The following is a 144,179-nucleotide window of genomic DNA, read 5'->3' on the forward strand; positions in this document are numbered from 1 at the left end:
ACTTGTTATTTTTCATTGGAAAGATAGATTTACAAAGAGAAAGGCAGAAGAGAGAGAGAGAGAGAGAGAGAGAGAGAGAGAGAGATCTTCCTTCTGTTTTACTCCCCAAATGAGCACAGCAGCTAGAGCTGAGCCCATAGTAAGCCAGGAGCCAGAAGCTCTTCCAGATTTGCCAGGTGCATGCAAAGTGCCAAGGATTTGGACCATTCTCCACTGGTTCCCCAGGACATAAGTTGGGGTTAAATCTGAAATGGAGCATCTGGGACATGAACTAGTGCCTATAGGTGATTCTGGTGCTCTAGGTGAAGGATTGGCCTGATATGCTATCATGCTGGTCACAGGGAGATACTTCTTTAAATTGAGAACATTTTGTAAGACTATTTGGAGTGACTACTCAGTCTCTAGGACATGATATGCATAAACGTTTGTACAGTCTATGAGTTTCAATTTAAGGATGCTGGATAATGACAATGTAAGTGACAGGATAAGATCAGCAAGAGGGTGGAGATGTGTATGAAGATTAATGGATAGGTCTCTAGTTATTACTGAGGGAAATGGCAGGGGATATTATAAGGCAATGATAAACAATATTAATTTGCTACATATTTTTCTGAAAAAGCACATGAAAGGAAATGTTAAATGTTCGAGATAGATACATTGATGCTGATTGGACAGTACAGATGCACACATACATTGAAATTTCGAATGGTATTCCATAAATACAAATAATTTTTATGTCTGGTAAATTTTAAGATTTGTTTTTATCAGAAAAGCATATCTACAGAAACAAGGACATTGGAAATATCTTCTGTCCACTGGTTTCACTCCCCAAGTGGCCACAACACCTTGAGCTGAGCCGATCTGAAGCCAGGAGAAAGAGGCTTCCTCTTGGTATTGCATGTGGATACAGGGTCCCAAGCCTTTGGGCCGTCCTCTACTGCCTTCCCAGGCCACAAGTAGGGAGCTGGATGGGAAATGAAGCAGCCAGGAAATGAATCGATGTGCATGTGTGGTTCCAGTTGTTCAAGGCAAGGATTTAGTCTCTAGGTCATTGTTCCGGGCCAATCTGTTAAAAACAATTTAAAACTTTGTTGTATTTCCTTTTCTGTGCTCTTATTTCCTCTATTCAGGTTTTAGGGAACTTATTAAACCTTTGAAATGCCTGAAGCATAAAGCAGGATCTTTAAAAAGTTTACAGAAAATACATATTATGAAAATCTAATCATTAGTTTCAAAATTGCATGCACCAAAATAAATTTGTCTTTTAATTCCTTTTTTCATGAATTTTTTTAAAGTACTCTCATATTTTATTTTGAATTGCAGGTGTTGATCTTTGCCTTGTTACATGATCATTTAATTTTAAAAAGGTAGTTTTGCAAGAACCATGCAAAAATAAAATAAACCTATAATTAAATTTTATAGTTTATTAATGGATGAGAGAACAAAGTAAATGTTTTAATGAGTTACATGGAAATTCAGATACTTTAAAGTTATAGTCAGCCAGGAATGCTGAAATTATTTTACAATAAAACAGAAAATTGGAGTCCTTCAATGACAACAGGGAATTAATTGTGCCCGAATTGATCAAAACGCAATTATGTTTCAGGAGACAGGAACCATGGCGTTATATAATTTTTCCCACAATCCACAAGCGATGGAAATCAACTCAAGGTCAAGAAGGATACAGATAACAGAGAAAGATATACAGTTAGGAACTCCTAGGGATTCTTTTGCCAATTTCAAAGTCATTTGCAATTTTTCTGACAGACTTCAGATTGGAGTGGGCACTGTAATACAACAATCTTGAGGCAGAGATGCTGAGTCAGAGAGAAATCCAAGGAAGGAAGCAGCTGGGAAGCCTAAATGTCAAGAAGAAGGTTTGGGGTTTGGCAAGAAGGTAGAATTGGGGCCAAATTTAACTCAATTGACATATGGTTTTCGTTTTATGGTCCTTAGAATGATAAGTAGGAAATTGGGATAGAAGCCCCAATTTTTCTCCCTCCAAGTCCATTGCAATTTTCACTTCAGTACACTCTTATAAAAACACCCTAAATAAGAGCTTTCTCTTTTGTGAGGTTAAATTATTATTGATTCACACAGAAATGAATAGTTTCTGTTTAGAACAATAAAAAAACTCGAAGACTATGATGGTTTTTTTTGTATTTATGTAAGTAGGTAAATACTGTGGTTGAATTGTGTGCACCAAAAAGATTGGTTCTTGTCTAAACCCCAATCCCTATGATATGACTTTATTTGAGTACAGAGTCTTTGCAGATTTAGTCAAATTAGTATGTTGTCAAACCAGGTTACAATGGGCCCTGACAGAGTAACAGAGTCCTTGGCGTCCTTGAAAGGGAAAGAAGCCTGAGGTTTGGATTCAGAGATGCTGAGACAGGGAGGAAAGTGAGTTACCTGAACACAAAGACAGAAATTGAAGCGATGTTAGTTACGTGTGAGAACCCAAAGATTTCCAATAATCATCAGCAGCTAAGAAACTGTAGAGAAGGACTCTTTTCTGAGCTTCCAGAACCCACCTGAACCTTGATTTTTAGGTTTCTAGTATCTAAAATCAGGACAGAATATGTTTCTGTTATTTAAAATGATTTTGTTTGTGATGTTTCTGTTACAGTGGCCGGAGGAAAGCTAGATAGGAGATAAGCAGATATGATTTCAAGAAATTATTATTATTCATACACTGCAGGAGGGATAGTCAATTTAATACAGGTAACAAGAATGACACACACACACAAAGCACATAAACTAGGGGAATGTAGCTCCAAAGGCAGGTAGAATTTTTAAAATCTTATCCAGATACGAAATGCAGAATAGAATGTACAACAGAAAAAAAGATTCTCAGTGCAAAGCTTTATGCCTGTTCAAATGATTTGAGGGTATAATATCATATTCCATTTTTCTAATGTTAGAAAAATACTTAAGGTCTGAAAATTTGTTATATAGAGGAAATTTAATACTCAGACTCATGGGGCTGGAGGCCATGGAATGTAAGAACTTGTTGCTGCATCTTCTCAGCTCTTATGAGGGCCTCGAGCTGTTGCAACTCACGCGAGAAAGTGGAAGAGAATTGGCATAAGCAAAAAAGAAAATAACAGAAGATTGGGGGGCAGTATATAAAAACCTTCTGTTTCAGTCACTTCTCTCACAGTCTGGTTCCGTCCGAGTGAGAGTTCATGCATACTTCCTTCAAGAGATCAGAACACTCAAGACTCAACATCTCCCTTAAAGGTCCTTCTCTTACCACTACCAAGATGGTGATCAATTTTATCATGAGTCTAAGAGGGGAACAAGCCGTGTGAAAACCACAGTATTGAATTAAATTTGAGAGAAAGAAACTATTGAAAAAAAATGGGAGAGTCAATGCTAAATTTTCCACTTTTTTCACGAACTAAGTATTAGTTTGGAAAGTCTGGTTAAAACATAAATAAGGAAATACTTTAAAATTTGTTTGGATATCTGTAAGTGCATTATTATGCGGCATGAGCTATGCAATTGTTATTTTTAAAGATAAAAGAACATCAGATTTATGGACAGAAGAAAACACAGAGAGAAAGATTCCCCCATCCGCCGGTTCACTCCGCAAATGGCTGCAATGGCCGGAGCGGAGCCATTGGTCTCCTACACATGTACAGTGTCACAAGGCTTTGGGCCATCCTCTACTGCTTTACCTGGCCATATGCAAGAGCTGGATGGGAAATGGAGCAGCTGAGAATCAAACTGACGCCCTATTGCATCCCCATGTGCAAAGTGAAGACTTAGCCTTTGATTTATCACACTGGCTCCGAGTTACGCAATTATTAAGAGAAATTAACTTTTGAACATCTTTTATTTGTGTGTCCAGTTAGTGACATAAGTTCCACAAAGGAAGGAATCATGCTGGTTTTGTTTATTCTTGAAACTTCCATGACCTAGAGTTGTTCCTATTAAATTGTAGGTACTCCACTATTAACTATCAAATTAATGATAGAAAACGAAGAACCAGAAATGCTTTCAGTTTATTATTGCCAAAAAGAGAAAACTGTTTTTTTTTTTTAATGCACCAACCCACTTGGCTATTTGTCATTTGTGTGTTAACCCAAGTTTTGTTGTAAGTTACTTAACCTTAACTGGTGCTATGCTCAGCTAGTATTTGTAACTTTAAATCTGTATATATAGTTTCAGATTTCAGGGTTGTTGCAAAGATACTGCCCAGAATTATAAATACTTTCACTTCATTTCCTTCAATGTTAACATTTTACATCATTGTAGCACATTTGTGAAAAATAAGAAATTATCAACATTATAAAACTAGTAATTAAACTATCAAATTTATTTGGATTTTACTGGTTCTGTTGAGGATTGCTTTTCTGTCATCTAATCTAGACTTCAGCTTTGCATACACTTATGCCACACACAATGTATGTGATATCACGCACTATAAAAATCACACTATATGTACCAATTTTTGGTGGAAACTTCTTTTAGTGACCATAGCGCGTGAATACTTAATCCACCAATTTTGTGGTTCCAGTTCACTAGCTCTGACTAAAATAAACAGAAATGCAATCTATATTTTTTCAAAGTCTCTATCTTGAGTATAAACCCAAGCAAGGATTTAGTAAACTCAACATTAAATTTCCTTGAGGATATGTAAGCAATCAGTTAAGTGGCTAAGAAATCGGTCTCTCTCTTAGGGATATTGCATTGCAGTTAATGTCTTCATTGGTGGAACTGTCAGATCAATTCACCAACCTTATCTGGATACTGCTTAGTGTTTTTCTTCTTCTTAACTCATTTAATGACATGGGGACCAGAAATCATGCATTTAGGATAGTGTGTTTGCAAATGGGGCCGAGAGACAGAGGGGGAAAGAGAAAGATTTTCCACTCACTGGTTCACTCTCCAAAGGGTGGCAATAGCCAAATTTGGGGCATGTGGAAGTCATGAATCAGGAACTCCATCTTGGTCTCCCACACAGGTGTCAGGACTCCAGTCCTTAGCCCATCTTTTGTCAGCTTCCTCAGAAGTCATAAGCATGGACTGAACTGGCACTGGAGTTGCAGCACTAAGGGCCAACAATTTGGTATGAGATGCTAGGCCTGCAAGTGGCAGATTAATGTCCTTGAATCACAATGCCAGTGCCCGGTTTTGTCTTAGTCTAACACAGTCTAAGAAACAAGAAACAAAAGATTCTTAGCTCTCTTGAATGACTTAAAACAATTTGACAGTAACCAAAGAGAAAATGTGTGCATTCTCAAAAACAGGATGCTGTATACACAGTCCTAGTAGTTCTGAGACCATTTTCCTAGCTCACTATCATGGGCTCTAAATGCCCCACCTGTTTTAATGCTGTCTGACCTACAATTAGCCTTAATCAACATCTCTACTAACTTGAAGTTAAAATTGCTTGGTGACTATTGTTAGCATTTCTGATTTATATTTTAGGCACAGAAACTAGAGACTAGTTTTTTTTTTAATTTATTTTCCAAGGACTCATCTGGAATCAGATGTACTTTTGATGGAATTTTAAAATTAGAACTTTCAATATCAGCTGTGGGAACTTACTTAGGTTAAAAGGCATTATTCTATGTACATGGAGACTGAAAATTTGACTTTGCTCTCACTTGGAAGGGGACACCACGGAAAATGTCTTTCACTGTGTCAAAATGTTCAGTTCCTCTTACTTTATCCAATCAGCAAGAACTAGCCAGAATGGAGCTGACACACCTATCTCAAAGATACAAAATTTAGACAAAACAAAACAAAAAACAACGACAATGGGGAACTTATAGCCATAATAAAAGTGTTTTCCTTTGCTTTGTTCTTCAACCAGCTACATACAGCAACCAATTTTTGGTGCTGGAATTACCTGTGATTCTTCTATGAATAGTCACGTTTGCATATGAATTTTGGAGGATGACTTAGAACCTCAAGCAGCATCCACCCAAAACCTGCTGAGCCTCATTTGCTGAAGTCCTTGACTTCCTCAGAGGCATCTGATGGTCCCTTATCAGAACAGAAATTGTACTTCTGCATAGTTGTCAATTGAACAGGCTGTTTGTTTTATTTCTAACCACCCCCTGAAGCTACCTTTGTTTTTTTAAAAAAACTCTTGCTGTCCTGTTGTGTGGAAAAGAGATCATATCATATCATATCAAGACATTGCTGCTTCATTAAGATGCCACCTTCTTGAAGTAGTATTCCCTAGCACTTGTTGGAAGTAAGAAGTATCTGCAATTTTAGATAGGCATAAAATCTTATTAGCTCTGCTGTCTCACTTCCTAATAAGTTATAATTTATTGCATTCTGTTATCTAACTAGCATGCGTCATATAGCTTCATATGTAACATGAACATAAGCTTCAAGAAATGACAATAAAATCATAAAATCACAGTACGGTGACTCCTTAATTATATGTGGAAAGGACTATGATTGACAATTGCAGTGCAGAAACTGCTTCTGTAAGTGGAGAATCAAATGCAATCCCTTATGAAAAGTGGCCTGCACGTTTTCTATGCCACCTGAAAATGCAGCTCTAACGATGCTTGCTGCCCACTGTATGTGTTTGTGGATATAATGGCTGCATCTACGGTGTCCACACCAACTCTTCACATCCTTTCCTCCTGCTGCATCATTTGCACTCTCTCTTTTAACATTTGTGATATCTATTTAAGTGCTTATTTAATGTATTTGATATGAATGAAGAATGGTAAGACATGATTTTCCTCAGTCTGTTTTATAAAGTTAAAGCTTGGAAAATCTAAAAGGTTGACTCAATTTCTTGAGCAAATTACATGAAAAAGGGATTCCAAGAACACATGCTCCTGGAGAAGTTTTATTTCTTCCAGATCACCTGGAACTCAAACAAAGTGAAACTAGCAATTTTATCCGGATTTCAACAAAACCTGATTGCTGTGTTTAGCCATAAACCAGAACAATGAAGTACACAAAACTCTTTTATGGCATATTTATTCACTGGTTCAAGTCATCTGTTTGATATTATGTATTTGAATTTTGAGAAGACAATAAAAGCCAAACAAAACTGAGGGAATTAATTCACCTTAAGAAAATAATCCTGTAGAATTATTCCAGAATAATATTCAGCAGTGGGAAAATCGTGCTTCTTGTCCATAGTGAGTGTCTATTGTATGTTAGTCACTGTCCTTTGTCAAGAGTAGCTAAGCTGGCATTGCCTGAAGAAGCCCTGACCTATGAGCATCTGAGATATTGTGAGCAACTTCTTGGATTGTTCAAACTTACATTGAGAGAGGGTTGGCTTGTTTCCATGTAAGTAAGAAGATCATTGATTGGAGCCAACATGTGGAAAGCAAACTATTATGTTCTGATTTAATGAAGGCATTCATTATTCTCCAGGGACTTTCTCTGCTCTGGTTGGAAACAAAACGTTCCCTGCTATCATGACTAATTATCTTAGCCAGCACAGGCTAGATTCATTCCTGAAACAGCTGTTCAGACCACCTGGGCGTCCAGGGGAGAAGTTTTCTCTTTCTGGTATTCTACCTGAAAGAAGACTGACATCTTCCTCTTGGGCTCTGAATGAATTCGGAGCTTGGAGCAGTTCAACTTGTTCTTGGGCTCACATGCAGAATACTGCTGGGTTGCTGCGGTGGAACTGTTCATAATTGTGGGTTTCCTTGCCAGCAAGCTTCCCGCTTTTGTATGCTTAGATTCTGTAAACGAATTCCAGGTCCCTCACTGCATTTTGTAGCTTATTCTTTGAAACATGCGATAGGAGGCTTACAATCAATCTTAACTCTACTTAATACTGCTTTCCTTGCTCTGTTTCTGCCTTCCGCTGGTAGTGATGTATTTGCTCAGGCAAACATTACTTTTTCTCTCCTTGAATTTTATATAAATGAAACAAATTTTATGTATTTTATATGTGCAGCCTTAATAGGATAATACTTCCAGTTCTACACCCTTCCCTCCTTTTCATTTGCATCTTTCTTTATTTTGAAATTGTAAGTTTTCTTCTGACATACTTTCAACTTTATAATCACAACACGAGCTCTCCACTAAATACACAAATCAACAAGATATAGAAAAACCAGTTCCTCAAGAGTATAGACAAGGGTTACACACAATAATCAAATCTGAAAATATATATAAAAATGTAATGTATATGAGTAAACATTCTTAATCTCAGTAGATTGTTAGTAAGCCTTATATTTGTTCAGGGAGTTTTTTCATCTTGTGTTTGGTTCCTTGTGAGGCTTCAATTCACTCCAGTTTAAATGTGCTAGATGCCAATTGTATTCAAGGGCTAATGTCATATTTCCTTTCATCACCCAGTGGACATTCATGCTGAGAAAGCTTAATTGAGGCAATTGATGGCAGGTCCTCATGAGAAGATTGCATACTAGGATATCAGAATTAGAACTTGCCGTTATTTGTAATCTGTTAATTGTCATCTAAGTGAAGCATTGTAGAATTTGATCAGGTGGGAGTGATCAATATGGTGAGAAAGTAAGTTTACGAGATAGGTCCAAAATGTATGAGTACACTTCAGATAGTTCCTTGGGAAATTGAATTTAAATATGTTTACTTTGGTGCCAAAATTTTGAAATTCATTCATAGTCTTTATAACATGCACTTTTCATTAACTTTACAAAGACTGCTTGTAGGATAAGGTAAAAGGTAGGTAGACAGAGGGCAATGAAGGACATGGAAGAAGGATGCAGGGTTCTGTTCGACTTGGGCTCCTTCATTCCTTTTGTTAGATACATAATTCCTTCCTTGGTTCTCCTCAATGTCTATGTGGAAACAAATATTTCTCAAATAATTTTCCATTACGGAATCTGTGGAACAAAGCTGAGGCATTGTCCTCACCGTCCCTTCAGGATTCTTCTTGACTATTTCGTCTCTCATGAAACAGCTCATATCTTTTATATTTCCTTCTGACCATGAAAGTCGTTGCTTCCTCCTCATCATTTCTGTATACACAGGTACACATCAAACTTCATTCTAATTCAAATTTTCAGCCCTGGAACAGTGAGTTCCATTACTCCAGCTTCAAGTCCTAATGTTACAAAGAGTCAGGCTGGAAGGACCTATCTGTCTATGCTACAAAATGGTCTGTAAGTGAAGTTCGTGAAGAAGTGAGGAGGAAGGGGTGGAGGATATGCAGGTTAAGGAAGAGAGTGAAGTAGGAATTGGAGGAAAGAAGAGGAGGAGATATAAAAGAAAAGGAGATAGAGAAGGAGAAAGGAAGACAAAATATTGTTAAACAGAAGAGGTGAAATTAGTGAACTTAAACAAAAAGTTGCAGTCACTGATGAGAATAAGGAAATGGAACAACTAAGTCAACACAGTTGGATATAAGACTGAAAAATACAAACGATAGAATAAGAAAAAAATAAGGTTAAAAAAAAGTGTTGGAAAGGCAGAGTTACAGAGAGAAAAGAGAGAGCAAGTAAGAGAGAAAGACAGGAGATCTTCTATCCACTGGTTCACTTCCCAAGTAACTGTGATGACCAGAGTAGAGTTAATCCAAATCTGGAAGTCAGAAAAATTTTCTGAGTCTCCCACATGGGTGCATTGGCCCAAGGATTTGGGCTATCCTTTACTGCTTTCCAAGGCCATAAACAGAGAGCTGGATTGGAAGCGGAGCTGCAGGGACACAAACCAGCATCCATATAGGTTATTAGCACATAGCATATCATACTATGTCATAGCCCTGGCCCTAGAATGTGAAACATCCAAACCCTTAACAAGACAACATAGAATTAGTTGTATAAGAACTAAACCACCCAGGTTGAATCTTAGCAGTGCAAATAATTTTTAAAATGTATGTTTTAGATAAACTATTATATATTTATGTACTATGAAGGTAGAATAAAAAAATAAAGGGAGAAATAAATATACAGAAAGATTGATTTAATCTGTTGTTTGGCTTCTTAAATCGGAACAGCTGGGGAAAAGCCAGGAACCAGGAACTGTTTCCCAGTTTTCATGTGGATGACAGGGACTCAAGCACTTCACGCCTCAGATTCTGCTTCCTGGGTACATTAGTAGAGAACAAGATTACAAGAGGAAAGTAACCAGGACTGTAGGAGCACTCTGAAACGGGTTACAGTCATTGTATGTGGCAGCTCTGTGTGCTGCACCACAATGCCTGCCCTCAGTGAAAATGCTGCTTATCTTGGCATCAACGTGGTGGACTTCATTTGGTTTGTAATGAAACCATCTAACGCCAGGTTTCCTCCAGATATAAAGATAGTAGTTTGACGTCCTTACCTGTGCTGTTTATGGTTAAAGCACACTTGCTTTAGGAACACTCTGATTTTAGGTAAAGATTCTTAAGAGACTGTTGGAGAATCTAACATGTAAATATGATTTTATCTTAAAGGTTTTCTTAGGATATTAGCATTAACATTTGTGACTAAAGAGAGGGAGATGCAGCCATCACATTATACAGGATCAAGCAATAAACATCATGGATGCATTTACCCCAATGCAGTATGATCACCTGCGATACCTTTAGTGCTCACAGAAATTCTACAAATTTCTGTCCTTACCCTAAGTGGCATGTATATAGTCACTTTCTGTACAGATCCTGTGAAGGTAAATGGGCCAGAAAGATCCTTTGGATTCCAAAGATTTGAAAGTAATTCACTTTAGATTATAGATTCTCTTTGTGGACACTGGCAGAATCAATGTGTAAGTCTCGGGAAGAAAGCAGGAGTTGCTTGATTGATCAGTGCTAACAGTTTCAGCAAGATGCTTAAGGTTACATAACCAATAACTTTTCCAAAATGTCTTCCTCTTACTGCGTGTGTCCCATGATATCACATTATTGCTTGGTTTGCATTGACCCAAAATAATATGTTTTCTGAAAAAGCAATGTTAAATATTGTTAAAATATGTAAAAGGATCAAACATTTGTTGACTCAAATGGAGGTTAATGCCACTGATTGATTACAGATGCAGTCTAACTGAATATAAAGCGAAAACCTCAGAGACTATCCTTAAAAATAATAATGTTCAAATGAGGTTGATACTGTAGGCTAAGGAGATGGAAGCAAAAGCAAAACAACCAATCTAGTTGTGACATTGCAGAATGAAGCTTGAAGTTTTGGTGTAAAAGTGACTAATAATCCCCCTCGGAATTTTATTTTTATAATTCTCCATCCACTACAATATTATGTTTCAAAAATATGTTATAAATCTAAGTCATTTGTGCGTGCTAATTTTATTCTTAATTTTTGTTGCTTTTTTCTTTCTATCGGTTCATGTTCAACTTCTGCACAAAGATTAAAAGATTTGTCTCTTCTCTGTGGTCATTCTTAGTGTGTTAACCCATTTTTGGTCTCAAATCTATTTAAATAGCAGGACAACCAGTGAAGGTAAACAAAACAGTTGTAATAATATATGATTGCATGCATTGTTTCTTATTTTCCCACTGAATTTAATAATTATAATAATTTAATAATTATAACTATTTTACCCCTGAAAATCGTTGATTCTGAAACAGCAGTCATACAAATATTCCTGAATATCCAGTTCTTTGCACTCAGTGCTCAGGTCTCTAAGCAGATAGTTCACCTGCTTATGAGACAGATCCCCTTCACCCAATTGCGACTATCAAATTGATTGAAATATGAACTTTATATTTCTACTCTTTATTTTTCTCTTCTCATCTCCAAAACAAGATTCTTTTTTCAATACACACATTTGAGCACTGATAAGATTTCTCTACTTTTCCAGGCCAAAACCCTCTCTCTTGGGAAGAAACCATTGTTTCTTCATTTGGAATGTCTGTAGATGTTGTTGTTTTATTTAAAACACCTCCACAATATTCTTTCCATATATAATAGCCTTATCTTTAGACTATATTTTTGTTTCTAAAACAATTGTGCTAGCTGAAATTCTTGTTGCTGCTTATGATCAAACCCACACTTGGAATGTTTTCTACTTTGAAAAAAAAAATTCTTTTTTTTTTGCTTGAGAATTCAGTTTTTGTTTTTTTTTTTTCCAATTGGACTTAGTTTAAGTCCTGTAATTAAGATTAGCTTCTTTATATAACAGAATGTGGAAATCTGTTTAAACACATTTCTTACTGTGGCCAAACACATTGTGTAATTCTCCTTTATGTTAGCTCTCGTGATTTTTCACATACTTCATTATTCATGCACCCATAGATTATTTTCCTCTTATATTTCAACAATCTGCTTCTTAATATAAATAATGTAGAGTTCTTACATATTTATAACTTGTTAAAATTAATCTTGATTTCTTCATTTGATATTTTTCCTTGCCTTTTTATTTGCTAAAATCTCAATAAAATGTAGAACTTTCCTTGGGGTTTAAAATTTAGCTTATCCTCTAAAAATTGCATGTGTTACTTAGTTGCCTTGAATTTCAGGTTCTTGAAAATACTCTGTTCTGAATCAGAACTAAATACACTACAGAGGGCCACCGGTACATTTGATCTCAGGAATTATGATATGCTAAGTGGAAAGTGATTAGTTTCAGAAAACTTAAATTTACATAGAAAAAGCTTGTCATGTGAAACAGATTGTGTCATTTTTTTAAAAAGATGTATTCATTTTACCCGAGTTACAAAGAGAGAGATGGAGAGACAATTCTTTCATGTCTTGGATTTCTCGCTAAAAGGTTGCAATAGCCAGAGCTGAGCTGGTCCAAAGCGGGGAGCCAGGAGCTTCTTGCAGCTCTCCCACATGGGTGCAGGGCCCCAAGAACTTGAGCTATCCCGCACTGCTTTTCCAGGTCGTAAGTAGAAAGGAGAATGGGAACTGTTGCTGGAGGAAGAGGATTCGCTTGCTCTTCTACTCTGTTGGCCTCTAGATTATTGCCATTTTATGCGCTTTACCATTTCTCTTTAAATGTGCCTTAAGTGTTTTTAATGCTAATTAGATATATAATACAGATATTTTAAAGGAAAAAATTACTGAAAGAATTAAGGATTCATAATGTCCTACAATTTGACCCTTTTCATATATTAACATCTTATTAATACATAGTATAAATGCCAAGAAATGCACAATTAAGTATACATATAAATGATTTTTTTGTCATATGACCACACACATAGCCAATATTCAAATCAAGAATAAAACATTACTTGTACCCTCAAGTGTCCTATTCTGCTAGTTTTATTTCTTCTTACCAACATGTGAAATAGAGTATATTGTCAGTTACATGGCATGAATTAATGAAGCAACCTTTATAACTATGCATCAAATGGTTTGACATCCCCACAGGTTTTGTCCTCTCTGTATACATATCACCTATCGCAAATAAGAGAAAATGTGTGATGGTTGTCTTTTGGGGTCAGGTTTATTTCATGTAGCATAATGATCTAGAATTTCATCCATTTGGTTACAGATGTCAAGATTTCATTCTTTTATTCTATTTTATTCTATTATTGCCTGAATAAAAGTTTATCATCATTTTTTGCCACATCTCCACTGTCTAATTACCACTTGACAGAAGTGTAGACTGATTCCCTAGCATAGCTATCATGGACTGAGCTGCTGTGAATGTAAGAGTGTCAGGAATACTTTCACATGCCGATTTCATTTCCTTTGGAATAAGTTCCCAGGGCAGTTGGGTCATATGATAGATCTAAATTAATTTCCTAAAAATTTCAGCTACTGTCTTCCATAATGGTTATACTGGCCTCCATTCCCATCAGCAATGAATTGCAGTGTCTTTTTCTCCATGTCCTCACCAATATTTGCTTTTATTTATGTATTTGTTTATTTATTTATGTGTTTATTTCTGGATGATAGCCATTCTAACAAAGCTATGGTAATTTTTCATTGTGGTTTTTCTTTGCATATTCTTGAGGGCAGGTGATCCCGAACACTTTCTCATGTCTGCTAGCAATTGTATTTTATCTTCTGTAGAAATGTGTAATTCACACCCTTTGCTTATTTCTTCACCACTCATTTTTGTTTGTTTCTTGAGATGCCTGAATATTACTTTTTTGTTGTTGGAGGTACAATTTGAACATGCATTCTTCCATTTTTTGTTAAGTTTTTAATTAGTTTATTGTCTGCTCTATAAAAGCTTAAAATAATTGCATTTGTCTACTTTTTGCATTTATTGCATTATACAAATTGCATTTGTCTACTTTTTGCATTTATTACATGTGTTTTTGTGGTCTTATCCAAGAAGCCTTTGTCTAGAACAATGTTACAGCATTTTGCCTATGTGTTCCTCTTGGTGTTTGATGTTTCAAGTGATAATCCTTGGTATCTTTTGATTTGATGTTTCATATAGTGAAAGGCAGGGGTCCTGTTTAAAAACTCTGCATGTAAAAATCCCTTTGTCCCCGTTCTATTTGTTTAAGAGACTCTAATTCCCCAAGGAATTATTTTAGCTCAGTTTCAAAAATTGAGGAGTAGCAGTTGTGCTGGTTAACTTCTGGAGTTTCTTTTCTTTTCCATTGGTCTACATGTCTATTTCTATGTCAATACCATGTCATTTTGATTATGATAGTCTTGTAGCATGCCATGAAATGCACTATTGTGATAGTACCCCAAACTGAATAATACTATTCTGTTGAATCATACTGCCTCCATTCATAAATGCAAACTTTTGTGTTTCTTTTTCTGTGTTTGGGATATTGTCTTCAATTCAGGATTCATCTTCTAGCTCTTATTTATAATCCAATCTCAGAGATAATTTGTTCATGGATTATGCCTTAAGTAGACCACATTCATAGTTATATTTTAGTTTTTATGCATACTGTATTACCGAAGAGGCACACATGAACTTTTTGGGTTACTTTAGGAGAAGGCCACAGTAACATGTTATTTAACTTTATGGCATTGTAAATTTCTATTTTTCTTCCTATTGTTGATTTTCTATTATGACTTCTCATTTGAGGGGATGTACAGTAGTTGTGAAATGGAGACTAACATATCCGGATGTGAGGATACAATGTAGTATGCATTTCTACTTCCAGACAAAGATGAACTTACAATGACACTATTTACTATATCTTCACAATAGGATGCTGGACTCTCTGCCATTGTCCATGCCCACAGTGATGAACATATGACTGTGTATGGAAAACTATACTTTAGTAATGAAATAGAAGAACTAGTTGGGGGGACAAAATTGGGGTGGGGATAAGGGAAATCCCAGTGCCTATGAAACTGTATCATAAAATGATAATAATAATAATAAAATTAAAAAAACAATGCTGATTTTAAAAAACTCAAGAAGAAAGCCACAACTGGGAAAATGACAGTCCCTGATATTCTCGGGGTGTGTGCCATGGAGGGAACTGCCTACCCAATGAACGAGCAGGGATGGGGTGTCAAGGTCCACAGCATTCTCTCACCAAGCTATCCCTGCGATGGAACCTCTGCCCTGTCAGTGGAGCATGGATATAGGAAGGAAAGCACAGCACTATTGGAAAGTCTTTCACTTGGAATTTAGCCTCTGTAATGCTTGATTAATGAAGAATGTGAAGTGTTGATGACCAATCCACTCAAGGAGAATACTATAGCCTTCTCATAAGAGCAGGAGAGACAAAACAAATATGCCTGAAAATTCACCTAGCAGGAAAGAGAAGAGGAAAAGTTTGAAGGTTAATTCCTATGCATAATATTTTGTTAAAAATTAGCAGATTTTTTGAATAATGCTCTTTTTTCATTTTTTATACATTTTAAAATATTTGTTTGGGTTTTAAGATCTATTTATTTATTTCAAGTGTTACAGAGAGGGAGGGAGAGAGACAGAGAAGTCTTTCATATGCTGATTTACAACCTGAGATGCCTGTAACAGCCAGCACTGGGTCAGGCTGCAAGTAGGAGCCAGTGTTTCACCCAGCTCTCCCACACAGGAGCGGGGCTCACTGCTTGGGTCATCTTCTCGTGCTTTCTCAGCCCCTTAGCAAGAACTGGATGGAAAGCAGAGCAGCTAGGACACAAACATGTGTTCATATGGGGTGCTGGCATCGCAAACTGCCTAACCTGCTCTAGCACAGTCCCAGGTGGAATAGTTCTTTGAAAAGCAACTTTGTTTCACTGGGGTGTTTAACTAAAGAGCCCCTCACATCAGCATTCTTAAAATGACTCACTATTATTTCCAGCAACAGTTAATTTCCCTGGATGGAAAAATCAAGGTAAACAGATTTTCCTTCTTTTTTTTTTTTCAAAGACCTATTTTAGTTTTGGAAAGTTAGATATACAGAGAGGAGGGGAGACAAAGAGGAAGATTTTCTGTCTATTGAATAACTCCCCAAGTGGCTGCAGTGGCCAGAGCTGTGCTCATCTGAAGCCAGGAGCCTGGAACCTCTTCCGGGTCGGCCACGTGGGTGCAGGGTTCCAACGTTTTAGGCCATCCTCTACTGTTTTCCCAGGTCACAAGCAGGCAGCTGGATGGGCCAGGATAGAAACGGTGCCCATATGAGTCCTGGAGCGTGCAAGGTGAAGACTTTAGCTGCTGGGCTACTGTGCGGGGCCCAGATTTTCCTTTTATACTTCAAATATTTTATTCCAGTGCTTTGTTATGATTGTGTAATTACAAGTAAGAAATCCATTGCATTTTTGATCCTTGAATACTTCCATATAACCTCACTTCACCTTTATTAAATATTTTGTCTTTACCTTTTATTTTCTGAGTTTGAAAAAAATGTGCTCAGTGTGTGTATGTGTTTGTGTGAGTGCTGCATTTTCTCTATGCAGTCTTAAAGCTTTCTAGATACATGGTTTATTATCCATTACTGCTCCTGGAAAATATTCAGTCATTATTATGAGTGATCTTTGCTTTTAGACATTTGCGTCTACACGATAATTATGTTTAACGGTCTCCCACAAGAACCATGTATAAATCTTTCTTGAAGATTTCCATCTTGAGAATCTTGATAGGTTTTGTTCAGGAAAGCATAAGATTCTTCTAAATTATAAATCAATGACATTTCTCACTCTTCAGAGAGTGCACATTCAGTTTCATACAGTCGCTGAGTGGCCACCTAAGCAGTCTGCCTGATGAGTGCAGGTGCGTCGGCTCCTCGCAGGCAGACTATAATCTCTGCGCGTCTCTCTCTTGTCTATGCTGTGGTTTTCATTTCTTATTGTGATAAGAATCTCAGGCACAGCTTAGTGAAGGTGTTCCATGAGCGGAAGTCCAGGCAGGAAGCTGACTCTACTCCACATCTTTAGGTATGGTTTTACAGGAACCTCTGTGCCTTTGGCTTCAGGGCAAAGAATCGTGCTTTTCACTTCCACTGGGGAGAAAATTCTTTGTCAGCATGAATAGCCCACCCACAAAACTATGCCTGCTTGTTCCAATGGCTTCAAACTTCATTGCTTTTTGGATATGCATTTTGAGTTATTGTGGGCAATAATATCAGAGTAATAAGAGGGCACTGGGCAGCGGGAATAGCCTCTTAATTTTCTTGAAGGTGTTTGGCACAGTGATTTGGTTAAAATCATATAATCCATAGTTTTAAGCTTTATTTTCTACTTTCTTGGAAAAAGAAATATAAAAAAATATTCCATTTAATCATGCTTTAAATGGCTAAAATCGTAAGGGTAATTCAATGAAGAGGGAGTGAAGAATTATGAGCTCCAATGAAGATGAGAAGATAATTTAGATTTCTATTTTATTTAATATTATCATTGTGGTTAACTGGTTTCACAATGGATTATAAGCAATTTATACCCAATGGATCGTTCTCATTTCTGAGTCTTTAACTTTTGTCTCGTGGCTGCAGTTTCTTTAATTGAGGAGGCAGGACTTGCTTCCCTTGGTTTTTGTTTTTGAATTGTACTATGCTTCTGCCTCTGACCAACAGAACTTCAGTGCATGTGGCATTTGCTGAGACATGGTGCTGTTCCGTCTGTTGCTGTCGCTGCCCCTGCTGCTCATCACTATGACCTTGAGTTCATGTCAGGTCTAACTTACTACATGGCGATGCCACAATGACTTCCAAAGTCCACTCAATGTTTACTTTCTGCAACGTTGAATATGGAAAGACGATTAACTCGGTCAGATAAATTATTTTCTGCTTTAAGTTAAAGATTAGAGTATAAAACTGATTGAGTTTCAATTGAATGCCCATGGTGTCATTGATAAGCATTGTTATCTGGGACAATTATCCAAGTATATTAGCTTTTCCAGGCAGATGTGTTGGAATTTGTGTTAAAGCAGTGATGATGAGAAAGCAATTTATGCACATATATGCTAAGATTATATATATACCTCAAATATAAACATACTTTATATATAATATATCTGCATGGTTTATACTGTGCAGAGTACAAATAAAAGCAGACAAGCAGAGAAGGGAAAACTTAACATTGTTGCACTTCCAATGTTGATGCTTTTTTAAGGATGCATTGGGATTAGATTCTGGTTAATTTCTTTAACAAAGCCTGGATGTCAGCATTTTCTCTTTTATGACAAAAATGAGCATCATAAAGATGAATATGCAAAAGCGAATGGGTGAAGCTCTGTATCAGGTATTTGAATACTCAGTACATGGGGACGAATGTTTTAAGTAAACCATTAACATCGCCCTGTTTGCTCAAAGAACTCTGACTTCAACCCAGATGTCTGAGATTCTAGATTGTGCATGTTTGCTTATTTTTTCTGAACACGCTGAGTAGAAATTATACAGAGGTGAGTTTCTATCTCATCTTTATTAATTACTAGCACAAATTGACAGGTGTCATGAGAATATTCATTGAAGATTTAAATCATAAAGAGTATGATTTAGAGGAAAAATGTGAAGAGGTTGAATGTTGTGATAATTTGCTTTTTTGAGACACATAATCATATTTTTATAATACAACATAAAAATATATGTGAATATATAAATACAATAATACATACATATCTAGTCATATGTAAGGTTACCAGAAAGTAATCTTCATTAAATTTTATTTCCTGAGGGTGAACAGGTTGATTGTAGATCAGCTGATGTCTAAGACATTTCCAAATCTTGCCTATTTTCAATGGTGCTGCAATGAGCCTGGGTGAAGATATTTCTTTGAGATTTTGATTTCATTTATTTTGATCATATACCTGGGGGTGGGATTACTGAATCATATTGCAGTAATTTTTATTTGTAATTTTTGAAGAGACTCTCCATTAAAGAAATAAGGCTTCACTATATTATGTTCCCAATAACACGTAAGTTTTTCTTTTCTCCATACTGTCACCAATACTTGTTATCTTTTCATTTTTTGGTAATTTGCAGATATGAGGTGATATCTAATTAAGGTTTGGAGTTCTTCTCTTATGATTGAAGATGTTAGGCACTTGAGCAAATGAATAGATGAGTAAGGTGGGAGATATGTGTACATATATGCATATATATATGCAATGAGATATGTATTATGTATTATTTGATCACTTACAACAACATTGATAAGCCCAATGACATTATACTCAGTGAAATAACCAGGACACTTAAAGAAATAGCTTATAATCACACACTCATGTGGAAACTAAAAGAATTAAAGTTATGGGAGCAACGAGTAGAATAGCGTGTAACAGAGTCTGAAGGTATTGCTATGAGAAGCTATGGATCAAGCTAGACATCTGCCGTTCTAAGATGCATGAATTCTAGGTTTGTAACGTACAGTGTGTTGTAAACCTTAAATGTAAGCAATTTTATCTGTCTATTAATATTAAATGAAAGATCATTTCCTTGGAGTTGTGCAGAATCCATTGCATTGTATGTTAACTACAGTCACAAGGAATTGTGTAAATGCAATTGCAATGCTTCCTCAAGAACGTGTCCCCTGTACAATTGCTGTCGTTATTGAACAGAACACGTTGCCTCTACTGAAATGAGTAATATAGTGTTTGGAGAACTTCATAGGAAGACAGGGAAAGAAAACTTTGTAATGTAAAACAAAATACACATTTGCTTTAATTCTTCCACTTCCTAATTTAGAAATATACTTTCATATATACACTTCACTAATGATTTTGTGAAAATACTATTTCTGTCCTGAAAAATCTGATATTCTACAGCTGACACTTTGTGTCCTAAACCATGGCCTTCGAAGAACTTCTACAGTACGTCGGCGACAGTGGGAGGTTTCAGATTTCGAATGTGATCGTGTCTTTGCTTTTAATTTTTATGACATCTTCTCCTGACTTCATGGAGAATTTTACAGCCGCAATCCCATCTCACCGTTGCTACGTACAACTCCTTGACAACCTCACATCTGAAGCCAGCATGTCTGCAAACCTTACCACTGAAGCCCTACTGAGAGTATCCATCCCAATGGACCCAAGTCAGAAACCAGAGAAATGCCATCGGTTCCGCCAGACACAGTGGCAACTCTTACATCTCAATGTGTCAGACATCAATAACATCCAGCTGGAGACAGAGCCATGCCTGGAAGGATGGATATATGACCAAAGTGTTTTCAGTTCTACCATCATAATGGAGGTAATAGATTTATAGTGGGTGACAAGGACTGAATTGGGAGTGGATTTTAGGATTTCATGAGCTAGAAGACATATTTCCAATATACAGGATAGTCAAGATTCAAGAATCTCTCATGCTAAGTGACTGAGCTTGCATTAAGGTACATAACTGTAGTTTTTTGACCTTGATATGCTTTACGTATATTCCTTTTCATATTTAAAAATGCAACATCATTTTATATGTAAAATGAGAATAAGAGGAAAACACGTTTGGATTAAACTAAAAGTTAAATTTTAAATTTTTAAATTAAAAGTTAAAATAAATTGAAAATTAAATTAAAGTTAAAATCCTAGGTTTATCACTCACAGTGTGGCAGTTTTTTGCCTTAGTTCACCAATGTTTAAAATAGTATGATATTATTTCTTGCTTTTGAGGACAATCTTAGTTTTTATTTTATTTTAACACAATTATTAAAAACACAAATTTTACACATTATGTGATAGTGTTTATTTCAGAGATATTACAAAGATTAGATCAATATGTATAAAACATTTGAAAATCGACATATGACAGGACTCAACACAAATTTATCTACTTGTCTTCTGGTTTGGGTTTTGTGCCTGGAACATGATGTGCAAAATACAGGTCTGTCTTCAACAAAGTTGAAATGTAGAAAATTAAATTTAGGGAGGATTAAGTTCATCTCCTAATTCTTATACCTAATAAATCTTATGACTCCATTTGCATATCATGTCAAGCCCCGTGTTAATTAAAAAAAAAATCTATGCAGTATACCGCTTGTTCCCCAAATGTTAACTCAAAAAAAAAATACAAAGCTTTTAGTAACTTGAACAATTTGTAAAAAGAAGAAAGAAGAGAATAAACACAAAGGATAGATCCACTTAGAGCCATAATTTTGTTGAATCCCGGTTTGTTCCTGAGAGATGGGTAGTTTCTCAGCTATAAGCCTCATGGCCACATAGGCTTTTATAATTATTGATTTTTATTGTATTTTTGAGATTACAAAATTTTAATTACCATTGGTAACTAAAGGCTGAATGTTGCACTAAATAAGAGTTCACTGTATAAAGAGTAAAAAGGCAGTATTTTGGAGGCTGGTGCTGGGGAGAGTCGTCTCTGCTTGTGGAACCAGCATTCCATATGGGCTACAGGCTTGAGTCCTGGTTCCTCTGCTCCTGATCTAGCTCCCTGCTAAAGTGCCTGGGAAAGCTGGGAAAGATGGCTCAAGCTCTTTGATTCCCGCACCCTCCTGGGAGACCTGCAAGAAGCTCCAGGCTCCTGGCTTTAGACTGGCCCTACTCTGGCTATTTCGGTTATTTAGGGAGTAAATCATCAGATGCAAAAATCTCTCTGTGTGTCTCCCCTTTTCTATGAAGGAATTTGCCTTTGAAATAAAAATAAATGACTACTTCATAAAGAACTTAGTTCAAAGAAGAATAAAAGCAATGCCTATAAACAATAATCTGCTGAAGTCATTTCATATTATAAAAGATAACATAATGGATATGACACTCCAAGAGGTGAAAATTGGAATGCTATTTTATTCTGATTTTAAATATTTAATCAGTTAAATGTATCACCCTGGCCAATGTGAGTGATTAACAGATTAAATGAAACAGTGGTTTAAATCAGGATTTGTCTGACCTAAAATGAGTTCAAGGTAGGTTAAACTTTGTTCATTAGTAACTTAGGTAAAATCTCTATGGTTTCAGAACATTTGTTTTTCAATTGAAAAAAACAAAAGGTGCTGGATTTATAACCTCCTTCCTCAGAAGAAGAAATTCCATAGTACTTTCTAGAAGTGAGGGATTTTAAAGAATGCTGTCAGCACTAACCTTGTGCAGCTTTCTATGGCACAAATTCTGCTCCTCCCACTGCAAATGTGTGGGTCCAACACGCTGGTGTCATTGTGAGACTTATTACATACGCAGCTCTGCTCACTTTTCATTTTCAACTTTTCATGAAGACGCTTCATTTCCTTGTCTTCAACCGTGCCCTGCAATGCCCAATGGCAAAGTCTCTCCTCTCAAGTTCCTGGCAGACTCCTCATTTCCTCCCTCTTGCCATAACGACCTTTCAGGAAAATGAGTGTAGGAATGTTGTTTGCTCAAAAATCCTGAATGGGATTCCACAGCTTTTAGAAAGGTGTAAAAGCATCCGTAATGGTGCTTATGAGGTATCTTATCCAAGGACCAATTCTGAGTTCTAATTTCCCGTACCTCCCACTTTCTTTTGTCTTTTGAGTTGGGGAGTCCTTCTTCGTCATCTACATTACCACCTCTCCTAGTAAAGTTATCCTATACTTTGCCTCTGTGTTGGCTTGGTGTGTATTCCCCGATTTAAAGAAAAGCCCTTTTGATCTAGCTGTATTCCCTTCCCAATTCAGGTGACTTGTTAAAGAGCTTTTCTTCTTAGATGCCTATTGACTAAGAAACAGAATGTATCTGACAAAAATCTTGGAAAATTTAGACACGGAGAAAATCAAATTTCTTTTGATTTATACATTTGTGTTTGAAGTACTGTTTTTATAATAGCTAAGAATTCAAAGGTGGAGACTGAAGCTCTGCACTGTGTGGTGAAAGAGTCACTCGTACAGTGAGATACAACGATACTGCACAGCATATCCGCTGAGATGTTTATTAGTATGTTCTTACTACATTCTATTCCTATGGAGAACTTCCTCTTTATTAAAGATAGGATTACTCTTTATTCTTTTCACTCTGGTGTCTGAATTACAGCTTTTGTCAATATTGGTAAGTCATTTTTATGCATTTTTTTCTCATTTTACCAACTAGTTACACAATTTAACCTACTCATGAGTTATATTTATGGCATTGTCTTGAGTGATGTATTAATATTTTACGTTGTGTTGTTTTCTGTCCGATCTTTTACAGTGGAATTTAGTGTGCAAATTTCAGTCATTCAAAACCTTTGCCCAGGCCATCTACATGGCAGGGTATGTGGTGGGTACTCCTCTATTTAACATGCTTTGTGACAGGTAAGTTTTGTCTTCCTTTTTAAATATAAATTTTATATTTTATGGTGATTACATGCTGGAGCAGGGTGGGAAGGATTGAGGTTTAGGAAAAATTGGGTGTGCTCATTGCTTTCAGATTTACTGTTTCTTCTGGTTGTTTCTGGGGGAAGGGGAGCAACAAGGAGGAAACAACTCATGACTTGCCACACGTCCCAGGACCCGGGGATGAGGAACCTCGCATCAACACAGAGTCTCAATGTGTACAGATTCCAAGGATTCTGTCCAAATGGTTTGGATAGTTCTGAAATGCCGCCAATTTCACCAAATCCGAGGATGATGTCAGCTTCCCAATGTTCATTGGCTCCATTTGCTGAGTGTTTTTGCTGTCATTGTTTGGGGTAGTTGTCCAGTTAGTTCTGTTCTCCTGCTACAGCACCAAATGAGCTGCCATATGCTCATTTTACAACAGGGCTTGTGTCCACTGCTCCATCTTTTCCATTAAGTAGGACATGCTCTTGTAGTTGAGTCCAAGGACCCAGGCCAGGTGACTCCAGGCCCTCTGGATCCCCCAGCCTGGGGTTCATGAACCTGACATCCGCCTAAAAGGCAGGCCCCAGAATATGGGCCAGTGATCCAAGCCCCACCGCTTCCCTCATCCTGGGGGTTCAGGAACTCGGCCCCACCATGTAAGTGGATCCCAGGACTTGAGCCAAGCTACCTGAGCCCTGTCAGATCTCCCGTCTCTGGGACTTGTGTACCTGGCCCCTGCTGGGCCCTGGCTGGCATGACTTGCCACACCTCAGCATCTGCAATCTTATTGTACAGCCTGCCGTAGTCTAGTTGGCCCTGTTCCAGGTCCTACTGGTGGGTGCTTCAGACCAGACTGATTGTTGTCTTGGTCCTAATGTGAACTGGCTGGTGTTGAAGCCTGATCTGGCTCTTCCTGCTCCTGACCTGGTTCTCAGATCTGCCAGTGGGTGTTATGTGCTTGCTCAGACTGGTCTGTCCCCAGACTTGACCCAAATGTATGCTGGCAGGTATTGTCACCAGGCATTATCTAGGCTGCTGCTTGCCTTGTTTCCTTGCCCTCACCTGCAGGGACTGCAACCAAGTGAAGGAGCTTCCTGAGCTCCTCCATGGAGTCTCCTCCCAGTGACAATTCTCACACACACCAGTGGATCATTGGCCCAGGTTGACTTTGTTCACTTCCTGCCCTGGCAAGAATAGTAACTTTGCTCAACCAGCCACTCCCATTCTGGTTCTTGTCGGTTGTTGTAGCCCAAGAATACCTGTTCTGCACCCAGACACAGATTTCACATAGTTCATCGGGAGTAAAGACATAGCCTGGCCTGTTCTACACCCAACCTGGCTGTCACGCGTACCAGTGGGGGCTGGAGTCTAGCCCAATCTGATACTCCACAGTCCCAGTGCATACCTGTGCTGGTGCAGGCTGCAACCATGTCCAGCCAAGCATGCTGTCCTCAATCCTACTCTCTTCTTCACCAGTGGGAACCCCAATTCCAGCTGGGTTGCTCACTTAGCTCACCAGCGAGGCCTGACCCCACTGAAGTTCTTGGGCGAGCCAGTAGAAGTTGCAGTTCTGCAGGGATGAGCCCACATTTCCCCCATAGATTCTGCTGTCTGACCCACTTCTCTCACTCTTATTCTCCCCCACCCAAACCAATTTGTTGTTAGTCCTCTACTTACATACCCATGTCACGGACTTGTCTGTGGAAGTCCCTCAGCTGTAATTCCTAACCTGGGTATAAAAACCACAGCTCCTCTCCCACTATCACCTGTGAGATCCTGTTATTCCCCTGTAAATCAAGACCCTTTGAACCATGAGGATACACTGCCAGATTGCCCAATGGGCTTCACTGAGTGCCTTTGGCTGGGCCCCACCTAAGCCCTTCAGAGAGGAGCCACACAGCCCGGCTACAGGCACCCTGTGTGTTAAAACACACACACACACACACACACACACACACACACACACACACACACACACACACACAATACCTTCCAGGATAGGGTTGTCCTTCCCCTCCAGGGAGGCAGTGTATTCAGCTGTGCATACCTGCGCAGGATCAAGTTTTGCCTTCTGCTCAAGAATCATGTCTAACATTTTTAGACATTTATGCTGAGTATTGTACACATTAAAGGCATGTCCATGTAAAGAGGACAGCAGCCAAATTAGAGGGGAGTACTATTTGAGAAAATGCAAAACTTGGGACACCTGAAGGTCACCATCTGGGCTTCTGAAAAGGCTGAAACTTAAGCTGAGAACGATCAGGTAGGAAAGCAGGATGAAAAAGTGTATAGGCCGTGCTGTGATAGCCTAGCAACGGAAGTCCTAGCCTTGCACACATCAGGATCATATCTAGGCACTGGTCCTGGTCCAAGTGGCCCCACTTTCCATCCAGCTCCCAGCTTACAGCCTGGAGTAGCAGGGGAGGACTATCCAAAGCCTTGGGATCCTGTATCCATGTGGGAGACCCAGAAGAGTCTCTGGGCTCCTGGTTTCAGATCAGCACAGCTCTGTTCATTGTGGCTGCTTGGGCAGTGAATCATCGGATGGAAGATCTTTCTCTCCGTCTCTTCTCTTTGTATATCTGACTTTACAATGGAAAAAAAAAATTTAAATGTATAGACAAAAATGCTTAAGAAATGAATAGTAACAAACATGAATGGAAAAGCCTCACTGAGGTAATTAGGAAAAGTTAGGCTAAAGGCCCCGGTATGGTAGCCTAGTGGCTAAAGTCATCATCTTGCAACTACTGGGATCCTGTGTGGGCACCTGTTTGTGTTGTGGCTGCTCCACTTCCCTTCCATCTCCCTGTGTGTGGTCTGGGAAAGCAGTAGAGGACAGCCCAAAGTCTTTGGATCCTACATCCTCATGGGAGACCTGGAAGAAGCTCCTGGCACCTGGCTTTGGATCTGCTCAGCTCTAGCTGTTGCAGCCACCTGAGGAGTGAACCAGAGGAGTGAAGATCTTTCTCTCCTCTCTGTAAATCTGATTTTCCAATAAAAATAAATAAATCTTCTCCAAAAAACTAAGCTAAGGTTGTTTGAGAGTTAAATCCTTATACTTTCAAAGTTGATAGTAAAAATAATGTGATCATATGAAAATCTGTATATATATTTGATCTTTATAAAATATACATGATGGTCTTAAATTAGTTTCTTGTGGATAGACTGAAAAACAGCTGCAGAAACTTGTCAGACTACTGAGGCACTGTCTTTAAAAAGTGGGCAGATAGAGAAAATTAAACTAGGAAGATTGGAATTAATATTATGACTCTTAATAAAGAAGAAAATAATCAAATTAGTAAATCATATAACTGTTTAAGTAGCAAGATGCAACTAAGAATGCCACCTTGGTGGAACTAATTCAGTGGAACCAGAATCAGCAATTCTTTGAGTTTCAGTAGGTTAAGAAACTCAAATAAGTTTGACAATAGTAACTTTCTTGGATCTTAACATTACACGTAGGAAGTTGGATGGGATGTCAAATTCATATGCACTTCCGTTGTATATCATGACAAGTGTTGGGACTTGGATCCAAAAGGAGTAGGACTTGCTATGAAATATTGCTGAACAGCCTTGGCCTGGTTCTTATGCACCACTTATATTTGATCACTTTTTTCTGTAAGAGGAAAATATTAACGTATAATTATTTGCATTTTGTTTTCAGCTACGTTAATTACATATAACAATACAAACTATTTAGCAAAGATTACATTCAGAATGAACACATATACTGTTCTACTTTGTTTTTAGTAACAATAACCAGAATATGATAACTGTATTTGGGGCTTGAGAAGAGGTCAAAGACAATGAAAAGATTCGCTCTTATGTGCAAACATGAATTCTGTTGTTTTATGAGAAGTTTGCTGATAGGATAGCTCGTTCAAGGATGAAATTCTATTATTGGCTTTGACATCACCAATTTTATGCCATGGATTTTCTGTTAAACTTCTTCTGTGAGTCAAATTTGGAAAACTAACATTAATCATCAGAAAGAACTGAATAGTCTTCCCCTTTTGCCTTAGTAAGTTCGCTGATGTTTAGATTGAAAACTGATAAAATAATGACATGAAAAAAAATAATGACACGAAATTCTACACACAACTTACTTGATAAGTAGGCTAACATGGCTTTAGTAGATGCTTGTGTGACCAAGATCCATGATGTATCTGTGCATCATGGCAGATTGTCAATTTAATGATTATTTTATAACCTTGAGTGGGATGACATATACTACCTCTTGCAATTTCATGTGTTTTATCTTTTCACAAAGCTATCATTTTAATGATTTGCAAACATCATGTGTAAATTCTGCTACATGGAAAGCCATGGAAGTGACTTAAAGATAGGTGCTTTATGGGCATTTGTGGTGTCACTCTTGTGTAATGTGCAGGTGGAAAAAAGGAAGTAGAAATTCTAGGAATCTGGAGGTTCTAATCATTTACAGTGTGTCGATGTAATTTTCACTGAGTTACCTGCTATGATCATAGATTTGGACGGAAGCCACTGCTGCTCTTTTGTTGCGTGATGTGTGGCATCTTGGGCACCTGCTGTGCATTTGCCCCCGTGTTTTCCGTTTACTGTGTTTTGAGGTTTCTGTTTTCTGCCTGCTTGGGTTCACTTCAAGCAAATTGCATCGTGCTCCGTAAGTTTATTTTGGTATCTACATATACGTTGTGCTTGAGTTTTTACCGTCCTTTTTCTTCAATGATTTTGAATATCCTTGATTCCCTTTAGTTATAGAAGAGACATCATCCAAATGGCACTCCACAATTCTCATGGCCTATGGAATCTGTTTTAGTCTGGGGCAGGCATCGCTTGGAGTAATAGCTTATGCTATCCGCGACTGGCACATGCTCCAGCTGGCAATATCCGTGCCTTTCCTCATTCTCGCTCTCTTTTTGTGGTATGTGGACTTGGTTAAATATAAAACCATTTTGCTTAAATATTTGTGATTCTTGAGGGTTTGTTTCTTACCACTGAGAACTATTTTACTACTTATTCCTGCATTCAGAGCTATTTCTAAGTGTAATGCTGGAAAAAAAAAGAAATTTAAAAATCAAAACTTAATTTTAACAAGAGGAGCTCAGTAGTAAATTTTATAAAATGCTGTCAGCTGGTGGCTTGTGATTGCTGACTCAAGTTACTGGGTTCCTGTCACATACTTTGCAGCTCCTGATTAAATTCTGGGGAGTAAACTGCAGGTGAATGAATGTCCTTGGTCCATTGCAGTTTCTCCATTTCACTGACCTTTAAGTAAATAAACATAAGTTAATATAAAATTTTAAAATTCCTATTTAAATTTTCATTTCATCTGTTTTTTTTTTATCCTCTTGGTTGTTAGGATTATTTCCAGAAAATGTACCTGAATAAAATGGTTTCTTTTCTGATTTCTGTTTATGAAAAAAAAAATAGTCTTTCACTTCCAAAGTACTTGATGCAGTGTTCAGAAACTTTAATTAGTCTTTTCAGAAATAAAATGGTGGATGTTGATCAAAGTTAACAATATAAAACTCTGGTTATACTTCAAACTTCTGATAACAAAGGTGTATCTTTAAAAATTGTGAATTTCCATTGTAGTCACACATGTAGACGGCAATGATTTCTGAAATAAAACTGAAAAAAAGGAAAATTGTGTCCTACTTTTGAAAAGGGAAATTGTTTTTTTATTTACTTGCGAATCAAAATAAAATGTATCCCAAGATGAAGAGCACTGAATAGGTAAAGATTAGAGTGGGCAGAGGGCTGATTGAACAATCCAGATGAGCTCTGTGTAAGCAGGAGGGACAATGTAAGCTGCAAAGATAATTCATTTCTGTAAAAATGAAAGCATCTCTCCAGACTGGAATGTGAAATATTCCTTCTGAAACTATCTATTCCCTTCCAAACAGCATGGTCTCAGAGTCCGTGCGTTGGCTCATCGCAACAGGAAGAACAGAACAGGCCTTAAAAGAACTTAAGAGAATTGCCTATATGAATGGAAAAAAAGATGTGGCACAAAGTTTGACGGCTGAGGTAAGGAAAGATCACAATCATTTATCACCCCAGTCCTGAGTGCTATACAATCACCACAAGAACAAGTAAAGTTATTGATGTACGGAGCCAAGAAGGATAAGAAGTCAGGGAAGATTCACTATTGTTATCAGCACCTTCTGTGTATACTTGCTATTTGCAGATTTGAAAAACATTTTTTTTCAATCCATGACATTTATTTTTTTAAGGATTTATGAATTTATTTGAACAGATATCTGAAGTGTGCCAGTCACTTGGATCAACCGGTGAGACAAAAAGTGTGAGGAAAAATGAAATCCAAGCATTTTGCTTTGATACAAACTTGTTTTTAAATCCCTGCATATTTTTCTTCCATGATATTTGTATGAACTTTTTGAAATGCCTTTTTTTTTAAAAAAAAAATGATCTTACTTGGTTGATTAGGGTACAAAGTGTCAAGGGTTACAGGAAAGTGGGTAATACCATTGTTTCCACAATAATATCACTTTTTTCCTGTATCTGGGGAAAGGAGAGAAACAAAGGGAAAAGCCCCACCCAGCCTCCCAACCATCCCAGGTCCCGGAAGTGAGGCATGCTCCCAGGGTCCTGCACAAGCAGTTTTGATAGTTCAACAGTTCTAAATTGCTGCCAATCTCGCTGTATCAAGCACAATGAAATCTGTTCAGAATCCACTGGCTGACATAGTCTCTTCATGGTTGGAGTTCTGAGATCAGCAGTTCAGTTAGAGGATCTCCAAAGAAACTTCGTCTGAGATGATCTCAGACCTGATTTTGCTGTGTGCTTGCCAGCATAGGGTCCGACACCATCCATCACTCCAATCAGCTTATGCACATGTGGTCATTGCAACTGCTGGATCAGTTCTGTTTCCAGCTCTGTCTTCCACGCGAACTGATGGGTGTTGTAAACCAGCTCAATCCTACCCACTTCATACTTGGTTCTCACAAAAATGAGTGGGAACTGCAGCCTAATTGGGGCGACTCCCCATTACTCTTACTAGGCCTGGCCCTTACGCTGGTTCCCATGCATACCAGTATGTACCACAGGCTTGTTCAGTCTGTCCCACATCCCATTTAGCTCTCGAACATGTCAAAGGGCATTGAAGCCTAGTGCAAGCCAACCTGCCCTACTATCCAGCCCACACACATATTGGCAGGTATCTCTGTCTAGTCACCCCTGCCCCTGTCCTGGTTTTTGTGCTCTACAGTGGGAGTGGTTACCCACGAGGGAGGTGCCCACTACCTCCCTGCCAGGTCACTCCCACTCCCAGATTATTTACTCTACAGGTTTTTCTGGAGTTTAATTTGACAGATTAAGCCCTCAGTGATAGGCTCTGCCATCTGATTATGTGGCAAAGCCCAACCAACCCTCACCCACTCTAATTTTTGCTTGTACCAGTCGGAACTGTCAGCCCAACCTGGCCTTTCCCTGATCTAGTCCACATGAGACCCACAGGTGTTATAGACCCTCCTGGTCTGGTCTGCCCCCATCCCAACTCATGCTTTCCAATGGGAGTGGTTGTCCAGCAGGGGAGCCCACATTCCCCCTGCCGGTTTAGCCCCCTCCCCACCTGATTCTCATGTGTGCTGTTTGGGCGCTGCTACCACATCTGGTACAGTTCACCCAATCTTGGCATTCTGTAATGTGCACTGGTTTGTATCACCACCGAACCTGGCCCGACCCACTCTCTTTTCTGGTGCTTGGATTCGCCAGCGGGTGACGTGAACGGGTTCAACCTGGTCTGACCCCGCCTATGCCATATGCTGATGGGTATCTTTCTCTTTGCCTGGTCTGGGTTGCTCCCTATTGTGGCTCCTGCGCTCACCTGTAAGGACTAGTGTCTGGGTGTGGACAAGCCTTGGCTAAACTGAAGCATCCAACAGTTAGAACTGGAATGGATTGAAGGCCAGCAAGGAGGGCTGGCCCACCACCGGTACATGCAAGGTCTGGCATAGAGAGAGGTTCTGATGGAGGAGCTTGGGAAACTCCTCTTTCGGGACACAGGCCCTAAGGTGAGTGCAGGTTTGAAAATGATTTTAAGATTGTTTCTGGAACTGACAAATAATTGACTAGGGAAATGACACAGGGATTTTCAAAGTCCACTCTAGGGGCATTTCACTGGGCATTGAGGGCAATGCCGAGTCACGGCTGCACAACCACTCTGATTTCTTGCAGTCAGTACAAGCATTGACAAACTTCCAACATGACACCTCTGAGGGTGGCTTGCTCTAAAAGATGTTAACATTTCTGCCTTTACCACCAAATTACAGCAGAAATAGACAAGTAAACTATGTATCTGAAATGGCCTGGGTCCCTTTGAAGCATATAGGCTACCATCTCAACAAACTTCAAAGGTAGTGTTCAGACAGTCTATAAGGTAACCAAAACTTTGTAAATTCCTTGAAAAGTATAATCAAACAAACAAAAAAAAAGTCATGGAATTTTCTTATTTCAGCTTTCTCAACACTCCTGTCTGTACTAAGCTAAGCATTGCCTTGTGATTCACCAGTTGTGCCTGTCCTGACAGATTATGTGAATGTTAAGTTGATTGCAATCATTATTCTAATTAAGGCGAAAAGAAATGTGTAAGGAACTTGTTCAGTTTTCTCACACAACGTACAATAGATCAGTGGGAAAATGATTCAATGTGATTCTGATAATGTGTTAAAATCCAAAGTGGCTTTAGTGTATGCTGTCTCTGTCTATGGGAAGATTATTGCAAAATAAGTATAACTACTAGGATTTATGATTATGCTAGAATATTTTAATTTTTAAAGGGTATATTTGAAAAGTCTTCAAAGCATTTATAGGAAATACATATTATGTAACATACATTGTGTCCAGATTTCAAAAATTTTCAACACTGAAATAAATTATCTTTTAATTCTAGTGTTAGAGCAGGCATTTTGAAGTTCTTTTGGCAAAACAAATTAAATGAAATGTACACAATTATATATTAAGATAAAATGCTATGTTTACAGAATTTGATTATGTAAATCAAATTTTAAACTGATCTAAGTTCTTTTTCCCTGTTAAAATGTCTACTGAGGCATTACAGCTTTGACTAGAATGCAAATGAAAAATTTGTATAATACAAATATAAAAGTCAAGAAAGAAAGGAGGTAAAGAATGAAGAAAAAGAGAGGGAGAGAAGAGGAAGATAAAAAGAGACGTATCATTACACTTTTAGAATTATATCTGTGAATTATATTGAACTGATTCTCCTTGTATTAATATCACATTAGCACAAGAATGAAGATTGTGTCATAGTAATTACCATGCATTGACTCTGAGAATCTAAAGTTTTAATAAATCCCTTAAAAAGTAATAGAGATAAGGTCTAGTGCAGTGGCCTAGTGACTAAAGTCCTTGCCTTAAAAGCGTTAGGATCCCATATGGGCGCCGGTTCTAATCTTGGTAGTTCCACTTCCCATCCAGCTCCCTGCTTGTGGCCTGGGAAAGCAGTCCAGGACGGCCCAAAGCCTTGGGACCCTGCACCAGTGTGGGAGACCCAGAAGAGCTCCTGGCTTAGGATAGATGCAGCACTGACCATTGTAGTCACTTGGGGAGTGAATCATCGGATGGAAGATCTTCCTCTCTGTCTTTCCTCCTCTCTGCATATCTGCCTTTCCAATCAAAATAAAGTAAATCTTTAATAAAAAGTCATGGACATTTAAAACTCACATGATAAATCAGAAATTATAATAGAAAAAGCTATTTGGAATACTTCCAGTACTTTAGTAAATGTGGGAGGCCTCACCACCAGTGTGATGAATGTCATGAGAGGTTCTTGGAGACAGTTTGCTGTTGATTTTATGACGAGCTGAGTTTTGGTAAGAAATGTCAATTAACAAGGTATTTCAGTGTTGCACAAGAGTACATCAGAGATTTCCAATGAGCAGCAGATAATTTTATAATATCAGGAGCACTGGAAGAGGATTCTTTTTTTTAAAAGATTTATTTATTTTTATTGGAAAGTAATATGTACAGAGAACAAGATCTTCCTTTGGATGATTTACTCCCCAAGTGGCCGCAATGGTCAGTGCTGTGCCAATCCAGAACCAGGAGCCAGGAACTTCTTTCCAGGTCTCCCATGAGGGTGCAGGGTCCCAAGGCTTTGGGCTGTCCTGGACTGCTTTCCCAGGCTACAAGCAGGGAGCTGGATGGAAAGTGGAGCTGCCAGGATCAGAACCGGTGCTCATATGGGATCCCGGCAAGCTCAAGGTAAGGACATTAACCGCTGTGTTATTGTGCCAGGTCCAGAAAAGGATTTCTATACGATTTTTATGTCCCTTATAAGTCTGTGTTACAAGGCTTGGAGCATATAGTGTTACCTATTCATGCATTGATTTTGTTTAATGGTTTAATTACTTTACTCTTTATTAGACACTTTAAATATGCATACCAACGTGGTTATGGGAGATAACTCTTTTATTGCATGATTCCAATCAAGAGTATTGGTGTATGAGGGAGTAAAAAAAATAATTTTTGGAAATTAAGATTCCTTCTACACAGTCTAAATGATTTTTTACTCATTGTCTTTGAAGATTTTGACACTGAAAATGAAGGAAGAACTGAATATAAAGAAAAATCATTTAAAAATGAAAGAGGTCATTTTTAACCCTACCGTGTGTAGGACATTGCTCTTTGGATCCTTTCTGGGGTAAGTAGCCTGCCTTTTCATCTTTTAACACCTATTCAACGGCTTCAGTGTCACGCTAAGCAATGTGAGGACCGTTGTTCTAAGGGGATAGCTTTTTACTCTTTTTTTGTTCAAATTGTCAGGCATAAAAGTACAAAGACAAGTAGTCAGGATTAAAGATTAAAAATATCCGTTTGGATTCAGATTTGGGGAATGGGTTACTGAAGATGGTTATGATTTACAGGAACTGGAGGAAAGAAAGTCTCAAAGGGTAAAACTGGATTGTAACAAGATTCCATTAAATGGAGAAAAGAAAGATTATTTTCTGGAAAATTAACAAATATGTAGCAATATTTTATAAGGATACGGAGTATAATATTTTGAATTACATGTACACATACTCAAGTTTTACAAAAGTTTGACTATGTATTATTGGACAATTATCTCTCGTTGCTCTCCAATATTTTTAAACGTGCAATTCTCCATAAAATTGCTCAGCTACACGGAAAACCTGAATACTGTTCTTCAAGAAATGACAATGATTAATATATGTATACAAGACAATAGAAATTAAAATTATCACTTGTTTATGTAAAATTTATTTCTAGCTCAATTTAGAATGTGCAAGAGTGTAAGAGAAGTTACATGACTTTCCTACCTAAAGAAACATGTAATTATTGTGGGTGCTAGAATGAAGCTGGTAATTTGTGCACTGAGGCCAAGATTCTATGTCTAGAAAACAAATACAGAAATCACTATATATTATTCAATATGTAATGTCTAATGAATACATGCATGTGTCTGTACCTGCATCTTCATATATACAGGTTTGAATACATAAACACACACAAACACACATAGGTTTAAAAAATGATCCTTGTATTCAGTTTCTGAATACAGTAAAGAGCTCACAGGCGGGTAGGAGAGGGCACCTGGGTGGTGGTGGGGGAGTGGCTTCCAAGCCCATGACCCTGAACCAGCTGCCTCCCTTACCACAAATATAAAGTTACGCTTCTATACACATCGCTCATGTATGACTGTATTATTCTGTCTTATTGATTCTAGTGGACCTCTGTATTGGCAAATGAAACATTTACTGGAATCTTAACTCAAATCACAGAAGTTACATTTTGCATGATAGTAAATGTTTTTTAATTACAACACGATTTTAAGCCTTGATGTTTTCAAAACATAACAAAATCTAGGCAATTATGACTATTTACTATAAATTTGTGGAAAAGAGCAGTTGTATGAATTGTGATGAACTGTATATCAGTTTTGGTAAATTTATGTATGTAATCCCCCATTACATGATTATGGATGTTCCCCCCATTATTGATATTTTCAAGTTTTTCTAAGTAACTTTACATTGTGTCATGAATCCTTTTATTTCATCTGATAATCAAACATTTTGGTACTAATTATATGTCCAAGGGAAATAAAAAGTTAGAAATACATGTAAACTATATTAAAACATTCTGTCAGTTGGGTTTATCGAATGGCTTTGTATTGTCTTTCCCAGGTTTTCGGCATTTTTCAGTACATATGGCATCATGTTGGACATTAAGAACTTGGGGGAGGACTTATTCCTGTCTCAGTTTCTACTTGGGATGACTGATGTGCCTGCCAGATTTCTTACATTGTTTTTGCTAAGACATGTTGGTCGTCGTCCTTCAATAGCTTTTTTGTTTCTTGTGTCTGGAGTTGGGATTATAGTCAACATATTTGTGTCCAAAGGTGGGATTTTTTTTTCAGTGTCTGAAATCTGATAAGAAATGCATATTTCTGTAATCATTGATTTTCCAAATTGGCTGTAATTCATACGTCAATAATGCTGAAAACACTGTAGTCTAGCATCTAGGTGCTTTTACTGTCATGTGCTGCCTAGTCTCACTACACATTTATGACTTTGTTGAATCAGTAATCAGAAAGATAAATGTTTAAAATATCATTTATCAAGTAGTCCAAAGCCAGGCTAAAAACAGATGTGTTATATCTGGAAACCCATGCAGTGGCAGTACATGTTTGGCACCAATGCATCATGGCGAAAGGTGTTAATTAGAACTGTGACATTTTAGGAGCTCTGCAGACAGCGCTTGAGTGTAGTCATTACAAATTAATGGGAATGCATTGACAAAGAAAGGAAAACAAGTTGTACAAGACAATGGAAAGAGAACATCTGAGTGAAAGATACTTTGAAAACAAATTATAGGAACTAAATTTCGAGGTGGTGAGGAATAGTTGGACACTTGGTTAGAAAATATTTCACTTCCTCTTCAGTTAATATTTCACTGAAGTTTCTCCACACACACACACACACACACACACACACACACGGTCATGTTTCTACTCTCAAAATAACAATATGGTCATATTACAGAGTGGCTAGCTGGTGAAGCAAATTCTTATGTTTAAGATGCTAATGGGTTTAATTGATTTTTAAAATACAGTATAAGATAAGGGTCCAGTCTCTCTCTCTCTCTCTCTTTTTTTTTGTATGTAAATACAGAGTTTTCCCAATGCCCTTTATACAGAAGGTAGACTTGAAACCAATATTTTTTTTTACATTCTTGCCAAAGATCAGTTTACTGTTAATGTATGGATTTATTTCTAGATTCTATAATCTATTTCATTGGTCTCTAGGCATGCAGTTATGCCAGTACTTCATTATTTTGACCACTGTAGCTTTACAGTATGTTTTCAAATCAAGAGACATGAGGTATCTTACTTGCTCAAAATTATTTTTATTTCTCAGTATTTTCTGTGATTTCACATGATTTTACTTTTTTGCATAAAATCTGTTTGGGATTTTGGTAGGGATTGTAATGGAACTCTACATTGTTTTAAGGAGAATGGACATCTTAACAATATTAATTCTCACAGCCATGAGCTCAGGTTGTCTTTCAGTTATTACTGTGTCTCCTTTAATTTTGTTTTGTCAGTGTTTGGAGTTCACAGTATAAAAGGCATTCATCTCCTTGGTTAGATTTGTTCTAAGGTATTTTGTTCTTTTGCTGTTATTGTATGTTCTTTTTAGGTAGTTTATTATTGGCATATAGAAACCTAATCTTTTATGTTGATTTTGTGTTCTACAGGTTTATAGATTTTTTTGTTGTTGTTCAAATAGTTGCTATTTACTTGTGTGGAGTGTTTAGGTTTTTAGGGCATGTGATCTTCCAATGGAAACGATTTAACTTCATTCTTTTCTGTGAGTGTTTTTATTTCTTTCTCCCCAAATATCTCTGGCTCAAAAGTGTGGTACCCTTTAGTATAAAAGTACAGACAGCAAAATATCCTCACTCTGTTCCAGATAACAAAGGAAAATCTTGCAGTTTGTTGTAGCAGAGCAAGATGTTAGCTGTGGGTTTTTGCGTTTGACCTTTGTTGTACTAACTTTGTTCTGTACATACTTTCTTTGCTCTGATAAATCTGGGTGGAATGTTTTTTCTAATTTCTTGAGCTGTAAAGTTTATTTATTTGAAATCATGCTCTTCATTGCCATGGGCTTTTCTGTTGTACCAGTTTTGCTGTGTTTCATGAGCCTTATTAGGTTGTGTTTGTATTTTTCTTTCTCTTGAAACTTTTTCTAATTTGCTTTTTAAGTTCTTCTTTAGTCCACCGTGTTAGAATTATTCCATTTGTACAAATTTGTAAGTTTTTGTTTCTTTTTAAAGATTTATTTTTATTATTTTTTCATTGGAAAGGCGGATATACAGAGAGGAGAGACAGAGAGGAAGATCTTCCGTCCGATGATTCACTCCCCAAGTGAGCGCAACGGGTCGATGCTATGCCGATCCGAAGCCAGGAGCCTCTTCCGGGTCTCCCACGCGGGTGCAGGTTCCCAAAGCTTTGGGCGGTCCTCGACTGCTTTCCCAGGCCACAGGCAGGGAGCTGGAATGGAAGCGGGGCTGCCGGGATTAGAACCGGCACCCATATGGGATCCCGGGCGTGCAAGGCGAGGACCTTTAACCACTTGCGCCACCGCGCCGGGCCCAAGTTTTTGTTTCTGATTGTCTTTTGGTACTCATCTCTACTTTAATTTTCCTGTGGTTGGATAAAATATTTGGAATAATTTCAATCATTTTAAATTCATGAACTGAATTTGTGAGATAGAATGTCTCTATACTAAGGAATATCCATGACTACTGCAAAAATAATGTTTTCTGTTGCTGTGGGGTATAATTGTTTTATGTGCCTGCCACATCCATTTAATCTCTGAACCTGGTTAAAAATCCTACTTCTTTATTGATTTCAGTCTGGGTGATATATCTAATATTAAAAGTCAGAAGCTGACATCATGCGTTACGTGGAGAAAAATTCAGTCTGTGGCACTGGTATCCAGTATGGTCACCGTTTCATGCCCATATGTAGAGAGCTTGCTGCTCTACTTCGGATCCAGCTACCTACTAATGGTCTGAAAAAGCAGCAGGGACCAAGTTGCCTGGACACAGCCACACATGTAGGACCCAAAAGAAGCTCTTGGCTCCTGGTGTCAGTCTGCCCCAGCTGCAGCTGTTGCAGCTATTTGGGGAACGAATCAGCAAATGAAATATTTCTTTCTTTTTCTCTCTCTCTCTCTTCCTTTCTCTCTCTCCCCCCAGCCACTCACTCTCCCATTTTCTCTCCCTTTCTCTGTATTTATTACAAAATAAATAAACCTTAAAAAGAAACAAAGAAAATGAGGTATTGAAGTCTTCTGCTATTATTGTATTACTATATTACCCTACAGATCTATCGGTACATTGTTTATATATCATTTTAGGAGTTTGATCGTAGATGTGGATGTGGTTGTAACTATTGCATATTCCTATTAAGTTGAGTGTTTTATTATTATGTGATGACATTTTTCACCTGTCACAGTTTTTTTTTAAAGATTTATTTTTATTATTTTTTTCATTGGAAAGGCGGATATACAGAGAGGAGAGACAGAGAGGAAGATCTTCCGTCCGATGATTCACTCCCCAAGTGAGCGCAACGGGCCGATACTATGCCGATCCGAAGCCAGGAGCCTCTTCCGGGTCTCCCACGCGGGTGCAGGTTCCCAAAGCTTTGGGCGGTCCTCGACTGCTTTCCCAGGCCACAGGCAGGGAGCTGGAAGGGAAGCGGGGCTGCCGGGATTAGAACCGGCGCCCATATGGGATCCCGGGCGTGCTAGGCGAGGACTTAACCACTTGCGCCACCGCGCCGGGCCCCACCTGTCACAGTTTTATGAGTCGTTTCTTTCATATAAAGTGAAGGTACTACTGTTCTTTTTTGGATGCTATTTGCATGGAACAGCTGTTCAACATTTCAGCATTAAATGTAGCTGAATTTCTCGTATCAGTGTGTGGAAAAGTTTTCTGTTTGTTTTTGTTTGTTTGTTTGTTTAGTTTTTAAGTTCACTCAGCCACTTTGTGATTCCTAACTGATGAGTATGATTTATTACATTAATATAATTGCTGGCAAACAATGATTTCTTATTTTGATCATTATTTCTTTTCTGTTTCATAATTTTCTTATGTCTTACTTGCTGTATTTCTTTGTAGCTGGCAATTTTTGAAGTCAAGTGTTTTATTTCATGTTTAGTATTTTTTCTGTTATTACTATTAAAATGGCATTCAGACTCTTTATTAGCATCTTTTTTTCTTTTTTAAAGGTTGATTTGTTTAATGAAAGATTACACAGGGAGAGAGAGAGATAGGGAGAGAGAGTGAAGAAGGTCTTCCATCCGCTCATTCCCCTAATAGGCACAACAACTAAAGGTAGGCAGGCCTGAGGCCAGGAGCCCAGAGCCTTTTTGTAATCTGCCATGTGGATGTAGGGGCCCAAGCACCTGGGCCATCCTCCTTTCTTTCCCAGTAACATTACCAGGGAGCTGGATCGAAAGTGAATATATATACGATCATATATATATATGATGTGTTTGACAGAAATGAAGCAATCAGTAAATATAGGTTTAATTTACTTAATTTACTTGAAATAAAACAGTTATTAAAATGTATTATGAGTTGGCATCGTGGCATAGCAGATAAAACTCTTGCCTGTAGTTGCTGATATTCTGCATGGAGCCAGCTAATGTCTTAGCTTATCCACTTCTGATCCTGACCCTATGAATATGCCTGGGAAAGCAGTAGAAGACAGTTCAAGTGCTTGGGCACCAATATGCACAAGGGAGACCCAGAGAAAACTCCAGGGTTTGTTGCAGCTATCTGGGGAGTGAAAGAGTGGCTAGAAAATCTATCTCTGTGTGTGTCTCCTGCAACCTGTCTCTCTCTGTAACTCTGCATTTCATATATATATTTGAAGAAAGAACTTATTTTCCACTGCCCAGAGTCCCTGGCAACCACTGTTCTGTTTCCTACTCCTGACCTGGCCATTTCAATGAAGAACTGTCATACATATTTGTTCTTGCAGAAATGTGTTGCACATTTTGATCTTGTGTACCATGAGCACATACATCCTCTTAAATATTGATCTTAATCCACTATTCCAACAGCACATGATCCTTTTGTGCTATTTGCTGGGCTTTGTTGGTCAGCTTGATATCCACTCTCCATGTAGCTACTTTGTAACCACTTTTCCCCTTCATACACATTTCATGTTCTTGCTTTGTTCTGCTCTTCATCAGTAGGGAGTCTGATCTCTGAAATTTATCATTCCCAATTTTTAACTGTCTCATTTGATTTGATCAGTGAGATTTTGAATGACAGGAAGGCCAACATATCTCTCTCCAGGAGCCAGCTGAGTTTCTGGCAGCTGCTGTGGCTCTTCTTAGACTTGGGTTTCAGATATCCAACTTTGGTAGCATGCCTTTGTTTCTGATCTTACTACTTCCTACTGTTTCTTCAGATTGAGCATTGTAGTATTTGTAAACCCTGGATTGTTTTTGTCTGTTTTCTGATTTTGTGCTGCAGTCCATCTTGGTATCCCAGGCCTAGTCTTAACAATATTTTAAATCATTTTCTCCCTATTGTAGATACCTGTTTCTCATTTGCTCAGTTGGAAACTTAGTTGCACGAAGTTTGACTCGAGATGATTGCCTAGTGGTAGTCGTGAAACATTCAAAAGTAAATGTATGAGTTAATTTTAACATAATCTCAATTTTTGTTTCCAAAATTTTGTTCATAGATATGTCCACTTTGCGTTTCATTATTTTTATCCTGATAAAAGCATCTCTTGCATCATTTGTAGTTATATATATGGCTTTCTGCAATGAAATTATACCAACAACGCACAGGTAAGGAAAGAAGCAGTAAATAATCCTATTTGACACATGGAATCCTGCTGGAAGTTTCCAGGAAACTTAAAGAAATAAGATAAAAGTAACTTTCATATTATGTTCAAAATAACTTTCAGAAACAAAAAACATTTGAATAGTCCTTGGAAAATTTTAAATATATTCATACCAAAATTTTATTCATTAATGTAGAAGACAGAATTGCAGAAAGACAAACAGAAAAGGAGAGAGAAAGAGAGAGATCTCCTTGTTGATTCACTTGCCAAATTTCCACAGTGGTTGGGTAGGATCAGTTTTAAGTGAGCGGTCAGGAGCTTCATCTGAGTCCACCATGTGATTGCTCTGCTCCGATTGCCAGGATCATCCTCCACTGCCTTCCCAGGCGTACTAGTAGGGAGCAGGTAAATTTGCTGGTTTGATAAAGAGAATCTTTCTCCCACTCAATGCCTGCAAACTTGGAAGTATTAACAAGCATAAGAAGAAGGAGAAAACACTTCAAGTGTCCATTTTTTTAAAAGATGTTGGTTTGAAAGGGAGATTGAAAGTAAGAACAACACAAGAGTGAAGGGGTCCCACACCATGGCTCAGTAGCTAATTCTTCATGTTGCTTGTGTGCTGGGATTACATATGAGCAGTGGTTCCTGTCCCTGCTTGTGGCCTGGGAAAGGAGTGGAGGATGACCAAAGGTATTTGGATTCTGCGTCTGCATGGGAGACAAGGGAGCAGCTCCTGCCTCCTAGCTTCGAATTGACTCAGCTCCAGCCGTTGCAGTCACCTGGGGAGTGGACCAGCAAATGGTCTTTGTCTCTCTTATTCTCTGTAAACCCATCTTTCTAATTATATATATATATATATAATATATATATTAACATATATATTTTACAGATAGAATATATATATATATATAATATATTTTATAGATAGAAATCTTCTGTCTGCTAATTCACTCCCCAAGTGGCTACAACAGTCAAAGCTGAGCCGATCCAAAGCCAGGAGCCAGGAGCTTCTTTCTGATCTCCCATGCTGATGCAGGATCCCAAGGCTTTGGCCCATCTTCCACTGCTTTCTCAAGACACCAAGATCAAGCAGGGAGCTGGATGGGAAGTGGAGCAGCCGGCTTGTATAGGATCCTGGTGCAAGCACAAGGCAAATATAAACACTGTGCCACTGTGTTGATCCCCCAAATAAATAAATCTTTAAAAAGAAAGAAAAATGACCAAGAGTAAGAACAAGAGAGCAAATATGATTGTGTGTATATGAGAGAGACTTTACCAATCACTCTAATATGGGATGCCAATGTTTCAAGTGGGAGCTTAATGTGTTTTGAAAATGTTGACCTTGTAAAATGCTTGCGTTATACATTTTTCCCTAGAGAAATTAAGTCCTCAGGTAACATTAACTTTTAGTTGGACTGTAATGGTTGGGAAAGTACACTGTGTTTTATAATTTCACTTCTTGAAATAATCTTTCTTCAAAAGTCTCAGTTTCTAAAAATTTTCATTACTCGAGTATTATGTCATTTCTATTGCTTTTCAAATATTAATTTTAAGGTATACAATGAGCATTCCCATATATTGTTTAGGATTGCTGAAGGGAGGAAGAGCAAAAAGAAGGGAGGATAGATGAGAGGGACAGCTATTTAAATTTAAAATTCATGTAGATAACATCTTTATCATGAATGAATGAATGAATAAGTATTCAAGATGCTTCCTTAATCTACAACATATTAGAGGAAATTAAAATTTAATTTGCCATCTAAAACTGATCAGATAATTCCAATAGTGTTTGCTGTGTTGTCTTTGAATTCATGCTTTTCTTCCTCCCTTTTACTACTAAAAAAACTGAATCTGGCATGTGGGCTGACACCCTGTGTAAAACAAAAGACATACTTGGAACTCCTTATGACATCGTTGAAAAAGAGTACAATCATGTCCAAAAGGGAGACTATGCATGGTATGGGACATGTTAACTGATATTTAGTAGATGTAGCTTACGTGAGCCAGAACTTGAAGAAAGGTGTGGACCTAACTTTTTGAAGAAATGTTTTTGCTTTTTGCAGAATGAGTCTACAGAGTATTTTTGCGATTTCTTCAAGATTAGCAGGAACGTGTTCTGCTCTAGTCCTTGCAACAAAAAGTTACTTTGTGCACCTGCCTATGATTCTTTATGGGATCTTTTCCATAGCAGCTTCAGGATGTGTCTACTTACTCCCAGAGACCTTTAGGCTTCCACTTCCTGACACCATCGAAGACATAGAGAAAAGGTAAGATGCCTGGTGAGCTTTCTTCATGGAGCAAGGCTATGGAATTATGACATTATTTTGCAGAATATTGGAGACTCTTAGGCAAAGCAACTTCATAAAACTGACGATTGGTTAATTTTACTAGTTTTTCATGTGAAAACACAGGGACGTTTTATAAGATATACATTCATGACATTATTTCATTTACAATTTATGTGCATTATATAAATTGTATATAAATTTACAATTTACATGTATTATGTAAACATGCATTAATTACATTGACATGGAGATTTATGCATATTTTCCTTTTTAGAACCAAAGATCAAATCTTTAATAATCATAACTTTTGAAAAGAAAATGAGATTTTTAAAAAATTTCCTCTGCCCTGATTTTTAAATTTAAAATTTTTTTTCCAAAAAAAGTTTAAAAAAATTTTTTTGATTATATTTTTGACAATCCTTACATAGTTAATTAGGGTAAAAGGTCCAAGGGCTACAGGAAAGTGGGTAAGACTATTATTTCCATATTGTTTCCTTCATATATCTGAGGTAAAGGGGGATTTTGAGGGAGAAGCCCCATCTAGTCTCCCACCCACCCCTAATGTGGGGTGTGCTCCAAGATTCTTGTTCAAGTGGTTATGAATCGCTGCCAGTCTAGCCACTCCAAGAACAATGAGGTCGCCAAAGAATCCTCTGATTCACATACTCCTTTACAGAGTCTCTGCTGGCCCAGTTCTTCACTGCCAACATATAGCTGTGGTAGCTGATTGACCTGTTCCATCTTCTCTCTTTTCTTGGTTAGGGTTCTGAACCCGGCAGTTGATTGGGAAGATTCCCAAAGAAACTTTGTCTGAGGTGTTCCCAGACCAGATTCTTTTATGTACTAGCAAGTACAGGGCCCAGCACAGTCCATCGCCCCAATCAGCTGGTGGTTGCAATTGCTGGGTTGGTTCTATTTCCATCCCGGTCTTCCACTGGAACCAATGAGTGTTGCAGACCAGCCTGGTTCTGCCCAGCGCATACTCAGTGCTCACAAAAACCAGTGGGAGCTGCAGCCTAGTTGGAGCGACCCACAATAACCCCACTAGGCGGTGCGCCCCCTATCCTGGTTTGCCAGTATGTGTAGCAGACTACACAGTAGTCCAGTTTGTCCCACATCCCATTCGGCTCTCATATATGTCAATGGGTAATGAAGCATAGTTTCATCTAACCTACGTAACTATCCAGCCCTCACCGATGTTGTTGGGTGCCTCTCTGTCTAGCCACTCCAGCCCTTGTCCTAGTTTTTGAGCCCTCCCATGAGAGTGGTAACCCAGGAGGGAGGAGCCCACTATTTCCTTCCCAGGCCTCTCTCACTACCAGATTATGCATTCTCCAGGTGGTTCTGTGGTTTGACTTGTGAGAATTAGCCCCTAAATCCAGCTTCTGCCATCTGGCGCTATGGCTAAACCCAAGCAACCCTTACCCACTCTAATTTTTGTTTGCACTAGTAGGAATAATCAGCCCAGCCTGGCTTTTCCCTGATCTAGTCCACATGAGGCGCACAGGAGTTGTATCCCTGCTTTGTCTGGTCTGCCCCCATCCCAGTTCACGCTCTCTAGTGGGAGTAGCTGTCTAGCAAGGGAACCCTCCCTTATTCCCCTGCAGGCTCTGCCCCCTCCCTTCCTGGTTTTCACATGTGCTGGTTGGCAGGCAACCTCACCTTGCCATTCCGTATTATGCACTGGTTTTTGTTGTGACCAAACCTGGCTTGACCCACACTCTGTTCTGGTGCTCGGATTTGCCAGTGGATTACATGAACTGGTTCAGCCTGGTCTGCCCCTGAGCCATGCCAAATGTGTGCCAGTGAGAAACTTTCCATGGCTTGTTCTGGGCTGTTTCCTATCATGCTTCTGGGTCTGTGTCCTTTCAGAGGAGTTGCCCAGGCTCCTCCATCAGAACCTCTCCCAATGCCAGATTGTGTATACCAGGAGGTCCACGAGCCAGCCCTACTAGTTCACCTCCTGTCCCAGCCGGAATAGTAGTTTTTCCTGACTGGCCTTCAACCCAAACTGGTCCTTGCTGTTGGATGTTTCAGCCCAGCCATGGCTCGTCCATACCCACATCTGGCTCACACTTATCTCAGTAGGGGGTTGAGACCTTGCCTAGTCTGTCCCACAGCTACCCTGGTCCTCCAGAACACCAGACAGCGTTGGAGTCTGGGCCGGCTCAGTGCATCCAGTCCCAGTCCACACCTGTGCCAACAGAGACTACAACTGTATCCTGATCAGAACGCAGCCCTCATTCCAGCCCATGCGCCCCTTGGTGGGAACCTCAACCTAGCTAGGGTGTCCTCTTAGCTCTGCACCCGGGAGTGTTCCCAGCCATAGATCACGTGCATGCCAGTGGTTGCTCTGACTCAGCTTGCCTCAGCCCCTCACCTGTCCCGATCTCTGCCTTAGACACTGTGGCTTAGCATCCCTGCCTCATGTAGACCAGTAGGTTCAAGAGCCTAGGTCAGCATGACCTGTGCTCCATCCTGGTTTCTAGTTTTGCTTGTGGGCTAAGGTTTGCTCTGTCCTGCTCAGTACACCCCATTCCATTACCAATCAACACATTTGCCAGCTGTTGGAGCTAGTTTGCCCAGCATGTCCAACACCCAGGTCTGGATCACATGTTCACCAGTGGGAGCTATGACTCGCCATGGGGAGTTTCCCAAGTTCCTCCACATGAGCGACTCCCAGACCCAGTTCTCATACATGCCATTGGGTTTTAGATCAGGTTATGGTGAAGTCTGGCTTTCCATATGGCCTTGTATGAGCTGGTGAACATTGCAGCCCAGCCCACCCCACACCCTATTCAGGATGCACATTTGGGTGCTGCTGCCTTGACCAGTCCAGACTATTGGGGGTTCCTTTACCTGTGATTGATGGCAAGCTCCTTGGTCACAACTAGCAGATTTATGCATATTTTCTTAATGCAATTTTGTGGTGTACAACATGCTTTTTATGTGATTATTTTATAAACTATTTGAATTCTGATCTATTATACCATTATTAAATGTTTAAAGTAGCATATGATTACTGAGGATGAGAAATATTTTTGTGAGAGCTATTCAGTGAAATAAATATCTGGGATTAGAGTCCAAAATATTTGAAATCTATTCTTGTATTGTGTCTAATTCATTCAATGCCACTGGTAATATCTTGTCATTCCCTGTGACAACCTCTTTCCAGAAATGTCTGTTACATCCTAAAGCTGATCGGGGCATTGACACAGAGGAGTAACTTTCCCTTACAGCTGTATTCTCATTTTACAAGAATTGTGGCTGACTTTTGAGGACTGATATAATTTCATCATAGGAAAATAGTTTAATTTTATCTAATACAAATTACAAATAAATCTACTTTATCAGAAAAGGAAGAAGCTTGTGCCCAAAGTGGCACCTTAGGAAAATGCTGAGATAATGATTGAAATTTGCTGTAGGGAGAACAGGTGTTATGCCAACTGGTCACTGCAATTGTGCCAACATTCAATCACAGCTTGAAAATGGAGTCGATGCTTCATATACCATAATGTATTCTTCAATGCCATATTTAGACTTGCTGAGTGGACTTAATACTTTTCTATATGCAGAAATATATTTAAATGCAAGACATGTAAATTTAAGTGTAAGTATATATGAAATGTAAGTATATTTAAATGTTAGGTTTTAAGTCCATATCTGCTTTTAGATCAGTGTGCCAAGTGGGCAATTACATCAGCTTTCATAGTCTCTGTATAGATTTCCGTTAAAAGGGGAAAGCTTCCTTTTTCCACTTTCTCTTGAAGAGATGTGTGAAGTGTTGTTAAATTTAAATTAGTCATAAAATTCTTGTGTTTCTCTATATGCATATGGCCACTCATCTATCCCTTTGTTCCTTTCATTTCAGGGATAGGTTTAGGAACAAGGGCACCAGGAAGAAACACAGAAAAGTTCTCTATGAAACTACTGAATGCTAAGATCAAGTGCATCTACACAGTGGACAAGCTAGACACATTGTCACATAATTACAAATGATTGTCACATTGTTATATAATTCATTGTGTGAATATGCCACAATCTGTTTAATCATTTTGCCTATACGTGAGTATTTGGACTGTTACCAGATTAGACTTGTTGTTCGGAGGGAGTGCTTAATATGACAATGAGGATGTCTAATTCCACACTGGAGTTCCTAGTTCTAATTTCTGGCTTTAGCTTCTGACTCGAGCTTTCCACAAAGGTATACAAAGGGAGGCAACAGGTGATAATTCAGTATTGGCTATTGCTATGCATGTGGGATACCTGGAATGGTATACAGCACCTGACTGATGGATACTGCCTTGGTTTTTGCAGGCATTTGGAAAGTTCTATGAATGGGAGATCTCTTTTTGTGTTACACTTGCTCTGTCTTCCAAATAAATGAAAGCATTTTACATAGCTTAAGGTAACAGATATGCTAATTATACTGTGTTGATCATTACTCAATATATGCATGAATCAAAACATCATATTGTTGCTCATTAACGTATGTCAATCTCTGTCAATAAAAAATAAGAAGCCATGCATCACACATGCAACATGAATAAATTTGAACACATTGTGTTGCAAAATAAAACAGGCACATTTTGTGTGGTTTCATTTATGTGAAGTCCTAGAATAAGAAAACAAGGGAAATTATATCAGAGGCTTAGTAAGGGAAAAGGAGTGATGGTTTGGTCACAAGGGCACAGAGTTATGAGATGACTGGCATATTAATTAATGTCTTAATATATTTCAAATCTTGACTAGGAGAGTATATATATGTAATATATAAATTGTACACATATAATATTACATTAATATATATTTTACATATATAATATTACATATATATAGTATATGTATATATATTAAGAACTTATCAGGCTTTTAAATTGTGTTCAGTTTTTTCAAGGTTGTGAAGAAGTTGGTTTGTATCTTTAAGCAATTCATTTTGCTAATATCTAAGAGAAGATAGCCAATGTCATTGCACCTGATTCCTATTCAAAAATGTCTATAGTAATTAAGCATCTCAAAGAGCATAATGCAAATAAAACATGCATCAAAATCTATAAAATATGAATTATTATACTTTTTATCTTTTCATGAATTCCCCTGTAATAATGAATTGACTTTATGGTTTTATTGCAGAGAATATTTTGGTTGAAAAATAACTATGAGGTTACCTGTTTATATTGACTAATCTTACCCACATTTAAAATGAGTTAAGATACATCAAGCAGAGTTTTGATACTATAAAGTAGATTGATGAGCTTCACTTGGGCTCGGATTTCCAGCTGCTCGAACTGTGAGACAACACATTTCTGTTATTTCAGTGACCCAGCTTGAGGTATTTTAATAGTCCCAGTAAATTAGTAGACACATTATATTGGTTTTACACAGTATTTAGATATACTTGATATTATGATGGTATAAATCCTTACTATTACATGATAGTTTGATTTTTCTCTATTAATTGCTTTATTTACATCTACCATACATATAATTTCAGTATTGTGCAGTGTGAAAAATATTTGAGAAATGATTATGTTCTATATGCACCAATAATAATAAAGTCCATGTGCATGTTGTATCAACTATTCACTTGGTGATTAAACATAAATAACCTTCATTTTTCTTAATAATATTGGGAGTCTTAATCACGTTGTTAAACATCAATTATTTGTTCTCACCTGTGTCATCGCATGATAAAATTAATATCCCAAAGAAAAAAGTGACTAAATGAATGCTCTCCTCTTGTTCTCACATTCTCTCTGACTTCTTGAAGCAGAAGGTACAGAGCTTCTGGTAGGAGGTAGACATGGATGGGAGTGACCAAAGGGGAGTGTCGCAAGGTTCAATCTACTGTCTGGTGATGTTGAACAGTCTAGTTCTGCAGCCAGCTCAGTGAGTAAGTGCAATCACAGCCTCACCTATGGACCGTAAGTGGCTTAGTGGCTTCTCTTGGTCCTGGAAATTAAATCTACGTGTCTTTTAGAATATGAAAATATTGTTTAAATAAAATCTTTGTAACTACTTGGCTATTTTTATCTTTAAATCATATTGAAAATTTCAATGCAACATCATCTTTCTCCCTTGAAACAGTGTTTAATAAATATTGAATCTGGTATCTGGTAGAAAAAGCCAATATAATTATGATCTGTAAGAGTGTTTCAGTGGCTTCTGAAATTATAACCTGTAAATGCCTTACTGAGATCATTAATCTGTTTCTTGGTTCAAGGATCATTATTACTTTAATTATTTTATTTGAGAGGCAAATTAATAGAGAGAGAAGGAGAGAGAGAGAAAGACACAGAGAGAGGAGGATCTTCTCTGTGGGCCACTTGCCAGATGGCCATAGTGGCCAGAGCTGAGCTGATCTGAAACCTGGAGCCTGGATTCTTTCCAGGTCTCCCATGTGGGTACAGGGCTCAAGTATTTCAGCCACCCTCTATTGCTTTCCTAGATCATAGGCAAGAAGCTGATCCTAAAAGGAGAAACTTGGGTTAGAACTGGCTCCTATATGGGATGCTGGTCCATAAGTGGAGGATTAGCCTGTTATGCAAATGTATCTGCTCTTAGTTCATGTCTTCTGAGTTTCCAGGTAATATTAAAATTTTCTATATCAGGACTTTTTTTTTAAGATTTGTTTATTTTTATTGGAATGGTGGATATACAAAGAGGAGGAGAGACAGAGAAGATCTTCCATTCGATGGTTCACTCCCCAGGCGGCCCCAACAGCTGGAGTTGAGAGCCAATCTTAAGCCAGGAGCCAGGAGCTCTTCCCGGTCTCCTATGTGAGTGCAGGGTCCTGAGGCTTTGGGCCATCCTCAACTGCTTTCCCAGGCCACAAGCAGGGAGCTGAATGGGAAGCAGGGACGCCAGGGTTAGAACCGGCAACCATATGGGATCCCTGTGCGTGCAAGGCGAGGACTTTAACCACAACGTTATCGCTCCGGGCCCTATATCAGGACTTTAAAATAGAGTCTATTTTTGCTTATTTTGCTTCACTGTGTTTTCCGTTCATTGGTACTTTAGTATACTGGCTCCTCTGGCCTTTGTGTTGTTTAATGCTTGTATGGCTTACTGTTTATCTAGAAGGAATGAGGCCCATCCTAAGTCACCTGGTGTTTTCACACACACATGGTTTTCTCTTGATCCTATGGGACTATGCTGTTTTCATTGACAACCTATGTGTTAAGTGGAATTGTTTCATTTATTCATTGATTTGCTTATTACTTCTGAATGGTATTGAAGAGGGTCCATGACGGAAAGCAATGTCTTTCATGTTTACTATTTATTATCGGTGTGTGCATTTCCATGTAGCTCATACAAGTTTCTGAAATTGTACTGTCTTTTACTCAGTACTTCCCTTTCCCATCCATTCCTCATATCTATTTGCAAACTGCTGATTTCCTTACCTTTTTTTTGTAAGGCATTGATAATTTCACCATTCTTCCATTTACACGTCATCATAAATTTAATCCTTATTTTTATTTCAGTTTGAGCAGAAATAATTTTTCTCTGGTGGGATTTTTTCCAACTGATGTCTTGCCTTTTCTAGTATTTCGAATCAGGTTCTCTTCAACAATGTAATGAAAGTTTACGTTGGTGCAAAAAGTTTTGAAAATCCATGCGTAATATACATGTCTTCTGTAATACACATGTCAAGTGTACAATCAGGCACTAGGTCCAGACTTTGTTTTCATTATTTTTAAGGGATATATATAACCCTGATTCACATCTTGAGCAAAACATGAGCTTTATTGCACTGGCTTACCCTGAGTAGTTTGCATAGTTCATATGTTCTTTAGAAGGTACAGAATAGAGATGACAGCCCTTAAGGACCACAGGAAAAAGATTATCTACACATGATAAGATTTGGAATGATACTGATTTCCTTGAAACCATGCTTGAGAGAAGTTCCTCTGTTTCGATTGCACAACTATCAAAATGAAGGTAATTTAAAACACATTTACTGAATGGTACTAACGGAAAAAGACAAGGCTTTTAACAGTGCATTCATTGACCTGCGTTTTCCCAGAATTATTCCATGATTGTCTTCATACAGTATCATAATCCCACGTAAGAACATAAAGACATCCTTTTTTAATGCATTCAATATCATATTTTTATTTTTTTCCTTTTATTGACTTATTTGCAAGTCCTGTTGTGAACATTAAGCAATTATTCACATTACTTCCATCTTACAATCGGAGAGGAGACGGAACTCTATGAGATTAAACAATTAAACAGATTTCATTCACTGCAACGCTGCTTCTATCAAACAACTTCTCAAAGAGAATGCGTTCTGTCTGCTGTGGCTCTTGCTTTGCACCTCTATCAATAACACCACTAGACTGCTTGGCATAGGGGAGTTTCTACATAGAAGAGTCAGCAACCTCTACTTGGTGTCTGGCACAGTGTTTACATATGGCATTGTTTCTTTGTGGTTTATGAACACGTCCACATCTTAGCTCACTGGTGTCATTTTAATGGGTTCATTTCCCCCTAATCGTCCAAGGGTGATATAATCTATATTACCAGCAGTAGGAGGAAAAGGCAGAAAAGCCTCTTCAGGTTGTTTTTACTTTGTCAGCTGCACTAATTTTGTGGTGTGGAACCAAATCGAATTCTGATGTGAAAGCAGCAGCAGAAACATCATGGAGAGTGGCTGAGGATGGAGTGGAGCTACACTGTACATTTCATCATGCAGTACAGCTAGATTAACTTGTAGGCTGCAGTTTGTTTTCCAGTCATCACAGACTATTAGCTGTTGTAATTGTGATAGTTCTATCATCAGATACTGTGGTTCAGTAGCAACTCTTCATTTGATGTATTCACCAATTAACTACACAAGCAGGTTTTCCTAATCATCCCCCCCCCTTTTTTATTGATTACATTGCATTATGAGACATAGCTCTATAGGTACTGGGATTTCCCCTACCCCTCCCCTAACTTTCCCCCTATGGTGGATTCCTCCACCTTGCTGCATTACCACAGTTCAAGTTCAGTTGAGATTCCTTCATTATAAGCATATACCAAGCATAGAGTCCAGCATCTTATTGTCCAAAGTTCAATGGCTTCTTGGGGAGACCTTCTCTGGTCTGAAGGTAGAGCCAAAAGAGTAAAATCCCGATCAATTAAATGCCCATCAGCAACAATATATAACGTTATGGAATTAATTGACATAGTATTGAGTAAACAATATGTTAAAATTACATGTAAGTTCTTAACAACATCCTGTGACTATTTCAATGACAACATTTTCACAATTGAGGTGCAAAATAGTTTTAGGAGGGGTGTGCAGAGAAATCTTTCATACCTTGCTGAGGAGTACTTGTTCTTTGTGTTCTACCTAGTAAGGTATGTGTGAGTCCATGCTGACCAATCTTTCCTTGTTGTTCTCTGCTTATCTATTCCAATTTGTGTGTGCATGAATGTGTGTGTGTGTGTGTGTGTGTCTGGGGTGGGGGGCTCTCGAGCGACCCTGATGGTCATTGCAGAGGGTGGGGACCCAGAGTTAGAGCTATGTAAGGACCAGAGAAAGCTCCTCTCCCTTGTCCTGAAGGAAGTTTACTGTTCTTCTGATTCTGAGGACCGCTCAGTGTTCCTGGCTGTTGTTCTGATGACCTTGGATCCTATGAGGAAAGATTCGGGCTTCTTCCATCCCATGTAGTAGGTCCAAAAGCGGGGAGGGATCAAAATCACAGAATAAAGAAAAGTACCTGAGATGAAAGCCCTGTGAAATATAAGAATGAACTATGAGAGATATTGGGGTTAATACAATCAGTGCTATCATGTAGCTTCTGAGGTAGCTTTCCTGATCTGATAACTTTGTGGTCATCTGATAACAGTGTGGTCATCTTGTCACTCAGAATTTCCCACCAGTGCTGACTAACTGCATATTTATGCAGCTCAGTCTTACTGACTATAATTTGGTATGATGTTTTTGACTATAGTGTTTCTCTTTTTCTTTGTTTGCACTGGAAAAAATCTTAGGACATCATCACTTTGCCCTTACTCCAACATCTTTTCTCCCATGTCAATGGGCTGTTTTCCTCATTTCCTGTAATACTTTATCCAATCTGCCAGACTTAACCAGGCAGATATAACGAAGCAGGAGGCTTGCCTCAACAAGGTAAGAATCCTAAGACACCAGGTATCTCAAGTGTGGTTACTGCTGTTCCAAACACCGACAGCATCCTTCATGTTCACATCTGGGAAGCTTTAGAACTGAAGATTCTTCTTATTCCAACAATCAAGGGACATTCTTTTCTATCTTAAAGTCCTTGGCCACTTCCTGTTCTGCTGGATTGCATCTCATGGTTTCTTTATGGAGACTTGCTTTTCTTTGATGCATAGCAAATCTGCTTTCCTTTGGCAGTCCCTGCCTTCTTCCTCTGTGGTCTGACAGGTGCCTCCTTCCAGGCCTGGTTGAGTGTGGGCTCAAGCTCCTTTGATCATGTTCTTAGGGCTTATCATGCTGCAAGGCTCTGATGACTAAAATAGTGGGAGGGTTTTCAATGTTAGGTTTAGCTTTCTACTTATTTACAATGGAAGAGGAAACCTAGTCTAAATTAATTTATCCCCACCACAAGCAATATTCTCTGGCTGTATTTTTACAATCTTCTACTTGATTTTCTCTAGTAACCAGTGAGGTTTTATTTGAAGATTAGTCCAGTTTTTTTTTTTTCCACAAGGTAGTGATTGATATTTGTTGCTCAATGCGAGAAGAAATTAGTCGTTATCCACTTTAATCTTTTTTCTTTCCTCTATCTGAGACTCCAATTAAATACTTTTTAGATCTTACTCTTTTGTTTCATATCTCTCTCATTTGCTTATTTGATTTTCTTCCTAATTTTTTTCTCTTCTTTCTAGATCCTGTTTTTTTGTTTGTCTTTTGTTTTCTGTGTCTGATCTGTTGTTGCCCTTGACTTTTATACCTCTATCTGTTGCTATTTCAATGTTAAGTTTAGAAGCAATATGTGAGTTTTTCTTTACTCTGTTTTCTCTAATTTTTAAAATTCATCCTTTTATTGACCTCCAATTTTGTCTGTGCATGTTGTTGCCTAAACATTTTTTTCAATAATTTGTTTTTAAAAGTTTTATCTATTCTTTTATTTATTTGGTAGACCAATCCATAATTCTTCTGCTTCTTAGCCAATGTTTAATCATAACAATGAAGTTTTTCTCGCTCTGATGCTATATCTGTATCTCTCCTAATCCGAAGGATATTAATTTTGTGTTTCTTTGCATTCTGTAGTTTTCTCAGTCCCATAATGGGAAATGCACTGTGGGCATTGAGCAATAATCTATCACAAAAATCTAGTATAGGGCCTGGTGACGTGGCCTAGTGGCTAAAGTCCTTGCCTTGAACGTGCCAGGATCCCATATGGGTGCAGGTTCTAATCCAGGCAGCTCCACTTTCCCATCCAGCTCCCTGCTTGTGGTCTGGGAAAGCAGTCGAGGACGGCCCAAAGCCTTGGGATTCTGCACCCATGTGGGAGACCTGCAAGAAGTTCTGGGCTTCTGGCTTCGGGTTGGCATAGCATCGGCCGTTGTGCTCACTTGGGGAGTGAATCATCAGACGGAAGATCTTCCTCTCTATCTCTCCTCCTCTCTGTATATCTGACTTTCCAATAAATAAATAAATCTTTAAAAAAAATTTAGTATACTGCTTAAAGTTTAACAATCCATTATAAAATAGAGTACTTTATAACTTTTGAACATTTGAAAGTATACATGTCTTAACAACATGAACTTTCATAGCTCCTGATGAGCAATCTACAATATTTACTTCTAAATTTACATTTCCTTGTAGCTTTCATCCATTCTATATTCTCTTTTTTATGGAATTCCATTTGTGATTTACAGTCACTTAAATCATAGTCGCAGTTCATGTATGTGGTGGAAGCCTGACCTGACCTCCTGTGGGTCGCCTGCTCCACCATTTCACCCCATGTGCTGTGTCTGCTGCATCCTATCTGTGGTATCTGAGTGAGCAAAGAAAACCGACTTGACCATGAATGCCATTCTGTTTGTTGTTTGTGAATGTTAATATTTGCTCCAAATCTAGGAATTCCTTATCTTCTGGGAAGAAGCTACTGTAAGCTATTGAAGTGGAAGATGCCAATGTAATTTATTAACTTATTAACTTATTTTCTTGTCATGAATAATACCTGCCTCTTTTCAGGATTTGCATATCCTCTTTGCCTTTCTCCGTCAAAACTTGTCCCAATGCAGGTGGAGATATCTTCACATTTTTTGCTTCTTGTGTAAGTGGGTGGCATTTCAGTTTCAAATATCTAAACCTGACCAGGGGTGCCCTAGGGCTATTTGGAAGGGAGGCCTCAAGAATGATCTTATATATTCATATCCTGAAATAGCTGTGCTTGTGCTTCAAACTCATTGTGCCAAGGGAATAGGATATAGGAAGATAGGCTCTGTCCTCAACGTAGAATTTTAGACATTGGGTGACAAAAAATCAATAACCAAACACCATAAGTGTATGGCTTCCTCTGATTTGTGATGGGAAAATCATTTGCTAGATGACAGAGAGACCCGATTAATTGGTGGGACAGAATGTTGAGAAAAACAAATTCCTTAGATTCCTTAAGGGCAGGCACCGATTTAAACGCATTCAAATGCTAGCTAGGGAGCTTGCTGGATGATGCTTTAGTTGAAGTCTCATCACCACTGGGTTTCAGCAGACATATGTGTAACTGAACCTGAATTTGAATCATAATCTATTCAGAAACTCAGAGCTGATTTTTTTCCTGCCTTTGCATTTTATTTTAGTCATAACAGCTTTCTCTTATTAATAAGACTTTGTTGATGCTTTGGTCCTGCAGTTTTTAATAATTTCATTGAATTAATTCCTCTTCAGCATGCAGCAAATGCTGTGTGCTGCTGTTCTTTTGCCAGGCTGGTCAATTGGATGTCTGTCATGTTACACAGTGCCCAGAGCTGGGTTCTGGACTGCACAGACTGATTTTTGGCAGGTTGCTCTTCATTTCCCAAACTTTGCTCCAGTTTCTACAAACTATTTGATTAGGCAGCACATGAGTCTACATCACTTAACTTCACACTCATGCAAAATAAACTTGAGAGAGTTTGCAAGTCCAAATGTAAAACTTAGAACTATTAATAATTTCAGACTATAACACAGATGAAAACATTTTTGATCGAGTTGAGTTGTTCAACCTGATAGCAGAGGCATAACTATAAAAGAAAAGGTAAACATGTTAGATCTGAACCTCATCAAAATTCAAAACCTATGAACTATAAATGTCCCTATTAACTTATGAGATGCCACATTTTCAACTCTTCAGATATTTCAATGACATAGTAGTTATTCCAGAGTTATTATGTGTGGTATATTACGGTATGGTTGAAGTCTTAATACATGTTCCATGTACAGAACCATAGAGCATAATAGGTTAAAAGGGCAAAAAATACAGGCATAGACAGAAACATAGTTTCAGGGTTCACATAGCTCAAAAGAATCATGCCCAGAGTTTATGATAACTTATATGTTTTCCATTATATGTATCTATGATACATGATGCAATACGGGGTTTATGATATGAGCTCCAAATGAAGAAAATAAAGAAAAAACTAACAAAAAATTGGAATGTGAGAATGGTACTATGCCACTTTACTGAACGATACAGACAAGTGACATAAAGCGCATCTGGAGACCTCCAGTGTCATTAACTAGCATGCAAATATGAGTAAGTTCATCAGGAATCACTATTCCAAACCTAACAGAAATTCTGAAAAAAAAAATGAAAGCAATACTGTTAAGGATGTGGGGCAACTGTCTCTCTTATTCTGTTACTGGGAATGGAAGATGGGTATAAACAGGATAGAAACAGTTTGGAATTCTATTATTAAGTTAAGCATGTGAGGATGTTTCTGGAAATTCACGAAAAAATTGAACTAAAGAATAGTGTTAGGGAGTAGGAGTGTAGCCTAGAGATCATGGTGTCCCCATCCTGATGGGAGTGCCAGGGTTCCACGCCCAGTACTGGATCCTTAATTCCCAAAAATGCAGAGATGTAGTGATGGTGGGTCAATAATGAGCTCCTAAAACTCATAAGAGAGCTGGAATTGACTTCCTGGGTCCTATGTTTGACACTGACCCACCCACTTCCATTGTAGGCATTGGGGGAATAAATTAAACAATGGGAACTTTACATTGTCAGGTACTACGCTTTCCACACAAATGTGGCTAAGTAAATGTGTGTTTCTGTGTGACTTATTTCATCTTTAAGTGGCAAAAAGTAGTAAGTACTGAGCAGATTGCTCTAGAACTCTTTACACAAACTCTCAAGTCAAAAGAGTGATTCTAGATTCTGCGAAGGGAAGGAATGGAGCGGATAGAGGAAGATTCTATGATGAAGACAGGAACACAGCAGTGAATTCCAGCATCACGCAACGCACTGGCATTATACATCACACTAACGCATACTGTATGTATAAAGAACTGGGAGAAAGAACCTGGTATTCATCAAGCCACGGATAAAGTAAGGAAATTGAAAGTCTAATCACATTTGATTAGTTTATTCTGTCTATAGGTGATGAGTTATATCTCATGAAATATACGAGAATTAAACATTATTAAATGATTGATAAAGTAAAATTATGAAACTTTCAACATAAGCATGAAGGATAAGAAGAATTTGCCATGATAGGAACATTTTATGTTGTAAAAGAGCATTTCTTAGTGAGACTGAAAGGTTTAGTTTCCACAGTGAGAACATGAGGCTTTGTGCCTGGTCTAGTTCACTGATGTGATATTCTCAAATTCCATCTGCATTGTAGCCAATGACAAGATTTAAGTCCTTACTATGACTAATCTTCTATTGTGTGGATATTTATATACATGTCACATTCTCTTAATCCATTCTCACATTGACGATACCTCTATTGGTTCCTTAGATTGGATATTGCGAATAATGTTGAAATAGACATATGTGTTCAGGTATTATTTTGGCATAATGCTTTCATTCAAAATATCTGGAGAAGTAGTGGTACTGTGGCATAGAATTTAATCCACAGTTTTGGATTGAGTTGCCTAAGATTGCTCACTTCCATTTCTAATTGAGTTTCCCACTAACGTGTGACCTGGGAGACAGGAGGTGTGACTTAAGTCATTGTTTCCCTAGCAACCTTAAGGGAGGCCTGGATGGAGTTTTGAGGTATTGATTTCTGCCCAGCTTTGCCTTGGATTTTGTGGGCATTTGGGGAGTAAAAAGGAGTGAACTATTCTTTTCCTGTCTCATTCTTCCTGTCTCTCTTTCATTGCCTTTTAAATATAAAAAAGTAAATAAATACATGAATCAAATCTCAAAATAGTACAGGAATCCAACACATACAGAACCTACATATTTCAGAAATAGAAATGTTAATTAGTACGATTTGATATTTACACATTATACACATGTATCAAATTATGACTGTCTCCCTTAAATGCCTAGCTATAGTGTTTCTATTAAAATTAAATAACTACCAATGAAAGGAAAGTATTTCAAAATGGATTACATTTATGAAGTATAAAGCATAATTTCTTTTATTCCATTAAAATGTGTATTTCAAAATTAGTATAGATACATTATTCCATATGGTTCTCATCAAGCCCTGTATGGTAAGAGGGACCAATATCCTCTTCCACATATGAGGAAATAGACTTTTAGGACACAGAACCCTTTGTCAGTGTTTAATGAACACTGACCCAGAAGGTAACAACCATGACATTCGAACCAGTGATTTCTGGCTATAAGAACAAGTCCTATGTGATGCATGTGAGGAAATCCCAACGTTCTCTGAAGCCACATAAAGTGGGTTGTGGATTGAGACAAAAGCAGCGAAGGCCTGAGGTTTGCTCTAAGAGGACAAGAGCGAGTTCTCCCTTCCGTCTCAATTAAACTGCCCGGGCACACTCCTGAAAGGCTGTGCCTGCTAGAATGTCTTCATTTGCTCTTTGCTGTGATCACTGTCCCTGGTGAGCTTCGCCCTCTTACTTGAGAATGAAAAGAATCAGAAGCTGCAGAGATGGCAAGTAAAGAGCGTAATAGACCTTTTGGGGTGCTGATTACACAGCTATGATTTATCATCTTAACGATCTCGCAACAATGCATTACTAGGTGCCACATTTTTCTCATTACAGATAATGAACAAAAGCTTAAACCTGTCAATGACATTACAAAAGGCATGACAACTGGACAATAAAACTTAGGAAAAAGGGAATAATGTATATAAATAATCATTTAAAAACACAGAAACATGGGCCTGGCAGCATGGCCTAGTGGCTAAAATCCTCGCCTTGAACGTGCCAGGATCCCATATAGGTGCAGGTTCTAATCCCAGCAGCTCTGCTTCCCATTCAGCTCCCTGCTTGTGGCCCGGGGAAGCAGTCAAGGATGGCCCAAAGCTTTGGGCCCCTGCACCCGCGTGGAGGACCTGGAAGATGCTCCTGGTTCCCGGCTCCGGATCGGCGCAGTACTGACTGTTGCAGTCACTTGGGGAGTGAATCACTGGACGGAAGATCTTCCCCTCTGTCTCTCCTCCTCTCTGTATATTTGACTTTGTAATAAAAATAAATAAATAAATCTTAAACACACACACACAACTGTGTAGATACTCTCTTTCATTCTCTCTCTCTCACACACACCCCCACACACACCCCCCCACACACACCCGCACACACACCCACACACACAAGGAGTAAACTGACACAGAGATTTTATTTCTAGAAGGCTTCCTCCATTTTTACACTACAAGGTGATCTTTACTTATTTGAATTCCATTAACACTTAACAATGTGCACTTCACCTCATTGATTGAAGTCGGAATAAGGTGCTTAATATTTGTATTCATGAATTTTTTCTCCTGCTGGAAATGCTTCCTCAGCTTTTCTTCCCATGAGATAATCTGAAGCCTCACCATGCTATTGCAATGGTGCCATACTCAGCTTTGGGGACTACCACCTTGTGTGTTCCACAGATCAAATGTTACAAACTGACTCAGCCTAGATCTTTTTATTACAATTCCTCCCACACCCCCACAATTTGTATGTTGGATCCATTCTGCCAGTGTTGTCTAAATGAGGAGCCGCTTATCATGGACCATGCAACTCTTCCGCAGTTCACTGCATTTCATCAACTTGTTGAGAATATATAAGATCCTCTGCTCACACCGAGGAATATATTTGAGGGTATTTATTCTTAGCAGCCTGTAAGGACCAATGTATCTGACAAGAAGCACCAGAGTATTCCAATCTTGATAACAGGGATTAAGAATGCTTTAATCTTATGAAAAATTGTAAGTTCTTAGAAAAATATACAATATTTAGCTGCATTTCTTAATACGTGCTTGCTTTCTTAGGTGAAAATGTCGCTTATGAGTATATTTCCACATTATGTTAAGTGTAACAAGGCAGTCAAAAAACCAAATCCAACCAAAAATAAGGAGTAGAATATATAAGTATAAGAGTTCTTGCCAGGCCACAGAAAGTGGGTCACAGATTGAGACAAAAAAAGAAAGGTATGTGACTGTGGCAATACAATCTGATAGAGCTGAGAAACACGTATGAAATAGACAGTTCTGGGAAAACGGTAGCTCAGAACATGTAAGAAGAGCAAAGTCAGTATTTTAAGAGTTCTATATTACGCTGAGGGATGAAGAACTATGTTTACTGTCAAGCATGTAACTAATCTGAAGACCGCGATTTTCAGTCTGGAGCAGCACTGTGAGGAAAAAGTGGACACATCGCATGGAGTCTCTCAGAAAGTGTGATTTGGGAGCTAGTGCAGTAGCAAACCAGGCTGAGCCTCTCTACCTGCAGTGTTGGCATTTCAGGTGGGTTCCACTTTGAGTCCTGGTTGCTCCACTTACTACCCAGCCCCCTGCTACTGGCCTGGGAAAGCAAAAAGGGAGGCCCAAAGCCTGGGTCCGTGCACCCACAAGGGAGGTTTGAAAGAAGTCTGTTTCCCAACTTCTGATCCACTCAACTCTGGCCATGGTGGCTATCTGGAGAGAGAAGCAAAGGATGGAAGAGTTCTTTCTTTCTCTCTGTGTGTGTCCCTCTCTCTGTTTTTTTTTTTTTCTTGTGATTTTGACTTTTAAGTAAAATAAATAAATCTCAAAAAAAACCCACCAAAATATGGTTTTAATACTGCTAAATTTTATTTTATTCGATTCCATGTATGTCAGTTTCAATAAGATCAAGTTGGACACATTGAAAGATAAGCTAACAATAAAAACAATGAAAGAAAGGAGTAATGAAAGATTGAGAGATTGTTAGCTTTTAGATTATTAGCGCAGAACATAAGCATGTAGATAATGAACCATGAAAATTGGAAGCAAATGAGAAGTATGGAAATTAGTGTGCTCTTTGAAAAGTGAGAGAAAACAAATTCCTGTTTTCTATTATATCCTGTGTATAGTTTTTTTGTTATAGAAACCCTAGAAAAGAACATGCAAGTAGGATACAGTTTGAACAAAAGCGCTGAGATCGTCATAATTTTACAAGTACGGAAATTCATTTCTGATTATTCTGGAGGCTGGAAAGTCCACATCCAAGCGGCTAGTATCTGGCAACAGTCGTTTTGCTCAGTCATCCCATGGAGGAAGCAAACTGGGGAGAGGCTGGGGAGAGAATGGTATGGGGGCGCTGAATTCATCACTTTACAAGGAGCCTCCTTTCCTTATAATGGAAGAACTCTTAAAGATTGTATCTCGTAATGCTATTACAGTGAAAATCAAATTTTAACATGAGTTTTGGAGAGTACAGAATAAAACATAAAATAAAACGCAAGAGGGCATTTTTCCCATTTTACATGTATTTTAAATTTCATAGTTACAGTTTTAATAGTGTAATGGTGCTTCTCAGTTCTTCCTTCCCCCTCTTTCCTGGTTTTCTTGCTCCCTTCCATTCTTATTTTGAAGGACATACATTCGGTTTACTTTGTATCCACAAGCTTAACTCCATTACATAAAAATTCAGCAAATAATAAGTAGATTAACCATGTTTCCTCAAGGGTGTAGACAAGTGTTATAAATGATAACCACTCTCAAAGTGTCAATTTCACTCACCTACATTACATGTTTGTACTGTTAGAAAGGCTCCTTCTCACATAGCACAGAACAACCAGTAATGGTAAATGTTAGATATTTGGCTGTTTTTACTAAAGTAAAAACAAATGTCTATACACAATTCTACTCCTTACCCAAGAGAATTGAAAAACATGTACAAAAAAGACTTGAATAAATATATTCATGAAAGTCAGATAGGAAATAATGCCAATGTCCCATCAACAGGTAAATTTGAAAACAAGTTTTGGTAGATTCATGCAATGCAATGTCATTCTTTGATAAAGCAAAGAAATGTTTGCATAATAAACAGCATTGATGAATGATGAATTGTGAAGCACTGTGTTGAGTAAAGAATCCGTGCGTGAAAGTAAAATTTCATTTGTATGCAGCTATAGAGCACGCATAAATCATTTATGATGGTGGAAATCAGGGAGGGCGGTAATTGCCTGGGAAGGCAAATGAAGAAAAGTGGAGATAAATGAGATGTTTCGTTCTTTTGAGTTGTGGTTTACATTGATGGGTAGATTTGTCAAATCTCAATGAATTGTTTGTTCAAGATGAGTGCATTTCATGTGCATGTGTTCTGCAATGCATCAAAAAATGTAAATTAGAATATAACGTGCCAAATACAGCATTTTCAGTGTTTTTTTTCAGTTTCTATTTGAATAAGCCAGGCTCAAAGACGTTTTCAACAGAAGGAAAGAACTTAATACAGTTTATTAAGATAATTTTGTTAATTATGATTGCTCTATGAGATTATATTAAAGTATAACTTAGAGTCTTTTACTGCAGGCTTTTGAAATAAAATGTTCAAATGTTTATCCATTTAATTTATATATGTTGATAGATCAAGAGAATTAAGTGAAGCAAGCCTGGTGACTGTCTTCGTGCAACATGAAAACATGTAGAAGAGACCACTCGGCTCGCAAACCAACAGCATTTATATCATTGACTTTTACTTTCTGCTTTCTCCCCCAAATGCACTACTTCATCTGGATAAGGATATTGGAGTATAAGGATTCAGAATTCCACTCCCTATGCTATCTTGCTAATGTAAGATAATATTTGTAATAAAAATGAAGTTCAAAACTAAAAATGGACTTCAGCAAGATGCTGAAACAGGACTCACCATGGCCCAAGCCTCAGCAGAAACTTTCCTCAAACTAAAATACCTCATACAAGCTAGAGAAACCAAATAAGAGAGCACAGAACCACTCATTGAATCAGCCAGTTTCACATTATACACAATATCTGTCTTGTAAACCCAGTTAGTATGACAAGGGGAAGATATGCTCCATTTGTGGGGAGGAGAGGCAAGTGAAACTAGGCTTGACTTGAGATTCCTGAACCAGACCTACTAATTAAAGCCCAGTGCCAAGCTGACCCTTCATCCTAGACTCAGACTGGTAGCCACTGACAACTCCAGGCCAGTTACAACAGTTCCAGACTCCATGCCGCCAAGACAATCTTGATGCTACATGGCCAAAGTTTTAGGACTACCACCCACTTTCCCCTAGTGTTACCCCTTTCCTTGTAGCCCTCATCATTAGACCAGCTCCCGTGAGCCTAGGTCAGCATCAGTCTCTCCAGTGCCATATCCAGGAACTCTGACCTCAGACAGCAGATTCAAACTTACTGGTACATGTTCCACAACTGACAGTTCCGCTTGTTCAGGCTGGGCCCTGTAGCATGATGCCTCATCAAATCTTGGGTGCAGAGACATTCTAGCAGACCCTCATGCAGGATGGACAGCCATGAATATATTGTTTCCTCTGTGCACCCTGGTCTCAGGCTTGCCCTTGAATCCTGAGAAATCAGACCAGGCTTTGTAGATTTAACATACATGCCAGCAGTTTTACATTAAGCTTTTGTCCCCATAACAAGGTTGGCACCAGGCTCAGAGGACTGGGATCAGCTTCATCAAGTAAACTGTGGTGTCAGGCAAAACTTCAGGAACTAAGTCATGCAGACCTAGAAAATACCCCTAACATACTAAAACCGCAAACTTTCATCTGCAGACTAAGGCTATCAGCATACTACATTGCCAGGCCAGTCCTCCAGGATTGAAGCTCCAGGTATACCCCAGTGGTGTGCCACATTAGATCATGGCCTTAGCAAAATCTATGTATTTCCAAAGCTTCAACTTCTTTTCCATTATTGCAATGCATATGTGTGAGTAGGTAACTATCATTCTCATTTTTTCAAACAATGTTTTTTTTTCATAGAGTAAAATAGTGGATGTTTTGAGGATCAACTATGGAAAATGTATATAAGTTATGTAATGCCATTTACATGAATGTTTTTCAAATACAGAGGCATGACAGATGAACATAATACATAATCTTATAGGTTTCTAAAATCTGCTCATTGGCTACTTACAGCTGGAAAATGAGAGAAGACAGTACAAAAGCTGAAGAGAGCCATCAAATTTAATGGTGAAAATGATGCTGCATCTAGCCTAAATGTTAAAGAGAAAAAGTCATGGCTGCATCCTGAAGCTTGCTTTCTATCTCTTAAAAACATCACAAAGGTAAAAGTAATAATGGTGATAAACCTTCACTAATAACCTAAGAACATATATCTTATAAAATAATTTAAAAATTATTCTATTTTGGAGTACTGATACATGCCAAAAACAGTACATTTTACCAAAATGCATAACATCATTTGCACATGCATACACACACATGAAGACATACATGAACATGTATCTGTGTATTTAGGTACACCTATATATATATGTATAGCCTACCCTCCATGGAAGACAACACATGATCCTTACAGTCGCATAAACATAAAAGCAGAAACATAAGAAGCTTAAATAAGAAAACATGACTTCTCAAGAGAAGCAGAAAGGGAGACTGATGAAACTGCTGAAAAAGAATGTTTAAAAATGATTGCAAGTATACTCAAGAGGAAAGTTAAACAAGGAAATCCCCAAAGGGTTCACACTGCTCCCCTTCTTTCACCCCACCAAAGTGATTGACTCAGCTTGCCAAGGAGAAGTACTACTCCATTCATGTTGGGTTGGTGGCTGACTCACGGAATGGGATGACTCTGTCCTTAGATGGAGAGGCTTGCAGAGCAAAGGGTGGATTCTCTGCTCCCTGTAACTGTGGGGATTCTATGATGATGTGATAGGGTATGAGTTGTGGCTACAACTATGGGCAATCTTTGGGCCTGGCTCCAGAAACAGAATTCCTAGAGTGCTGGGGATGCTCCCTAAATGGCTGTTAAGGTCTGGGCTGGACTGGACTGGGACAAGCTGAATCCAGGACACAGGCACTCCACCCAGGGCTGCTTTGTGAGTGCAGGGGATCATGCTCTTGGGTCTCCCTATGCACATTAGCAGGAACTTGGGTCAGAACTGGAATAACTGGAACAATAGTGACATCTATAAGGGATCCTGGCATTGCCATGGCTTAACCTGCTATGGCACAATGCTGTTCCAATTTCACTTTTAAAAAAAATCAGAAATAATATATAGTGAGTGGAGCAAGTTTACATGTGTGGCATATTATTAACGTCTGACATTGGAAAGTTGAGACTGCGTATCCTTGCAATGAATCTGACCAAGTTTTGTGAGTGATTCAAGCAAAGGAAATTAGGTATGTCAAATTCTGAAGCTGACCTTAATATTTTTCTATCAAGTTTTACCTCTAGCTTTTTGAAATAGTCAATTTTTGATAGGCTAACTCAACTGAGTCTGTTATTCTGTGGAAAGTCCCAGTTATCCATGTGGACAGAGTTGCCCAACCAGTCCTCATCTATTCTATTCATCCCATCCCAGGAAGACACAGGAGTAATGAAGTCTGCAGGTAACATTCGGCCAACCAACATCCAACTGCAAGAAATCCTGAGTTAAGTTACAGAAATGCGTGAGGAAAGGGGGTTTTAGTTGCTGTTTTAGCCAAAGAAACATGGTAAATTTTCAGCTTACATCGTCTCACAAGCTAAAAAATCATAAATAAAATTAACCAATTTAACCCTATAACAGGAACAAGAAAAAGACAGGATATGTCACAGACATGACCAAAGGAAGAATGTGCCATAAACATATAAGCCAAAAAATATAAGCCATATTGGCAATAAAGACTGCTGCTCATGGTGGCTGAAAGAATCACCCTAGTGATAGGATTATATTTTAATTGAATCCATTCCAACAGAGATGTAAAATATGAATTTCCTTAAGCAATCAAATGAAGACTGTTAAAAACATCGGCTTCATTAGAGGTAAAGGAGAATAAAATTAAGACGAACTTATGAGGTGCAATGCCATTGCCAGTTAGTATGCCCAAGGACGCTGCCATAATGAATCTTCCTTTACAGTAAATTTGGAAAGTTAAAGTGGTTGATGAACAACTTCCTAGAAATCCAATAAGCAGGAGAAAACACAGCAACATTCCTTTTCTGGCTAAATGTAGGGAATAACAAATTGGACTGGTAAAGCATTAAACAAAAAGAGTGCAGTGTTGGGTGAGACAAACTCATGCAGTCTTCTTTATACCTCCTGTCTGTGAAACTACAGCAGCTGATAGTTTTACCTCAACTCTAGCATGTGTCAGATTGGTGGATTTGTTGGGTGAAAATTCCATATGCCACGAGAAAATTTAAATTACTTGTCATCAGAGTTTCATTTAGAATAACCACATCCAGTCCAATGCTTGTCCAATAGTAAACATAAAAAACAGGAGTCTGTTGTTTGGGATGTATATAAAACAGTTCTGGTGCCCAGATTTTTAAAACAAGATGAAAAATTTTCTCAGATTTTGAAGTGTCTACCATGCCAAAGCCTTTCATTACTTACAGAACTGAGTTATATACACTCCCCTTTTAATATATTTGAATATTTTATTATTACCCATTGTAACTCTGAATCCAAATACTACAGCATGGCAGAGTTCTTTATTTTGTTTTTACTTCTATGCCTTTGGATATACATTTCACAGCCCTTCATACTTTCTTGCTTGTCTTAAGTCATTCTTCATTTCATCATATCACAGAAAATGCCAGCAGTTCTTTTCATATCCTATGACTGCAGAGGAAAATTAAATCTCATCAACCCAGTTTCCAGAACTGTCGAGATTATGGGCATTTTTATCTTTCACACGATACCCTGTATGAATTTTATATATTCAATTCATAGCACAATTTATCATTACAGATGCACTGATTTTTATCCTATTACAAGCCTTTGTGATAATTGCCATTGCTTTATCAAACTTTTCGTGACGTGATATGAAAATATACCACCATAAAAAGAAAAATTTAGGAGGGAGGTGGGTGGGTAAGGCCAGCAAAATGGAAGGAAGGGTGGGCATTATGACTGTGCCTCTAAACCTGTCTGGCGAAATATGTGAAGAAAATAAAGTAACTGAAAAACATAAAAAGTTACAAAATAAACTTATGTTTTAATTGCATTTTCACAAAGGCTTTCAAATAGTGTCATATATGTCATAGTCCCTCTTCAAACCAGAGTGTGGTAAGTTACCCTGACTTCACTATCTCTGACAGAGAATCGCTGTGTTGCGTGACCTCAGCAGAAATTCCAGCAAAGACAGAGCTGGCAGGTAATTTTCTTGTGTTCTTTGAACTGACTGCAGAGGCAAGTTCAATGTCAGTGGGAAATGGGATGCTTGCAACTGTGGTGTGCAGTGGTAGCACAGTTAGTTAGGCTATCGCTCATTGTTGATCATGGTCGATTTCTGAGTGAAGCAAGAGTTCTGTGAGTCTAAGTAGAGGCTTAACCTCACCAGCATGAGAGTATAGTAGCTAGAACACTTGTAAGAATTCCCAGGGAGGTGAATTCTGGCAAATGTGCTGTGGTTGTAACAGAGTGAACACTAAGATCAATTAACTCAAGTTACAACCTGAGAGCCAGAGAACTTTTATGACAAAATTAAGAGAATTTTCAAGTCATTAGGTTGAGAATGTGAAAAAAAAATGCTATTTAACTGTGTGAGTTAATGACCTGCGTCTAAGTTGAATTAATAATAATTTTACCAAAATTCCCAAGCCAAATAAGAGAATTCATTGGGAAATAATACAATTCTGAATCTTGGAATGGGGTGTTTAGTACCATATGAAACTCTTGAATCATGAGTCATTTTCGGCTTCTGTCACTAATAGAAGCCTGCCCTTGGTATTTGAAGAGATCAGCCTTTAATTGTTTCACAGTGGTACTAGCACATCACTAAGCTACATAGCATGATAGGAGAAAGTGCATCCGTGTCAAGACTGACTATAGGCACACCTGTCCTCCCTATCCCATAACTAGAATCAAATATCAGCACTAAAATGTTTGCAAAAGCCTACTCATACAAAGCCACAGCATCCGATGAATATGATGCTTTCATAGACTCAAGCAGAGTGCCTCATAGGAGAGCCTATGTTTTTTAAGAGTCTAATTTAACAAGACGGATTAATTTAGTAGGGACTCCAGATTTTATGAGTTTGCTCTTTGGTTGGAGGTGGCTGCAAAGGAGTACTCAAGCCATTGAAAATTGGAGTTGAATGTATTGGGACAGAGATGCCAGAGTTTCCCCTGGCACACCGTAGAGGAGAGAATCCAGGGTATTAGAGAGTAAGAATGCTTGACGGAATGTGTCATCTCTGAGCTGCCCTACAGCCTATCACAATTACATTTCACAGCATGGTCTGAACATTGTTACCATCACAAAGTTCACTTGTGATGGAACAAGAAAAGTTCTTAAAGGTATTTGGATGCTCTGTATAGAGCAATTATTACTGTAGGAGATGTAGGCTTTAGGTTGCAATCCCTCATTTCAGCAGGCTGATGGTATCCCAGTGTAACAGGAGCTGAGCAGAAGCACTCAATCACCAAAGACTAGGTTGGCAAACATGCTATAAAGCAGAGACACACTGGCAATGAGATTGTCTTGGCCCATATCGAACTTTGGTGATGCCACATTGAACACTGAGTCCTAGACATGAAATACAAGAGTGATCTATTGAATTATTTATTAATCTGTATAAGAGAAAAAGCTTCAGAATGATTAGTAATTGGAAAGGATATTGGACCAATCATGAGGATATGTTTTGAGAGTATAACTGTTAAAAATATTGACCATGTATTTTTGGCATCTGTTCATTTTGATATGTGGAAATTATAGAAAGATACATTATAAAATAGGACATCTCGGTTAAATGACAGGACATTTTTCAGCAATTCCTATTGCAAAATATCATTGTATTTTTTTCCAAAACATGATTCCACCCAAGCTTGCTATTTGTTCTCACAGCAACCCACTCTCCCTATTGGAAAATTTCACAGTTTACTCCAATCATAGTTGCTTATTTTCCAGTTCTTTCATTGTGCCAAAAAAAAAATCTTTTAAACCACAGTTTTGTTTCATTTAATTCTCTTTCAATCTGGAATATTCTTCCCAATGTTGATAAAATTATATTTAGTAATAGTTGTAGTTGATTTGAACTAATGCTGTTTGTTTCAGTCTTCACTAGATGTATGTTATTCTTACTGCCTTGGAATAGATATGACAATTTGACGAGAGATACGAAACTTAGCAAAGTCAGGACAGGACTTAAGATGCAGCAGATAGAGCCACAAACTGGACTGTTTGAATTCTGTCTGATTCCAACTTGATTCCTAGCTACTCCACTTATGATACAACTTCCTGCTAATGTGCCTGGGTGGCAGCCTATGATTGTTCATGTACTTGAGTTCCTGTCACCCACAGAGTGAGCCCAGTGGAATTCTGGGATTCTAGATTTGGCCTGACTTAGCCCTGCCCTTGTGGGTATTTGGGGAGTGAATCAGCACTGAAAGATATCTTTCTCTCTCCTTTCTATTTATGTCCTGTGTATGTATATGCAATTTCCAAGCAAATGAAAACAAATAAAATAAACACTTAAGAAAAAAAAATTCTAGTCACACATGTGTAGGAGAACCAGGATTCCAACTTAGGCATTCAGACTCCAGGGAAAAACATCCAGTCTGGTGTAGAAGTTTCTGGCTCCCACATTTGTTCAGTCTCTGCTCAAATGTTCCTTTGTCAGAGACATTCTAAACCTCAGACCCTTTTCCTCTCAAAGTGATTGATATTCTTATTATGTCTTCCTTTTTATTTATAAATGGTATTTCCATCCATCTCCTTTTATTTATACATTTGTCTTATCTTCCTCTATCAGAAGGTGAGCCACAGGAGACATTTGAACTCAATTATTTTGTAATCAATTGCATTTCAATTACAGTATTTGACTATATTTAATGATATCTGACTATTATTTGTTATGGTGCTTGTCAAATAATTTTTTGGGATAACTATATGGTCAGTATTATTGCATCACTTTCACAAAACTAAACTTTAAAATGAGAAATCATCATTTACAGACATATGGTGATACCTTAGTGATAATTATAGAACATTTCAAAATGGGTTTATGTAGTCTGAAACACTGTTCATTTTAACCCTTCCAATATGTGCTTCCTGATATATTTATTTTTGCCTGTTAACTTGACCTGGCAGATTATTTTGTACATGACTTTTTTTCACATGCATATGTAACCATTTCTGTCATTCTTTGTCTTCATTCCTGTTTATTGGTTTCCTCAGTTTTGCATTCTGATATTTCCTATATTTTTGTGACTGCACTGAAACATTAAGTTTACCTAAGTTGGTTCCTGTCCTAGCTCCCAATAATGACAGAAGTGTTTGAAAAGCTTTGCATCTGTAAATAGAGGATAAAGCACAGAATCGGATGCATCTCATTATCTCTTATGATGAAACTGACAGTGGCTTTCAGTACTTTGGGGTCAGTGTCTGCAAATTATAAGCTTCATAGTGAAAGTCACAGCCTCCATAGGGAAAGGACAGAAATGCATTGGTTCAAAAAGACGTTGAATGATGATTAGGAGTGAGGAGTAGCCTTGGTGGTCATGGCTGTTGTTTATATTGAATTGCTACTTTAATTTTACGTATTTATGAGATATAGTATTATAATCTCATGATATGACAAATGTGTGCAATTGTTTTAGTTCCTATCTTCTTATAGTCTCCTCCAAAATTTCTTTCTTTCACCATAAGTTTCCTTGAAGAAGGTCAGTCACTCTGCACTGTGGAGGGAGCAGTACAATAATGATCACCTTGCATTAGCATCGGGCTGAACCCCCTGAACTGGGACTGGGACAGCACCTGCCTTAACAGCAGCTATAAACCAGGAAGCAGAGGTGGCACACCAGAGTGTTGGTCTCCCACTCAGTTTCTCACACATTACTCAAATGTTCATACCGTTTATGTTTCCAACACAGGTTCTGTCCATTTTTGTAGTGTACCGCAGCGTGACAGTGAGAATTAACATAGCCTTTGCAGTGCTAGCTCGGCCGTTGATTTGTCTGGACTGCCGCTGCTCCCTCTGATCTGCACTGCAGCTGCCTGTGGCTTCTGCCAGTGATGTCAGGTGGGAAAAGAGAGTTTCCGGTTCTAGGGGCCAGCCACTGGTTGCGGTCTCCTCTCCTTGCTGGACCATAAATCCATGTGCTTCACTAGAAATCATGATAAATGAAATCATCATTTTAAGAGATGCATTTTATTTTTATTTGAAAAGTAGAGTTGCACAGACAGAAGAGACTCAGAGAGAGATCTTACATTTGTTGATTCATTTTCCTAGTGCTTGCAATAGCCAGAGCTGAGCCTATCCGAATCCAGGAGCCAGCTGCTGCTTCTGGCTCTCTCATTTTGGGCTAGGGGCCCAAGAACTTGGGACACCCTCTACTTCTTTCCCAGAGCACGAGCAGGGAGTTGGATCAGAGGTGGAGCAGCAGAGATATAAATACACACCCACTGGGTTTCAGGCACCACAGGTGGAGGTTTGGCTTGCTACAGCATGGTATTAACCCTCAAATGAACATCTTAAGATGTTATCTTGCATTCTGCGGTAATTACCATTATTTTCCATATGTCAAAAGAAAATCAATTATAGTTTAAATTCAGTGAACTCATGACTTTAATTTTTAAAGTACAAGATTCAGTAAGCACTAAGGAATCTGTCTTAATTTTATTTTGTTTTTCCACACTAGAGCACCAAGAAATGGCAATTTGCAAGATGAATGTCTAATATTATCTTGCATAGGTTTCAAAGAGAAAAATAATTAAATTTTAACTATAATTGTGGAAGAAAATCAACAAAATATGGTCTTGGGAACCTCAGTGTGGCACATGCCAGGCTTAGAACCTGTGCTAGCCCTGTCAATAAAACCTGGCTGTCACAGAAAGTTAACAGGAACTTGTCTGAGCTTGGGTAGACTGTATGGTGCACATGTCAAACGTTCAGGGAAAATCAAGTTTGAACAAGCAGTCACTTAGATGGAAGTGAACACTGACCACATCTGGTTGAGGAAATATGCATTTAAAGTAAAATCAAGGATTGTAATTGAACTTCTAAAGAGGCTGGTAGAGGCCTTAACTTTGGTGTGTCCCAGGGGCTCAGCATTTCAGATAGCAAAGCAGAGCACAACATCAGTCTTCCTGTTAACTCTAGTGGGAAAACATTTATGTTATTAAATCCTATCTAAAGAGACATAACAGCAACAGAAATTCACAACACCTCACAGTTTTTGAACATCTTCTCAGAGGACATCTTAGGATGATGGAAGACATTTCTAAGTGCCTCTCTGTGCCTATGCAATCCCTTTCCCCCGTATTAATGTAAGGCGTCACTTTATGCATAAATGAAATACTATAATCAATGTCCATTGGCCTAACTGAATACGTTCCAAATGAGGAAGAAGCTGAATAAGGAATCCTTATCATCCATCTTTAGCTTTGTATCTATCCCAGCATTACTTATGTCGACGAGAATATTGAAAGTATTTATTGAACTGATTTATTGAGCAAAAGTTCTTTAATCTTATGTTTGAAATCTAATCCTTGGCTATACTGTATCCTGTGTTGTAATTTATTTCATATGCAACTGGGAAATGTTTTCCCTCTGGTTAAATATTTCTTATATTACCCTTCAGCACATCTGGGATGTAACAGTAATCTACTCATTTCCTAAATTTAAAAATAATCTCAGATCTCTGTTCAGTTTTTGTGTTCCTCTGTAAATTCAGTATGCTAATCTGGACACTCATTGTAGCCTGTGGAGATTTCTGTTTTAAAGATCATCTAATTACATTTTATTTGGGAGAGAGAGATCGTTCAGCCATTATTTCAACTTTCTAAGAACACACAACAGTTAGAGCTGGACTAGGCTGAAGCCAGGAGCCTGGAATTTCATCAGATCTCTCATAAGAGTGGTACAGACCAACTACTTGAACTGTTACTTTCTGCCTTTCCAAGGCAGGAAGTTGGATGGAAGTGGAGTTGAACCTCGAGCCAGGCACGATACGGAATGTGGAATCACCAGCAGCTAGATGCCCGTCCTTCAGCCCTCTAACTCTGATTGATGAAGTGTCCATGTTCCATCTGAGTTCTCTTATTTCATGCATGTCAGTTTTCCTTTCCGTTCAGTTATGTTATCATCCCTTAGCCACAACTTCTTTCACTGTATTTTTTTATTTTTCCATTGTTGCCACCAAATGAAATTTAATTGTCCCAGACTAATATTCAAAATACTTTGATTTTTTTAAGATTTATTTTTATTATTTTTTATTGGAAAGGCGGATATACAGAGAGGAGATACAGAGAGGAAGATCTTCCGTCCGATGATTCACTCCCCAAGTGAGCGCAACGGGCCGATGCTATGCCAGTCCGAAGCCAGGAGCCTCTTCTGGGTCTCCCACGCGGGTGCAGGGTCCCAAAGCTTTGGGCCGTCCTCGACTGCTTTCCCGGGCCACAGGCAGGGAGCTGGAAGGGAAGCGGGGCTGCCGGGATTAGAACCGGTGCCCATATGGGATCCTGGGCGTGCAAGGCGAGGACCTTAACCACTTGCGCCATCGCGCAGGGCCCAAGATTAGTATTCTTTAATTTTTCAATATGGCATATCACATTTATTGACTCATGTGTGTGGGATCAGTCCTGCTTGCCAGGGATCCGTTCCAATTGGACTTGATGCATGATCTTTCTGATGTGTTGTTGGATTTGATTGAAGAATATATTGTTGAGAAATGTTGTGTCTATGTTCATCAGGGATATTTATATCCTGTTTTATTTTTTGTTGTATCTTTTTCTGATTGTAATGAAGGTGATGAAGATTTGGGAGGATTCCCATTCTGTAGACTGTTTTGAATATTTTGAGAAGGATTAGAAAGAGTTCTTTCCTTAAATGTTTGGAAGAATTCAGCAGTAAAGTTATCCAGTCCTAGGATTTTCTTTGTTGGGAAGCGCTTTACACCAACTCAATCTCCATCTTAGCTATTGGTCTGTTTACATTTGCTGTGTCTTCATAAATCAGTTTTGGGGGATTGTACATGTCTATCAATCTGTTTATTTCTTTTAGATTTTCAATTTTTGGCATACACCTGTTTGTAGTAATTATCATTTAAACAAATTTCTGCTTTTAATAAACTTTATTTAAAAAGTAAGGAGATTTTAGGCATTTGGGCCACATTCAGAAATGGAGTGGTCAGAGAGGGGAATGGTGGGAGAGATAAATGTTATATATAGCCTTCTACTCTGTCTGTGGGAAGAGGGAGACAGCCATTCTGCATCACTTGTTTTGATATGAGCCATTTCCCACTCAAAGATTTTTGACACTTAATCTTAAAGGCTGCTGAAGTATATAGACTTGTCATATCTGCTATAGTTATTTCCTGCTGATTAGTGACTTAAGTTTTGCCTATCCTGGGCCTGGAAATCTGTGTTGTCCAATGGCTCTCTCTCACAAGCTAAAGAATTTCCAATTAGTGCTTTGTTCCTATGTCATCATCACTACTGTGAGATGTTGTCTTCTTTGCACAGAAGTCAACAATGGAGGTGTTCTGACTGTGCAACATTTGTGCTAAGGCCAGACCCGTAGGCTCTGGTCCCTGAATTTGGAGATCCTAATGTGTGTGAGGCCCACCACACCTGTTGGAGATGCAGCCCAGCCCAGCCCAGCCCAATCCCAGCTTACTCTCACACACATTATCAGGTGCAGTGACCTGGTCAAGGAACAGCCAGGGTCCCAGTTCTCTAGGCTCCCCTTATTGGCATACCCCAAGCTCTGGTTCTTGAGCCATCATTTTTTGCAGTGGACTGGCCTGGAGAGGTCTGTGAAGCCAGCTTTGTCAGCACCTAGAGACCTCATTGGGCTCTATCCTGGTCTGACTTCCAGTTTAGTACATGGGCTGCACTACAGTGGGTGCCAGTGAGGACTGTTGTCTGCCCCTGTGGGGACTGGTAGGATACATATTTGTGTGTGATATATACTATAACAGCTCTTTTTGTTGTTGCTGCTGATTTCATTAATTTGAATCTCCCCTCGTCCCCCTTTTCTAATGGTCTTATCTATTATTTCATAAAATAAAATGTTTGGATTTGTTTATTTCTTATCAAATTTTAATTATTTTCAACCTACTATTTTTGAGTTTGCTTTTTCTTACTTTTTAAAAGTTTTTACACTTGATTTTAGCTAAAAGACTGATAATCGATATTTTTCTAGGTTTTTGAGATACATCATCAAATAATTTACTTGATTTCTTTGTTAGTTCTTGACAGAGTCACTAGTTGTTATAAAGTTCCCTCTCAACACTGCTTTTGCTATATCTTATAAGTCTTGGAGTGTTGTGTTGTCATCTTCACTTATTTCTAGGAAATTTTTGATTTCTGTTTTCATGTTTTGTATGACTCTTCATTCAGGGGCATGTTGTTCAGATTCCTTATGTTTGCATATTAATTTCCACCTTCATTGCATTGTGATTAGAAAAGATATATAGTACACTTTCTTGATACTTTCTTTATATCATGACATGTGGTTTATACCAGAAAAAGTGGCATGCATTGAAGAGCAGAATGTACATCCTACAACTATGGGATGAAATGTTCTATGGATAGCAATCATCTATTTGTTTATAGATTCAGAGTAGTGTAGATTAGCTCTATCGTTTCTTTGTCTTGCTGATTCCATTGCTGATCATGGGATGTGGAAGTCCTGCATTGTTGTTTATTGAACTCTGGGTCTCTTTTAGATCCATCAGAACCTGTTTTAAATCCTGCTTAAATTCTGTTGAATTGATTCTTTAATCATTGCATAATGCCATTGTTTGACTCTTAATAGTTTCTGTATTAAGGTCTATTTTGTTTAATATTAGGATAGCTACACCTGCTCATTTTTGTTTTTCATTAACATGTAGCATCTTTTTTGATCCTTTCACTTTTGGTCTATGTGCATTTTTGTTGGTGAGATATTTTCTTTGTAGGCAACAAACAAATGGGTCTTGAGGGGCCATTTTTTCCTTGGAATGAGATGCCTGGTCTCAAACCTTCAAGGCAGAACATGGACAGACAGCAAGCTTTTGGGACACCTCTGCTATCCAAGGATGAGGCAGGTCAGTGGTGCTAATCATGCATCCCTGCTCCCTGTGACTGTGGTGTCCTTGTGTACATAATTGAGGTTGGGCACAGCTGTGTCTCTGGGAAGTCATATGTCAGAGGCAGAGTTTCCTGCTCATACTGAGGACTGAACAGATCCCGCACATGCAGTCCATGGGCCTGTGTTGATGGGGAGTGCAGGCACTGTGGGGTAACCCCAGGCATTGATCACCTTGGCAGACAGGGGTGAGGCTGTGAGAATGCCAGATGGTGTGATGATAGCCCCCATCCTCCTTCATGATAGCAATAGAGTAGATCTACCATGCCCAACTTGGGTGAACCCTGAACTCTTGTTCCATCCTCAAATATTCCCATTCTCAAGTACAGCAGATCTCTGGCTGCAGCCAACACACACCTTGGTATATCCACTGGAAGGGCAGGCACCCCACTAAGATGAAGAGGCAAGTTTCGAAGATAAAAACTATCATGAGAGGAGAACCAAAAAATGTTTCCAAAGATGCCTATAAAATTACAGAAATACAAAGACATGAACAAGGAATACAATGACTCCCTCAAAAGAACACAACAATACTTCAGCACTAGAATGTGCAGACTGAGGGATGAAAAGCCTGAAAACAAAGTCAGATGATCTGGCATGGGGTTACGGAACAACCCACAGAAACAAACACATGGATGGAAAATGTTGGGAGATAGAGAAATCAAACTGAAGTACTAGAGATTTTGAATTCAATAGGTCAAGTTAAAAATTAAAAAAAAAAAGAAAGCATTAACCACTGAGTTGATGTGAATGGAGGAAAAAAAAATATCTGAGCTAGAAGACAAATCCTTGGGAATATATCTGTCTGACAAAAAAGAGAGAGAGGTTAGAGAAACTGAAAATAGTGTTCAAGATTTGTGGGATGCCATGACGCCTATGTATTGTGCGAAGACAGACTGGATTAGAAACCACATCCAGTGAAATAACAGCAGAGAACTTTCCTAATTTGGAGAGAGGTGGGACATCAAATACAGAAAACACCACACACAGCTCCTGAGAAAACATGGTGAGAAAAGATCTCTAGCACAACACTTTATAGTCAAACTTTTCAATTCTAAATTGTGCATGAGAGAAACTCCAGCAAATCCCCAATTAGACCAACAACCAATTCCTTATCAGAAATCCTACAGGTTAGGAGAGAATGGAGAAACGTGGACCAAATCCTAAAAGGCGGAAAGCAAAACCCATCCACCCAGAATGTGTACCCTGAAAAGCTGTCCTTTATAAACAACAGTGAGGTAAAAACATCCCAAAGCAAGTAGAAACTGGAAGAACTTGTCACCACTTGTCCAGCTTTACAGATGAAACTTAAGGACGTGTTACGCACAAAAGCAAAGAATGATGCCAATCATCACAAAATAATGTAAAAGCAGAAGATAAAAGAAATCCTAACCATATAATCGGAAGATCTATGGGAAAAGTCATGACCTATCGGTATTAACCTTGAATGTGAATGGTCTAAATTCTCCAATTAAAATATACAGACTGGCTAACCTAATATGTCACCAGGCTAGCTCCCCATTTGGGTAATTAAAAAAAAAAAAAAACAGAATGCTAATGACTGATTGTCAGCTATTAGAAAATCTGGGGGTCATGTTGTGGAGGGGTTTCTTACCCACTCAAAGTCAATTTTTCTCGAAAAGCACTGAATACCCACAAGAAAGATCAGGGGGAAGGTGAAGGAACCATGGAGCTTTTTCTTGGGATGATTTTCCCTTCCCTTTGGAATGGGAAAAAATGGATACTATAGAAAGGCTCAAAGCCGCTGCCTGTGCTACACCGCACAGCCTCAATGAGGGTACGGAGCAGACCAGCAGCTGTCACCGCATGCTTAGGACAGAGGTGAGATACATGGCGGCTGAGGGCAGAAGCAGACGACCAAATAGGGAGGGGGCAAGGCCAGCATCCAGCAGAAAGACCTCCCTGAGCTCCAGCTCTCCGGTAGTGAGATCATCGCCTCTCAGCTCCAAATCCACCCTTGCTTGTCCTGAATCACACACTGACGTGTGCTTTGCTTCTTTCCCCCAGAGAGCACTGCAGTGGGAAGGGCCCTCTCTCCTTGCTCTGTGTGTTCTGCTCCTTTTTGTTGTAGGTGATGAAGGGCAACTGGAAAATGCTGGTGGCACTTGTCCAGGGAGTCCCAAGGGCATCTGCCAGGGTCTTGAAGGAGTGCCCTCCTTACAATCACCCTGGCTTCCTTCTGGGGGGCTACTTCAGTATGACCCCCCAAAAGCAGCTTTGTGCTGCCTCTGTGAGAGCCCCAGACAGTGCCCCAGGGTGTCTCACAGCACACTCCCATCTGCTCATGTCTGCCCAGAGATTCCCTGATGAGCACAGGCCTGCCAGTTTCCCAATACATTCAACCACACACCCTTGTGGTTGTCAGCTTGACATCTTCCTGTTGAATTACCACCACACTCACTTAACTCTTAAAGAAAAATAATCCTTACATGTTCACTCCGGCCCCTGGTTCCCTGCCATCACTCTAAAATCATCAGTCCTCACTGTGGAGGTTTTCAGCTTCCCAGCCTGACTGCGCTTTTCAAACCAAGTGCATCAGGACACCGGCTATGGATCAGCTCTGAGCAAGCATAATTCAGCAAACACACGTGGGTGTCCCAAACACTCCTAAATTCTGTTCTCTGTAACCCGCGTCTTCCTCTTAGCAGAAGTTACATTTCTTTTATTCCCATGAAGTGTTGAATGCCTTATAAGTCATTTTCCCCATCATGATGACTTGATTTTCTTTTAAAAAATAATTGTAGGTCTATATTCATTTTTACTTAAAAGGTTGGGAGATAGATGCAGGCAGAAAGAGAAATCTTGCATCCATTGATTTCTGCTCCAAAGACGCAACAGCCAGGGCTCTGCCGGACCAGGGACTGAATTTCTCCTACTTGGATGATAAGGATACAAGGGCTTGGGCAGTCACTGCTGCCTCCAGGGGAAAATAAGAAGTTGGAATTGGAAATGAAGCTGGGATTTGAACCCATATGCGCTGATATGGCATGTGGGTGTCCAAAAAGTGTTTTTTGTTTTGTTTCGTTTCGTTTTAAAAGAAATTATCAGTCGTATTTGATACGGGGCAAAGAGACAGAGGCAGCCTTTCATCTGCTAGCTCAGAATTTGTGCTAATTGCTATTCCGAGAAATACACTTTGAAACTAGATCTGAAATTGATTTGAACATTTTGGATTGAGCTTGAAGGATCACGCAGGATCGTTTATTAATTCCTTGCCTCTCACCAAATTGCCTGCCTCCATCCCTAAATTGACAGTAGAGGGCGCTGGAGGGATACTGTCGGGAGATGGGGCTTTTGTCCTGGACATGCTTTGCTTTTGCTCCGGGGATCTGCTTGACACTGAGACTCAGAGCCAATGCTTGGTGGATTTTAACTGCACTGTCACAGCTGCTTTCACAGCCCAGCTGGCTTTCCTGGTGGTGCTGCAGCACCACTCACAGGCAGCTTCCCAGCAAACAATATAGCCCAAGACCGTCTGCTCGGCCATAGGTAGTTTGTTACGTCTCCTCCTCAAAATACCCTACCCAGCTTCCTCGAGGCAAGCCCAATGCTTTTCCCTGAAGCAGCATTTGGGTGGGCTCCATGGGTTCCCCCCAAAGAGATATTTATGGTGTCTTCATTGTTAGTCCAGCTGGTTTGCCCTCGGCTGGACTAACATGCCCACAGCGCTTTCCTGATGCTGCAGGCTCTGTGCTCAGTCCTCCAGGCGCGGGGATGCGCTCCTCTGCTCCGCAGCTCACTACTCAGGTGGGTTATGGATGCCTCCTGTGTACCTTCCAGCAAGTTCGCCTAGGGCAGATCCCTAGCAGACGTCTTCAGTATCCTGAAACGAGGTTTGCTTCTCACCTAACATGCCCTCTACTGGAGCGATCCCCTTCAAACCGCTCCTGGCTCCGAGTTTCCTGTGCACCGACCTCATCACGCAAGTACTGCAGTGCCAACGGCAGCAAACTCTAGCAGTCTTCTCTACTCGGTGGGCTGCGATCACACTGCCCCGGGTATCACTGAGTACCAGTCTCTTGAAAAACCAAATTCTCAGTGTCTGTTTCACTCATGCACATACAACTTCGTAACCCAAGGATATATTTTGGAAATTTTTTTTTACAATCTTATAACTTTCAATTATCTGTACATAGCTATCATTTCTTAATTTTTTTAACCAGCTGTTATACAGGCGATACTTAATTTTTGTGAAGAAAGAGCCCCTTGCTTAGGACAGCTAGACTCAGAGAAACAGATGGCCATGCCAACTTTGTCCTGCTACTTGAATTACTATGGAACAGACGATGGTATCAGTGGGGAACCTGGAAAACGTGCATGGAGACCTTGGGTAAGGCACGTGCAAAGGCAGGCAGGAGCCAAAGCCACAGCTGAAGCCAACGTTGCAGTATCAACACAGATGAAGGCTGGAGCTGTCGGAAATCTGAGACGTGCAGCCGTGCAAGAACCAACCAGAGCTCCGATGAAACCGACGCTGAGAACATGCGTTGTCCAAACTGACTCACACTGACCGCGGCCGTGGACGTTGGAGCAACAGAGATTCGGGAAGCTTCGCGGAGCCGTTCTTGCACCTGGAACGTTTCTCAGCAACGAACACTCTTACTATCCCCACTTCACAAGCCCCGGAGGAGCCCACAATGTCACATTCTGGATAAACTGGAACCCTAATGTCACTCTACCTAGGCCCCCGTTAGTCTCCCCGGAAACTACAGGAGTAAAAGGCCACACAGATGTGGTTACTGCAGCTCCCATGCTCACTCTAGCTTCCTTGTAAACTGCCACCTAAAATATTTGTAACCTGTATCTGTCAGTCTAACTGAAACATATTGTGAACCGTGGAGCTAGTGAAAATTTTTTTGGTGTCTGTATTTTTAAAAAGAAATAGGAACAACAACCTTTAATAATGCATTTTATTTAGTCCAATATATTTAAAATATGATCATTTCAATAAATTATATGGACTTTCTGTGCTATTTCATGTTAATTTATTCAGTGTGCATTTTATACATACATAACACAAATGAGATTAATTCAACATGTTCTAGACAATGAAATTGAAAAACTTAAATTGATACATCATTTCTTTAATCCATCTCCTATTTTTTTTTAAAAAAAGATGTAGTTTATTTTTATTGGGAAGGCAGCTACACAGAGAGGAGGAGAGACAGAGAAGATCTTCAGTCCATTGATTCACTCCCCAAGTGGTTGCAATGCCAGAGCTGAGCCAATCTGAAGCCAGGAACCAGCAACCAGGAACCAGGAACCTCTTCTGGTTCTCCCACGTGGGTCAGGGTCCTAAGGCTTTTTGCAATCTTTGGCAGCTTTCCCAGGCCACAAGCAGGGAGCTGGATGGGAAGCAGGACTGCTGAGATTAGAACCAGCTACCATGTGGGATCCCAGTGCATGCAAGGCAAACACTTCAGCTGCTAAGCTACTGTGCTGGGCCCCCTGTGCTTTTTTTACTGCATATTTAGTGTGCATTTTACATTACAATTAAACATCAAATAGATTAAATGTGTTTCAAGTGTGCAATGGCCAGATGTGCTTAATTTCACCAAAGTTAGATTGGTGTAAAGGAATTAGCAATCTGACTCACTTTAACATATCTGACAAAAACACATTGAGTAAATGTGATATCACTGCCATGAGTCATTGTGAAATGCAACCTTTGTTACACATTAAATGACAGCAGACAGGTGGCTTTCTGTTGTTATTTCAGATAAAATTGAACAGAGTGATTAAAATCAGGCCGTTCACACAAGGAACACATGGAGCACATAGTTATGGAATAGATGAGAAGGTAATCACATTACAAATGTCGGAATAAGAGCGTTTCACCCACATTGTCCCCTATGATCCCCATGCAATCCCTGTGAGCCGAGTGAGGCCGACGCCTGCGCTTCGTCTTCAGGACAAAACCTTCAAAGCCCCTGGAGAGGGCAGACGCACAGTGCGGGTGCAGTGTGGGACTAACCACGCCATGCCTTCAATTGTGGCTCACTTAGTTCCAGGGTCGTGTGGATGATGACACGCCAAGCATCCCCTCAGGCATTGTATAGAAATAAGCTAGTTCACTTAAGATTGTCTTAATAAACTGCTTTTATAGAAAAAAAACAAAAATGCCCTGATTCCTTTGAAGGGCAGAGACACATAGGGTGAGGGAGAGATGAGGGGAAGAGAGAGAATCCTGCATTCTTGGTCCACAAAGGGCAGCAGCGGGCAGAGCTGTGACAAGCAGAGGACAGGAGCCTGCGCAGTTCTCTGGGTCTCCCTCATGGGGCTGGAGGCCCAAGGACTTGAGCCATCCCGCCCAGCCTTCTGACGCACACTGGCAGGGAGCTGGACTGCAAGGAAAACAGCTGGGACTGGAACTGACGCCCCCATTGGGTGCTGGCATCACAGGCAGAAGCCATGCCACAAGCTGGCACCAGTAGATTGGCATTTAAGATACCTTTTGATATTTCCTGACAGCCTGATTCATACTACATATACACACGCATGTATATGACATGTATCGTAGATTATATAATATATAAAGAAAAAAGTGCCAAGGTGTCTGCATTAGGTATGAAGGCATGTTCATGACAATGAGATTTCATGATACTTAACATCAAAATAAAAATTATCTTCTCATAGCCTGGCAGGGACCTGTCTTCTGGCCCTGTATCTCAAACAGTCCAGTAAGAACTCAGCTCCAATCCCAGCTACTCAGCTTCCTCAGTAGCTCAAGCTAATGCACCTGGGGAAGCAGGGAGTGACGGCCCACGTGTTTGCTTTCATGTGGGAGACCATCATGGATTACCACACCCCTGGTTTCCACCTGGCCCAGCCCTGGCTGTGGTAAGCATTGGTGAGTGAACCAGTGGATGGAAGATCTGTCTCTCTGCCTCTCCCTCCCTCTCCCCTCTCTCTCACTCAGCCCTGTAAATACATGCATGGATTAAAAAGGAGACGTGAGAGTTGGCTGGCCAGACTGCCTGTGTTTTAGGGCACGTCAGACTGGGTTACTTGCCCGGGGTCACACAGTTTCAGAGTGCTCTGAGAAAGAGCATGAGCTGAGACCTGCACTGTGGCATAGCAAGTTAAATAGCATCCTGTAGTGCTAGCGTCTAATATGGACATTGGTTCTAGTTCTGGCTTCTCCACATTTGATCCAGCTACCTGTTAATGGCCTGGAAAAGCAGCAGGAGTTAGTCCAAATGCCTGGGCCTTTGTGCCCGTGTGGGAGATCCGGAAGATGCTTTTGACTCCTGACTTTTGCGCGGCTCAGCTCTATGCTGAAGCCATTCAGGGAGTGAACAAATAAGATCTCTCTCTCTGTCTCTCTGTGCCTCTGCCCCATCTCTGTGTAATTCTGTCTTTCAATTAAATACATGGAGCTTTTTTTAAAAAAGAAACGGATTAGAGACTTATTCCGAATTTTAGTTTGTTTTTATTAATTTTATACCACTTTTTGTTGATATTAAACTTGGAATAAAATAGAAAGATAGATTGAAAGTGTGTGTAGGTCTTAGGAGAGAACATAAGTTTGACTAACAGACCTTCATCTGATTTTTAGGGGATGCAGATCAGGTAAGAGAAAGCAATAAACTTTTGAATTTTGAAGTAGAATGATGAATGATAACTATCTTTACAGAGTGAAGACAGTCACACATTTAGTGGCTTCAGGTTGAAGTCTTGTCCTGCCATAGAACCCAGGATGCCTGGCGATGTCCATGCTTTTGCTACATTGGTCATGCTTAAAAATATACTATGGACTGAAAAGCTGCCTACACAGCCACAGAGAAGCTCCCCAAGCCCTGTGACATATCTCTGCAGAGTTACACATTTCCAATCTTCAGAAGAGAAAAAGCATCACGTTTGTGGTTTTTTTGTTTTGTTTTTTACTTTGTCTCTTTTCCTGAACTGTAAACCTGGTGTCATGAAAAGGCTGGTCTTGGCCGCCCGGAGCCCAGTAGGTAGATAACGTTAGAAGACATGGATGTCCCTGGGAAGGGAGAACTGAACCCAGCAGTGAGGGGAAGACCCTGCCGGTGGGCTCAGGGCTGGCTGCAAGCATGATGCTGTCCACACTAACCGTGCTGGCGTGGGCATTCACACAGGCTCTGCTGCTCTGCGCAGCGAAGAGGCTGCCTTTTTGGAGAAATCGGGGGGATCTGGGGGCCCGTAGAGACACCGACGCTTTATGACTATGACCAAATGAAAGAACAACATTGAAATGTTCTGCTTAGGGACATAGATTCCAGTGAGTGTATGCATATGTGCTTTTTCCTAAGTAGTAATTAATGCAAATTCAAGAATCTGCAGACACTAAGCCCAGTGCTCTAACCAAACAGGAATGCAACGTAGCCGAAAACTCACGGGAAGCACGTAGAGCCCTCCAGGAGAAGCTGCCGCTGCAGGAGGGGCAGGGCGTTTTACGAGGCAATATGAAATTCCAAAGAGGAGCTTGGAAGCTACTGCTGACAGCTCAGTTCACCCTGGGAGTAAGAACTCAAGGGATTTACCAGGGAAGTAGGAAGACAGAACAGTAAAACCCACAAACAAGGCAAACCGTTAGGAAATGAGACACATTGAAGAATACCTACGAAGAAATATGTGAGCAAATACAGAATGACTGCATAAGATTACATAAAAAGCTTTTGTACATGGCTTTCACACAGTTGTCATAAAACTGAAAAAACGGAAGCTAGGTTTTTATGGCGTCACCCGAGCGTTGCTCAGGTGAGCCTCACGGAGGGTATGTTCTGAGGTCATTGGCTGTATCTTTCTGTGTATTTCAGTGAAACTTGCCAAATACATTTGATTGATTGTGCTGTTTTATAAATCAGAATTAATGCATCAGGAATGTTTCTACTAGTTTGTGAGATATTTATGTTGTGAATTTCAACTACAATTTGGATTTGTATCTCCATTTACCATGGCAAACTCACTAGCTTCTTATCTGAGTAAAATATATGAAAACAGGGTTACTTCATATTTATTTAGATTACAGGTATATCTCTCTAATATCTTTAATTTTAAGTGGTGTCTCATTCTAAAATAGATTTGCTTTTTTATTTTATTTTTTATTGCATTTAATTTTTTTAAAAGATTTATTTTTATTATTTTTTTAATTGGAAAGGCGGATATACAGAGAGGAGAGACAGAGAGGAAGATCTTCCGTCCGATGATTCACTCCCCAAGTGAGCGCAACGGGTCGATACTATGCCGATCCGAAGCCAGGAGCCTCTTCCGGGTCTCCCACACGGGTGCAGGGTCCCAAAGCCTTGGGCCGTCCTCAACTGCCTTCTTAGGCCACAGGCAGGGAGCTGGAGGGATTAGAATTGGTGCCCATATGGGATCCCGGGCATGCAAGGTGAGGACCTTAACCACTGTGCCATCGCCCTATTGCATTTAATTTTATAACACCGTTTCATAGGCTCTGATGTTCCCCATTCCCTCCTCTTGCCCTCCCCCCGTGGTGGATTGCTCCACCCTATTGCAGTATTACAGATCAAATCCAGTCTTGTTTCTTTCAATGCAAGCAAGTGCCTTGCATAGAGTTCAGTATCTTGTTGCCCAGCTGAATTCAACAGATTCTTGAGGAGACCAACTCTGGTCTGGAGACAGAGCTGGCAGATTATCGTTCCGACCAATTAAATGCCATAACATAACATCAACAACAGTTTCCAACATTATGGGGTTAATAAACAATGTAATGCTACATTTCACTGGCACCCTTTTACAAATTGACAGCATTACTTAAGGCAAACTTTATTATAATCTGATCTTATATTTTATTATTAAATATTAGTTCTATTTTTCATTATAATTGTTGTTAAAAATTGTGGTCTTTCATGTTGTTATTTTATATTTATGTCAACTCTTCACTCTTTTATGCCTCGTTTCTCAAGTTTTTTTTCTCCCTAATAGTTGCTATTTCTAATTTCTTCATCAGCTTTAGTTGTAAGGTTTTGGTTTTATTATTTACTGTCATTCATTTATACTTTTGACTTTCCAGTATCTGATTCTGCTTAGCTTGACTTTTAGACTTGGTCTTACACATTTATCATTATCATTATCATTATCATTATCATTATCATTATCATTATCATTATCATTATCACTACTAATACTATAGCTTGGCCATTGGTGGTGTGACCTGTATCTTAACCTGTTGCTGCGTTGCTTCTTCCTGCACTGTGGTTGCCCACGATCACATCCATGGAGATGCCTGGACCGTTGATGAGGATAAGTTCTTGCCACCCGAGCTGACTCTGGATTTCCTTTCTCCCAACACTGTGCCACCTCTGACATCCCTGCTCCTCTCTCCAGCCCCTGCACTCACTGATCTCTGGCAGGAGTCCCTGACCTAAAAATGAAAAGGAAATGGACTCTCTTCTGTTTAAGTCTTCTCCTCTTCCTTCTCTATTCTTGCTCCTCCTCCTCCTTCTTTCCACTTTTTCAAATTCAAACTGATAGAAGCACAAAACTTAAGTGTGTTTCTAACGTTTATTTTTCTGTAGCAAAATCCTTCTAGAAGTATCAGTCATATTGATGGAGCTTAGGTATGTTTTCCTTGCTATCTGTATGCTGTACTGCCCAATAATTCCAACAGTTGTTTAAAGAAATTTATTATAACATTTGAAAAAGTAAATCTCATATAGGCCAAATTTTTCTTAAATTCAAACAGTTTCTTTTTTGCTTTCATTCATCTCCTTTGCGTACTTGGCATAATTTTTCCTTTTATGATTTAGAAATAGAATATTGTGATTCAACAGAAATTATGTGTTCAGTTGTTTTTATATTTCAAGAACTGTTGACATATCTTTGTGTATGTTGATTTTTTTGTATGATTAATCATGGTTTGGAAATTTTAGTTTCTAAAAATGTCTGCAAATCTTTGCCCGATGATTTCTCTTGTTTTCTATGACAAATACAATCATCATCTAACACTGATATTGTTGAATACGGTCTATATGAGATGAACATAAATGTGCTGTGTTTTTTCTAATCTAGCATAACTAACAGAAAACATGTTAGTCATTTTAACCAAAATACTCTTGTATTTCAGAAGGAGTTATTAACTTCATTTTGGTTTTGATTTTCCCAATTGTTTTCTTCTCAGAATGTAGGCTTAATACTATTTACATTGATTTTATAAATTGCAGTACAGTGCATTCACTGTGTTTGAAACAGTGTTTCTTTGAGGGTTTTTTTTTCTATCACTGATTCATTTATGTACTTATTAATATAGTTAATTATCTCCCCCAAACCAGAAATTTACATGGGTGGTCTCTGAACTTTTAATGCTGGAGTCTCATGAAATCAATATAATTTAACATCATGGTTTTGCTGGGTTTGCAAAGAAACCCAGAAAATACGCAAAGTATAATAAAAAGATGGCTAGTTATAGCATTTACTAGTCAATGAACACTAGAGTCCTGCCAGTAATTCCTGATTTGGGCTCAGAGATAAGACACAGCAAGCAGATCATTGTCCGTGTTGGTCCTGACTCCAGTCCCTCGGGCAAAACGATGTGGAAAATGTCAGCAGTTAGCTCCAAGTGTGAATGGGAAAAACATGGTCTGAAACCTACAAACGTGAGATGCTTCTGTCAGCTGCTTGCCGAGATGCTGACACAGTGCACAGCAGTAAGGGAAAGCAGTGAGGTATGCACTGAGCCCTCTATCATCAGGACCAGGGAACAACAAAGAAAAATTCTTCCAGCCAAATTTGGAACCTGTCAATTTCATCAGCTCATACATTGAAAATGGAGATTCTTACTTTTGTAAACTATAAAAATGATTCCTAAGAATTCCTACTTTGGAAGACCTATCTGCCATCCCTCATCTCTACAGCATCATGCCGTTTCTTCTAGGAAGGAGTATGTTATTTAAATAGAACTAAAATAGTTCACAAAATGTCTGTTACAAAAAAAAAAGTGTGGGATGCCTTTGAATATAGTAGTTTCTTATATTTTGGATTCTGAATTTGTGTTTCAGAACACAGTCCATAGTGGGCAATTAAATGTGATTGGTGGGATTTGCTCTTCTCAGAGTTTTGAAAATCTGATCACCAGCTTTGGTATTTTACATGGTGATGTTATAGCAGTCAAATCAACTCTGGCTTTCAGAACCAAGTCATTTTTCGTCATCCCACACATGGTAAATTTCATGTTGGTTTAGATTTTTTTTTTCTCTGTTTACAACTTACCCGAGGTGGAGGACTTTGTACAGATTTCTATTTTTCTCTTGGAATAATTTGAAAAGACTTAATCTTACCAACTTTAAGCTTTTATTCTTTCAAAATTTATAATTTTTTTCCTTGGCATTAGAATGGTTTTTAATTGGAGTTTTTAAGTCATTTTCCTTTCGTATTTTTTTTTTTGTTGTTGAAATGTGGGTATAAAGATCTCTTGAATAACCATGGCTCTATACTTTTACAGATACCCTTCTTGCTAACAGAGTTTAGACAGCTCATTTTGTAAACTCACTTTCATAATTTCCATACAATCTTTAACCCAGCTGGGAGAACTGTGTTGAAATTGCTCGTTCTAGCTCTTGGTGAGAACAAGAGAACTTGAGCAGTGAAGATGTGGATTCTTTCTCTCTCTCTCTCTCTTATTCAAACAAACAAGCTTAAAAAAAAACTAAGCAAATATCATTCCTTGGAACGCTCTTGCAGGCATGACCAGCCTTGGAACCCTCTTGCAGGCATGACCAGCCTTGGAACCCTCTTGCAGGCGTGACCAGCGACCATTTCATTCCTTGAAGTGTGCTGTTCTCTATTGCATCTATTTGGCATTTGAAAGTTATATCTTGCTTACTTTCTACTTTTGCACAAATAGTTTGTCTATTCAATAATGCAACTTTTTTCTGATTAAAAACCTTTAGAAACCTTTAGAGCTGTTGTGTTACATCACATGTACGTTCGGGTGATCATTCTTACTTTCCATAGACTAGCTACTCATAAGATTTCCCAAAATGGATATATCTCAATATGGACTGAGAGTGTCTGGGGATCACAGACTAGATCCTAGTTCAATGATAGAATAGAAAAAAAAAAGGTAACCATGGCAGAATCAGAGAAAAATGGAAAAAGTATAGTCATTAACAAGTCTATTATAAATTTGATATATCAAAGTTTCAATGTCAGAGCATACGTTCAAGCTCATGCCCGCAGGCCACTTTCGACATTGTGTGTTCACCCCTGTGGATGAGGTAGCTTTTAGAATCTTCACATATCCTATTTAATATAACTTATCATTAAACAGAAAGAAAACCGATCATGGACACATTCCAGTAAGACATTGGACATAAGAACAGTTTTTGATGGAATCTTCCTAGCATGGTAACTCAAACAATGCTGGCCATTGAAAGTCCATGACAAGAAATGTGTAGGTGAGAATGGTTATGAAAAACACTAGGGAAAGTGGAGTATTATAGTCCTAGACTAGACTTGATGTAGTTTCTAAGTGGAATAGTAAAAGCAAATCCAAGCAAGTGAAATAAATCAGGATGGCATTTTGTAGAGGGGAGTGAGATGAACCAGGTTTTACAAAAATAAGTTTGAATCATATTATGTTGGGTCTTGTAGGCTTGGTGCTGGAGTTAGAGCTTTTTTCTAAATGTGGTGAAAACACTTTTTGAAAAGTATTGTTGGAAAGAGTTGAAAGGCATTGTGGCTTCACGATGGATGTGGATTGAAGTCAAGAAGATGTGGATAGGAAAAATAAGGATTGCAAAAATCCAAGTGAGATATTCTTTTGCCTGGGCCACATGAATAATGGGAGCATCAAATGTGTGACATTGACAGCAATTATAGGAGGATTTAAAAAGACAGGCAGGTGCAAAAGAAACAAGCTGTAAAGGCTTTGCCTGTGGGTATCCAGTTTCTTCTACATCACTTATTCGAAAAGGCTATCTTTCTTCCATTGACTTGCTTTGCACCTTAATCAATAATCAATTGGGCATACTTTCCCCTAAGTCTATTTCTTTTTTTCCTCCCATTGAATTATGTAAACACAAGATCTGCTCCTTCATGGACACTGCTGATATCAGGGCTGTGGAGGAGAAAGGGAGAGAGGTAACTGGATTCACAAACTCATTCTATAATATTGACACTGGGTAAAGATACTGTGTAAAATCTCCACTAGGTCCTGCTGAGAAGAGCTGTAAACCTCACGGTGGTAATCTAAATAACACTGCTGCATGTAGCCTTGCTACTGGGTGCTACTAGACTCAACAGATTGTGCTTAGAGAATTGGAGCCCTTCCTGCATCTTCGGGGCAGAGGATGGGAGATCAGACCACGGTCCACGGACTCCAGCAACACTTTCTCTGGAGTGATTAGAAAGCTGCCCTGTTTTTATCATTTGGAGGATGCAGTGGATGTAACACTGTATGCAATAAAGCAGATGTCTCATCTATCTATATCTATCTATCTATCTATATATCTTTACACATAGTTATATTATCTCTATTTCCAAAGAAGCCACATAATCAATACATTCTAGTTAATGGATTTAGTAAATGTACACTTAACTAGGTGAGCATTTCCTCGGGTTTCTATTAAAAAGAAGATCTTTATATATGAAGCTACTGAGTTGTCAAAACTTCTCAGCATTTTCACATATTTAAGCTTGTTATTATTATAGATGTTTCTGAAAAGTTTCATTACAACAAAATTGAAAAAATATGCACTATCCAGTCATGACTTGCATGCATCTTTTTTGTCTATAGAAAAAGAGAAAACTTGGTGCATATGCTTTCATGGATGTATAGGTTAGAGAGAAAAAGTGAATTGCAACAGTGATGGGTCATCCATCCTTTCCTTATCTCCTGAATGAGTTTTGAGTTTCTAAATGAAAAGCAAGGGTTGTGAGATTCACAGGCACGGACAGAGGTGAGATGGGGGGCAGGAAGGCAGCAACAATAGGTGAAAACTGTTCCTTAGCAGTGTGACAGCACACACGTGTACAGATCCAAAATAAACAATGTTTGACTAGTGGAACGTAGCTGAATATCAAACTAAGATGATTTTAAAGCAATAAATATTGGACCTGGCTTTGTGGCACAGCAGTTTAAGCTGCTTTTGACTTAAAAAAAAATAAAGACTGCAATACCTCATAAGCATATACAACATGATGCATTTCACATCAGAAATGGATACAGAACAATCCACTGGCTGAACAAATAAATGGATGTCCTTGAATTTAAATTTCTGGGGAAGCAGTGCCTTCTTTAAATAAGATGAATTCAAAAATTTTATGGAAATGAAATTAAAAGGCAAATTTGTTTTGGTGAAAGATTTTTTAAATGAAATCTATGTTTGGGGATCTCTTCGAACAGTAAATAGAAAATGCATGCTATGTAAAAGCTATGAATGGATTTCAAAATATTTTGTACCAGAATAAACTTTTAATTCCATTTTACCACACTTCTTGTGTAAATATCTTGATCCAAAAGAGGTGGAAAAGTTTGACTCTGTGTAAAACATATCAAGAGTGTGAAAAGTCAGAAAAAAATCCTGAATATAAACATTTAAAAACTTCTCATACTGACTTTGGAAGTTTAGGAATGATTTGTTTGTCTCCAGTGTGTGAGCATAGAATCTCCTCTCAGAAAATGCTATTTAGTTCTTCTGTTGAAGATGGTTCCTAATGCAGACTGCTTCAGCTTCTGTGTGCACACGTTGCCCTCGGCTTCCTCAAGCATCTCTTTGAGCACTTCGGTTCTGGAAGTTTCCTTATAGGAGCATTATAGATGCCTTTCAGCAACTTCAGTGACAAGAGAGTGTTGCATTTTATCTTTTATTTCTACGTTTTTGAGGTTTATCTTCTGGTGATGTTTTCCGCATCAATTCTAGATGCTTACTAATCTTTTCTGATTTTTACCACCATGATAGAGGGCACAGCTCTCTGCGGTCTTACTTGTTCCAACTCTTTCCATTCCAACGTACAACTTTTGCAATTGAGTGTCTTGAGAAACCGTATGTTTGAGAATGTCTGAAAGTTAGAGTTGCTTGAAATACTAATACCATGAATGAATCCTTCTTGCTTCTCTTTCTTATTCAGCTCCCTTTGCATCCCTGTACCAGGCTGGTGATACAGGATACCTTTTCAGAAGAATAATTTTACAAATAACATACAAATGCTTATGATTTCTGACAAACCAACTTTGTGCAATATAAATATTACCTGTTACAATATGCCTGCATGTAGGAATTATTATCCCATTTTCCAGATAAAGAATACTCATATTGTGATTCCTTTTGAAAGAGTTTGCAGTCTGTTGATTCTATGAGGCACATGTCCTTGTGGGAGTATCTAGAAGTAGCTGATGGTGTTTGGTAACTTTCTTCATTTCCCGGTAGCTGAGGTCTCCAGGTTTGCTATATGGGGGGAACCAAGGTTTCTACAGTAAAGCATTTAGGTATCTGGAAATACGGAGGGAATTGCTGCAGTTTTCAATATCAAAGTAATCAGTAGATAAGTCCTTAAATTTCCTTAGCTTAACTCCAAAAGTGGCTTTGGTTGTAACAAGGAGCACTTCCTTCAGGAAGGGAAGGCAGCTTTAGGTTGAAGTCAGAGCTGTGCCTTTGAACTATGATTCTGCAAAACGTGCACTATGTGGTCATGTGACATACATTTTAAAAGGAACCTTTACTGATTCTTTACAATGACATAGAAAAGATGCTCAAGAATTTGTGTCCCACTAAGTTTCCATACTAGCACCCCCTACTTTTTCTTCAAATTCCTGTATTGCAGCCAATGCGAAAGAACACATAGTTGCTACTTTGAGCCTGCTGATAACATGTGTACATTTTTCGAGGCTTCCAGACCTTTATCCTTTGCCATCAGCAACTCTTACTGATTCTTCAAACAAACACATGAGCATGTTAGGGACAAAGAATGGTTGAAAAACAAGGCATATAGATTTCTACAAAATTATGGTACTATTAACATTCCATAGCAAATATGTGTTCACATGACCGTATTTTTTTCTTGTATAAAGTTTCTTTTATTATACATTTTTATCTGATTACCTGACATATATTTGATTAAAATGAATGTAGAGTGCTGGGAATGTTCTCCAGAAATATGGCTTGAACAGTATTGTCTCTTTTCTTTTAAAGATGCTCATCTTCAATCTTAAGGAAGGCTCCAGTATTTGAGCTTTTTGTTCTTCGAAGAAGGATATTATACAAGTATAATATTATAATTTATAACCATATGGTGCTGCCAATTCAGTCTTGTTACCATCAGATAGATTAATTTTACAATATTTTAAGGCTTCCCATTATCAGCATTAACATCAAAGAATAAAATATTCCAACTCTATATAATTGTTCAGAAATGACAGGTTGAAGGCACTTTAGAGACAACTAAAGTAAATGATATTTAGGATTTTATATGTAGACAAAACAGCAAGTTATGATCAATACATTGTTCCTTAAAGTTCTATTTTCAACAATTCGTACAGTTTATATCCAAAAAAGGAACCTCAAAGAACATATTCTCAGCACCGATTTGCAAAACACACAGTCTCTTTTAAAGCTTTATTTTTCTAGACATGGGAACATTTTTCACAGAGATTTTAAGTTTCTAGAAAGGAACTCACAGCCCCAGCTGTTGTATTTGCATGTTGAGGATGTGTAGGTTTATGGTGACCAACACACTGTCTTTGAAATTGTAGGAAGCTCACCAAAAAGGTCATTTCTTAAAACAACAAACTTTTAAAAGCCGCAGATACAGCTGTGGTATCCACAGTCCCACCGTGTTTCACAAACAATGCTTGACAATCTGTATCAGTAACCTGCAAGAGTTACACATATCACACTGTCAGGGAAAGTTGGAGGGCCTCTATGAGCCCCCAGAAAAACAGCCAACATGTTCGTCTGGTTGTTCCTATGAAGGGGAGGGAAAATCATGGGATTTGGATTAAATTCGGATCATAATGAGAAACTAGTAGAAAATGCTACATTGAGATGGACTTCCTGCACCAATTTGCCCATAAGGACATCTTGTTTTCTAGTAACAGAATTTGTATTATGTTCTTGAACTAGAACGGTAGTAAAACCTTAATAGAACACAGTTTAGATAGAATCTTAGTGCAACACAGTTTAGATTCTTTTCTAAAAATTAGTAAATCTTATGTCTATATGAATTTGGAAACTCCTACCTTTGATTCAGTCATGCAATTGTATTTACTAAAAGCCTACACATGCCTGATAAAATCACAAAGACATACAGAAGAAATATAATTTCTTTTTCACTGGCATTAAACAACTTAAAATTGGGAAAAGAGGTTCAATGATAGAAACATTTGTATAACAGCAATTATAATTCTAAAAGTATTGAAATTCAAACTTGAATATTTTATGGGGAAAAATACTTAGTATTTAATTCTTCCCAGAAACAACTCTAGGATTGTCAGGTTAGAATATGAAATCAATGCAGAACTAAGCAAAACATACAAAAACAAACACCTGTACCAACTGGAAGGAAAATCAGAACTTACTTTAAAGTTCTATTACTTCGTAATATAACAGATGTCTGGTATATTTCCTTCACGTGCTTACATAAAATAAGATGAGCATAATTTATCTACTTTTATCTCCATTTTTAAACATATGCATGTGGCTAACAAGATTATTTCTTGAAAATAATGCTAATTTTCCAACTACATTTCTCTGTCCCAGGGTAGGGAAATGGTCTGGGATCTTCTATGTCCAGGCATTTTATTTCCCCTTCTACATAAGCCTGACCCTTATAAACTCAGGTCGACCTGGGGCTTTCAATAGCAGTTATGTTCAAGATCACACCTGCTCCTCTTTCTCCACTTGTGACCTGATGCAGGTCTATAGCAATCTCTCCATCTGCTTCTACTGCTCCCTTAATCCACCCCACTCCCCATTTAGGAACACTTGCTAACAGGCAGGGTACTCAACTATCTACTTGTATTTTACCACCTCTCTCATTGTTGGAGCTTTTATTGGTCCTGGGAGCGGAGAAGGGAGACCCCAGTGCCTTAAACTGTGTCATAAAATAAAACAAATAAAGATTAAAGTGGCAAATTTAGGAAGTTTTCTTTCCTTTTTTAACAATATTTATTTGAAAGGCAAAGTTACAGAGAGAAAAAGAGACAAGGAGCATGAAGGAGAGCTAGAGGGACAGAGAGAAAGTGATCAATATAGAGATGGAGAGAGAGAGAGAGAAAGAGAGAGAGGGAACTATTTTCCATTCTGTGCTATTCCCCAAGTGTCCACAATGCAGAGAGTTGGGCCACGTTGGAGCCAGAAGTTGGGAGCTTCTTTCAGATCTCCCATGTGCATGCAGAGGATCAAACACTTGGGCGAACCTCTGTTGCCTTCCCAGGTGCATTAGCAAGGAGCTGGGACTTTTATAGCAGGCAATGTTCTAACATGTACTACAGTGGCAACACCATGTGAATTATTTAAGATACTGTGAAGTGCAATAGTGGTTTTTGAAGTTCTCTTCTAATATATGAATCTTCATCCTTCAAGATTGTCCTATCAAATGGGGTAATAGGGAAGTTGGCTTGATTAATGCCTCACACAATCTTTCTATGAATGCCAAGATGATTGTTCCTCTGGACTTTGATGTGCCTGGGACAGTTTGGAATACTTTAGGGACTTGTCCCTGGTTCTTTTCAACATCTTGAGGACACAGGCAATGAAATGTTTAGTTTCTATTTATTTAGAGGATCATCTGGTGTCTATCTAGGGTGAGGTTCTTTCTGATTTAAAAAAAAAATCTGTTTTCCTGCAGGATGTAACCATCCCTACACTCCCTGACCAGGTGAGAATATAAATGTCATAAAGTTCCTCCTTGAAAACTTTTGCACCTTGGAGAACAACCTGTTTCTAAGTCCCTGTTTTGCAGGTGTATGGCCTTACATCTTTACAATGAGGTTGTAGACCTGGGACAAGTTCAAGAACACCTTGGCGTATCTATCGTGATCATATGAAAAACTTCTCCAGTTTCCCTTTTGTCTCGGGTCCTGAGAGGAGCCTCTTAGAGAGGTAGAATGGAGCGGGAGAACAGGGGAAAGGAAATTGTTGCAGTTCGGATAATGACCTTATGTCCATGCAAGCCTGAGGATCCCCAGGAGTGTCCAAAGTGCTATGACTGTGGTCAGGTGGGGAAAACAAGACAAGAATGCCAACAGTCTGTTTCCAGGGAAAATCTCCAGGGCCCTGACCTATTTGCATTGAGGAGCATTCAAGGGATGACTGCTCCCAGAGGCCAAGGCTTTCTGGATCAGATCTCCTTCCTAGGGTAACCCATAAGGACTGAAAATACCAGGCATGCTCATGCAGGCTGCCACCTTCCATCAGCACTCTGTCCTAACACCAAAGAGCAGGAAGCTGATTTCCTTTCAGATACTGGAGCTGCCTTTTCTGTCTTTCTTTCTCATATGTAGGTCTCTCTTCCCTCTGAATGATCATGAGAGCTGTCTCAGAAAACCTCTATGCATTGCATCCAGTCCCTTAGCTGTAACTGAAATAATACATTTTTTACAACAACTTTCCTGATCATACTTGACAGTTCAGCACCCCTTTGCATAGTAGATCCTCCAGTCCAGATGAACTCACCATGCTCATGGCTCAGGAAAATACTATCACATTCATCTAATCGAGACAGGTATTAATCCAGAGATCCGGGTAACCCAGGGAAAGAGAAGAATAACTGCCTCATTAATATAGATTCATCTTAAAGATTTATCCTCTTTTCTTTATCAGAAACAGTTTCCCTGAAGTCAGGGAATTGCTAAGGATCAAAATCAATAGTAGGCAAAGTTACAGGGACATTTCGAGTCATGCAATAGGCTCTAATAATCCAGTTCTGGGATTCCGACAACAAAACGGAGAATGTAAGTTGGTACAGTGTCTGCCTCACTGACACAATGATGATCTCTTCACCTGGCAGTCCCAAACCCCTACATTTCATTGTCCACAATTCTGTAAGAGAGTAAGTTGTGTACGGCTTTGGACCCTTCCCTCTGACTCAGATAGTTATTCACCCAGAAGAGGTGGGATTAATCCCTGGCATTCGGGAATGGTTCGACACATGTAAATCCACAAATACGATATACCACGTCAGAAAATGAAGAAAAGCCGTAAGATTATCTTAATGAATGCAGAGAGGGCGTCTGGTAAAATACAACACCACTTCATGCTAAAAACCTTAAGCAAGATAGGCATAGAAGAAACATTCTCCTCCAGAGTCAAGCAGCAAATGAAATACCCAATACCAGCATAATAATGGAAGAGAAAGAATGGAAGTTTGATATAAAAGTGTATTATCATAGATGATAATAAAAATAAAAAACATAAAGTTAAAAATGTAAAGTGCCAATGAAAATAACAAATTATTGAGTTTGAAACTGTCAAAAAAAAAAAAAGGTCACCTGCTTCCGGATATTCATGATTTGGTTTAAAAGAACATCGCCAAACTGACCAGCTTATGCGAAGGTAGTGAATTCCTCTGTGAAGCGGTGTAGGAACACAGACTTCAGAGGGTGTGAAAGGGCGGTGGTCGTCAAAATAGAACAGAGGAGATAGACAAAACATTTTCCCTCTGTCTAACATCCGCTGAAGCTGCCATTGTGAATACAATATCTTTTTCCTTCTGTCTACCAATCTGCTGCTTGGCCTGACAAAGCAAAGGTGATAGCTCCTCCGATTAACACAGAGGGTGTTTCCACAACCCATGATGACTGAGGCTTAGAGGAAGACTTTCAGCTTAAGCCAAGAGAAACTTTCTTATTCTCAAAGGTTGACAGAAATTAAATTGCAAGAACACTTGGAGGGAAGCGCTTACTCAAACCATGTTAGTTTTGGTCTGTAGCTCAATAACAGCTTATAATAAAAGGCTGATCAAGAAAAAGATACGGCTTATAATAATGGCTGTAATTTAAAAATAATTGCTTAATATTTTATTTATTTGGTCGCCTTATAGTTCTCGCTACTACAAAAAGGATTTTAATACAGATGTTTGAACAAGTATATCTCAGATCACATCTTTTAAAAATTATTTAGTGATGTAAAAGGTAGGATGACAGAGGGGGCAAGTTATCTTTCATCTTTTGAACTATAATCCAAATAGCTTCAAAGACTGGGACTAGATTGGGTCAAAGCCAGGAGATTGGAGCTCCATCTGGGTCTCCTCTGTAAATTCAGGGATTAAAGCACTTGAGCAATCTTCCATAGCTTTCCCAGGAGCATTAATATGGAGCTGGATCAGAAGTAGAACATTCAGGAATGGAACCAGCACTCATTAGGATGCCGGTGTGTCAGGCACTCACTCAACTTCCTGGATCACAATGTGTATCCTTGACATCACATCTTGAAAAACTTCAAAGTAAATTTCAAAGAATGGGTTTACAGTTTTTCTATTTATTCATTTGTTTGCTCATTTGTTTATTTATTTATTTTACCATTTTATCAATGTAAAGAGAACTGCTTATCTATCTCATAGATACAATTCTAACAAGACAGCCAGGATTCCTGCCTGCCCTTCCTGCTTCAATCTTTAATCCTTCCTTCCTTCCTTCCTTCCTTCCTTCCTTCCTTCCTTCCTTCCTTCCTTCCTTCCTTCCTTCCCTCCTTCCTTCCTTCCTTCCTTCCCTTCTTCCCCTTCCCTTCCTTCTTTCCTTTATTATTAGCAATAACATATTTTTAGTTTCCTTTTTAATATGGTTTAATATACTGCTAACTATAATAAGTAAAAAGTAGACAGACCATTGTTCCATATTAGTACAGATAAGGGTTATGAATAATTTTCTAATCATAGGATTTCTTTTTTAAATTTTTTAAAAGGTTCATTTATTTTTATTGGGAAGGCAGATATACAGAGAGGAGGAAAGACAGAGAGGAAGATCTTCCACTTGATGGTTCACTCCCCAAACAGCGGCTGTGGTTGGAGCTGAGCCATTCTGAAGGCTGGACCCAGGAGCTTCTTCCAGGTCTCCCACATGGGTGCAGGGTCCCAAGGCCTTGGGCCCTCCTCAACTGCTTTCCCAGGCCACAAGCAGGGAGCTGGATGGGAAGCAGGGCTGCCGGGTTTAGAACCAGCACCCATATGGGATCCCGGGCTTGCAAGGGGAGGACCCCAACCACCATGCTATCATGCCAGGCCCTAATCATAGGATTTTAAAATAAATATTTATTTATTTTTATTGGAAAGATTTTCAGAGAGAAGGAGACAGAGAGAAAGATGAACCATTTGTGGATTCACTCCCCAAGTGGCCACACTGGCTGGAACTGAGCTGATCTCAAGCCAGGAGCCAGGAGCTTCTTACAGGTCTCTTATGCAGATGCAGGGACCCAAGGCTTTGGACCATCCCTGACTGCTTTCCCAGCCCACAAGCAGGGAGCTGGAAGTAAAATGAAGCAACTGGGACACAAGCTGGTGCCCATGCGGGATCCTGGTGCATGTGAAATGAGGACTTCAGCTACTAGGCTACTGCCACAAGACCAGGTCACAAGATTTTTAACAACAAAATAAGAATAATGAGGAGCATAGGTAGCTGACCCAGGCGTACTCATCCAAAACTTAATGCAAAATGTGCTATATGAAAAAAAAAAAACTGTGAATGGATGTCTAATCTTTGCTCCCAACATACTTTCTTTTAATTTGAGAGGCAGAGAAACACACCAGCTGATATACAGATAGACCGACTTCACATTCACTGATTTACTCCCTAAATATGAATACCTGCATTACCCAGGTCAGGCCAGGCCAAAACTGAGAGCCAGGAAAGGAATCCCGGTTTCCCAGGCGGATGATAGGAACCAGTAGCTTGATACATCATTTATTCTTTCCAGGGTCTGCCTTGATGGGAAGTTAGGATTAGGAACTGTAGCTGGTAACTGAATTCCCTTATAAGATATGTGCATCTTAACTGTTAGTTCAGATTCTTGCTGTTAAACTTATATTTGTTTCGTTCCCATCAACTTTTTGAAGTGTCCTCATGTATATATGCCATACATATAATACATATGGTTGCATGTAATTATATTGTACATATAATATTTATGTACATAGTATACATGGGTGCACTTTAAAAAGTTTGTAGAAAATTTGCATTATAATTATCTTTTATTTTTTTCACAACTTAAAACAATTTATTTTTATTTGAAAGGCAAATTTAGAGAGAGAAGAAGAAACAGAAGTAAGGATCTTCTGTCTGCTAGATCACTTTCCAAATGGCCATAACGACCACAGATGAGGCAATCTGTAGCCAGGAGCCAGGAGCTATGGGCTTTTTTTGTTCTCCCACCTGGTGCAGTGTCCAAAGGATTTGGGCCATCCTCCGCTGCTTTTCCAGTCCATAAGCAGTGAGTGCATGGGAAGTGGAACAGCTAGGATTTGATTGGCACCCATTTGGGATGCTGGTACCGCAGGCAATTAACCTGTTGAGCCACTGTGTTGGCCTCTGTACATTTTTTTGACACAGTATTTATTCATTATTTTCATACATATTGAGCTCTATTTTCATTTGTTGATTAAGGTAGAGAAGTAGGGCTTGGCGCGATAGCGTAGCGGTTAAAGTCCTCTCCTTGAATGTGCCGGGATCCCATGTGGGTGCTGGTTCTAAACCCGGCAGCCCTGCTTCCCATTCAGCTCCCTGCCTGTGGCCTGGGAAAGCAGTTGAGGAGGGCCCAAGGCCTTGGGACCCTGCACCCATGTGGGAGACCTGGAAGAAGCTCCTTGGTCCTGCCTTCAGATTGGCTCAGCTTCAGCCATAGCAGCTATTTGGGGAGTGAACCATCGGGTGGAAGATCTTCCTCTCTGTCTTTCCTCCTTTCTGTATATCTGCCTTTTCAATAAAAATAAAAATAAATCTTTAACAAAAAAAGTAGAGAAGTAGAGTAGACATCTGTGTGATATGTATTTTTATTAATTTTATTTGTATTTATAACTGGCATATTTTTTTCAAAGATTTATTTGTTTGTTTGAAAGGTAGAGTTACAGAAAAAGAGGGAAGGAGAAAGATCTTGCATTCCATTGATTCATTCTCCAAATGGCTTCCACATCCAGGGCTGTGCCAGGTCAAAGCTGGGGGACCGGTACTTCATCTAGTTCTCCCACCTGGGTGGCAGGGCCTAAGTATTTGTGCCATCTTCCACTGTTTTCCAGGGTTCCTTATTGGGGGGCTGGAGTAGCTGGCACAGGAACCAGCACCCATCTAGGATTCCGGCATCATAGCTGGTAGTTCACCTTTCTATGTGCACAATGCCGGTCTCAGATTTCAGAGATCAAACACAAACAAAAATAACGTGCTCTTGATATTGTTTAAGAACTTGTCAATATAGATTAAGAATCTTAAAATATAGTTTTTGCCTGAATTTGTACTCTGATAGTAAGTAAGGATGTTATTCTTTTTTTTTTTTTTTGGGGGGGGGGGGGGTAAATTTTTTGTTAACTATTAAAGGAAAGTGTGATTTTTACTCAAATGCCCAAATACCTCTCCTATCACACTAACTGTGGAATAGACCATATTCTCTTTCACTTATTCTGTAACTTTAAGTAAAATGAAAAGAGGCAGACGGAAGAAAGTTTAATTGAATTATTTATAATAATTAATTCTGGATAGTGGGGCTTTCTGCTTTTAAAATATTCTATTAAATTGAATAACATTCAATAAGTTTAGAAAATAAAGCTTCAAAAGCCAGCGAATGGCAGTAGGTGGAGAGACTTGGGCGCTCCTCAGGCATAGAAGCCTGATGTGGTTCACCAGGAGGACGTGCTGTTAGGGGAGACACAGGACAGGAAACACTCTGTACTTCAGCAGGACATTTGTTGGAGTTCCTAGGCGCCTCCTTCGGCTGAGACGTGAGTGCTGAGGAAGCAACGCCAGGAATCCCCAGGAAGGAGAGTCCAAGGGATTGCTCATGCAGCCAGCCCCACCCATGTCGATGAGACAAGAGTCAGGCTTGGACGGGACCACTGTTAGGCACTCAGCGTCTTAGATTTTTCTCCCAGTGATGCTTCCGTGGCTTTGGAGAGTTGGGGAGCTTGACCAATACGATGCATTTTATGGTCAAAATCCTGCCAGAGTTGCTTTACCTTTCCCCATTAAGAAAAAAAAAATGTGTCAAAACTCTGCTTCCTCTGTGACACAGTTTTATACCCAGCGATTGGGGAGAATAGAGGCTGGGATGGTTCCAACAGCCGCCATCTGCCGCCTGGTATTTCACAATAAGTTTCCCAGAGTGGATTCATGGAAGAGTGCACGGGATGTTGGTGAGCGGAGCATGACATAAAACTGATGAGAGAACTGTAAAAATCTGTGATTGGGATGGCAGTCAATACAGTAAGAATAGAATAAATTTTTGGAAAAGGGAAGGAAGACTCAGTGGGCTTTAAAGTCACTTATTAATTATGCAAAAAACGCTGCTTTTTTCTTTTTCTTTTTCTTTTTCTTTTCTCTTTTATTTGCTCATATTGACAATCCTTGTGTGATTAGCATGGATGCCAACAGTGGGCATCTTAGAGCTTTGCAGCCTCAGTAATGCCTAGATATTGTCTCCAAGCAGGGAGAGATTTGCAGACACCTATCTAGGAAATGATCAACAAAGGGCAGCATTTACAAAAGAAAAAAAAAAGTAGTTTGGATTTGGGCTAAAAAGGAACATATTCCCATAGTTCCTTAGAATTCTGGACAAGTAATGTTGGAAAGTCATTGTTGGCTTAGGACACAACAATTTAAGAAGAGCCTGGAAGACTTGGAAAGGATTTAACAAATGATGAAGATTATGTAAAACTTGGAATGGACTAAAGAGAACATGTTGTGTGTCAGATATCTACCGGCTGGAGACTTTGCAAGCCCCAGATCCTTTCTGGGAATCCGTATTCTCACATAGGAAGGGAACGTGAGAAGTGCGTGGAGACTGTCTTTGCACACAAATACTCCTTCTACAGGAGTATTTCTTTTTTTAAAAAAAAAGATTTATTTATTTTTATTGGAAAGTCAGATTTATAGAGAGAAGGAGAGCTAGAGAGAAATATCTTATACCTGCTGGTTTACTCCCCAAATGGCCACAATTGCTATAGTCACAACGGCTCTGAAGTCAGGAGGCAGGAGATACTTCTGGTTCTCCAACTAAGGTGCAGGGTCCCAAGGCTTTGGCCCGTCCTCAGCTGCTTTTCTTGGCCACAAGTAGGGAGCTGGGAAGGAAGTGGAGCAGCTTGGATATGAACTGGCACTCCTATGGGATCCCTGTGTGTTCAAGTCGAGGACTTTAGCTGTTGGGCTACGGCATGGGGCAATACAGATATCTTTCTTTTCCAACTGTTTAAACTTTTCTCCCCTCCCTTTTTTCATCTCAGCCCTTCTTGATTTCTTCTTTGGATGATGATTCCTTTATTTTTGTCTTTCCTCTTCTCTTCTTTGCTCTCCTTCCCCTCTCTCCCTATGGGTATATATATATTTCCTCTTTTTGAATGCCTTCCCTCAGAAAATGAGCATACACTCACTTCAAAGCAAGAGTAAAAATGACAACAACAAACGTTTTTCTCTTGAAGATGTATGTTTTTCCCATCTGTGACATTATCTGTTTCCTTTTTTTAAACCTGTGCCCTTAAAAATATAATGGCTACACAGACAGGCACTTCAATAGAGATATCTTTGCAATGCAAACATCAGTATTGCAGCTAGTCTTTCTGCTTCAAATCTTATTTTGCTGCTATTATATACCCAAATCTTGAAAGTCTCACATTTCCACAATCAAAATTACTACTGATGTCTTCCCATCGTAACTGCCCACTATGGTTGCTAACTGAGCCGCTGCCTGGCTCTCCAGCTCACTATCACTGCGTCGTCCTCCGCACTTTGCCCTGTAAAACATCAACAACATGCTGTGCATTTCCATTTGCTTTGGTGGTCTTTTTCCCTGCATCTGGTGTTTACAACTTTAACTGGTTAAAAAAAAAATCAGCTCAGGAGATAATACTCCCAGGGTGCTTTGTGAACACCATCCTCCTTCTTAAAAATTCACTTCTACTGGTTCAAAGTGATTAATACAGCTTCCTACCTCTTTCCGTGCCCTCTGCAGAGTTCGATCATGTTCTCTCTCTATGTTAAAAATGTGTTTATAAATTCTGCAGCAAAATACATCTGATGCTTCAAAATATTATTTGCCACATGTTAGATATTTGAGAAATATTTGTTAAATGAACAAGTAAGTTCGTGATGAACTTGCTATTTCAACAAGTTTGGAGTGTGTTCGTAGAGGGATGCTTGCTTATTCAAGTCATAAAATTCTAGAAATCTTTCTTTTTTATTATTATTATTAACATGCTGATAGCTGATTGGCCGAGAGTCCCACTACTGTGAAGGACAAAAGGTTCAACTACTAATTTACTGAATTTACCAAGTTTAATCCAAATTATACTTCCATCTACTTCTAAAATATGCAGAAATACAGAGGAGCTGGGCTGGCAAGGATATGTGAAATGGATGGGGATTTGGCTTGGGGACACTGGAGCCTTCCAACCCTCCTCTTATTGCTGGCTTCCCTTCTTTGTGCCTCTGAGAGTCCTGTTCTGCACCAAACCCTCTGTGTTCCTGGCAGGTCAGACACTGTGCCTTGCCCAGAACCTCTGGTCTGTGCTTCTGCCAGTAGAGGGGCCCCTTGCTCTGTGTGGGTTTCCAGATGAAGCAGCAGAGAGCTGGACAGTGACTCTTGAGTGGTCCTTAATCAAGTGTTGTTTTGATGTGAGGGAAGAGCCGCCTATCTAAATCCTGCACAGAATCTTTGAACACTGAAAATCAGCCTGATTAATATTAAATCATGGCGGATATTGCAAATGGCTAAAATGGATTTTACTTTATACATGCATATGGACATATGGAAGCATTTTAATTGGTAAAATTTGGAAAGAATCTTAAATTGATGAAACACTTTCAAATTTAGAAACAATTTTTAGGCAAAAAGGAAATGAGTATAACTTGACATCTCTGCATATGAGGTAGGGAACTTTTAGTGAGTCGCAAAGAAAAGAATATTAAGGGCAAAACTAAGTCATCAAATCCTTCGGGTTTAACAAGCTAAATATTTCTATTAATCAATTAATGCTTTTTAGATATGCATAAAATAGATGGAACAGCTCTGTTTTAATGGAGTTTCTATGCCTATGACAATATTAATCATTAAAGACAATGTTGCAGATTGTTGGGTGGATCAGTCAGAATTAGTTTTCAACAAAGTGACACTCTGATAAATGACCTGAACTTTCCTCTCACACAGAAAGTCCAGAGCCCACCATCATGTGTGACGTGCAGGTTGATGGCTATACTAGGGAGCAACAATCATCCCCAGATAAATATCTATTTACTTTTTTAGTATAAACCATTGTCTATATAATTCCTTATAGCCCCAAATATAAGGGATCACCTTTAGGTTAAAAAAAAAAATCTAAATTAGCAGCATGATGTTGTCTGTAAAATGAGATGAAATTGACAAAAATGAAAGAATGTATAGGTCATCTGGGCAGGCTTCATTGTTTCCTAAGTTATAAATTAAATTAATTAATGCTAATTAATTAATTATCACGAAGGTCAACAGGGTGACTTTCTCAAGGTCATTAAAAGTAATTCATATGGGCAATTTCCTTTCTTTCATCTCTCTTTTGTTCTCAGTTTCAATTAGGATGTCAAGATTTTTGTAGATTAATATCTACTCTAATAAGTATCTTCCCTACTGAACCCACAATCCAGAGCAATGTTGTTCATCGGACACTGATGGTTGGAGCAACACACAATAGAGTTTTGAATGGTGCCAAATAAAAGTGCTCCTCTCCAAGGTCAGGATATTTTTCTATTGTATGTTTCACACATTAAAATCAAGCATAGGTATAAAATGCCCAGAATAATAGCTCTACTCGGCCCATCTTACTTAATTTTTCTATTATGCAACAAATATGTAGTAAGTTCCTGAAATGTCCTGTCTGGAGTAATACACATGAAGTCCCCAAAGGATTGGCAGTGAGTAGTCAACATAATGCTGTGCGAAACCGCATTGTGGGATCCTAATTTTTTTCTGCACAAGAAATCCCAGCAATTGTTATGCAGAGAATAATTTATTTTCTAATTTCAGGATCAACCAATTAAATATTCTTATGAGAATCTCTAAAATGCTATCTAAGTCATGGCTGAAAAAAGATTAAGTTCAAACCTTTCAACATAAACTAGATTAACTCAGGAATCACAAACGGAAGGAGCTAAATTCTCATGATCAGCGGTGTTGATGCTCAAGGCTCACTCTATGGATTGAAGCGTACACAACAGTATCCATTGTATGTGCTCAAGGACTGGACTAGTGTTGAAATAGTAATGGGAGATACATGTGGATGGAAAGTGCACAGGGCTGGTTCTGCCGTGACTTCTTCCTCTGAGCAGCTATTTCAAGAGCTCTAAGCTTTGTCTACTTTCTGGTATCAGTTGTTCCGGCCACTAGAGACTCTGATAAAATGCTTGGGAACTGGATGCGCCCTACTTCCCCACTGATAATGGCGTGAGAAAGGAAGTGAGCAAGCAGGCCAGGTACAGAAGCCCAAATTAGCTATGGTGTCAAACGCGTAGAGAATCTTAGAGGACTTGGTCTACTGCAAAACATTTGTTTCATATACTGTGAAATTTAAACCTAGAAAACATAAATTACACCTCATGGTAAAAAAATGGAACTATTTGGTTGTACCTATTTGTTAAGTATTATATACTAAACTGATCATGTTAAACATTGACTCAACATTAATTTCATCTGAGAAAGATAATTTTGTTTTCTACATTTTCTAAATGATTAATTAAGAAGTTTACATGACTTTGTAATGTCATATGATTTAGAAAAGGAAGAATCATGCTTAAAATTTAGATCTAGTCTTATCACTTATCACAAATGCTTGGTTAATTAAGCATTACTGTTTGTGAATTCATTAGATGCTTCAGGAAAAAGCTAATATCTAACTATAACATTTTCCATAACTTGGCATTTCACATATTTCCATTGATATAAGCTGTGTTCTGAGTTCATGATTAATATAATACATGCAAAAGAAAAGCAAAATAATAAAATTCTACTTTTACCTGATACGTTTTGTATTCTATATAGCATATTTAAGGACTCCTACAGACAGACTTGGTTAACATATGTGACAGTAATTAAGGACAATGGCACAAGCTTCTGATGATCTGATCTATGGTCAAAGAATATTCTCTGAGACATTTCTGCCTCCAGTAAGTAAATTTCCAAAGCTATAAAGTAGTTTACATTTAACAATTTGAGAATACTTTAAAAACTTGATGGAAGTTTTGCAAAATAGATGTGTAAAAATCACTAATTAGGGCAATTATCACTATGTCCAGCTTCCTAAATAAGAAAAAGAAAGAAAACAAAACAAATTTTATAAAATTACAGCACCAACATCAACAAAAAGCAACTAGGCTTTCTTGCAGGAAAAATGTAACTTCAATTTCTAAAGCACAAATTTATTTCTCAACATGTAAGATGCAAATTGCAGAAATTGAGGAGAACTGCTTGATTCTGACCCACTACCCAAACATGGAAGTCATAGTGAAGACATTGAGAGGGTAAAGTTTCTGGAAGGCATGAAGGTTATTTTATGCAAAAATGTCCTCTCTGGGGTGACCCTCACATCACAACATGACATGTTGACTAACTATCCTTGAAGGGAAGGTATGGTTCTCTGAGCGGTAAGACAGACACAAATGAAGGATCTAGTAACACTGAAGAAAGTGGAAGAACAAACATTAAAGTTAACAAGTAGGAGTGCCCACTTTACACAGTGACCAAAACCAGGCAGCTGCTTTTGAGAATTCACAGGTGAGAGCATAAAAACAGCAGGGAAAGAGAGTATCAGCTGATTTAACGTATCATGTTGTCAAAGCTTGTTCTCATGCTGCTTTTGAATAACTGTTTTCCTCTTTTCTGGAGATTGTTTCTAGTTCTTTCCTGTAGGAAATATTCAGAATATGTCTATATTTTGCCTCCATTAGGTAATGATTTACTTCACAATGAAAGTGTACCCACCAGTAATCTCGCAGTGTAGTTGGCCCTGTCATGACTTAGATTGCCTCATTGTTAACTCCAGAGGGAAATCACGTGCCAAATACACTGGCGGCCATCATAAGCTTTCCCAGCCCACCTTGAGCACTTTCAGTGTTTGGAGTTCATCCTGTCGGGATCCATGTAGGTTCTGTTGTGCATAACTTTCAGGAGCAGGTGCTATTAAGTACATTGTATAAATACATCAAATAATGTGGTCATTTTGTAGTGAATAATACATGACAGGGACTTATATTACATGATAAATTATTCCTAAGTCTCATGAGATGTTTTTTTCCAATAATCATTTGCTTCCAGTTGCAAGTAAGATTGAGACAGTTACTTCTGGCAAAATGCAAAATTGTCATCAATTCCACAAGTCATATTGGAAACCAACATTGCCAGCAGACCCAAAAAAGTCACTTGGTGACTTGTTCAGATGTCATCAAATGCGTACTGTTGTCCTGGAATTAAATAGTTGTTCTTTCTCTGGTATTTTTTTTTTTTTAAAAAAACTCAACAACCCATATGAGTATTAGAAATTTCTCAAGCTTCAAAAGAAAATTGATACACTTTAAATAATCTTAAGTTAATGATCGTTCAAGTAATTTTTTTCAGAAGTTGTGTTTTTTAAAACATAGGAATTCCCAAGGTGAAAATAGCCATCTTGGCAATGTGGTAAAAATACCAGAAAATAATAAGTTTCTAGTTAGAATTATAATAGCCACTTAACCTAGTGTGTTTCTTAGAACAGAAAGACAAATGAATACACATCAATCAACAATATAATGTGCTTCACCAAGCATACATTTGATGTGATGTTAGATTAAGGGGCAAAAAAGGAAATGAGTGATATGTCACAAATCTGAGTGTGTGCTATGAAAAAGAAATGGGGCTAGAGAGAGAACAAAAGACCATGGCTCCTTTGAGTGGAGATTTTATAATATGCCAAGAAATCAGGGCTATAATCTCGTGATTCTTGTCTTCAGGCTGCAGTGTGGTGTGCAGATGGGAAATGGGCATCAGCTTACTGCAGAGATGTGCCGTAATTCTTACTCTACTGGGACTCTATAATAAGTGCTATAGACTGCATGGCTTATAAACAATGTAATTTATTTCAAGCAATTCAGGAGGCTAAGTCCAAAATCAACACGGCAGTAGATTGTGTGTCTAGTGAGATCTTGCTTTCTTATACTTGTGACCTTGCTGCATCTCACACTGCAGGAGAGTAAACAAGCTTTTTGGAGACTCTTTTATACAGTCAGATCTATTCATCAGGGCTTCATCCTCTTAACCCCATAGCTCTTCTAAATGCCTCACTGTTTAGTGTTAGATCGCAATGGTGACTAAGTTTCAAGTGTGAGTTTTGTTAGGCACAAACATTCAGACCTTAGCATGATATTATTTGGGTTTACTGTTTCTCAAAAATATGTAGATGCTTCCAAAATGAATACAAATTAATTATGAAATGCATCATTGCTTTTCTTTTTATATTATCAATGCTCATTTTTTCAATGAATAGAAGCAATGACTACAGTGAGTACAATAAGGAGGATTCTGGACATGATTCTTGATGAAAGGCGCTGATATTATTGAGTATTTACTAGGTGCTTTTCATTGTGCTGAGCACTTCTTACCTGTTCACCGAAAATCAAATTGCTGCAAATGGTCTAAGTAATAGTAAACTGTCAAATTGCATGAAGAAAAAAGAATTAAGTAATGAGATGAGTGCTTCAGAAAGATAACTCACAAAGAACTTAGCCGTAGAAAAATCAGGTACAAACAACGTCTAAATCTAGGAAAGAGAGTTTGAGAGTGTGTGAAGAGCCTGGAACCCATAACCTCAGTCCTAGGACAGCGGGTTCAGCTATGAGAGAACTGTAATGAGAACATTTCAGAGATGTTGTGATCCATTAGTTATAGTAGAGCTGGAAAAGGAAGTCATGCGTAGCTATAAACAGTGCTCAGATTTATATAATACAATGATGGCAGTGACGTGAGGAAGGGGCAGAGGCGGATAAGAATGGGTTGGTGTAATACTAACATTTGTGCATTGGAGAATATAAAATTGGCTTGTATCTGTGCAGGCTGCAGTTCTTTTCCCAACTGCATTGTTTATATTCTTTTGGTCTCTTCAGTTAATTAGAACCATGGATTTCAGAAAGAGATGGGAACATAAAGGGGTTCAAATCTGTTTTTAATGTTAACTTATTGGCTCCACGGAGCAAATAACATAAGGTCACACCCTGTTCAAAATGAGAGACTTTGAGATTTGGTTGCATCTTTTATTCTTCAGCCTGAATTTTCTAATACTAACTGCTCTCTCCTTTGAGTATCCGCCCCTTGAACTGTACTGTGTTGGAAATGAATGTCTGATATGTCTAGATTCCAAGTTGGGATTGACAAATATGGTTGTTTGTTGAAATGTGCTTGACCTACATCAGGAATATGCAAGTATCATTCTTATACACCCTTGTTTGTTTTATTAATTTTATGAATCTTTTATCTTTCATTTTAACAGATTTCAATGTAATTCTAGTACAATTCTGAGAGTATAATGATATAAACTTTCTCCTTTCCATTCCTACCTCTCTCTTATTTTTTCCCTCCCCTTCCTTTCCCTTCCATCTAAGGCGTAATGCTTCACCATAGAAACTTAAGTACAAAGCAAAAAGACTGTTGTTTAGTGGGAACACAGGCAAGGACTGTTATCAGTAACTGAACGGATAGCTGGCTATTTCACTCAATATACAGTCATGAAGACCATTGAATCTCCTCCACTGACTTATGAAGTTCACCTACTTTTTTGTCATTAACTTCATTTGGGCCTAAACTAAAATGCTTACACATAAGTGATAAATATTAAGGACATATAAATTACCTCTAATTATTTATCATTGGGAGATGTACTTTTAAGTATATGGCTAATCACATTTAGTTTCTTTCACAGATGCTGTTTCACTCCCGTGATTCAGAGTTGATTGTTGGTTTTCTTTGAAATAGCCTTGCTCAGCTCTAGTGGAGTCTACTGCACATGTTCTTCTGATTGTTGCTTGTGCTTCAACTAGATCTTCACCTGACTATGCCCTTGTTTAGCTCTTTAATCGCATCAGGGCACAGTTGACATAAGGTTCAAGAAGGTAGAATACACATCCTGGCATGGCCAAACATACCAGGAGGTGAGAGGAGAATCCTATAAAAGAAAGAATACTGTGTGTGTGTGTGTGTGTGTGTGTGTGTGTGTATGTAAATTTGACCACAGTCTCTGGCTGACCCCTGATACAAGTTTTCCAGGAGAGGAGGCTGGTCATTTAAGAGCCAAAGAACTGTAGTCTCCAGCACAAAGAAAAGTGAACTATTATTCCAAGCCTTCATGGCTGTTTCTTATCTGCAGATATTTATAAGAAGAAACAGTTATATAAATGACACATGTGATATTCATGTCACAGGTGATACAGTTGGTATTTATGTAGAATAGATTCATTCATTGAAAGAAAAGGTTTCTAATCTGTTCTGTCTGTAATACAACCTTCACTCACATCACAGTTTCCCTCTCTCCATGGAAGAACGTGAGGTAGATTACTGTCAAAATTCTTGCGGAGTGGAAGTTTTCTTACAAGAAACACACAAGAAAGACTCTGACCTAATTTTAAAAAAAAGCATAAAAAGTTGAATTTTTCAGTCCAATTTAATAAGATGGATAGAAAATTAAAATATAAATATAATTAGTTACTTAGAGGGCTAGAAGACAATCACTGGCCAGAAAACAATTTGATTTAGGGGAAAAAATGTACATTTGTCTTGACTTGAAAACAAAAGCTCATTTCCTCTGAATACTTGTCTAATTTATTTTCCACCTAAAAGATTAAAAATAACAATCATCACAGACATAAAGCTATTCCACTAATCAGCTTGAGTTTCATTTTGCATTGCAACAATGCCTTCCTATGTAGGCCAATTTTTCTTATGGTATCTTTTTCAATTGTCTTGCAAGTTTAGAAATTTCTTGCTTCCTACATAAAAATACAGCAGCTGTCACAATCAGAGAACAGGTACCCAGAGACCAAGTCTTAAAATAAATGTCACAGCAAAATTATCCCAGAAACTGTGTAGATTGTGCCTCCATTAAGCTTCTTTATCTCTGTCTTGACAGAAGAGGGAGGTTCTGGTCACAGGAGCCTGAAAGTCTAGAAAAGATCAAAAGCCCCTGTTGTCTTCTGCTAATCCCCCTGATCACGGAGTACCAACTCCCTTATGTCATGGAACAGGGTTTTCCCAGGATCCCTTCTGAGTGTGACTCATACTGCAGGGGCTTAGCTAAAAGCATGCTTAGAAATAATGCCTTGATAGGATATGTTATCTGCGCATAGCCTGCTGGTTTATAAACAAACAAAACAATTTATAAAGTGTAGTGAGAATTTGTATGGTCCTGAATCAAGTTTCCACCAATGATTTCTAACTTTGGGTAAGAGAAATGAAGGAAGTTATCATAAAGGTGCATTTCTGGGTCTCCTCCTTGGGCAAACAATATGTGTTTTTTGTTTTTTTTTACTACAATTTGATACTAGCACAGACACAAAGCTACAGTAGCACGCTTGGAGAACACTGGCCCACAGTCTTCGGTGTATTTGTTCACAGAGTACATGTTCAGTAATGCTTTGTGCTGTTCCTATCTTCCCCAAAATTCTGAAAATTGAGAAAACATGCCCTGGATGTATTGCATCTCTCACGAAGATTAACAAAACATTTTTTAAACAGTACCACTGCTTTGCTGCCTTAAAATTAGGATAAATTACTAGAATGAGACCACTTTTTAAATTCTGGGCAGCATTTTCAACACCCTAATATTTAGAAACAATACCAATGATACTCAGATACAATTTAAATATTTGCTTTATATTGGTATTCATGTTTTATTGTAGCATTGAAACTGTATATATTTATATTACTTGATTGCTTGTTTTTTTCTGTAAATAAATATTTGAAAATTTTAACTTTTATTGTTTTCTACTTTATGGTTCAAATAATGTCTTGGATGAATACTTAAAATTCATATTATTAGCTCTTTCTCATTAACAGGGATGCCCCATTCAAACTGCTGTTTTTGTGTAAATGAAGAGTTCTTCAGAATCATTTTCTCTCGTCCTGGGATCAATGCATCATATTTTTGTTAATATTCTGCAATTCTATTGGGTAGCCTGAGTTGAGAATTATTGGCAAGCTGATCTTCGATTTTAGGGTCATACTTTCAGGAAAACAGTGTTACATTTCTATTTTAGCCAAGGTTCTTCTCTTCCTCCTTCTCTTCTTCCCCTCCTCCTCCTCATTCCTCTTCTTTTCTTCTTTGTTTGCTTTCACTGCCAGTTTATTTTTGCCAGTACTGATAGTCACAGCATCCCATCCTTGTACAGATGTTTACATCCTGAGCACTCTAGGGGCAGAATATTTGCTGCTTCCCTTGATCTCTCTTACACTGTGACTGTAGGATTTCCTTTTAGTCTCATTTTCATTGGTATCTACATAAAACTTGTCTACTTCTAAATAATAAAAGAAAATCTTTTCATTGCAACTATGGTCAGGCTTGGTTTTCTATTTATTATTTATTTGATTGTATAAATGCTTCTCCTTTTCTCCTGTATTTCCATTTGCTGGAAATAGACACAGATAAACTGAATGATCTAAGTCAGGGTTTCTTAAGTGATAGTTGCAGACCTATAACAGTCACAGTCCAGCATGATAACGGGAAAAATACAATGAATTGGCCTTACATGAAACTCAAAACAGCTTATTTTTTTCCCTTTATTTTGATATATGTGTTTTACTGTTTTACTATTTTTGTGTTAAAACATTTTAAAAATGTCTGCTATCTTAATGGATTAGTCTAGAAAAATAAATCTTAGCAACTCTGTGTAGGTTTATATTTTGGTTGTGAAATTTTCTGAGCATTGACAACTGAAAGTTTAGGAAGCATTAAGCTAAATGTCCTTTATACATTCTCATTTTCAATTTGATCAGCAGTGTTTAAAAAGTGGCTATTTTCCAATCAGTAGCTGTATCTCAATTCTTTTTTGTTAAAGATTTAGTTATTTTTATTACAAAATCAGATGTACAGAGAGGAAGAGAAACAGCAAGGAAGATCTTCCATCTGATGATTCATTACCCAAGGGAGCGCAACAGCTGGTGCTGAGCCCACCCGGAGCCAGGAGCCAGGAACTTACTCCAGGTCTCCCATGCGGGTGCAGGGTTCCAGGGATTTGGGCCATCCTCGACTGCTTTCCCAGGCCACAAGCAGGGAGCTGGATGGGAAGTGGAGCTGCTGGGATTAGAACCGGCACCTGCATGGGATTCCAGCACATTCAAGGCGAGCACTTTAGCTGCTAGGCCACTCTGTCAGGCCCTTATCTCAATTCTTAAAAAGGTAACTATTCCACTGGCAATAGCAAAATATATATTTTATTTATTTATATTTTATCTTGTTCAAAAATTGGTTTATTTATTCAAAAATCAATATTACTGAGAGAAAGAGGGGGCAACTGAGGGAAATCTTTTATTCCCGATTCAGCCGCATGGCTGCATTGTCCAGGCTTGCTCAGACTGTAGCCAGGAGGCAGGAGCTTCGCCTGCATCTTCCTGTGGGTGGCTGGAATCCAAACCCTTGGACTGTTCTTCCCAGGCCGTTAGCAAAGAGTTCCACCAGCAAACTGGATGAAAAGCAGTTCAGCCAGGACATGAACACACAGACGGAATGAATGTCAGCGTGACGGGCCATGGTTTTACCTGCTGCCTCACAATACCATCCCCTATATTTTGTTCTTACATGTTTTATGCTTTGTTATCGTACAATGTGTTTGATTTCTGCTTCAAGATACATTAGGAAAATATCAAGTTCATAATAAATATGTTGCATGGCTTTATCTACTATTTATGGGTGGAAGATGTACATTTTTGCTAATGAGATGGAAGTTTTAGTAAATTTAGTACATGTTATAGCAATGTGTAAACATGTATACATACATTTAAAAATATTCTTTAGAGAAAGATTCTTATTCTATAAAACAATGATTTTTCTTTTCAGTAAGAAATTGTTAAAGTCATTATTCCATCAAAGCTCAATATCAGCTTTCTGTAATTTCTAACACTGTAAGGCAAGAAGGTTGTAACCCTCAATCTTGGATCTCTGTAATTCATGTTTGAAATTTGTAGTCTTTTTTTTTTTCTGTGAAATACATGGTTATGAGCTTTATCTATTTTCCGATTTTTCTTTATTCTGATTATTTCTCTCAGTTTTTTCTGATGAGAAAAGTAACGTTTAAGATTTCAGTGCTTGTCCTAAGATTACATGTCTAGTCAGAACTTGCAAAGGTCAGATCAAACCCAAGCAACTTGGCTTCCTCTTTAAAACTCTTAACCGCTCTGCTGTGACATCACCCGACTGCTGGGCTGAAAAAGACAAAGCCGAAAGGCAGCGCTAAAACGGGTCAGACGAGCACGGAAACGATGATTAGATCCCAGAAGCTATTCTAGGAGTAGCCACTGGGTCAGCAACCTAAAGAGGAAATAGCAAAGTCAAAGACGAATCCATGCGAAAGTTCTTGGGTGACTGTGTTCAATTAAAAATGGATAAAAAGAAGAAACCAAACACATTTGGGAAACCAGGCTTGAGTTTGGGAGTCACCATGGAGTTTGTTTGTTTTCCTTCTTGCTGTGGAAGACACAAAACCCTGTGCGATGCAGCTAAAGGTTTCGGTCCTTCATAAGGATATGCTCATCATTACACTGAGGCATGGTGAAACCTGGCCCAGTATCTGATCCTGTCTGAGGGTTTTTTCTTCTTGTGGTTCTACTGTCACTTCTTTAGTATGTTAGTCACCTAATAAGTCCGGATGTCATTTCCTTATGGGCAACTCTTTCAAAGATTTTGCAGTAAGACTTGCCTTCTGGACCTGTGTCTGGGTATTTTAAAGCGGGGGTGATAAAGCAGTTTTACATGTAGGCCTGTCTGTCTCATATTTGGTGAGATCCAAGTTGGATGATTTAACGTTTAGAAAGCATTACCCAAAGTTAGCAGGAAATCTTAGGCTCATGAGTAAACCAGCTCTTTGAGTCAATCAGGAATGACACACTAGCCTAAACAAGCAGAGAGGAAGTCATGATGAAGCGAGATGCAGTTCGTAGGTCCACCAGAGGGGGAGCACTTCTGAGAGGTGCTGCGATGAGCCAACCTCTTCCAATGCAGTGCCTTTACTTTTAATTATTCTCAGACGAGCTTGGAAATTCATTCAATTTTCCCACAGTGGCTCTGGCTCCACATCCTGCATGTAATTGTTATTTCACTTGAGCATGAAGTTCCACCTTTACAAGTTCAAAAGTAAGATCACATCATAGTTAGGATTCCTGTTGCTATTGTCTAAATAACTTTATATGTTTTTTGAGTCGGTCATGCATTTATTTTTATTCTCCCACCCTTCTTGCTTTTACCATCTTTTACGTTTATCCTGATATTATTTTTATTTTTCCTCAGTATTTTTAATAGTTTTGGCAGTGGCACTGTATTTTAATAAGATTTTCAACTTTTATGTGTCAAGCTTCTTTATTTGTTTTTAAATGTGTTTTAATTCAGCTTGTTCTCTTGTGTTATAGATAAACATTATCTATATTTATCTTTATCTTTAAAATATTTTTATGGGCCCAGCATGGTAACCTAGTGGCTAAAGTCATTGCACCACCATGCTGGGATCCCATATCGGCACTTGGTTCTATTCCTGGTGGCCCCACTTCCCGTCCAGCTCCCTGCTGGTGGCCTGGGAAAGCATTTGGGATGGCCCAAAGATTTGGAACCCTGCACCCATGTGGGAGACCCGGAAGAGGCTCTGGGTTCCTGGTTTTGGATTGGCTCAGCGTTGGCTATTGTGGCCCCTTGGGGAGTGAATCATTGGACAGAAGATCTTCCTCTCTGTCTCTCCTCCCCTCTGTATATCTGACTTTGCAAGAAAAATAAATAAATCTTTACAAGAAGAAATTAGGGAAGCATATTATCTTTATGTACATATATAAGTATTTAGATTAAAAACAATATATTTATGTGTTTTGGAGAATATAAATCAATGCTGAAAAGTGGGGATTTTGCACAGTGGTTAAGAAGTTATTTTGGAAGCTTGCATGCCATTGTGGAGTAGCTGGGTGTGTATTCTGGTTCTAGATCCAACTCAAGCTTCTGGCTACTGTGTTCTGGAAGACTGCAGGTAATGACAAGCGTCTGAATTTCTGCCATCCATATGAGAAAATCTTTTTCTCTGTCTCTCCTCTTCTCTGTGTCTCTGACTTTCCAATAAAAATAAAATAAAACTTTTGAAAAAATATATTTTTTATGTATTTGAGAGGCAGAGAGAGGAAAAAGAATTGGAGCACCAAGGCTGGGCTGGCGAAAGCCAGGAGCTGGGAAAGCAACCCAACCCTTCTCTTACCTCCCCCTGTACTCCCCAGAGCACAGGAGCTGATTCACTTGAGCCGACACACCTTTATGTAGTGTCTCTGATAAGATATACATCATAGAAGCTTTATTTCCTAGTTCTAGACCAATTGCTCTTACAATGCAAAGTTTTAAACTACCAAGGATACTTCAAGAACTCTAGGACAAACGCATCCTTAAACGATTGTACCTTTCAACTTTGTTTCTTTGGAAAAATGATTTTGAGGAATCAATCTAAAAACCTGCTGCCTCCTCCCCGCCCCTCCCCACACTCATTTCATTTGAGAAATCTAGAGAGAGAAAAATGAGTGGCAGAGAGAAACAGAGATCTGATTCATTCCACCAATGCTTACAACAGCCAGGCCCAGGTGAGGCCAAAGCTGGGAACTAGTAACTCAATCCAGGAATCAACGGTTGAAGAACTCATTCACTGTTCCCCAACATGCGCATCAGTGGGATGCTGAAATCAGAAGAGCTGGGGACAAACTCAGGCACATTCATATGGGAAGCTTCTGTTTCAAGGGGCATCTTAATTGTTATGCTGAACTATTCCAGTCATAATTTCATACAAATCTATGTACATGATTTAATCATAGATTAAATATTTTAGGGATCTATGCATAGAAAGTTTTTAGGAAGACCTAATTTTTATGTTGCTGGAAAACAGCCCCCCCCCAGCATATTTGCATTTCATTAGAAAAGTGCAAGTTTTTAAAATCTGTCAATTTACTCTGAATTTATCCAAAAGTTAAAATTTGTTGTAATAAGCTATTTTGATATCACTATTATTCCAAATTTCTCACTGTAAGCGTATATATGAAGTTATAAACAGAGTCTTGCAAAAGCGAGTAGTTAAGATGGAAGAGACTTGCTTGATTTGAAGACATAGTTCAGGAATTCAGTAATGGGAAAGCATGAGATACTGGCACAATAAGAAGCACACCAGATAAATAAACAAACCGCAGTTAGACTTAGACCAAAGGTACTGAAATGAAAACCAGAATTCCAGCATAACATAGAAAAAGTGAATTAAACAATATCTGATAATACGAAAGATTGGCTGGTCATCTGGAAAAATACAACTGCATTTAAGTATGCCAAAACAAATGCCACATGTACACAATGATTAATACAAAACTTTAAAACACATTAAATAGTTTATTACTGAGTAGAAGATTTTTCTAAACACAGCTTGAAAACCCAGAATATCTGTAGAAAATATTAACATTTCAGGTATATGTGGAACAACATAATTAACAGGTCAAGGGGGAAAAGAAAATGAGAGGTTGTCAAGTGTCAGAAGCTAGAAGACATCAGGCAAACTAGAAAGTGAGTCAGCAAACAGAAGGAGAGGCAGGAGTTTGTCAGAGTACATGGGAAGCTGCTCGGCATCTTGCCATCCCATGTCACAGTCCTGGGATTTGAGGTTCAGATTCACTTGGAATCTAGCGTAACCTGAGGAGCAGCAGGTGATGGCCCAAGCACTTGGGTTCCTGCCACCCACGTGGCAGACCCAGATGGAGTTCTTGGTTCCTTTCCGACCCAGCGGCAGATGTCATGGACATTTGGGAAGGGAACCAATGGATGGAAGATTTCTTTTAGATGAAAAAACCAATGAACAAGCAAATATATACATCAATGAGAAAAGAGCTGCGTTGAGGACGAGAGGAAGAAAAGAAATGATAGAAACAAAAGGATAAATGGAAAGAAAAGAGGAATGGAGGTGCATGGGATAACACATAGGATAAGATGAACTGGAAGAATTATTGGAAGCAAATACATAATCTCAGAAATTTCCTGGGTGTTAAGATTTTTCTCCCTCTTTGACTTAAACTCTCAGATCTGTTAAATTATAAATCATTACATTTGGACATTATTGTATTGTTAATGGAAAATGGAAAAAGGAAGCAAAAAAATTGCCAGAGAAAATATATTAACTGATATTTATCACATTTGCCAAATTTGGTAAAGTCATCAACTTCTCTTTACGTAAGAAACACGTTCTTCACATCTTAAAAAAATTGGATTATGCAGTATTTGTGTATTTTATGGAGTGTATTTCAGTATCACAATGCATATGAACAACACACACTCTGCATACCAGGCAGTTTCCCTCTCCATTCTTTTTCTTTATAAAAATTTGATTGTTTGAAAGGCAGAGTAACAGAGTGAGAGGGAGAGATATAAAGAGAGAAACCTTACATCCACTGATTCCTTCCCAAAATGGACGTAACTGCCAGGGCTAAGCCGTGTATGATGCTAGGAGTCCAGAACTTCACTCGGGTTTCCTACATTGGTGCAGTGGCTCAAGGAATTGCACAGCTTTCTGCTGCTTTCCCAGGTGCATTAGCAGGGAACAGGCTAGGAAGAACAGTATCAGGAACCAAAGCAGTGCTCACATGGGATGATGTCACAGTCAGTGGCTTAACAAACCACAACACAGCGCTGGCTATAGCGTTTCTACTTCGTTACCATTGTTTATGTTTGGGACCTAACAGTTCTTCTCTTGTAAGTCTTCATACAGAATATAGCAACTAATTGTGAGGTATGGTCGCCCTCTGTGCTGCTGAACTCAAGCACTGGTTACATTCCTAGATTGTGTTTTGGTATTTATTACCCAGACTTCTCCCATCAGCCTCCTTTTCTCTGATCATGCTTCCCAACCTGTGACAATTACTACTTCAAACTCAAAACGAACATCCACAGAAAACTTAAAAATGAAGACCTTAACCACATGGGAGGCAACATTTTTGCCTCAGCATCTTTTAGCTGAAAGACTGCTACATACATTTTCTGTGTGTTTCTGGCTGCCTCTGTGCGTCAATCAGAAAAAATAAAGGCATGTGGAACTTTAATTTCTATTTTCTCAATTAATAAGTTGAAAGTAATATTTCTAGTCTGCACAAAGAAAGCATGTACAGTGTGCTGTTCACTCCCCAAAGGACCGTATCAGCTGGGAGCCTGGTCAACGGCCCAAGCTCCATGGCAGCCTTCAGGAAGCTGGATTGGAAGTGGAGCAGCTAGCAATTGAAATGGCACTCAGAGGGGATGTGGCCATTGTGGGTAGAAGCTTAACCCTTTGTGTCACAGAACTACCCTGTTTTGTTGAAATATTTATTTATTTATCCACATTTACTTAAAATGTACAAGCACTCCATGGTCCGTCCCACAGTTTCTTTCCAATATGACATATATATTTTTTTAATCCCTAAAGATTTTTACTCATTCCTTTAATTAGTAAACCTACCGGACTCTACCCTGGTTGTTAAGAAGATTCTCAGCCTCACAGAGCTTTTTCTAATTCTCTCCCCAGGAATTCTAATCCCAGTTTTGACAAATTCCATCATAAAAGAGATATAATTGTTACTCTCAGCCTTTAAGTTTCTATTATGACTACTCCTATAGTCAGTAACATTGGAGCTTGACATTTAACAGCTTATATTACATGCAGCAAACTGATTAAGTGTCTTGGTTTCTCAGTCATTGATTATATCCTTCAAAATGTTAATAACATAGAGAACGGATTTCATGGATACAAGTCTAACCGGATAACTACAGCGCCCACTATTAGTACCCTTCCTCCTCTCGCAAGCCCCCTTGTTTCTTCCCCCTTCCTTCTTTCCTTTTTTTTTTTAACTTTTGTGACAATATGCTATATTTTTTATTTATTTTTACTTGAAAAGCGTATTTACCGAGAAAGAGTACATGCGAGAGAGAGAGAGAAATTTTTCATCTGTTGCTAACTCTGCTTAAGTTCATCTGAAGCTTGGGGCCTGGAGCTTCTTCTAGGTCTCCCACGTGGGTGCAGAGGCCCAAAGACTTGGATGCTCCTCCAGTGCTTCTCCAACAGAGCAGCTGGAGCTAGAACCAGTGCCCGTACGGTGTGCCGGTGCTGAAGGTGGAGGGTTAGCCCAACGAGTCACCGTGATCCACCACAATAATGTATTTTCAGTTTACTCTATCATTAAACGTCTAGTGAACCACTAACTATACTGTTCAAAAAATAAAAGGCACTGCCAATGTTCCACAGAGAAATAGACAAAGGCTAAACAGTAATCAAATCATAAGATGTCCGTTTCATTGTTATCACAATACCCCAGATATAGAGTAAATCCAGATTCCAAATGTCCACCAGCTGATGATTAAGGAAAAATGATATACATACATACATGAAAGAATAGTATTAATCCATAAAAAGAATGAATTCTGTCTATAGCAAAAGATGAAGATAAGTGGAGAGCATTATGCTTAACAAAAGAACAGAGCCACACAATACATATAAATGCATTTCGAAAAATTGTACATTAGGGCATCACACATCCAATACTACGTCAAAGACCAAATCCATACTCTTAGAACTTCTTTACATAAGAATTAAAATAGCCTAGTTTATGTAAAAATCATCTGCTTTCAAGTTCTTTTGATATCTTTTTCTTTCCCTCACTTTAAGACAACTACACTTTTTCCAGCGACAGGAAAGGGTGTGGTCACCAATGCTGTGATCAGGGTGTTAACAACTCAGAACTAACATGGCTTGTGAGAGGCCGGCCTTTCCTTGAAGCCATCTCCACCTCCTTTTTTTTCCCCCAGTGTCTTTATTTGGCATGTATATATGTATATCTCTGACTTTCTTCTGCATACAACATGTGGCTTGGCTTGGATGCAATTTTTGGATGTATGCTAAAAGGAGCATGGGTGCCAAGATCTCAAAATGCACATTTGGCAGCTCTTCTTGAGTAAGGCAAGTTGCATCATTCTGCTTAGAATCAGCACGCATTTGGACATGCTTCTCAAGTGCTATGATCACAGAAAGGAGAATTTCCCACATGCTCATTGAAGTCTTTTTATTTCTAGCTCTTCCTGACTTGGCGCTTTGTCCGTGTTCTCCAGTGTTTCCTTGCTTTGCCCTTCTATGCACTGTGAGACGAAGTGGCATTTCTAAAGGCATGAACACTTGACATCCCATCGTTATTACCCTTGGGAAAGTGGCACCAACAGACTCAGGTGTCTCTTTTCAATGCAACAACCTCTTTCTGATTCCAAACCCTAGAGCTTGCCATCCTTAGAAGCCTGTCGACACCAGCACTTGCCAAACTGAATGAATCAAAATTTGGCAGCTGCTAAAGTTAAGGGCCCCCAAAGCCAAATCTTTACAAGGAGAGGTGGTGGGAAGTGGGAACTTCAACAATTTATCCTTGGTGTTTTACTGAGCAATCCTGAGAAAAGTTTTGTGTGTGTGTGTTTTTTTGTCCTTCCTTCTTTTTGAATGTATTTGTTTTTGTGTTTTAGGAGAATGGGGAGAAATATTTTCAAAGCTTTCTTAATTGGTTCGCACAGCTTACTTTCAGTTTTCTAGTTTTTACTTATACTTAACTGCACTTCGTTTGGCCAATTTCATAAAACATAGCATTTTAATATTAATAATCCAGCAATATAAACTGAGTGTATGAATCTCCACAAATTTTAAACATAAAAATGCCTTGCTCATGGAATATGTTTCATTTATTTTATTCATTGGGTTATTCTGAAGCAAATTTCTCAAGTTGTTATTAAGGGCAGTCTCACGCCTCCATTTAAGCCTTCCAATTGATTGTCAGAATCAGAAAGTTTATATTGGATAATCTCCCTTTCTTGATGTCAATTAATTAATGGCTTTAAGTACACCGGCAAGCTCTCTTCCAAACAAAAACACATATTGGTGTTTGGTTGAAAAAACTGGGCTGTTTAGCATAACCAAATTGATAAATTAAAAAACCTGCCCCAATTATCATCTTGAACTATTATCATTTATCTCTTCTAGCTTTTCATTTGCTTTCCTTCTTGCTCTCTCTTCCTTTTTCAGCTAGAATAATTTCTTGTGTCCTCACACATTCCTTATTTTTAAAAAAATGTTATTGATTTATATTAAAAGCATAATTAGAGAGAGAGAGAGATCTTTAGTCCACGGGTTGGGATTAAGGATGGCTAGCGTGAAGCCAGGAGTCAAGGACTCCATCCTGATCTCCTATGCAGGTAGCAGAACCCCAAATGTTTGGGCCCTTTTCTGCTACCTTTCCAGGTGTGTTAGCATGGAGTCATATTGTAAGTAGAGCAGCTGGGACTCCAACTAGTGCTCATCTAAGACACTGGCATTGCAAATAATGATAAGCCTACAACTCCAGAATGCCAGTCCCTATATCCACATTTATTTCTGCTTCTCTTTCTTTTTGGACACATGAAGAAACTTCATATCTTGGACTTGTGGCCTTTACATTAAAGTCTTTGCTTAATTCATGCCAATAAATGTGAGGGGTATCCCTGGAGAGAAATTATTCTAGTAGTATTATAAGCACACACTGAGTACAGGCTGCAATCAAGTAAGGAAGATACAGTATAGACTGTCTTGAACTTAAGTATAATTAGTAACAAATCTGGAGTGATGCAGAGTTCTGAAAAGGGGGGTACCCCAATGAGGCCAGGTCTGGCAGCAGTTAGTTGGGCAATAGATTAAAACAAAAGAAATAGGCACAAAGAAGAGAGGGGCATTATGAAAAGCATTTGGTTTTGATTTCTCTACTGACGCCATTCATCATAAAGTGTTCATTTCTTCACAGTTTCTGTGTACCTAATTTGTTTTAGAAATTATTTTCAGCCAACATAGCTGTGCTCGAGAAGACTATGGACTGCTAAGGCGCATGCGTAATTACACGTTGTACTGAGTGTGATGTAGCAGGGTTTCGGGGTGGTGATTGAGACGACCTTCTGTAGAGCTGCTGTGCAAGCTGCTCCTGTAGCAGAAGTCAGATGTTTGAAGAGGCAAAGGAAGACACAGCAGATAGGAAAGCCATACAATGGGAACAATAAGCGCGTCTATAAGTCACCAAAACACAGCAAGACAGGGAAAGTGTGTGTGGGTGAGAGGTGAAAGACGTGGGGAGTAGCCAAGTTTATCACACAAGCTAGAGACATTTATTGTGAAGAGTAAAAAGAATATTTCTCTAAAATGACACACTCTCTGAAATGCGTTGTCCACTTATTTAAAATGAATGTACACCTGCATGATTGATAAGAAATTGAAATAACACACATGAAAATCTTAGTAGTGTTGGAGAATTTAAAAGCAAAACTCAGGATCAACACATTATTATTTTCCTTAGTCAAGTTTTTCTTTTTATAATTCTATGGAAACTTCGAAGGTAGGCTCATCTAGTCTGCATGGGACAGTGTCAAGTATCTTCATTAATTAATTAATTACCTAGGTGGCTGCCAGCCGGGTAATAGCTCAGGCTACAGCCAGCTGAACATAAGTTCTTACACACTCTGTTACACTAATTGCTGTATTTAATCACTCTTTTAAAGTCAGAGTAAAGAAAGGCAAATATTAAATGCTCACTCATGTGGGAGCTAAATTTGTTTTTAAAAAAGCAAGAAAAAAGAAGGAATTGCCTACATCAGTATCACTATGAATATACTTTCATCAAATATTAAGAAATATTTTGTAGAGGAATAGCTAGGAATAATATATTATCATAGTTTAAATGATCTGTGAGTACTTTTGAATTTCCTATATGTGAATGGAATTCTTACCTTTCATTTTATTGTTTGTAGTCCTTGCCTATGTTCCTGTTAACCTTTGTTTTTTTAATTTTTAATAAACAAATAAAAATCACCACAGAGACACATAAAAAATTAAGCAAATCATTGTTCTCCAGGTGTTTTGTCTATATCAACATTCAGATATTTGTAAGGTCCAAGAAATTCTGTATTATTATTTTTGTGAAACAAATGATCTAAATTTTATGTTTCTGTGTAGTTCAGCAAGCTAAACTGACACATGGGACACCAACACCTCAGATCCGAATATTCAGGATCCAGTAAGACCTTTATTCCCAAACCAGCTCCTGGCTGATGTCCCTGGAAAACAGCAAATACTTGGGACCCTGTCACCCCCCGAGAGATCCAGAGTGATTACCTGGCTTTTGGCCCAGAATTGCCTCTTGTAGGTTGAAGGTCTCTCTCTGCCTCTCTCTATTCTCTTTAACTCTGCATTTGAGATTTTTTTTTTCAATGAATAAATACAGCTTAAAAAATTTTAGGTTACTAAATTCATCATAAAATATGGAAGCGTATAGAATGAAAGCTGTGCTCTGAATTACGTAGGGCACGAAAACGCAGGGGAAAGGAGAAAGGAAAGCATTGTGCAAGTATGAGAACCTTTCAAAAATTCAGGGAAAACCTTGTAAAGAAAGCATAGATTTCAAAAACATTTTTTTGCTGTGAAATAAATTTACTTTTTTAATGTAACTTTTCCATAAAACATTTTAAGCATTTTGCAGGTTGTGTGAATACTATTAGAAAATGGAAGATGCTGTACTTGGAAATTTGATATTTCTTAGATTCTGTTGCTAATTATATTTTATTGCAATATCTCCGTAGAATATTACTATTGTTTTCTTTAATAGAACTGCTGCATATCCACCTCTATGGGATTGAGCAGTTGACATTTCAGCTTTCTCATCCCTACTTCCATTATGTGTGAAATGAGAGTTGAACAAAATGATCTCTAATGTGATAAAAATTAGATCTCTCATTTATTTAGTTCCCAGAGAGACATGCTATATGGCACTTTAATTAGAGAGGTAATTTGACAGTCAGTTCTCTTTGATGATATTTTATCATTGTCAGGGGAGCTTAAACAAAGCCAGTAATCATGGGACATCATATTAAAAGTAAAATTTCTTTATGAGAAATGCAATGAGTTCTTTTCATTTCTCTCCTCATTCTTAATTTCCTTTATATGGCTATCACATATTACAACATTCTGATGATAAATGATCTATTGCATAGAGAAAACCACAGTGAAGTTGCGTCCTTTGGAAATGCATAAACTAAAATGAAAAGAAAAGCTACTTCACTGTCTTTAACATATGTAGACAAACACAGCTCTTTCTTCACTGAGACTCAAGAAGTATCTGTTTTGATTTTTGTCTGTATCTTTTTAATCACTGTCCACAAGGCAGTTGAGTTACAGTTCTCAGCCATGCCCCTGAAAGTGCTCTTCCTCCAGTTTCCTAGGTGATATCACCTGTTGAAGTATAGATGCTTTATTCCATTATCACCACCATGTCACCCTAATACCCTAGTACAATTCCTGGCATAGAGTAGTCTCTTTATAAATATCTGTTATCACATCTTTTACCTTGGGAAACAATTGAATACATACACAGTGATGGTCACAGAGCTCTGGCCCCTAAACATGACTGCACTTATTAGTAGCAGTGAAAACGAATGTCACTTGGACGCAGTGATTTCAGGTTATAGAGACTGTGGACTGGCAGCAGGCTATCCTGTGTTTCGTGCTGTTATCGCCTCATCTCTCGTTAATTCTCCTTTTATGCTTTTCTTTAAGACCTGAATCAAATGTGCTTTACTAAAATGCTATTGGGCTTTAAATAAAATTCCCATTTTACTTATAATCAGACTTTATATAAGTTATGTGTGTAAGATGATCTTACTCTTATCTTCCCACCATATGAAAACCCTGGACTCACAGGGCTATGGCAAGAAAAGAAAAATAGCCCAGTCTTGATTTTTTTTCCCAAAACATTTTGGGAGATGTGTACACACACACACACACACACACACACACACACACACACACACCTGCTTTTTATGAGTGCAGCATGAGACTTTGAAACTCTAGAGTGTTCTAGTCTGTAGAGGCCTATCAGGTTTTAGATGCACCAGTTCAAAGCACTGCCGATCTTAAACTTTACCCACAGGTAGCCATAAACTGTGAGGAGGGCATTACTTCACTGGGTTGGCCTCTGGTTTCTGCTTTTAAGTACAAAACCCACGTCTCAGTCTCTGGAGTGTTCTGAAGGACAAGAGGGTTTGCCTTCTGGGAAACCCAAACAGAGAGAGGTTACTAGCACATAAAATTTTTCAATCAACCCTTTAAAGGTGTTTGCTTTCAAAATCATCCTTCTTCTTACTCTTTATTTCCCACTGTCCTCTGCCCCACATTGGTCCAGAAACGTCTCACTTCTCACCTGTTTGTAAAACTCGATGCCTCACTTGGACTGCTTTCTTACACCTAACTGTCACAGGGTATGCACAAAACGACCTTCCTTTTGCCAGGAAATCCCTTTGGAAAGTAATGCTATCTGCCAGGACATTCTGTCAATTGCACTACGGTATTACTCATCTGTCAAGTCTGGGTAATAGTATCTATTTTTCAGCATGGTGGCATCAATCAGGTGAATCTTGTGAGAGACACAGGGGAGGAGATAAACACAACCCTGAAAACCTGAAGAAAAAAATCAGGCTGTGCCCAAACACCTTGAAGATCCACACCCGCTACCCCCTACGTGGAGTGTGGAGAATTGCAGCCTACAGTTCCACAGATCTTAGACCTAATCGAGTGGGTGATGCTATGGGAGGCCTGCCTCATCGTATTTCCTCTGCAGCTGCAAAATATAGAGGGAGCCTCTGTTGCCCAAAGTCTTCTGCATATTTACAAATGGAAAGCTAGCGTTCCCCAGCTTCAGACTGCTTTTGACTCTTGGCTCTATAATCTTCAGGGAATGTCTCGCCTGAAAGACACTGTACAAATGTATTATCCCAGTCCACATTCTTTCACTCTGTTCAAATCTGGAGAGCTGATGGTGGCATCAGGTTACCTGCCTCCAGTGAAGGTAAACAGAGTCCCGGATGTGCCTGTGTTGGAGCAGAAGGTGAGCTTGCAGGTGCACTAATTCATGCTTGGTGTGGCTGAAAGGATGCGGGCTAGCGAGGACTTCCTCTACTCCCAAGCCCTCAGGCTGACCAGCCAGCCCAACGTTTTGTTTTCTTTGTCTAGGCAAAATGAAAGCTTGCTAACTTAGATCAGACTGTGACAACTCCATTTCTGAAAGGATCCATTCATGCCTCACTGCGCCAGTGCTAATGTGGGAATTTCCCAGGAGGTAGACCAAGTGAGGCACTCCTCCTCCTGTCCAGGCGTAGACCTGGCACTTCTACATATGTGACAGCGAGGTCGTGAAGCTCCCCGGGGCCTTGACGTCCTCCTCATCAGGTTAGAGCAAAATCACCCACAGACCAAGGATGGCACAGCTGGAAACATGCTTGGGAATTGACTAAAGGGGTAGATGCACCGAGTGTATGTCTGTGTGCCAGGGTTTTTAAGCAGAACAGCAGTATGCTGCTGATTACAACAGTAGATTTGAGGAAAGACAAGGCACTTTAACATGACTGCAGCTCCGAACTAAAGCTGAGAAACAAAAAGCCTTAAACTTTATGCTGAAAGTAAATTAAAGGTGTGCCATATATATTGCAAAATTGTTTCATTCCTGTTAACCTTTATTCAAAACCATTCTTGTGACATTCTTATTTATGTATTCATGATCACGATGGAGTTAGATGGTGTTCTGTTTATGACAGTCAAATTATAATAACAGTATGATGTTATTTTTGCTTATCAAATGGTCCAAAATATCAGTGCTGTTCCAGGAAATAAAAAAAAAGAAAAAAACAATTTTTTTCTGAAACATGGCTGTTATGACTGAGGCTTGGTATGCTCACCCAGCAGTCCAATTTGGCCGTGTAGGTTAGGAACCTCGTAGCAGCTGCTGGATGTAGCAGTTCAGCGTCTGTGGAATTATTTGAAGGCTGACAGCAAACGCAGTTTAAAGATTTAGCTAGCTGGAGAGTGATCATAGCGTCTTTTAGAATAGAATAGAGGAGAGAGAGGTTAGGGAAAGGACACATTACAGTATGTGGGCAATCTTGATACTGCTGAAGCAATATGGTAGTGCATGGCGGTAGTGACTGAGAAGACTACTCATGAGGAATGAAGCAGCTGGCAACTTCTAAGGTAGTCAAAGAGAAGCTAAGGATTTTGAAACTTTTGTGATGAAATGAGATTTGGGGATTCAACTTGAGGGCTGAGTGTGTGTGTGTATGTGTGTGTGTGTGCTGGGGAATTGATGAAAATGTTTCCTCTGGATGGAGTTAAGACAGAGTTGTGTTATCATTTCACTGGGCAATAAGCTCTAGTGGTTGTAGCATAGGGGATTTTACAAACCTTGGGGAGACGCGAAACACTTTCTAGAGAAAAAAATTCCCCCCAGATCTCTCTGCAGGTAGGAAGGCCCTGCACAAGGCCTTCCTCCTCTTACCACGCTCTCTGCCGCGGGAACAGCAGAAAAGGGCCTTGGTCAGTAACGAATTCTAGTAGTTCTTGAAAACTCAGATTTTGTAAAAGGACACTTGAATATATTTTTCCCTCTCTGGCAGAGCCTAAGACGTATCCCCAAAAGGGCGTGTGATTCAGAGATTTCAAATTGGAGAGAAAACATGAACACTGCATGCCATGAAGCTGGGAGGGGAAGAGGGAGAGAGCAAGAAGTCTACGTGCGCTTTCTCCGGGGATGCAAGTGATGCGCTTTTTACATTGTGAGGCATAAGATAATTAGACTAGAGACTTAATTTCCTACTTCCTCTGTGTATTCTCCTGGTACCACTAATTCATTCTTCAATAAAAAGCTGCTTAGACCAGCATCGGAACACTACGCATTATCTGCTTCGGGGAAGGAGAAAATAATATTAAAAACCGATGAAATGAAAACCAGACTCTTCTTTCCAATCCCACGAGGAACACAGGTAGCAGAGCTGCCGTCAAGCAAAATATTTATAACTGCATTTCTAATTGTTATAACACGGGTGAATTTTATTATTGCTGTTTCGAATTTAGTTTTATAGCATTTCTGCCCTATTTTTTTCTGATTATGTTGAGCAATTTACAGTATGAAAAATAAATCACCCTGTCATGACAAGGAATGCGCCTTTCTTTCCCAAGGTCGTATAGGAGAAATGCAGCAAGTGGAGGAATTTAACAAAGCATTCAAAATGCACATGGTCGTCTCATCACGCATTGCTATTTTCAGAACTCAGCAAGTCACACAAGCTCAACTTTTGACTGGAAAAAGCTGCTTCGTGGATAAGATGCTGCGATTTCAGATAAGTAGGAGGGCAAAGTGTGTGAGCTGAAGGGTAACAAAGACATTTAAAACGCAGGTGGAAAAGTTAGCAAAGGCCTTGTGCATGAGAATTTTGAATTACACATACACAAGTGCAGACTTCAGAAATGGAAAAACAGGTTTCTTTGATATTTCACAACGAAAGGCCAACAGAATGTAGTTTGCTTCGTGGATTTGCGTCGGGGAATTACAAGTGGGAAAGAACACTGAGCTCGTCTAGCCTTTAGAGCTTACAGTAAATCTCGGCCCAAAGCCCAGGAGAAAAATGAAAATGAGGCGGCTGATATCAATATTATGTTCTTCAAAGCACTACAAAAAACCCAAATATTATTACTCTACAAAGCAAAGATTCAGAAAGGAAACAGAGTGCCAGATGAATATAAGTGAATATGATATTATCTTTAATATTACACTTAGGAGAAGGGGCTCAGGAAAACAAATTAAATTTTACCAATTATTAGGAACTTCAGTCAGATTTTGACTACAGAGGTCATGGATTGTGTAGAACTGGTCAGTACTGTGAGTCTGACAGACGCACACGTGCACTCAAGTTTCCAATGAACTACAGAGACTGCACGAATGCCCGTCTATGCTTGGCTGTGTCCTCAAATGCCAATGTAGGAAAACCAGCCTAGCAATCTTATTGGATTGTAGCAGCTTCCAGCCCAAGAAACAAGCTCCTGCGTCAGCAGAGCTACTCAACTTTTAATTTTAAAAAATGCATTTGGGTATCATAAAACCAAGTTGCCAGGACAATATTTAATTATAACATAAGTTACCTACTAAATTTCGACACAACTTTTGTCTGAAGCTGGAGAATATTGCCAAGCAATTGAGTCACAGCAGTCATTTCCAGATCACGAAATTCAGAGGGACTGAAGTTATTCCATATTCTCGAAGTCAGAGACCAATAGCCAGGAGCTGAAACAGCAAGTCGGGTAAGGCAAACACTAAAACAGCTATTTACATTTTCCAATAACGTCTCATAATCTTCACTAATTCTTCTATTTGCAAATAAGTTGACGTTTAAAATGTAATGGTAAGCTTCTTTTTCTCAACAAAGTATGCCATTAGTTCTCAGGTTTTGAAAATGCGGAATAGCATCTGGAGGCCCTTCAGCACCGCAACAACTGGGTTGTGCACCAGGTCAGGGCAGCACTGCTCCTCTACTGCAAGTTTTGAGGCGGCACGGGCGGGTAGAGCGCCACAGCAGGATAGTCCTTGGAGGCCCCTCAGAGCACTGGCACCTGGATTTGGCGTCAGTGTGACGAAGTGCGGAATCGCACCTGAAAACTCCTAAGTAGTACCCACACCTGAAGTCGCCGTTAGCATAGGGGACAAGCGGACCGTGACAGGAACCTCTTGGAGGTGCTGATGTGTGCAATAGGTAGACGCCCAGGGCACAGACAAAAATGAGTCAGAGGGCCCGCTCAAGCCAGAGAAGCGATAGCTGAAGGATAGTTCACTGGGAGAAGTACCTTTGGAGACCGAGCACTCACTGCCCATGGTACTTGGCTGCCCTGAACTGATTTATACAAGCACTGAAAGAGCCGTCCTTTCATTTCTCTTACTACAACATCTTCATCCCTTTAATTCGGAGCCCTTTCAAAAGTCTAGGGCTATTGCACTTACACGGGAGACATCACTTTCTCTTGGCTTTTATTGTTAGTATGGCATTTACAGCTTTGCTTATTAGTTTTTTATCTTAAGCTATATATGAGTACCTGCTAGTCCAGATTTGCAGGTTGTAGGGATTGATATATGAATCTATGCACCCCAAGGTGTGTCCTGAATAATAGGAAGACTCAATATGTTTATGAAGAACTATAGTTACCATCAAAATGAGTGTGATCATCATATTTTCAGTAAAGAAATAGATTTGGATAAAGGAATAATGTGTCAGGATATAAATTTCAGTAGCTTGGGTTTGGGGAGATGTGATAATAAAGCATTAAAAGACCCAGGGCTATGACCCTGCCCCATTAATCCCCAAGTAGTCAAATCACTGAACAGGTGTAAGAACAAGTGTATGTTCTGATTAGCGACAGCAAGAGCCGGATGTGCACACATACAGAGTTAGTATTCAACCAAGACAAAACATAAGTCGGTAAGAACAAGGAAGCTGAAATAAGCATAACAAAAGGTGTAAACTGCTTCAGAACATAGAGTTAAGGCTAGGTCCGATCTCACACATCTCATTGCAATTTTATACTGTGATGAGAAATATAAAGTCTTACAGGGCTTGAAGGATAGAGGGTTCAAGACAATTCCGTCATTTTACCACAGGTTCCCATCTTATCCCATCCAAATGATCCCAGGTTAGATTGACTTCACAATGAAAACAATCATGTGTTTTCACGAAGCACAATACACGTTTCCTACGGGTTATGTCTAAACGCTTCCAGGGCCACAAGTAATGCTTTTCTCTAAAATTTTCACTTAACATTATGTTTGTCATTGGAATATTATGTAAACACCTGACATGTTCAACCACAACTGGATATTGCAGGCAAGAATCACTACATTTGCTTTTGCATAGCTCACCTCCAAGTCCTCACCATGTATGCCATTGTGGACGTATTCATCCATTTCCCCTTAAAGATTTGTAGTTTTATGTCAAGAGTGATACTGCTAGGCTTTGAAGCCTCTGCATATGGAATTACTTTAACTTTGTGAGATTGCTTATTAGTAAAATTGTTATTGTCACCAGCAGTCTTATGTACTGTCTTCCCAAATCTCAGTTAATATGTGATGATAACCAGCATCTGAACTTTTGGTCTTTGGATGTGGAGAAAGAATAATTTATCTTCATTTTTTTCTATTGCAACATTCTCTTCTCCCAGAAAAGAGCCTAGGATTTTGCATGTTCTCATAAATATATATTAAATAAATATATGCACAACCATATCAGGTAAGAGCCTTGCATATTTATAATCTGTTGTGATAAAATTTTAATATGATTAGGTTATAGCTAGTACATTAAAATATTTCAATACTTTTAATGTTATGACTTTTTGGACTAACTGTTCAGAGCTTCCTGGCAGAAAGGCCAAGTTTAATAGGGGTCAATTGCCATTTGGAGCCAACATTTTATACTCTTTTTTGACATCTCAAGATTTCGACACAGAATTAGTTTTCAATACACAAAATACTCATGATTTAGTAATAGATTTATTTACATGTAATAATGCATTCTTGATTGTCTTCTTAATCCTTCCACCACATTTCTGAGATGTGACTTTTGCTCCTAGGAACCTAGCTATCTTGAGAAGTTTGTTCTGCAGCAAGTGGCAGTGCCTATCTGACCACTGCTAATCAGACTAGGTGTTTACATAATATAAGTCAACCATGTCAGTGATTTTTAAAAGCCCTATTCTGATTTCATACGCTGCACAAATTGAGGATGTGGGTGCTTGCTAGTTAGAGGAAAACCCCAAAATTTATTCGTATTTCAGTAGCTAATAGACTAAGTGAAAAGAAAGCATGTTATGACATATCTCAGCATCATGTAGATTCCACAGGTAAATGTTTTGTTCTCTTTCAATTAGGGGAACATAGAGCACTTCTACCCATGTGATTCAGTGACAATATAGGGAGACCAACTGTCCCACTGCAAAGAACTGTTCCTGTAAGAACACATGATACCTTCGTCTTAGAAGACCAAGTTAGTGTTGTTGTGTTTTTAACAATTGGTATTAGAAAAATACTAAATTTCACCCTGCTGTTAATGCTAAGTATTTAAAACTTTTATCTGTAACACAAACCAACCCACAGCATTGTCAAAAGAGCACAAGGACTGCTCACTTACCAGAAGTCCAAGAATCATTGCCAAGGAGAGTCAGCCTTAAATGTATAAAGACTTGGTCTAAAATACATTATCTCAGAGTTTCTTAGGATATTAAGATATGTATATGTTTTAATTCTTTTGAATTCTTTTAAATTAAGTACATTTAATACAATTAAGCACAATTAAAATTAAGTACAATTAAGAGTATAAAATTTAATTTTAGATCTTAGTTAATTTCCAAAAATAGGGTGGAACTTTGGTGGATATAGGAATTGCAGGGGGGTCCAAGCAGCACAACCAATGGAAAAAAGTAGGCTACATAGGCAGGAAAGTAAATGTATAAGAAGTTATAACATAAAGCAATTGGGGAGGGAGAAAAAGAAAATCAGTAGAGGGGCATTGCACTGACACACAACATTGACCTCTAGACACAGAGACGAAGCTGAAATATAAAGGCTCAGACATCCTCTTTGTTTGCCATGCCAACCGAAGGTGTCATTTCAGATCACCATGAAATGTTCATACCTATAGTCAAGTATTCATTGAGTGTGCACTTGGCTTCATATCAGATAACATAGTAACAAAAAATCATGCCCATTTTTTTCCTGAGCCATTCACTGTCACTTAGTAAATGTGGATATACGCATATATGTCCACACAGGCTAACTTCTCCCAGTTAATTCTCTTTTTGGGGATATACAAAGGGAAGTATTTTTAAAGGTTCTTTCTTTTAAAACGAATGCTTCTTTTTGAAGGGTTGTATTGTATTTTTACTGGAAAGTTACAGAAAGAGAAGGAGAAACAGAAAGAAATCTTTGATCCGTTGGTTAGCTCTCCAGTTGGCCACAATTAATCTAATTGAGCAGACCCAAGAGTCTGGAGCTTCCTCCGGCTCTCCCAAGCAGGTCTAGGGCCCCAAGCAGTTGGGTCAACCTCCGCTCCTTCCCCAAGCCATAAGCAGGAAGTTGGATTGGAGGTACAACAGCTGTGACTTGAACAAGAGCTCATATTAGATGCTGGCACTGCAGGCAGAGGCAAGATGCCAGGGCATCATGCAGGCCACAGAGCAAAACATTTCTCATAGCTATTTTTTTTAAATATTTATTTTTTATTTTTATTGGAAAATCAAATTCACAGAGAGGAGAGACAAAGATTTTCCATCTGCTGGTTTATTCCCCTAGTGGCCACAAAGGCTGGAGCTGTGTCTATCTGAATCAAGGAGCCAGGAGTTTCTTCCAGATCCCCATGCAGATAAAGGGTTCCAAGGATTTGGGCATTTTTAAATTCTTTCCCAGACCACAAGCAGGGAGATGGAAGGGAAGTAGAGCTGTGATATGAACCAGTGCCCAAATGGGATCCTGGCGGTTGCAAGACAAGGCCTTCACCAATAGGTTACCACAATGGGCTCGTCTCACAGACACTCTTATTTGACATTCATGCAATAGTTTCCCAAGTTTAGCACTTTATAATATCACATAGAATTCAGAGATTTGCATTCTTTGAGGAAGACTTTTTTTTTTTTTGGTGCATACCAAATTTGTTCCAAAGATAATTGCTAACTTCAAAAAGCAAACATAGGGCCCAGCACGATAGCGTAATGGTTAAAGTCCTTGCCTCAAATGCGCTGGGATCCCATATGGGTGACGCTTCTAATCCTGGCAGCTCCGCTTCCCCTCCAGCTCCCCGCCTGTGACCTGGGAAAGCAGTCAACGACAGTCCAAAGCCTTGGGACCGTGTACCCGCGTGGGAAACCCAGAAGAGGCTCCTGGCTTCGGATTGGTTCAGCTCCAGCCGTTGCTGCTGCTTGGGGAGTGAACCATCAGACAGAAGACCTTCCTCTCCGTCTCTCCTCCTCTTTGTCTATATGCCTTTCCAATAAGAATAAATAAACCTTTTAAAAAAGCAAACATTAATAAATATTGATTTCTTGAAAGAGGCAAATATTGAGTTAAGCTAATTTTGTAAGGAAAGATTGGAAAGAAATATGAATTTAAGAGAAAGAAAAGAATATGATGTGGTAGTCAGCAAGATCAGAAGATGGATTAAGAAAAACAAATAAGAATAAACACAGAGAAAGCAGGTTAGAAATAAAAATTGGCATCTGATGTGAATATAGATGAGAATGATTGCCATGATCTGTAAATTGACAAAGAGCAGGCGGTAGATGAGTGTGCAGTGCCGTTTTGAAAGTTTACAGTGTGGGTGGGCATTTATCCTAGTGGTTCAGATGCCTTCATCCCCTAGTGCAGCTAGATTTTCTTCACGGCTCTAGTAGTGACTTTCAGTTCATGTGCAAAGGGGTGACGTGGAGTGTGTTTGCAGCTCGCATCTTCAGCCTGCCCGAACCCTGACGGTTAGGGATTGTGGGTATTGAACCAGTGAATGGTTCAGAAATTCGATGACTGTCTGAATATCTGGTTCTGGCTCTGACTTTCAAATACATAAATACATAAATGAGTAATCATGAGTACACCAAAAAAATGAACTGGTAAGAACAAAAAGGTTAATATTTTGTCATTCAGCACATATTCCTGAGCGGACCCTTCCTTGGGAGCAGTGGCTGTCATAAGGAGACTGGGCAGAGAGAGCTGCCAAGCATTCCAGATTTCATTCCTACCAAACGGGATTCATTATCGCTTAGCTCGGAGCTGGCTCAGGAAAGTGTAAATTCCAGAGGGCAAGACTCAGCAAAGCCTAGAGGAAGGCCAAAATCACACTAAAATCCATGTCAAAATTCCATCTGGAGCCCCGAAAGTCATATTTGCAAGTTCAATGCTGAAGGCAAGCAGAGAGACAGGTGGACACACGCGTGTGATTTTAGAAACTAGGGAGGAATAGCAAATGTGTGGGAAGCAGCAGCTTCTTACTAGCTAGGGTGTGAGCTCTAGCTAGGACCAAATGAGAAGCACACCAGCAGGCAAATAGAAATTTTGTGTAGCTAACTTTCCTGCATCTAAATACACTTTTAGTTCTAGAGAATTAATATGTATAATTAAAGTAAAAGAGTCAGAATCACAAAGAAGGCAGAAGGAATCTATACACCTGGATGTGTAGGCCCAAACTGAATCTACAAAGTTCACTTTCTTTCTTCCTTTCTCCCTTCCCTTCCTTTCTTCCTTTCTCCCTTCCCTTCCCTTCCCTTCCCTTCCCTTCCCTTCCCTTCCTTTCCCTTCCCTTTCTTCCATGATATAGTTCAATAGTCTCCAGGTTTCCCTTCCTCCCTCCCCAAATCCGCAGTTCCCCACTACTTTCACCCATGTCATTACAATAACATGATCCTTCACAATCAGTCATAAGCCCATCATTCTGACATTTAAGTGTAATGTAGGCATATACAATGGCAGAGTCCAGCACTCTATTGTCAAGATGCATCCAACAATTTCATTGGGAGTCCATCTTTGACTTGTAAGTAGAGATGCAAACTGCATTTTATTTTCACAGCTATATGTGATCGTCTTTACTACACAACTACTATACATCCTCTTAAGTAAGAAGCCATAAAACAGTATCAAGGACAGAGAGAAAAATAGAAAATTTACAACAACCTGAGGTTAAATAACAGGCTACTGAATGACCAATGTGTCAGTGAAGAGATGAAAAAGAAAATTAGAAACCTTTCTGAAGTAAACAATGCTATTGTGTGACATATGAGCCCGTGAGAAAATTAATAAGAAAAACAAACCCTTCTTTTTTCAATGAAAGAAAATAAAAAGAAAAATATCAGCTTCCCTGAAATGTAGCAAAAGCGTATTGAAAAGCTATGGATCTTGTATGTTGGAGGAAGATTGCCTTGTATCAGAGAGAGCACATGGCATTTGTCCTTTGGGGATTGACTCACTTCACTGTGCATAATGATGTCTCTTTGGGACCATTTGGCTGCAAATGGTAGAATCTCATTCTTTCTAATGACTAAGTATTCCATGGAGCAGATGTACCACAGTTTCTTTATCCACCCATTCTTTGACTGGCATCTGAGTTGTTTCCATGCCTCTGATATTGTACATTATGTTGCTGTAAACACAGGACACTCTGCAGAGACAGAGAGCTCCTGTTGGCCCCACTGACCTTGAATTTTTTTTAAAGATTTATTTTATTTTTATTGGAAAGGTGGATATATAGAGAGGAGGAGAGACAGAGAGGAAGATCTTCTGTCTGATGGTTCACTCCCCAAGTGAGTGCAACGGCCGATACTATGCCCATCCGAAGCCAGGAGCCTCTTCTGGGTCTCCCACATGGGTGCAGGGTCCCAAAGCTTTGGGCCGTCCTCGACTGCTTTCCCAGGCCACAAGCAGGGAGCTGGATGGGAAGCGGAGCTGCCGGGATTAGAACTGGCTCCCATTTGGGATCCCTGGCGTGCAAGGCGAGGACCTTAACCACTGCCCCATCACGCAGGGCCCTGACCTTGAATTTGCATCCGCAGGCCTATGAGAATCCAGGATGATACAATCACAATCCTCTTCGTCTTTTGCTGGCTTTTGAAGCAATCTGTTAAAAAAAATGCTAAAAAATTCAAAGCGAAAAAACTACATATAAGCTTCCTACCAAGTGTGTAAAGTAATATTTAACTAAGATATCTCTTTCTCATTTAGGGTTTTGTTTTTTCAGAAGTAGCTACAGTATAAATTTAATGAAGCTCTGCAAATTATATTTCATCACTGCCTGTGGCTACTTATACATATGTGGAAACATATTCTTTAAAATCAGTGTTATTTTTTTAAATGGGGAATAATAAAGATTCCAGCCACACAAAACCTGAATCTGACTGGTGCTTGCTGCTATGTATTTCCTCTTGCTGGCTTTCTCTTCAGTTTAAGTTTGGCATTGGTGCTGGGGAGAGCCAGCAGTCATTTCTCTCCATTGCTATGGGCCTGCCGTAATCCAATCAACATTTGAAATGAAACTCAGTTCTTTTCATTGGCCTTTTTTGGATTATTCCTTCACGACCTAGTTTATTTCTCACATATGAAGTGCTGGAGCTCTTCATTATTAGATTTCCAGGTTTTCAGCCTCAAATTTTTCTAAACTCATCATCCTGCCAGAGCAGGTTGAGAGAATGTGAGGGAAATTGGCCTGCACACTCAGGACATGTTGCCAATTAACTTTCCTGTAACCTCAGAGCTGTGAGAGCAAGACTTGAAAGAGGATTGGTCCCAGCCCGCATTGGGAACCACAGTGTGTAGCCAAATCTTCCTTCCGATGCTGTTTGCTCTTTGATGCTTTGATTTTCTGGTCCAGCAATTCTGCTGCCACTTACTGGAATATGTCATCATTTTAACATAAAGGTGTTGCAGTGATTTTAATGGCAATAATAAGAGCTATTTGCAATCTTTGAATAAGATATGTGAATTTTATTTACTAAGATTTTAACAAGTTCATTTGTTTTAAAGCAATTACACATCGAAAACTTCCTTGTTAATACTGACCAAAACATGATGGAATATTACTGAACTTCTAACATAAAAAATATTGTTTTTCGTTAAAAAGTAGCATTGATCTTTGATTTTGTAAGTTGTTAATATATGATATAAAATAAAAAAAAACAGGCATTTTGGAACTTCTTATCATTTAGTAAGTGTTAATTTTCTCATAAAATTCATATAGCTTAAGCAAACTGCTTAAAGTTTCTCCAGAGCTTGAATGTGGCACCGCTGGCTGGCATTTCATAGGAACATTGGTTCACGTTTCAATGCTGTATACATTCCCTGATAATGTGCCCGTTAAAGCAGCAGAAAATGGATCAATTTCCTGGGCCTCTGCCACTTACAAGGGAGTTCTGAGCTTACATTGAGTTCTGAGCTCCTGGCTTCAGCCTGGCCCAGTCCTGGCTAGTGCAGGCATTTGGGTAACGAACCAACAGGTGGAAGGTCTCTCACTGTTTCTACTTTGTCTCTAAAATAAATAAGAATTTAAAAAATTTACATTAATTCATTGATTTAATATATCAGCAATAGAGAGAAGACTATCTTTTCAAAGACCATACTGCTTTTGTGTTGATATCAAAATTCAGAAAGCAGTAATTGTCTTTTTTCCTCTTAATCTCATTTTATCCAAAATTTAAAAATTGAGTATAATTGCTATTTCCCACAAAATTGACTGACTGAAAAGGCTGTGCCCACACGAGGTAGGTACAAACACGTTGTCTCAGCAGGGAATACAATTCTCATTACTAATTCACCATCCTAATCCACTCGAAATCAGAAAATCTTAACTTTTTGTTCTCAGCCCTTCGAAGGCACAGTGTATGCAGGCAGATGAGTGTGGCAAAGGTTAGGAAAACATCCAATAAGAGGGAATGTCACTGGCAAGTACATTTTGTGTCCTGAGGCGACATAGTCTTTATTGCACTCACCGTAGGATCAGACATTATTTTTTGGACAGGGTCAATCTATGATCTTATCCCAAACCCCAATCCTAATTATATTTCATTGGCAAGAAACCCAAACAGATATTGAGACAAAACAAACTGTATGATAGAACAATAGAAATGGATATAATAGGAGAAAGCAAAACATACTCTTTTTGGTTCAATTAGTGAAAAATTGGTTCATTGAGAGGGATAAGCCTGTGGAGTAAGACTAAATATTTGTAAGGTATCCATTCTCCCCAAGTTAATTTCCAAATGTAACATGATCCTGGTGAAAACTCCAATAAGAGGTTTTAGCTACTTGGTATTCTAATTACTTTGGATTTAGTGAAGGTGAAAGAACATGATGCATGATTCTTTTCCCTGAGATGAAAAGGCTTTACATTTTTCCTTATAAGTGTTTTAGAGTTGTTTATTTGTTTGAGAGAGAATTTTCCATCTACTGATACAATCCTGAAATGTCTTAACAGTAGGGCACTGGCCAGACCATACTAGTAGTCAATCTTCTTTTCCTATAAGAAACAGGGACCCAACTACTTGAACTATCACCAGCTACTTCTCAAAGTGTGTATTATCTGAAATACGAAAAAGGGTATGATGCTGGAACTCAAACCCAGGGGCTACGATATGAGTATGGCTGACCCATTGGCATCTCAACCATTGCTTCAAAGGACCCATTTCTAATTTTTTTTTATTGATTGCATTGTATTATGAGACACAGTTCTATAGGTACTGGGACTCCCCCCACCCCTCCCCAACCCTCCCTCTATGGTGGATTCCTCCACCTTGCTGCATAACCACAGTTCAAGTTCAGTTGAGATTCCTTCATTACAAGCATATACCAAGCATAGAGTCCAGCATCTTATTGTCCAGATAAGTTCAACGGCTTCTTGGGGAGACCTTCTCTGATCTGAAGGTAGAGCCAAAAGAGTAAAATCCCGATCAATTAAAAGCCCCATCAGCACCCTCCCTCTATGGTGGATTCCTCCACCTTGCTGTGTAACCACAGTTCAGATTCAGTTGAGATTCCTTCATTATAAGCATATACGAAGCATAGAGTCCAGCATCTTATTGTCCAGATAAGTTCAATGGCTTCTTGGGGAGACCTTCTCTGGTCTGAAGGTAGAGCCAAAAGAGCAAAATCCCGATCAATTAAAAGCCCATCAACAACAATATATAACATTATGGAATTAATTGACATAGTATTGAGTAAACAATATGTTAAAATTACATGTAAGTTCCTAACAACATCCTGTGAATATTTCAATGACATTTTCACAATTGAGGTGCAAAACAGTTTTAGGAGGGATGTGCAGAGAAATCGTCCATACCTTGGTGAGGAGTACTTACTCTTTGTGTTCTACCTAGTAAGGTATGTGTGAGTCCATGCTGACCAGTTCATGTCTGGTTCTGAGCTTTCCTTGTTGTTCTCTGCCTATCTTTTCTAATGTGTGTGTGTGTATGTGTGTGTATTTGGGGGCAGGGGGCCTCTGGAGCGACCCTGATGGTCATTGCAGAGGTTGGGAACCCAGAGTTGGAACTATGTAAGGATCAGAGAAAGCTCCTCTCCCTAGTCCCGAAGGAAGTTTACTGTTCTTCTGATTCTGAGGACAGCTCAGGATTCCTGGCTGTTGTTCCGATGACCTTGGATCCTATGAGGAAGGATTCGGGCTTCTTCCATCCCGTGTGGTAGGTCCAACAGCAGGGAGGGATGTCCTCTGAGTTCTTGGCCTCCGAAGGCACTTCAGTTCCCTGTGGTCTCTTTGGCGGTTGTGATGTAGTCCTTGGTGCCCGTACTGATAGTCCTTGGTGGGAATCCGGGAGTCTCTAGGGTTGGGATACAAGCCTCCTCCTGTCCTGCTGCTCCAGTCTTCCCCCTCCTCCATTCTGTGCATGTGACCTCCTATTAATAGATTATTAGGGTTGCTCATGATTCCCTCTGTATGTCTTTGTAGTTTTACTATTGTCTATTGCTGTTTTGAATCTATTGTCTGTAAGTTACCTGTCATGTTCCTGATAGGTTACACTACCCGGCATCCTCACACATTCAAAGGAGATGGAAGATTTCTTTGCTCTCCTGCCCCACTTCTGAGTAGCACAAGGTTTTGAAAGTATATTGGGTTTTACAATTTTTGAAAATACATGGGTTGAGACCATATTAGTTACAGGTTTATCTGAGGAAGATTTACTCTCATTGGGAATCTTTAGGATTGTTTCACATCCGCAAAGCCCTGAGGGTTCAGCATGGAGCTATCTGAGCAGCAATCAAAGAACCAAAATCCCAGAGCTCCCTGGCTGGGTGGCCAGCA

At 38.9% G+C, this 144,179-nt stretch overlaps 1 protein-coding gene across 1 annotated transcript; it reads left to right on the plus strand.

The window, feature by feature from the left end:
• The first annotated feature begins 20,002 nt into the window (after positions 1–20,002).
• Positions 20,003–80,617, plus strand: LOC121155938 (solute carrier family 22 member 22-like). The gene is made up of 12 exons (XM_040979445.1): positions 20,003–20,404; positions 23,299–23,402; positions 27,899–28,053; positions 28,146–28,314; positions 29,300–29,423; positions 34,668–34,690; positions 35,582–35,796; positions 41,167–41,275; positions 43,335–43,538; positions 78,205–78,370; positions 79,225–79,383; positions 80,339–80,617. The coding sequence occupies exons 1-12, from the start codon at positions 20,003–20,005 to the stop codon at positions 80,615–80,617; spliced, it is 2,109 nt and encodes a 702-aa protein (XP_040835379.1).
• The last annotated feature ends 63,562 nt before the right edge of the window (positions 80,618–144,179 follow it).

The sequence above is a fragment of the Ochotona curzoniae genome, unplaced genomic scaffold (genome assembly GCF_017591425.1).
Source record: "Ochotona curzoniae isolate NIBS_2020 unplaced genomic scaffold, NIBS_Ocur_1.0 contig_3190, whole genome shotgun sequence".
Classification (NCBI taxonomy): Eukaryota; Metazoa; Chordata; class Mammalia; order Lagomorpha; family Ochotonidae; genus Ochotona; species Ochotona curzoniae.

Bases quoted from the DNA above. Each gene is read 5' to 3' on its own strand.
- LOC121155938 (XM_040979445.1), top strand. From the start codon at position 20,003: ATGGCCTTCGAAGAACTTCTACAGTACGTCGGCGACAGTGGGAGGTTT. The intron at 20,405-23,298 runs GTAATAGATTTA...GATCTTTTACAG, and splicing joins GTTCTACCATCATAATGGAG to TGGAATTTAGTGTGCAAATT. The intron at 78,371-79,224 runs GTAAAAACATCC...TTTTTGTTGTAG, and splicing joins CCTTTATAAACAACAGTGAG to GTGATGAAGGGCAACTGGAA.